The following is a 142,906-nucleotide window of genomic DNA, read 5'->3' as shown; positions in this document are numbered from 1 at the left end:
CAGAAATAGCTGAAGCGCACATCCTTCTCAAACCTGCAACAAAAATGAGCTTGCAAAATTAACATTGATGGTTACTGCTACTGCCTCGGAATGTAAAATCTTCTTGTTTCCAGTGAGTACTTGCACCGACTTACAAGAGTTAGGCTCGTACCTTGCAAACATGGCACTAACTCGGCGCAATCGCCAAAGTCTGAGCATATTGATGAGACTGTACGTGAATCCTGTTCCATATTTCCCTGTGAATACCAGAGCAAGCAACCCGAACGGCACAGTCGACGCTACGTCCAGAGTGAACCATGTGCTTGTCAAGTATCTGCCACGGTTCGGGCCACATATCTTTAGACATGAAGTATGATAGGCTGGCATCTTAACTTACAGCAGAAAGCTTGCTATCCTGATTAATTCAATTCAATGCAATGAGGTATTGAATAAATGGGTAGGTTGTGAGAAAGCGAGCAATTGATGCACAAACTTACCTTTTAGCAATTTTCCTAAAACTGTCGACCATCAAGTACGTTTCTGAGTCAAGGTAGGCAACGAAGAAGGTCAAAATGATATCAATTGCAAAGAATCCGTTCACAATCATGTCCGCGGTAAAAAGAGCTCCACGGGGATCCTCGATGAATCCGAACTCGAAAGGTGATACCCACGCCGAGTAGAACACCAGCAAAATCAACCAGTTACACCACAATCTGCACATTCGGACACTTAACCACAGTTTATTCCTCGGTGAACCCGTACAAATATCTAAACACAGATTACTTAGGTCCGCTAATCATGATTATTAGAATCTTCGATTAGATAATTAGACTTGAAAGAATGCATAAGCGTATTACCTGTATCGGTGATTGTGCGGGTGGATAACATATTTGTTGAGGACAATGTTACGGCTGCTGATGCTAGCTCTGCTGCCAAGCGCAGGCAGTATGCCACTGCTATAAGCGTGGCTTAGAATGTTGCTGCTGGTGGAGGAGTATTTCCTCTGGAGCTGCTTCTTAATCCCCATAGTCACCAGAAACTTGTTAGCCAGTTTCTCCATCTTTGCAAGCTCGCTCACCACGATCAGAGTGCGCCAACTAAAGTAATCAGATGTATTAGGTTTTTTAGACGAACAGCGTTAGCGCTGCACGGATGGCCCGGTGTTCGTGGGCACTAGCTTCCAAATGGAGGTTTGGGCGTGGGCTGAGTCTTGGACGTTGGATTCCGCAGTTTCTCTACTCTGGCATAAATCGAAGTGAGAACAAGATCCGGCTACACATATCTGCGTGTTATACATCTTGTCGGAAGTAATGGATTGAAGCTGAGAAAAAGAATCACACTTCGGAGATTACAATTTCAGTGCTTTCCAGGAGATCATCAGCGGTATGGTGAGCCAGTTGAGGATAACCCTATCTAGCTGGGAAATGATCAACAAGACCCCGCGTGACGGTCGAGCCGCCGATTCATGAAAATTACACTTGAACACACCCGAAGGTCCGAATCAATCGTTGCAATGAGTTGCTTTGAGAGATTGCCAGACACATGAGTAAGATAACGTCCACCCAGCGGTCATGTACTAATATTCACCAGCCACCGAACCGTCACTTTACAAGATTCCTGAGCCCTTAATTATGCGCTGCAAGTATGTGTCCAACACAAAAGCTCTACCGCCGGTTTCGAGGAGTAGGCTCACCACCGACTTCATATCAATCAGAGTCGCAAGCAACTCAGACTCACCACCTCATGACATGTATTACCACCTGCAATATGTCCAAACTTAGGCTCAACCAACAAGCAAGTCACAAGGGAGACAAACGAATAAGCTAGTAGGAGGCGTTCAATACGACAGTATCTTGTAGTATTGCAAGCATAGAATATAGTCTGCACATTAACCGTTGTGAAGAAGCTGCACAAACTCAACTCAACGGAAACTCAACTGAATTCAAGTGGAGGGCTTACCACTAAAGTTCCAAAGCTCCTGAAACTCCCGAACACTAACTTGACCTACCGTATAATCCAGAAGCCTGGGTTCCGACGACGTGAGTCCAGCTTAGAAAGCGGCGACAACCTCAGGTAGCAGACGCGAACTTATACTGCATTGGTGCGGCGAGAGAATTGTATTCTAAGAATCATTGGCGTCGGCATCGCGGCGCCCAATGTTGGGTTGGAGTAAACACATTGAAACCACTACACTGCCAATCGCCTGCCACCAAGGGGAGCAAGATGACATGGCCATTTTCAAGGACAAGCAAGGGATTCACAGCGATGACGACTGATGCGATGGTGAAAGTGGTGGCAGTGGAGTTCACGAGGATAAGAAATGAGACAACCCGCATCTGTTGCAGAGTGAGGAAATTAGTGATGACAATAAGTATCTTTTGTTTGAACTACGATTACTTTGACCAGATCCTGAAGATGCGGCATTTCGAGAATGAACTCAAGAGAACAGATGCTTTTCTTTCAGAATGATCGTTGACTAATTCGTGACGATGCACTCCTGGGGAGCAGATTTTTCTGAGGTTCTCAGCCGATGAACCAGTCTCAACGTCTTTTTCTCAATTAACTTTGTCTTGCTCGACACTCAGACAGCTCGTGGATTAGTGAGCAAGTGAGCAAACTAGAATATGCCTTGATGGAATGCCTGTGCCAAGTGACTTCCGAACTCTAACGGAATTAGAATATCATTCTTGGTCAGAGTGACGTAATGTGGATCTGAGACAAAAAAATTCACCCTTCTTGATCGAAACAAGCTGCTAAGCCGAGCAGTCACAATGTTGTGTAATGGTGCCGAGTGGGCAACCTAACATAATACGTATCTGAGAGAATACACGTGTGCGCTTTTATCAGAGTCTATCTGGAAAAGATCCCCAGCACGGACAGAATTTAGTCAGAAAAACCATGCGGAAGAAAGAGCACCCATCGTAACACTGCTTTGGCACGACAACACCCGATCTACCACCAGCTGAAGGTGGATTTCAATAATCAGTATTGTGAACACTCTTTTTTAGCAGAGGTAGATGTTTGGTAGGGCAGCCAAGATTCGATGAATTCCATTACCAACCGCAGCTTATTGCTTGGTCCACGTTGACTCAATTCTTTACACTGACGCAATTTTGAATCGGCAATATGAGCGTATAGCTTATTTTATAATAACCGTGCCCGTTCCCCTTCCATGGATCTCGAATCTAGTTTGAGGACTTCGAAACCTCACTTGGATTCAGATTTCAGTTTGTAGCATATCTAAGGCTGATTGAAATGCACTTAATGTAAAATTAGCGGATCTAGATGTTCTTCCCTTGCTGTACACTACTTTCTTCTGGGTGTTTCCCCATTGCCCCGTCGTAAATTGAAAGAACTATGATGGAGGTATTGGTGGACCCATTTGATCGAGTCGCGGCAACATTAGCTATCCGATAGTCTATTCCCACCTGGTGAGTCTTCCCTGCAAGGTGGGTTAACGAAACCATGGGCGAGAATCATCCCTGACCGTAAGGTTAACGACGATCAAGCATGTGAATATACGATTCTTATTTCCTAAGCATCGCCATTCTTTGTAAGCGACAGAATGGTAACATTGACGGCCAACTAACGGAAAGAATTGTAAGATGATGTAAAGTCCTCCGCTATTGCTGAAACAAAGTACAAGGGAACCTATCGATTGTGCCAAAGGTCTTGTCGGAGTTTACAAGTTCACTTAAACGATCCGTGATCGTGGCTACCATGTCACACCTCAAATTTGGACATTCAGACAGCATCCTGAATATATTCCGTTGTGTAGCTCCGTCTGGGTGAGAAAGATTCTCCCCCATTTCGAGGATCTCTCTCCACCTCGGAACTCCTCGTAAAACCTCAAGTGATCGATCTCCATAACACCCAAGAGTTCGCAATAAACTATGGTACCAAGATGATGATTGCGAAGCACATCTTTCGAATATACTGATTCGCTAAACCTTGTCCAGACATGAAGCATTGTTTAAAACCATAGCACTGCTCAGACACTCACAGGCTGTCTAAACGGTCCATGAATCAAGACAATACTTGCACCATAAAAGACAGAAATCACTATCTTTAACCCTTCAAATAGCAAGTCTCCTGCCACTACACTGTAATGACCATCGACTGTTTATGTACCTGGACTCCATCCACCAGGATGATTCAGCCAATGAAGGGGTCCCAGTCCAAGCCACTTTTGACGGGCTGTTAGTGCGATTAATGAGGAAAAGCATCTAAGCAGCAATTGGAAATCTAAATCAAAAGCTGCTCTGCGGCTCCGGCAAGTTTTCAGTGTCCACAGTAGTTCGAAGTTCTTTTTTTCTTCTCATTCCTATTTTATCATTGTGTGTGCAATGACTCGTGCATAGTGGTTCCTTCAGCGATTGTGGGCAAGGTTAGAGTACTAGTGCTGATTTCTCCTTGTGCCGATCCTCTCGATTTCTTCCCCGTTCCAGACAGCATCTCCAATGAGGCCGAGATGTGGGATGTGTTGCGAATCGTGGAGTGGGAAAGATTCATGGTTATCAAAAGTGAGGAAAATATATATATATATATATATATATATATAAAAGGAAAAGAAAACAGTACTTGGGCTTTGGCGTGGCATGAAGAACAAACTGACTGGGTACACGATCGTACTACCCGACTATATCTCTGTTTTTATATAGACAGCATTTTTTCTTCCTTCTCTTTTTCTTCTTTATTGTTTCTTTCATTATTTCTATGTTGTGCCTTGTGTGATCTTCAATAAGAGAGAAAAAGCTTGATGTCTGTAGCTGTTATGACCAATTGCAGAATGTTTACTTGCTTGTGTTTGTTGGAAAAAACCAGACCACCTGGTTTGAAGGTCCTGGATCGTAACATTCAGATTTGTTTTAGTAAATCTATATATTTTAATTTAGATGTACATGTAAATGTTAAAATTGCCACACCATTTTGCAATGTACCGATTTGAAGCAAAATATGAAATATTTTTACTCTTATTATTAATATTTAAATATTTAATTAGATGTTTTTTACTGAACTTAATAACTTCTATGAAAATAAGTGTCTTATAATTAATTTATGTGACATAAGAAAATAAAAAAGTAACAAAAAAAAATGATACAATTGAATTATTATTATTATGTATATAATAAAGAATACCTTGTAATATTGAAAAAATAAAAAAATATCTTATTTAAATGATTTAATTTAATATAATCTATAGAATAATAAATAAAATAAATAAATAAATAAAGACACAAACAATGACATTTATGTCTAATTAATAGTCTCTCAAGATACTAAAATATTATTAAAAATATACTTTCTTAACAAAAAATTATGTCTAATTTATTGCTTTGAAGTCACAACACATAAAATCAACAAGATTGCACACACAGAGAGTATGAAGCAAGATATCTCTCACTTCCAACACCCAATACTTATAGGTTGTGGTTGATCTCCTACAAGAGAACTTCTACTCTTTGACTTTTATACATATGATCCTAGGTCCTAAGATCCTTTGGCATCTTACTAACCACAAGGGTATCCTATGCCAAACACTAATTATTCTTATCTAGTCTTTGGATATTCTCTAATTCATACTTTATCCTCTTGACTTTGACTCTTAGTCCTTGACCTCGTCCTATATCTATAGGATACCTTTCCATATACCAAGAGTTAATCCTTTGACCATTAGCAACTTACCTAAAGTAATACCTTTTACTACGTAACTTATTCTATTTTTACTTACTTACTTCAACACTCCAACTTTGCTATTAGTCAAAGGATTTTCAATCCTAAATCCTTTGTGAACATGTGATGTCTATCCTTTATTAATGCTTTTGTCAACAAATCAGTAAGCATGTCTTCTATTGCACAATACTTCATATCAATTATTTCCATTTCAATCTTCTCTCATATAAAGACATATTGAATGTCAATGTGCTTGATCCTTGAATGATGCTTTCGATTCTTTGCAAAAGAAAGACATCCTTGATTGTCACACTTCATTGGAGTTGCTTCCATTTGCACTATTCTAATGTCCTCCAAAAGTTGTCTTAGCTATATTGCCTCCATTGCACCATACCTTGCTGCTATTACTGACCTTACAATTGTTGGTTGTCTTTTGCAATTCTATGAAATTGCTTCCACTCCAACAAAGAATACATATCCTATTGTTGACCTTCTATTATTTATATCTCAAGTCCAATCCGCATCACAATAATCATGCATAGTAATGTTATCACCTCCAAGATATAATTTGAAATTCAAACTACCTTTTAAGTATCTCATGATCTTTTTGATAGTTGCCCAATGGATTGATCTAGCCTTTGACATGTGTTGGCTCACAACACTCACCACATATGCAAGATTCATCCTTGTGTAAACCATTGCATACATTAGTGAGTCTATTACAGCTTTGTATGGAACACCTTGCATTTAACCTTCAACTTCAGCAAACTCTTCTTCTGTGAGCTTCATCAACTTCAAATTGGCCTCCAAAGGTGTTCTAATAGGCTTACGCTCCTCCATGTTGAATCGTTTCAACATGTCTTCAATGTACTTATTTTGGCTTATTGTAATGGTCTTCTTAGCATGATCTCTTACAAACTCCATTCTTAAACAATAGTGAAGTTCTCCCAAATCACTAATCTCATACTCTTTTTCTAATTTTACCTTCAACCAATCCATCATCTTCACAATATTGGTTGAGATGATCAAATCATCAATATAGAAGATGACAATCAATATGAACTCATTTGATTACATGACAAATAAAGAATAATCAACTTCATTCCTTACAAATCCTTTATTCACAAAGAATGTATCAATATATTGATACCATACCCTTAGAGATTGCTTGAGCCTATACAAGGATTTCTTCAACTTACAAACAAGGTCTTATTTGCCATTTTCAACAAATCCTTGAGGTTGATCCATGTACATATCTTCTTTCAACTTATAATTCAAGAAAGCTATCTTTACTTTCATTTAATGCATTTCCAAGGCTGTTGCTGCCCCAATTGCCACAATGGTTCTAATCGTTGTGAATTTAGCCATAGGAGCAAATATCTCATTTAAATTAAATCCAGTAACATGTGATTGTTGTTTGGCAACCAACCTAGTCTTGTATGTCACAACATTATTCATTGCATCTCTTTTGGATCTAAACACCTACTTACAACCAATTGAAGATTGACTTGGTAGAAGTTGAGTCAATTTTTATGTTCTATTTTCTATGAATGATTTGTACTCTTCTTCTATGGCATTCTTCTACTTCATAGCATCCATGGACTTCAATGCATAATACAAATTCAATGGATCAGCAAGGAGTGCAACATTGGCATATTTTTTACTTATTTGAGGAAAGATATGATTCTTCTACCATGTAAAAAGTTATTTTTGATCTCTTAATGTTAGGGACATAGTCCTTAGACCTTTCTAGAGACAAGTTTCTAGAACCTTCTAGAAAGAAGTCTCTAGAAACTTCCAGAAGATTCCTTGAATATTCTCTTAGAATATTCTTTAAAGATTCCTTAAAGATTCCTTGAAGATTCCCTAAAGATTCCCTTAGAAGGCTCTAGAAGATTCTTAGAATATTCTAGTAGATTCTAAGAAGTTACTTGAGAAGCTTCCTAGCTCTTGGGTAGTTGTTCGAGAAGCTTCATAGTTCTTGGGAAGCTTCTTGATGCGCTTCCTTAGAACCATAGGCCAGTAGTATATATAGAAGTCGAGGCTGAAGAGTTCTTCAATCTCGACAACACATCTCTTGAAGCTCTAGCTCAATTCTCTTGGCGTTGCTCTTGTACTCATCTGATAATCTAGTTCTTGTCATTTCTTCTTGAACTTCTTCTTTAAATTTCTTGTTTGTATTTTTGGTCCGTGACAGTTTGTCGAGACTACCTTTATCTTAATATTAGAGCTGAATCCTTCTTGTTTGAGAGCGGATTACCCCTCTTCTTGAAGGTATTCTAGCGCTTTAGGGGTTGCGGATTACCTTCCTCTAAACTGATATTTTCTCAATCACAATATCAAAGCTTAGCTCTTTGAGGCAGAGAGTGGACTACCCCTTTCTTTAGAGATACTTGAGCGTTCTAAGGGTTGCGGATTAGCCTCTCTTGGACTGATATTAATTCCTTCTTTTTGTTTAGCATAGCTAGTAAAAAAGATTGTTAACATCGATTTCAGAGCTTTGCCTTCTTGATAGAGTGCGGATTACCCCTCTTCTCGAAAGCATTGAGGCATTTTTAGAGGTTGCGGATTACCCTCCTCTAAAACTGAAATCGTTTAGTGTTTTTTTTCTTTTCTCCGAGTAGGTTTTAGTGACAGGTAGTGCTACAATTTCCTCCAAGAGACTTAGCAATTTCTTCTTCTCTCAAAATTTTAATCCATCTATTCTCTAAATATGGAAGTAGACCAGGTCATAGACAGTGCATCTCCACAAGTAGACAATAGAGTGGCAACTCTTGCAGATCTTCAAGCTCTTATGAATAGTGTACGAAAGGAGATTGCATTTCTTCGCAATCCAAGTAAAGAACCTCAAATTGATCTAGTGACCGAAGAAGCTAGACGCGAAATTCATAGCCTACAACAAGAGATTATTCGACTGAGAGAAGCAAGACATATGTCACATACGACCCCTATGGATACTTCAAGGATTAGTACGAAAGAACCAAAAGCGAGTATGCCAGATAAGTTTGACGGAACAAGAGCCAACTTCCGAGGATTTGTGCAACAAGTACGGCTTTATCTACGCCTATACCCTTCTCGTTATCCGAATGGATTTACCCAGGTTGCTTTCATAGGTACTCTTCTATCAGGAAATGCTCGCTCTTGGTTTGCTCCACTATTGGAGAAGGATTCTCCAATATTGTACGACCTAGAGGCTTTCATAGAGAGACTTACTGCTGCGTTTAGAGATAGCGATCGAGAAAGAGTGGCTGAAAGAAAGATACAAAATCTGCGACAAGGATCACGTTCTGCTGCAATCTATGCTGCAGAATTTCAACAGCTTACATGTGATCTTGATTGGAATGATAAGGCGTTCATGACACGATTTCGATATGGACTGAGAGATGATGTCAAGAACTTATTGATCACCATACCTAAGGCGGATACTTTAGAAGAACTTATATCTTAGGCAATTATTTGTGACAACCGCCTCTTTGAATTACGACAAGAAAGACGATCAGGCTGGAGAAATGATGGAGCATTTGCTACATTTTCAAAAGGTCCAGAGAATCACTCCACAGATCCTGAACCCATGCAAATTGATGCGATACGTTTCAAACCCCTCACAGCTGAGGAAAGGAAGCGACGGTTTGAACAAAACTTGTGTTTATATTGCGGAGAAGCGGGCCATAAAGCTGTAGATTGTCGGAAGAAACAGAAGCCTCAAACAACAAGACTCAGGAGTACAAGCATGCAGGAAAACAAGGACGCCCAGCCACAATAGGGACATCTCAAAATCCAAAATTAATCAAGGTCCCTTTCTCTCAGCTCAACCTTCAGATTGTTTTATGGTACCTTTACATCTGGGTATTCAAGAACTACAAGTCGATGCTTTATTAGACTCGGGTGCATCCGCTTGCTTTATAGATGAAGAGTTTGCCAAGCTTCACAATATTTCTCTTGTAAAGAAACTTAAGCCTGTCCATGTAGAAGTCATAGACGGACGACCATTGTCTTCGGGCAATGTTATCCATGAAACTAAACCATTGAAGGTACGTCTTGAAAACCATGAGAGCAATATTGTGTTTAATGTTATCAAGACCCCTTCATGTCCTATCATTTTGGAACTATCTTGGCTTGATAGATATAATCCATTGATAGATTGGAAGTTGCGGAAAGTGACATTTCCAACAAACTCCTTGAAGGTGGAATCTGCCAAGATAATGTCTAGAAATAAATCCTTGTTTATAGGTGCAAGGGCTTTCATGAAGGAAGCCAAGCAAAATACACCTCTTGTCATCTTCGCAACTCCGACTCGAGAAGATGCAACTCCGACTTTGGTTATTCCAAAGCAGTATGAAGAATTCAAAGATGTCTTTGAAAAGAAGAATGCTGATATGCTGCCAAAGCATCGACCCTATGACTGTGCCATTGAATTGCAAGAAGGAGCACAACCACCTTTTGGACCAATCTACAATTTGTCGCAGACGGAGTTGACTGAGTTGCGGAAGTACATTGACGAGAATCTAGCCAAGAACTTCATCCGTCATTCGAAGTCGCCAGCTGGGGCACCAATCTTATTTGTGAAGAAGAAGGATGGCTCACTACGGATGTGCGTGGACTATCGAGATCTCAACAAGGTGACAAAAAAGAATCGCTATCCACTGCCTTTGATCTCTGGTCTTCTAGAACAACTTGGGCGTGCAAGGATCTTTACAAAGATTGACCTAAGGGGAGCTTACAACCTTGTGCGAATTAAGGAAGGAGATGAATGGAAGACAGCTTTCCGAACAAGGTATGGCCATTTCGAATACAATGTCATGCCATTTGGTCTTACTAATGCTCCAGCGGTCTTTCAACATATGATGAATGACATCTTTCGAGAGCATCTAGACGATTTTGTTGTCATCTATCTAGATGATATTTTGATATTTTCTAAGAACGAGGAAGAACATGAGAAGCACGTTCGTCTGGTACTCAAAAAACTACGGGAGCGAGGACTCTATGCCAAATTGGAGAAGTGCTTATTTCAACAAAAACTGAGATGGAGTTTTTGGGATTCATCGCGACTACGGAAGGCTTGAAGATGGATCCAAAGAAGGTGGAAGCAATCATGTCTTAGAAAGTTCCGAAGACGGTTAGGGACGTACAATATTTTCTTGGATTTGCTAACTACTATCGGATCTTCATCAAGAATTATTCTCAAGTTGCTGCCCCCCTCACTCGATTAACGTGTAAGGACAAGCTCGAATGGAGACCTATCGCAGAAAAAGCATTTCAAGATTTGAAGATGGTATTTACTACAGCTCCAATCTTGATACATCCGGACTTTACAAAGGCCTTTTATTTGGAGACAGATGCTTCGGATTTTGCTTTAGGAGCTGTACTTTCACAGATGGGCGTAGATGAGAAGCTCCATCCAGTTGCGTTCTATTCTCAAAAATTCTCTGCTGTTGAGATCAACTATGAGATCCACGATAAAGAACTCCTTGCTATAGTAGATTCTTTCCAAGAGTGGCGCCACTTTCTCAAAGGAACTGCACATCCAGTGACCGTATATACAGATCACAAGAATTTGGAGTATTTTATGTCGGCTCGGGTTTTGAATCGGCGTCAAGCTCGGTGGAGTATGTCACTATCCAAGTTCGACTTTGTTATTACTTATCGGCCTGGGAAGCAACAAGGGTTGTCCGATGGATTATCAAGGAGATCATATCTCGTGCCAAAGGCTGGAGATGCAGCATTTGATCAACAGTGCACGACATTGTTGAAGCCAGAGAAATTTTGGCTCAACGCAGCTATTGTACCAATTGATGCTGACTTCCTCGACCAGGTACGGGCCGCAATTATTGAAGATTTTCTAGCCCTTGATATCAAGCAACATGCTAGTGATGATAAATTCAAGATGGAAGGAGATCTAGTATATTTTGAAGAGCGGTTGTATATCCCAAAAGGGCCAACACGACTCCGAGTTCTTCAATCACGTCATGACTTTCCAGCTGCGGGACATTTTGGATTCAATAAGACCTTGGAACTTATTTCTCGCGATTTCTGGTGGCCTCAAATGTGGAAGGATGTGAAAGATTTTGTTGTATCTTGTGACATTTGTTCAAGATCCAAAAACCCTCGACATCGGCCTTATGGACTTCTATAGCCATTGCCTATTCCGCGCCGACCATGGTCTTTGGTTTCCATGGACTTTATTACGGATCTACCACCATCGAATTCATTTGACAGCATTTTTGTTGTCGTAGACCGGCTTACAAAGATGGCGCATTTTGTCCCTTGTAAGAAGACATAGTCAAGCGAAGACACAGCAAGACTCTTTCTTGATAATGTGTATCGATATCATGGTCTACCAGATGATATCGTATCGGATCGAGGAACCCAGTTTGTGTCAAAGTTTTGAAAATCTCTTTTTAAAATATTGAAGGTGGATATCAAGCTTTCTTCGGCATTTCATCCTCAAACGGACGGCCAAACAGAACGGGTGAATCAAGTTTTAGAGCAATATTTACGTTGCACCATCAACTATCAACAAGATGATTGAGTCGCATATCTACCGCTAGCCGAGTTCGCATATAACAACACCCTTCATGCGTCAACTCAACAAACGCCATTCTTTTCCAATTATGGATACCATCCGAAGCTTGACTTATGGAGTTCGTCAACGATTAACAATCCGGCAGCTGAAGGATTGGTGAAGGAGCTTTCGCAGCTTCAAACTACATTGAAGCTTCAATTGCAAACTGCCCAAGAATCTTATAAGGCGTCCACAGACAAATTTCGGAATCAGGCACCTAAATTCACGATTGGAGACAAAGTTTGGCTGCTTCGACGAAATATTAAGACCAAGCGGCCATGTGACAAATTGGACTATTGGAGATTGGGACCATTTGTTATCCAAAAGCAGATCCATCCTGTAGCATATCGTCTGGAGTTACCAGCTACTATGAAGGTACATCCTGTCTTTCATGTTTCTTTGTTGGAGCCTTATCGAGAATCGTCTTTTCCTAGAAGAGTACAATGTCCACCACCTAGCATAGAAATAGAGAACCACGAAGAATACGAGGTGGAAAAGGTCCTGGATTCACGGCAAAGACGGGATAAATTAGAATACTTTGTGCATTGGAACGGTTACGATATTAATGAATGAACATGGGAGCCGACCAAAAATCTTGTGAATGCGTCGCAAAAGGTACAGGAGTTTTATCGACGATATCCTGAGAAACCCAAGCTGGTTCGACGATAGCTTCTTACTGAAGCTTGCTCATCCAGAAAACAGAAAAGAGGAGAGAGCACCACCAAAATCCATAGTTGATGTAATCATTCTCTCCAAGATAGCGTAGAACTTTGTTAGTAGCCCAAGTTTGTTCTTATTGTTTTAGCCTTTGAATATAGATAGCCAAGATACTACACTTGTCATGTCATCTCAAGCAACTAGCTCACGAAGACGACCGCGAGATGAAGAACCGCTTGCACCACGACGACGTCGAAGGATTCCGAGCAACAGATCGCTGGTGATTGTATTTGAGGTCAAGCTTGCTTACAATGGTCAACCAGAAGGAGTGTTTGCAGGACAATTTCACAATGAAGACACGGAGGTTCATGCTTGGTCAGAAGTTGAAGGCGTGGGCCACTACCGTTGGCTTCAAGGACCATTGAATCACTTACCTCGTGAACAACAATTGGAGTTCATAGCAGAGGTTATGCAACAGATCTTCATTTTCTTGCGTTGGTATTGACTGATGATAACATTGCTTCTCGAAGACCTCGAAGCTAAAGGAGGAGGTGATGTTAGGGACATAGTCCTTAGACCTTTCTAGAGACAAGTTTCTAGAACCTTCTAGAAAGAAGTCTCTAAAAACTTCCAGAAGATTTCTTGAATATTTTCTTAGAATATTCTTTAAAGATTCCCTAAAGATTCTTTGAAGATTCCCTTAGAAGGCTCTAGAAGATTCTTAGAATATTCTAGTAGATTCTAGGAAGTTACTTGAGAAGCTTCCTAGCTCTTGGGTAGTTGCTCGAGAAGCTTCATAGTTCCTTAGAACCATAGGCCAGTAGTATATATAGGAGTCGAGGCTGAAGAGTTCTTCAGTCTCGACAACACATCTCTTGAAGCTCTAGCTCAATTCTCTTGGCATTGCTCTTGTACTCATCTGATAATCTAGTTCTTGTCATTTCTTCTTGAACTTCTTGTTTAGATTTCTTGTTTGTATTTTTGGTCCGTGACACTTAAAAGATATATCCTTTTATTTGATGAATATTCACCTTCATGGACTCCAATAGCTCTTGAAATCTTCTTTTTTCTTAAAACTTGTCTCTTCATATTTAAAAGTTGGTACTCCTCATCACTATCAGCATCTTCAACATCTTGATTGTCTTCATTGCTAGTTTTAGCAATTATAGGCACCTCATGATCTACCTTCTTTGGTTCTTTAACTTGATTTGAGATTCCACCATCTTCACTATCATCATCTTCTTCTTCTTTTATTATTAGATTTAAAGATGTATCCACAAACACACCATTACTTCCACTTAGATACATCTTCAAGTGCTCAGAAATATTCTTATGCTCCAAAAATTCTACATCATGACTTTTAATGATTTTCTTGGTTTCGAAACACATGAGCATATATGCTTTGGTACCTTTATAATATCCAACAAATACACATTTTGTTTCTTTTACATCAAATTTGGCCTTTATACAATCTAATTTCTTTGTATAATCAATGCATCCAAAGATCCTTATATATGAAATTTAAGGTTTTTTTCCATTCCAAGCTTCTTGTGGAGTCATTGATGTGAGAACACTTGTTGGACATATATTCCTTATATACATTGCATTAATTATAGTTTCTACCTAATATTCATGCTTAAGATTTTGTACATGAAGCATACTCCTTGCCATCTCTACAATGTTGTGATTTGCTCTTTCAGCAACTCTATTTTGTTGTAGAGTATAAGGAGTAAAGGTTTCTCTTGCAATGCCTTGATTTATCAAAAATTCATCAAAATGCTTTCACATGTATTCACTTCCATTTTCCCTGTACAATATTTTCATCTTATACTCACATTGCTTTTCTACAAGTGCCTTGAATTCTTTAAACCTTAAAAAACTCTCATTTTTAGCTTTAATGATGTAAATCCACACCTTTCTTGAGAAATCATCAATAAATGTGAAAATGTACCTTAGTCCTCCAATTGATGGTGTCTTCATTGGTCCACAAATATCAGAATAAACCATCTCTAACAATTTGCTTGCATGTGTTGCAATTCCACTTCAAAATGAAGTCTTTTATTATTTACCTTGGATACCATCTTTACAAGCAAGTGATATAGCATTGTGGCTAAATTAACTAAGATCTAAGCTACTTACTATAGATTACAGCTCTTTCATACTTTTGGCATTCAAATGACTAAGTCATTGATGCAAAATGCCAAACTTGTCTTGATTTTGTCAAAAATCAGCATTTGGCGCCGCTTCAACTCCAATCACCTTCTTACAATTGATGAAGTAGAAGTTGCCATCTCTAAGGACTTTGGCAACATATTGTCCATTCAATGTCTTCTTAAAACACCTATCTATGTCAAATTGAACTTTACAACCATGTGATACAAGTTTATTCACCGAAAGAAGGTTCTTCTTTATTTTTGGCACATGTAAGACTTTCTTCAATCTTCAATCTTGATTTGGTCCTTCACTACAATCTCCACTATAATGGAGCCAATTCCAATGGCTTGCACCATGTATTAAAGAAAAGATCTTAATAAAGATAAAAAAATAAGTGAGACTTCTCTCAAAGAAAGATCATAAAATAGAAATAACTCAATATGTATATTAAGAAGGAAACTAGAATGGCTATTACCAAAAGACAAAAAAACTAGAAATCCTTGAAACTAGACTACAAGGAAGAAAAGAATTGACAAGAGTGAAGAGGGCTTCACTCTTGTCACTATATATACTATCTAACAAGGCGTTATGTGGCGATGTTCTATAGGACCTCCAATAAGTGTTGACTTTGTAGGATACATGTCTTGACTTATAAGGCAAGTTTTTCTACATGTAGGCCACATAGTTAGCTTGGTCTTCAAGCTAACAATATGTGTGGCACATGGCCAACTTGTTGACCACGTGTCAAAGACAAGAACTCGATGAAAAATAATTCAGACAAGTGAGCCTTCACTCAAAGAGAGGTAAATAAACAAATATATATATTGAAAGAGAAACTGAAATGGCTATTGCCAAAAGACAAGAAAACTAGAGACCCTTGAAACTAGACTAGAAGCAAGAAAGGAGTTGACAAGAGTGAAGAGAGCTTCACTCTTGCCTCTATATATACTATCTAACTAGAAGCCACGTGGCGATATTCTATAAGACCTCTAATATGTGTTGACTTTCTAGGCCACATGTCTTTGCTTGTAAGGCAAGTTTTCTATGAGTAGACTACGTAGTTAGCTTGTCCTTCAAGCTACCAACATGTGTGGCACATGGCTAACTTGTTGACCAAGTTTCTAACCTAAAAGTCAACTATGGACTCCTATAAGGTTAAAGCAACGTCCATGAAGCTTCTAGGAAGCTTTTCTAAAAGATATTATACAATTAATCTACTTTTATCTACTTTTACATACTTTTATCGACTCTTGTAGGTAATTATATGTATATCCGTGACATAACCTCCCCTTCTAGGGACGAGTTCCACGAGGAGCGGTGATTATATGTTGAGAAAGTCTAATATGTAGCAAATTGTATTTGCTACATACTTTGATCTCTGTTCTCTTCGAAGGTAGTTGATGGGTCCTCTTAGCCATCGATAGTGTCCCATTCCAGGGTGAGAAGACCACCCTGTTGTTTGATCATTATTGAGGCCTTCATAACTTCCTTCAAATAATACATTTGAAACACCATCAGCAGTCGTTCCTATCTCCAGTAATATCACCAAACATCGAGAATCTCTTCGAAGGTCGTGATACCAAACGCGTTGTATCTCACCATCTATTCGAGGAAGAACATGTCGTTCTTGAGGGTCTTCATCTCGGTTGTGTCGTCTTGAAGGTTGTAACAATCGCAATGTCTCATCCGGTAAGTCAAGAAACGAAGGTTCTTGAGTTGAATCCGCTGGTTGTTGGCTCTCCATCTAATTAGCGTCACAAATACAAAGAAGTTACAAATAAGGATAGGAAATTGAATGTTATCTTGTCTCAATCTTGTGTCTTTTATAAGAGAGATTTTCATCTTGATTTTGATGGATGTCGTTGATGAAAAACTTTGACTTTAGCTGATGCATTTGCTAGATTCTTGGATGGCTCCCATGTGTGTTCACTAATATCATATCTGCGCCAATGAACAAGATATTCCAACTTATTTCGGCGCCGCCTTGAGTCTAATATCTCTTCCACCTCAAATTCTTCATTATTATCTACTTCTATAGGAGGCGGTGGCATTTGTCTTCTTCCTTGTATATCCACTGTCTTATATGGTTCAAGAAGAGACACGTGGAATACATGATGGATCTTCATTGACTCTGGTAGATGTAACCGATATGCAACTGGGTTGATCTGTTCAGAAACAGAAAACGGGCCAAGCTTACGATAGTCCAACTTATCACAAGATCGAGTAGTCTTGATATTGCGACGAAGTAGCCATACCTTATCACCCACGTTGAGTTGTGGTTGCTCCTTACGATATAGATCTGTGTTTATCTTTTGTCGTTCTTGAGCTTCCTTCAATTGCATCTTCATTATTGCATGTAACTCTGACAACCGATTTGCCATATCTTCTGCTGCAGGATTATCAACTTTTGAAAAATCAAAAGTATCAAGTCGTGGATGATAGCCATAATTGGCAAAGAAAGGTGTTTGTTGCGTGGAAGAATGTACCGTATTATTATAAGCAAACTCTGCCAATGGCAGAAGGGTTGTCCAATCATCTTGTTGATAGTTGATAGTACACCTTAAATATTGCTCCAAGACTTGGTTTATGCGCTCTGTTTGTCCATCAGTTTGAGGATGAAAAGCCGAAGATATCTTTATGTCCACTTTTAAAATCTTGAAAATGGTCCTCCAAAATCTTGACACAAATTGAGTTCCCCTATCCGATATGATATCTTTAGGTAATCCATGATAGCGATAGATATTATCAATGAAAAGCTTAGCTGTTTCTTCACCTGTGATAGATTTTGTACATGGCACAAAATGTGCCATCTTGGTGAAACGATCTACTATCACAAATATAGAATCATAAGATCTTGAGCTTGGAAGATCTGTGATGAAATCCATAGAAACAGAAGACCATGGTTGTTCTGGTATAGGTAATGGCTGAAGAAGTCCATAAGGTCGACGACGAGGAATTTTTGATCTTGAACAAATATCACATGATTGTACAAAGTCTTTGACTGACTTCCACATTTGTGGCCACCAAAAACCTCTTGATATGAGTTCCAAAGTCTTATTATATCCAAAGTGCCCTACTGCTGGAAAGTCATGACGTGCTTGAAGAACACGTAAACGTGCTTCTCCTTCTGGAACATATAGGCGTCTTTCAAAATATAATAGATTATTCTTGAACTCGAACTTAGAAGGATCATGAGACTTGGAAGAATTATTCTCGATATCATGAACAAGAGGGTCTGAGGACATACTGGACTAGATTTGCTTGAGAAAAGTTGAATCAACAGTCAATGTAGATTTCATTGCTCGGAGATGAAATTGCTCCGGTTTCAAGAGGACCGTTCTTTGTTGCTCAAAAGCTGCATCTCCTTCTTTTGGTGCAAAATAAGAACGTCTAGATAGGGCATCGGATAAACCTTGTTGTTTTCTTGGCAGATAAGTGATAATGAACTCGAATCTTGACAAAGACATACTCCAACAAGCTTGACGACGATTCAACACGCGTGTTGACATGAAATACTCGAGGTTCTTATGATCTGTATACACAGTGACTAGACTAGAAGCGGCTTCTAGGTAATGACGCCATTCTTGAAAGGAATCCACGATCGCAAGAAGTACTTTATCGTGGATCTCATAATTGATCTCGGGTGCTGAGAATTTTCTTGAATGAAAAGCTATCGGATGAAGTTTGTCATCTGTTCCCATTTGTGATAAAACTACACCCAAGGCAAAATCTGATGCATCTGTTTCCATAAAAAATGCCTTGGAAAAGTCAACACGATATAAGACTGGTATAGAGACAAACGATGTCTTCAAGGCTTCAAATGCTGCTTCCGCTTCTTGATTCCATTGGAATTTATCTCTACTAGTCAAGCGTATAAGTGGAGCTGCAACTCGTGAGAAATCTTTGATGAAGATCCGATAGTAATTGGCAAATCCCAAGAAACATTGGACATCTCTTACTGTCCTTGAAATCTTCCAATCCATGATTGTTTGGACTTTCTTAGAATCCATCATGAGACCATCATTTGAAATGATGTATCCTAAAAAGTCAACTTGAGTAGTGTGAAATATACACTTTTCCATCTTGGCGTACAATCCTGCATCTCTAAATTTTTGTAATACTTGACGAACATGTATTTCATGTTCTTCGACGTTCTTAGAATAGATCAAGATATCGTCTAGATAGCAGACGACAAAATTGTCTAAGAATTCACGAAATACATCATTCATGAGATGTTGAAAAGCAGCTGGTGCATTCCTGAGCCCAAAGGGCATGACATTATATTCGAAATGTCCATGCCTGGTTCGAAACGTAGTCTTCCATTCATCTCCTTCTTTGATCCGTACTAGATTATATGCTCCTCTTAGATCTATTTTTGTATAGATCTTAGCTTGATTCAACTGGTCAAGGAATCCTGATATCAAAGGTAATGGATACCTGTTCTTGATTGTGATCTTGTTGAGTCCTCGATAATCAACACATATTCGTAAAGATCCATCTTTTTTCTTTACGAATAGAATTGGAGCTCCTGCTGGAGATTTTGAATGGCGTATGAAATTCTTCGCTAAATTCTCGTCAATATATGTCTTGAGTTTTGCCATCTCATCTTGCGATAAACTGTAAATTGGTCCAAATGGTGGCTGAGTTCCTTCCTTGAGGTCAATTGAACAATCATATGGGCGATGCTCAGGAAGAATATCTGCATTCTTTTTCTCAAAAACGTCTTGATACTCCTAATATTGACTTGGAATGCCACTTGAAGTCTTTACGTTTTCAGAAATAGGTGCAGTATAAATAGTAAAAGTTGATCCTTCTTTTGCTGCGTGTATAAATGCTTTTGCACCTATCAGTACGGGTTTTACTATATTAGACTTATAATTTTTTACTTGGTTGGTAGAACTATTAATAACGCTCTGGGAAAAGTCAAGTTTACGTGAATTCCAATCTATTTGAGGATTATATTTTTCTAGCTAGGATAAATCTAAAATAACTGGATTGGACGGGGATTTAATTATGTTAAAAGCTATGTAGCTATCATGAATGTCTATTGTTACTTTTATAGGATGAGTTTCATGAGTGACATCTCCAGAAGACAAGGGACGACCATCTATGACTTCAACATGTACTGGTTTAGGTTTCTGTACAAAAGGTATTTTACGACTTTTAACAAATTGTTCATCTAAAAAACATGCTGAGGCTCCCGAATCTAATAAAGCAGAGGCTTTGTAATTCTTAGGTCCTAAATATAAGTCTATTATAAAACAAGGAGAGGGTTCTGAGGAGAGGATAGGACCTTCATTAGGAATTGTACAAGGTTCCAGCTGCATGGTCCCTATTGTAGCTGGACGAATCCGTTTTCCGACATGTTGTCTTCTTTGACCGTCGTACCCCCCATTTTATAGTTGCGTCATTTCTTTGGACAATGTTGAGCAGTGTGCTTAGGTTCTCCGTAATATAAACATAATCCTTCTTGACGACGACAAATCTTTTCTTGCTCAGTTAGGGGTTTAAAACGTACCGCGTCAATTTGCATGTCTTCTACTTCCGAATGTATATTTGGCAAAGATGTTGATGTTGCCATTGAGTAATAACGTTGAGGTTCCCGTGAATGATTCTCGGATCGAAATTCCAAAAGTCGATTATCACATTTTACCGCAAAATTGATTGCTTGACTCAAAGTTTGAGGATCAGATAAGTTGAGTATCAATTTCTTTACTTTGTATTGCAATCCATAAAGAAATTGACTGATGAGTGCAACATCATCCCACTTGATATCAATTGCAAGTTGTCAAAATTGTGAAGCATACACTGTTACTAAGCGATTTCTTTGTCGCAGAATTTGGATCTTATTTGTTGCAACACGAGTTGCATCGTGTTCACCATACATAGATTGAAACTCCATCAAAAAAACTTCCAAATTATCCAATATTGGATTTCGTTGTTCAAAAAAAGATGAAAACCACGATAATGCAGAACCAGAAAGTAGAGTGCCAATAAACCTGACTTGTGATCTTGGAGTTGGATAGCTTTGCGGTTGAAGTTCAATTGCTAATTGTACTTGATTGATGAACCCTTGAAACTTTGATCTCGTACCATCAAATTTCTTGGGTAAGGCAATTCTTGGTTCTCTAGTACTTACAGGGTGTTGTACAATTGGAGAAAGAACGTGATTTGTTGCAGATGTTGAAGCAACTCCGATCATCTCTATATCCCCACTTTCTGCTATTCTTGTTCTTTCTGTGTTGGTGAATTGAGTTGATGCATCGCAAGCATTAACTCCCTCATTTGCTCTTGCATTTGTACCATTGCACTCTTCATTTCAACAAGCTCTGCCATAATGACACTAAGAAGAAAAATTTGTTTGATACTGCTCAAGACAAAAGAAAAGAAAGACTTGATAACAAAGAAGATACTAAGAACAATATCAGTTTAGAAGTGGGTAATCTGCAAACTTCTAATACGCTTATGTCTTGTCAAGAGAAAGGGGTAATCCACTCTTACTCAAAAAAAACAAAGCTCTAATATTGTAAGTGTACTCTTGTCAATCTGTCAAGGACAAGAACTCGATGAAAAATAATTCAGACAAGTGAGCCTTCACTCAAAGAGAGGTAAATAAACAAATATATATATTGAAAGAGAAACTGAAATGGCTATTGCCAAAAGACAAGAAAACTAGAGACCCTTGAAACTAGACTAGAAGCAAGAAAAGAGTTGACAAGAGTGAAGAGAGCTTCACTCTTGCCTCTATATATACTATCTAACTAGAAGCTACGTGGTGATATTCTATAAGACCTCTAATATGTGTTGACTTTCTAGGCCACATGTCTTTGCTTACAAGGCAAGTTTTCTATGAGTGGACTACATAGTTAGCTTGTCCTTCAAGCTACCAACATGTGTGGCACATGGCTAACTTGTTGACCAAGTTTCTAACCTAAAAGTCAACTATGGACTCTTATAAGGTCAAAGCAGCGTCTATAAAGCTTTTAGGAAGCTTCTCTAGAAGATATTGTATAATTAACCTACTTTTATCTACTTTTATATATTTTTATCGACTCTTGTAGGTAATTATATGTATATCCGTGACACCACGTTTTTAATCCAAAAAGTCAATTAAAAACACATATAAAGTCAAAGCAGCATCCATCAAGCTTCTAGAAAGCTTCTATAGTAAATAATATAGAATTAACTTACTTTTACCTACTTTTACTTACTTCTACTTATTTATACATGTAATTATTGGCTTACATGCATATATCTATGATATTACCCACTCTTTTAGGAACGAGTTCCACGAAGAGTGGTCATCATATATTGAGGAAATCTATGATACAGCAAATTATATTTGCCACATACTCTTATCTTTGTTCTCTTCAAAGATGATTGATAGGACCTCTCAACCATTGAAAGTGTTCCATACTAGGACGGGAAGACCACTCAATTATTTGATCTTTGTTAAGGCCTTCATAACTTCCTTCAAATAAAACATTTGAAACACCATCAGGATTTGTTCCTACCTTTAGTAAAATCACCAAACATCGGAAGTCCCTTCCAAGGTCATGATACCAAACGCATTGTATTTTGCCATCTATTTGAAGAAGAACATGTTGTTCTTGAAGATCTTCATCTCAATTGCATCGTCTTGAAGGTTGTGACAATCGTAATGTCTCATCTGATAAGTCAACAAACGAAGGCTCATGAGTCAAATCTGCTAGTTATTGGTTCTCTATCTCCTCAACATCACAACTACAAAGAAGCTACGAACAAGGATTGAAAGTAGAATATTATCTTGCCTAAATCTTGTTTCTTTTATAAGGAAGATTTTCATCTTGATTTTGATGGATGTTGTCAATGAAAAGCCTCCAACGCCTTTGCTGCATTTGTAAGATTCTTTACTGGCTCTCATGTACGTTCACTAATATCATATTCTACGCAAATGGATAAGATATGTCTTCTAGATTCTCTAATATTGGAAGGGCATTCCACTATAAGAGAAGGGATATGATTTGGTGCAGATGTTGAAGCAGATCCAATCATTTCTATATCTTCACTTCCTACCAATCTTGTTGCTCCTTATCGTGGTAAATTGAGTTGATGCATTTGCAAGCATTAACTCCTTCAATTTCTCTTACATTTATGCCATTGCACTCTTCATTTTAGCAAGTTCTGCCATGATAACACTTAGAAAAAAAAGATGTCTAATATTGCTCAAGACAAATAGAAGAGAAGACTTGAGAACAAAGAAAATACTAAGAACAATATCAATTTAGAAGAGGGTAATCCGCAACTTCTAATACGCTTATGTCTTATCAAAAAAAAAAGATAATCCACTCTTAATCAAGTTTAAACAAAGCTCTGATATTGTAAGTATACTCTTGTCAATCTGTCAAGGATAAAAACTTGATAAAGACAAATAAAAAAATGAGACTTCTCTCAAAAAAAGATGACAAAATAGAAATAACTCAAAATATATATTAAGGAAGAAATTGGAATGGCTATTGCCAAAGACAAGGAAACTAGAGACCCTTGAAACTAATCTAGAAGCAAAAAAGGAGTTGATAAGAGTGAAGAGGGCTTCACTCTTATCTCTATGTATATTATCTAACTATGGGCTATGTGGCAATGTTCTATAGGACCCACAATATGTGTTGACTTTATAGGATATATGTCTTGACTTACAAGATAAGTTTTTTCACATATGGGCCACATAGTTAGCTTGGTCTTCAAGCTAACATTATATGTAGCATATAGCCAACTTGTTGACCATATTTCTAATTCAAAAAGCCAAGATACCTATAAAATCAAAGCAGCATCTATGAAGCTTCTAGAAAGCTTCTATAATAAATATTATAGAATTAACTTATTTTTATCTACTTCTACTTATTTATACATGTAATTACTGACTTACATGCATATGTCTGTGACACCATGTCATTATCTCTCAACCATATTTTTGTTGCTAGAATTGCTTTATAAATATCAAATGAATATTTATATAGTGTTATGTTCTTAGTAGCATCCAAATCTAGACTTAGACATGGCAGCCATGAAAGCTCCTTCATTTGCCATAAAAACATAATCATTTCCACAAAAAACTATTACAAGCAATATTTACATTTTTTCTATCTCCTCTCTTCGCCTTGTAGCAATTCCTAGCAAAATGACCTGATTTTCCACAAATATAGCAATTCTTTATGTTGATTTTTGAATTATCACATTGATGTAAAAAGCTACATTTGACTTGACTTGAGAATAGAACCGAATCATCACTTTGAAGCTTCTTTTCTTTTCTCTTGATTACTTCATGTGGAAGTCTTGATGTGATATAATTCATTGTAAGTTTGTTCATGTTGATAGATCCAATGCCACAATGAGGTAGTTGTAGGACTTAGGAAGACTCATGAATAATATTAACACAATTTCTCTATCATCAATTGGTGTGTAAAAAATTGCTAGTTGGTTTGCAAGTGCTTTTATCTTATTGACATGAGCCATGAGGTCATTTCCTTCTTCTATCTTTATTGTTAAGAACTTTCTCTTTATCTATAGAATATTAGTAAGGTTTCTACTTTCATAGATATTGCAAAGAATCTTCCATGCTTCTACTGGTCCATTACAAACAATTATATATAAAAAGTTGGCATCATCAAGATTTGTTGCAATCATGCCAAAAGCCTTCTTTTCAAGTCATTTGTATTCCTTCTTCAGCTTGATATTAGCATCATCACTAAGAGGCTCTTCACTTTCATCAACAATGTTCCAAAGGTCCAATAAAGCCAATAAAAGTTCTATTCTCTTCTTTCAATGGTAGAAGTTGTTACTTCTAAACTTTTCAATCACTCTTAAATCCTCACCTTTACTTAAAGCAATGTTTAAAGAAGGGATGTATCAAAGGAAATCAAGAAAAGAAAAGATAGAACTCTAAAAACAATAAAAAAGTATTGCTACCTTAGAATCCCAGAACGTCCTTTTTGTGAGTAAACTAGTGATATAATTCTTTGATCACTCTCAACTTCACTTATAAGACTTCTCACAAGACCTCTCTTACAAGCTTTGTCACTCTTTTATCACCTCTAATGTATCATAACACTTCTTTTCTCTATAAGAAGATCTATTAAGATCTTAAGCACATAAAAGTTCAATGTTTGTATATCAATGATGTAGGTTAGGAACAAAATACACTACTAGATTTCTAAAACAACATTCTAAACTATACAACAATCTCTAAGACCATGAATGTACTTATCAAAAAGTAAGAGCATAATAACATCAACAACTAGATACAAAAGGAGATTTAGAAGATACCAAAATCTAACATCAGCAATAACCATAAGATCTACTCCTCATAAAAACAAAGACTTCAAAGAACTTCAAAATTCACAACTAAAGGTAAGTGGGCCTATAACCTATTGAAGAAATAGAATTTTGAAGTCATAACACATAGCATTAGCAAGATTGTATACAAAGAGAGTATATAGCAAGATTTCTCTCACTTCCAACAATCAATACTTACAGGTTGTTGCTGCTACCATACAAGACAACTTCCACTCTTTGACTTTTACACACATGATCCTAGGTCCTAGAATCTTTTGGCATCTAACATACCTTGAGGGTATCCTATGGTCTTTGGATCCTTTGGCATCTTACTAACCATAAGGGTATGCTATACCAAACACTAATTAGTCTTTGAATATTCCCTAATTCATACTTTATCCTCTTCACTTTGACTCTTGGTCCTTGACTTCGTCCTATATCCATAGGATGCCCTTTCTATATACCAAGAGTCTACCTTTTCACCATTAGCAACTTATCTAAGGTAATATCTTTTATTATGTAATTTATTCTACTTTTACTTATTTACTTCAGTATAATTAAGATATAACTTTCATCAACACTAATTAAGAAATTTGATATAAATCTTAAATAATATATTTAATTATATAATAAATTTTTAATTATATAATAATTTTCTAATTTTAAAAATAATTTTTTATTTTATTTTTTTTCTAAGATATAAAATTTTATTTTAAATATTTTTTAAATGTTTTCTTATTATTAAAATTTTTATAATAAATAAAGAAATTTTAAGATATTTATTTTTATAGATAATAATATTTATATCTAATTTAATTAATACATAATTAAAAAAATATAAAATGGTCTAATTCTATAATAATTTAACTTGTCACAAAGAAAAAATAATCTTAATTTTATAATAAGATAATCATACCTTATTGGTAGCATAGAATTAAAGATGGTCATAATAACAAATATTTGTGTTGATTTTTTTTTAACTTTATTTATTTATACCTTTATTATTGCATGTAGTTCTAACAAATAATTTTCCAAATCTTTTGGTAAAAAATTATTAACTTTTGAAAAGTTAAAAATATCAAATTTTAAATGATAACCATAGTTAGTATAAAAAGTAATTACGGAATAGAAAATTGTACCATTGTCATATTATAATTACTTATAATATGTAAAAATTAGTTACAACATATAATATGTTCATAAATCTTGGTGTATGTTAGAATAGTTAATAGATTAATTTAAAGAGAGTGGATTTAACAAACTTTATTTTGAATTTTATCTTTTTTAATTATAACATTTAAAAAAATTATAGGACCTAAATATTCAGTATGAAGCCTTGAGAGGAGATTAAAGCCTAAAGATAAAAATCATAACTAATAGGACGCTTATTGGGAGGGATGAAAGCAAGAGATAGGTGGATGAAGGGAAGGAATGGAGATCTTCATTCCTATTGATTGAAGGCCATACCCAATGGGCTTCAAGGAGGCTGCTCGAGGCCTTATTAGGGATTAGGGTTTTTCTTTGGAGATCATTCAAGCATTAGAGGCTAAGATCAGCAAGTTTAGGTTTTAGGATACGGATTGTGTGATTGTAAAATTCCACCCCTCAATCCAAATTACAAGATGGTTTCAATTAATAATTGCTTATAAAAGGTGGTGTAAAGTGGAAGTAACAAACAACAAGAATTAAAGAAGAATAACACAAAACAAGTTCAATTAAATAATTGTACACTACAAAACGAGTCACAATCTGTTCAGTAGATTCTCATCCAATAAAAAGTAAAAAGTAAAAAGTAAAAGTAAAAAAGTATATTTTTATAAATTTAATTTTTTTATCTTTTCAATGATGTAAAAAACATGTAAATCCGAGTTACTATAAATAAGTTATGAAGGATTGAAAATAACAAGTAACAAATAGAAAGTTAAGTGAAAAATATTTTACCTCAAGGATAACTTATTCGTAGATCAAGGGTTCGAACCTCACCAAGGCTCACATGTAGTGTATATGGGTTTTCTAAAGAGGCCTTGAGGCCTTAGTCTTATCTTCCTACCTACATCCAAGGTGCTACAACCCATATGGGACTTGTGCACCTCCCTTCTTACAAGGACTATGCTAGCTGCTGGTCCTCCTATTTTCTACTAGTAGAATTAATATTTTTGCATTTTTGACTTCACCATGGTGTTCAAAAACACCCAATTAGCCTAGAAATGTTGAGTGGCCTTCAAACCTTGTTCCATTTCTTCATAATGGCTCTCCAAGTGGTAAAACTCAATTTTACCAAGGTTTTTAAAATTATCCTAAAAATTCATAGAAAATTCTAAATAAATTCTAAATAAATTCTAAAAAATCTTATAATATTTCTATAATTCTAATATCTATTTAAAGATATAATTTCCTATATTAATAATTTTTTATAGTGATAAAAATCAATTTGAATCTTCTAAAAATTCTAAATAATTTCTAAATAATTTCTAAAAATTTCTATAATGTTTCTATAATGCTAATAGCAATTTAAGGATATAATTTCATATATTAATGATTTTTTATAGTAATAGAATCAATTTAAATCTACTATAAATTCTACTTTCTATATAAATAACTAAAAAGACATGAAGTTCTTTCTCATGCTTCTTTTAACTACTAACTAACATTTATTGTTTTTGTATAAGTAATACATATAGATATAAGATCAATTTAAATATTGATTTTAGTAACTAATCTTTACTCCTCAATAATAAGTAAAAATACTAAACCAACTAAAATAATTGCCTCCAAGACTTACTAAGACTCCATTTCTTTTCTACTAATACTATTATTCTTTCTTTAACATCTTTTAAGCACATCTTTACCTAATAATTGTAATTTTGGCACTCTACATGCATTCTTTTGTCCTAAAACAACTAATGAGTCAATCTGATGACTCTCAGATTGAGTACAAATTTTGTGTGATTTAGAGTTTTTATGAAGGAATTATTAGTGCTCAAGGTTAAGAAGTCAATTTCATACCTATTGTCACTCTTTGGATCATAACATATATTTATGGAGAACAACAAAGGATCGGCAACTAGGATTGAAGAGAGAACTTCTTTAAATATACTTTTTATATACTTTTTGATGAATTTAGAGTTCAAATGAAGTTATAAAAAATTAAAGTCAATGCATCCAAATCAAAGGTAGTAAGTAAGTGATTTTGTTCATAGTAATGGTTGGAGCCATATCTTGAGTTTTTGGACGAATTTTTGGCTCAAACTAATTGAAAAAGAAAGATTATTGTGTTAAAAAGCTATATATATAAATTTTGTGGCATTTGAGTGCTTATTTTGTGAGATATGAAGAAAATTGTACTCAAATGTATAAAAACTAAGATTTGAAGCTACTATTAGGATTTTGGTGATATCTTAAGATCCTCAACAAATTTGTAGTTGAAATTTTCTTTTTGGTAGTTTTTAGAAGTACATCAATACTTCATGTAAAATTCGAGTATATTTGGACTGTCGGATCAGGAGATATAAAGTATTGAAGTTTAGAAAAATTTCTACATAAAGGTATATAAGATTTTATAGGATTTTATCATATATTTGGATGTTGTTGGTTACTTGAGGTTTATGTATATAGTGTAATTTCTCCAAAAAAGAAAATTTTATATATAAACTTAGGGCTTTACATATTTTGAAGCTTGATTGAGCAATTAGTGGCAGCTAAGAGTTCATTGCTTTCTTGAGGCAAATTCTCTCTACCTTGACAATAAATTATTTAAAGATATTATATTGGATATGAAGACTCAATTTATATCAAGATTTTAAAGGTGGATATAAAGCTCTCTTCAATTTTTCACCTTCAATGTCATGGGTAAATAGAAGGAATGAATTAAGTTTTAGAGTATTACTTAAGATGTACCATCAACTATCATTAAGATAATTGAAAATTTTTTTTTACTATTGGTAGAGTTTATGTACAATAATTGAATATATTCTTCTATTTAATAAACATATTTTTTTTACTAATTATGATTATCATCCATAATTTTATATTACTGACTTTTTAAAAGTTGATAATTATATAGTAGAAGATTAGGCAAATAATTTGTTAAGATTACATGCAAAAATGAAGGCCCAATTAAAGGGAGCTTAAGAACAACAAAAAATTAATACACATATCTATTGCAAGAAATAATCTTAATTCAATATGGGTGATAAAGTATGGTTACTTTGTCACAATATTAATACTACTTGTCCTTTTGATAAGTTGGACTATTGTAAGCTTGGACCTTTTCTTATTAGTGAATAAGTCAATTCTATTGCTTATTGATTATATCTATCGAAGTCTATGAAGATCCATCTCATATTTCATATATCTCTTTTTGAGCCATATAACATAATGAATATTTGAAAAAGAAGACAAATGCCACCTTCTCCTATTGAAGTAGATAATAATTAAGAATTTGAGATAGAAGAAGTTTTAGATTTAAGGAGATGCCAAAATATGTTAGAATATCTTGTTTATTGGCATAGATATGATATTAGTGAATACACATGAGAGCCAGCAAAAACTCTTGCAAATGCAATAAAGAGAATTGAGGCTTTTTATCAATAACATCTATCAAAATCAAGATAAAGAATAGCAAAACTTTATTATAAAATAAACAAGATCCAAAGAAGATAGTATTATACTTTCTATCTTTTTTGTAGCTTCTATGTATTTATGATACTACAAGAGATGGAGAACCAACAACTAGTAGATTCAACTCAAGAGCTATCACTTTCTAACTTATTGAATGAGACATTTTAATTATCACAATCTTTAAGATAACATAATCGAAATGAAGATCTTTAAGAATGATATGTCCTTCTTTGAATAGATGGGAAGATACATTATCAATAATAAAGAGTATATGGAATACTATCAATAACTATCATGTGTTTGATATCATGACCTTGAAAGAAACTTCCGATATTTAGAAATTTTATTAAAAATAGAAATAACTTGTACTAGTATTTTAAATACTTTATTTGAAGGAAGTTATAAAGGCCTCAATAAAAATCAAATAATAGAGTGGCCTTTTTGTCCTATTATAGAATACTATCAATAACTAAGAGGACCTTTCAACCATCTTTAAGAAAAATAAAGATCAAAGTATGTGACAAATAAAATTTATTACATCTTAAATTTTATCAATAAATAATAATTATTTCTTGTGGAATCATCTCTAAAAGTAGAAATAATATCAAAGAAATACATATGTACTCTAATAAATACCTATATGATTAGGTAGAAATATGTAAAAGTAAATTAATTTCATAATACCTTTTAAAGAAGGTTTGTAGAAGCTTCATAGATGTTGCTTTGACTTTAAATTTATTTGTAATTGATTAGTAGGTTAGAAACTTAGTCAATAAGTTAAGCACATATTGGTAGCTTACAAAATAAGCTAATTATGTGGCATATATATAGAAAACTTGTTTAGCAACTTAAGATACGTGTCTTGTGAAGTCAACACATTTTAAAGGTCTTATAGGACATCACCACATAGTTCTTAGTTAAGAGTATTTATGGAGGCAAAAATGAAGTCTTTTTCATCCTTGTCAATGCCTTTCTAGTCCTTAGTCTTCTTTTAAGACTTTCTAGTCTTTTTATTTTTTAGCTATAACTATTCTAGTCTAATATTATATCATCTTTGAATGACTTTCTAATTTTTTTCAATGACATAAGAGTGTATTAAGAATTTCTTTCTTTAAGGTTTAAGTCCTTGATATTGATTCATAAATGTGCCAACTGATTTTTAATATTTAATGAATAATGTTTTTTTCAATTTTCTTGATAATTTTATAGCCTATTATTTATACAATATCTTGATTTACTCTAAAAATATAGAAGAGCATAAAATTCATATTTATTGTATATTACAAAAACTAAAAGATGTAGGATTATACACCAAGGTAGAAAACTGTGTATTTTATACTACTTAAGTTGACTTTTTAGGATATATCATTTCAAACAATGGTCTTAGGATGGATCCTAAGAAGGTCCAAACTGTCATAGATTGGAAGATTTCAAAAATAGTCAAAGATGTATAATATTTTTTGAAATTTTCTAATTATTATCAAATTTTCATCAAGAACTTTTCTCAAATTGTGGTCCCTCTTATACAATTGACATGGAAAGAGAAACTTGAATAGAGCAAAGAAGCTGAAGCATCTTTGAAACAAATGTATTAGACTTTGCTTTAGGTGTTGTTTTGTCACAAATGGAAGAAAATGACAAATTCTACTCAATAGCTTTTTATTTTAGGAAATTTTTAATATCAAAGATTAATAATAAGATCCATGACAAAGAGCTTCTTGCAAGTACGGATTCATTTCAAGAATGGCGTCATTATTTAAAAAAATACTTCTAGTTCAATAACCATATATATGGATCACAAGAACCTTAAGTACTTCATGTCAACATGTATTTTGAAACATTGCTAAGCCCATTGGAGCATATTTTTATGAAGATTTGATATCAAGATTACTTATCAATCCAAAAAATAATAAGGTTTGTCAATTGTATTTTTTAGACATTCTTATCTTATATCAAAAGAAAAAAAATGTAACTTTTCATCAACAAAGAATGATCTTCTTGAAGCAGAAGTATTTTCATCTTCAAGCAATAAAATCAATATTGAATATCCATTCAATTTTTGTCAAGCAAAATCAATTAAGTATGTTCTTTGATCTTCTTGTTCTTGATATCAAGAACAATTCTTTTAAGTCTTATGATACTTTCAAGTTTGAATTTGAAAATAATCTTTTTTTATTTTGAGGGACAATTATATATTCCAAAAGGCAAAGCACAATTACGTTTTCTTTAAGCTCATTATGACTTTTCAACAACAAAATATTTTAAATATAATAAGACTTTGAAACTAATCTCAAGAAATTTTTGATAGCCTCAAATGTCAAAGGCACTTAAAGACTTTGTACAATCATGTGATATTTATTAAAGATGAAAAATTCTTCATCATTGATTTTATGGACTTCTCTAATTATTGCCTATTCTAAAAAAACCATGGTCTTTTGTTTCTATGGATTTTATCACAAATCTTTTAATCTCAAGTTTGTATGATTTTATATTTGTGATAGTAGATCATTTTACTAAGATGGTACATTTTGTATCATGTACAAAATATATCACAAGTGAAAAAATAACTAAGCTTTTTTTTAAAAAACATTTATTACTATCATGGATTGTTTTAAGATATTATATCAAATAGAAGGACTCAATTTGTATCAAGATTCTAAATGTAGATATAAAGCTCTCTTTTGCTTTTCATCCTTAAGTTGATGGATACATAAAATAGGTGAATCAAGTTTTGAAATAATATTTGAAGTGTACTATCAATTATCATCAAAATGATTGCATAACTCTTTTGTCATTTGCAGAGTTTGCACATAATAATTTGGTACATTCTTCTAGTCAAAAAAATCATGTTCTTGCCAATTATGATTATTATCTATGATTTGATACTTTAAACTTTTTGAAAGTCTTGGTCATATAATAGAAGATTTGGCAAATTATTTATTAGAGCTACATGCAACAATAAAGGTACAATTAAAAGAAGCTCAAGAATAATAAAATATTAATATAAATACCTATTATAAGAAACCACCATAATTTATTATATATGAAAGATATGGCTATTTTATTGCAATATTAAGACTATTTATTCTTGTGACAATTGGGCTATCTTAGCTTTGGACCTTTTCTTATTTTTGAACAAATTAATCATATTTCTTTTCAATTATATCTATTTTAGTCTATGAAGATACATCCCATATTTCATGTATCTCTTCTTGAGCCATATAAAATAATGAATATCTCTGAAAGAAAACAAATGCCACTTCCTCCTATAAAGTGGATAATAATTACAAGTTTGATGTAGAAAAAGACTTAGATTCAAGGTAGCATCAAAATAGATTAAAATTTCTTATTCATTGGCATGGATATAATTTTAGTGAACACACATGGAAGCCAGCAAAGAATCTTACAAATGCAATAAAGAAGATTGAAGCTTTTTATCAACAATATACATGAAAAATAAGATGAAGAATAGCAAAAAATTTCTATAAAAAAATAAGATGTAAAGAAAATAGTATTCTATCTTCTATTCTTGTTTGTAACTTTTGTATATTTATGATGCTAAAGAGATGAAAAATTAACAACCAACAAATTCAATGGAAGAGTTATGACTTGCTAACTTATCAGAAGAAACATTGCGATTATCACATCCTTCAAGGTAACATATTCAAAATGAAGATCTTCAAGAACGACATGTCCTTTTTTAAATAGATGGTAAGATATAACATGTTTGGTATCACAATCTTCAAAAAAAACTTCTAATGTTTAATGATTTTATTAAAAGTATAAATAATTCTTGAGAGTTTTTTAAATGTTTTATTTGAAGAAAGTTATGAAGCCTTGAACAACAATCAAATAACAAGGTGGTCTTCTTGCTCTAGTATGTGATACTATTGTTGGCTGAGAGGACCTATCAACCATCTTCAAAGAGAATAAAGATCAAAGTATGTAGCAAATACAATTCATTGCATCTTAAATTTCTTCAATATATAATGATTTCTTATTATGGAACTTGTAGCTAAGAAGGAGGATAATGTCATGGACATACATATTTATTCTAAAAAAATTCTATATGATTAAGTAGGAATAAGTAAAAGTAGATTTATTTCATAATATTTTTTAGAGAAGCTTTTTAGAAGCTTTATAGACACTCCATTGACTTTACATTTGTTTATAATTGATTGGTAGATTAGAAACTTGCTAAACAAATTAATCAAATGTTGATAGCTTACGAAATAAGTGAACTATGTGGTGCACATATAAAAAACTTGCCTTGCAAGTTAAATCATATATCTAGTAAAGTCAACTCATATTTGAGGTCTTATAAAATATTTTTACATAACTCTTAATTAGATAGTATATATGGAGGCAAGACTGAGGCCTTCTTTATTCTTGTCAATGCCTTTTAAGTCCTTAGTCTTGTTTCAAGACTTTTCTAATCTTCTTGTCTTTAGTAATAGCCATTTTAATTTAATACAATATCATCTTTGAATGATTTTTTAGTCTTTTTGAATGATACAAGAGTATATTGACATTTTAGTTCTTTGAAGTTTATGTCCTTGATACCATGTCATTATAGGCAACTCTACCAATGGCAAAAGAATTTTCCAATCATCTTCGTGGTAATTAATGATACATCTCAAATATTACTTCAATACTTGATTTACTCATTTTTTTTTGTTTATTAATTTGGAAATGAGAAACAAAAGATAATTTTATATCTATCTTTAGTATCTTAAAAAGAATTCTCTAAAATCTACATAAAAATTAAATCTTTGTATTTAATATAATATTCTTTGATAATCTACGATAATAATAAATTTTAAAATATATATATATATATATATATATATATATATATATACTTATGAAAGTTTTTAAATATAATAAAAAATATGTTATCATAATAAAAATAATCTACTATTACAAATATAGAATCATAAGACTTTAAAATTATAAGATTTATTACAAAATCCACAAGATCAAATGATTATGGTTGTTTTGATGTAAGTAGTCGTTGAAAAAATTCATAAGATTAATAACTTGGAGTTTTTAATCTTGAATAAATATCACATGATTGCATAAAGCCTTTAATTTTTTTTCTATATTAAAACCACTGAAAATCTTTAGAAATTAATTTCTTATAACTAAAAAATTATAACAAGCTTAAATAATATATAATTGAGCTTCATCTTTTAGAACATATAAGCATTTTTTTGAACAAGAAAAAAAAATTTTGAATTCAAATTTAAAAGTGTAATAAGATTTAAAAGAATTATTCTTAATATCATCTATAAAAGAATCTAAGAACATATTTGATTGAATTTTATCAAGAAATATTAAATAAAAAATCAATGTTGATTTCATTACTCAAAGATGAAATCATTTTTGCTTAAAAGCATATTTTATTATTGAACAAAATTTATATTTTCTTTTAATGCAAGATAAGAATGTCTAAAAGATGTATCCAAAAAATCTTGTTGTATTCTTAGCCAATAAGTGATATTGAATATAAATATTTATAAGATCATACTCCAAGAGGCCTGATGATGGTTCTAAACATGTACTAATATAAAATACTTGAGATTCGTGAAATTTGTATGTACAATCACTAAATTAAAAGTGCCTATGAGATAATAGTGCCATTTATGAAAGAAATATATTATTACAAAAGCTCTTTGTTGTAGATCTTGTAATTTATTTTGATTGCTAAACAAATTCTTGAATAAAAAGTTACATAATAAAAATTATCATTTTCTCCTATTTGTAATAATATTACACCCAAAGCAAAGTCAAATGTATTTATTTCAATAAAAACATCTTTGAAGGCTCAATATAATATAAGATTGATTATACAATAAAATTTATCTTTAAAGCTTCAAATACTACTTCATCTTCTTTATTCTACTTAAATTTGTTTTTAAAAGTTAAATGTGTAAGTGGAACTGGGATTTTTTTTTAAAAAAATCATAAAAATTTAATTCTAATTGGTAAATTCAAAAGTAAGTAAATATTTTTTTAAAAAATATTATAATTTATAATATTTTGGATTTTCTAAATATTTATTATAAAGCCATTATTTTTAAGAAAATATATCCTAAAAAATCAACTTTAATTGGGTAAAATATACACCTTTCTAGTTTGGCATATAGTCTTACATCTTTAAGTTTTTGTAACATCCAATAAATATAAAGATTGTATTTTTTTGTTTTTAAATTTGATTAAAATTTTATCTAAAAAATAAATAAATAAAATTATTAAAAAAAAATTAATTCATAAATTCAAATGGCATGATATTATATTCAAAATGTCTATACTAGATTTGAAAAATAATCTACTATTTATTTCTTTTTTTAATACATACTAGATTGTATATTCTTTATTTATTTATTTTTATATATATCTTTATTTGATAAATTTTATTAAAAAGTATTAATATCAAAGACAAATAATACCACTTTTTGATGTAATCACATTAAATCCTTGATGGTAATCACATTGAATCCTTGATAATTTACACACACTTCTATTGATTTATCTTTTTACTTCATAAACATAATAGGAGCTCTTCTTCAAGTTTTTGAATGGCATATGAAGTTTTTGGCTATATTTTTATTAATATATTCCTTCAAAGCAAGCAACTCATTTTGTAATAAGTTATAGATTGGTCCAAATGATGGCTGAGCTCTTTTTTAAAGGATAATCAAGCAGTCATAAAGACAATGCTTTAAGAAAATACTTATATTTTTTTACTTAAAGACGTCTTAGTAATCTTTATATTATAGAAGAATACTATTTATAGTTATTCTATCATTAAAAATAGTTTTGGTATAAAAATAATAATAATAATCTTTCTTTTACAACATGCATAAAAATTCTTGTATCTATATAAGAAGGATTTGGTTATACTAGACGTATGATTTTCTATATAATCAATAAAAGTCTTATTTATGCTATAAATAAATAAAAACTAAAAAAAATTAATTTATCTAAAGATTATATTTTTTTCTATAATGAACCAAAAATGATTGATTTATAAAAAGACCTAATTATATTAAATATCACTAAGCTATTATAACCATTTATTGTTAAATTTTTAAGAATAGTTTCATAAATAATATTTCTAAAAGAAAAAGATGACCATCTATGATTTTCATATATAAGAACTTAATTTTATCTATTGAGTCTATATCTAAAATAAGAAGCTAGAGCTCCTAAATCTAACAAAGCAAAGACTTCATGATTATTTGATATAAACAAACATCTATTATAAAAAAAAGTGAATATTTTTGAGAGAGAATAGGACCTTTAATAAGTGTTGCATTAGATTCTAATAGCTTGATCTCTATTATAGCTAAAAAAATATATATTCTAATACATTATTTTTTTTAACAACTATATTCTTCATATGATGGTTGCGTTGCTTCTATGGATAATTTTGAGCAATGTTCTTAGATTTTTTGCAATATAAGCACAATCTTTTCTGAAAATATTGTCTTTTTTTTTTTAGTAAGAGGTTAAAAATATATTGCATCAATTTGCATATCTTCTATTTTCAAATGTAGATATTGAAAAGACATTGATATTACCATTGGATTCTAAAACACATTAAGACCTACTTATGTGGCTCTTAGATTAAAATTAAAAAATTGATTATCATACTTTACACCAAAGTCAATTACTTAACTTAATGTTTGAAGGTTAGATAAGTTTAGTATCAATATCTTTACTTTATATTATAATATATAAAAAGATTGGCTAATGAATGCAATATCATCCTACTTAATATTAGTTATAAATTATCAAAATAATAAAGCATATAATATTATTGAAGAATTGGCTTTTTACCAAATATGTATCTTATTATTTGTAATATAAATTGTATTATATTTTTATACATGGATTAAATTTTTGCTAAAAAAAACCTATAAATTATTTAATATGAGATTGTGTTGTTTTAAATAAATGAAAACCATGATAAAATTGAACTTGAAAGTTATGTTTTAATAAACTTCACTTGTGATCTTAACATTTGATAACTTTGAAGTTGAAGCTCAATGACCAATTGTACTTGATTGATGAATCTTCAAAACTTTGATCTTATACTATCAAACTTCTTAAGCAATGCAAATACAAATTGTTGCATCTTAGACTTCTACAACATGTAATCACTACTCTTTACAAAACTTGTTTTTAAAAAAAAAAAAATAATGTCATGAATATAATCAATATTAATAATTTATAGATAATAAGAGTTAGCTAGAAATAAATAAAAGTAAGTAAATGATATGATATCTTGTGGAAAAGCTTTTTAAAAGCTTTAAAAATATGGATTTGGTTTTATATATATCTATAAGTGATTGATAGGTTAAAAAATTTGTCAACAAGTTGGCCATATGTTGCGCATATAGAAAACTTGTTTTACAAATTAGACACATGTTAAAGGTCCTATAGAAGATTTCTACATAGTTCCTATTTAAGTAGTATATATATATATAGAAGAGTTATGTCTTCTACACTCTTGTCAATTCATTTTCTACTTCTAGTCTAGTTTCAAAAGTATATAGTTTTTTGGTCTTTAGTAATAGTTATTTGAGTTTTTTCTTGAATATACATAATTAAATTTCTTTTTTATCATCTCCCTTAGATATACATCTTACTTATTTATTTGTATTCTTTGTGTTCTTATTCTTGATACTATCTAATTAATCAACTTTATAAAAATATTCTACAAATCATCCAACATATGTCTAACTTTCAAGTCAAGTTTCAAATATATAAGCCACACAGCCAACTTGTACCACAAGTAGCTAACATATGCAACATGTGACCAACTTCTATAAAACATTATCAACACATACATAATATAGTTAATTTTTCAGTCAAGTTTTTAACTTATCAATTACCTACTAGTACTTATAAAATCAAATCTATGTCTATAAAGCTTCTAAGAAGCTACTCTGTAAGATATTATCAAATTTATCTACTTTTACTTATTTCTACCTAATTCCTCTTATCTTAGTAATTACTAGTATCAATACATATGTCTTTGATACATATGTATGTAGCTTAAAATTTGATTAAACAAAGGATCTTCTATTTTTATCATATAAATAATATTTATTACATCTCTATTTAGTTCTATGTTTTTGATTTTTCTTTTAATTGTAAAGGTAATTTTTTAGTTTTTATTATAAAAAAAATGATTTATTTAGTTATATATTAAAATTTTATAATAAAAAATAAATTTTATTTGTAATTTTTTATTTTGTCCGTTTGTATTTTTATTCTTTATTGTTTTAGTCATAACATTGTATTCAAAACTTTTGATTCAATAAATTATATCTTTTTTAATTTATAAGTATATAAACTACAATTTCATCTAACTCCTTGTCTCCAATATTTTTACTAATTTTTCCAAAGTATGATTTATCTACAATAGCTTCTATTTTTGACTTGAAGTAATATCATGTCTATCATAACTTATTGTGTTTTGAATTGTAACACAATTTCTTAATTCAATTTGTGGTCATATTTAGTTTTTACAAAAAAATTGATGTTAAAATATCTATTAAAATAGATATACTTAATTTATTATTATTTCTATAAATTTTACTATTTTTAAAAAAAACTTATGATGATTTTTATTTGGCAAATTATTTTAGATCCTAATGATTATATTAGTACTATGTAGACATAGTTTATCCATCAAGATAGTTTTGTAATGGCATATATGTTCTTTTGGCTAGTCCATTCTTTTATATATTTTTGACATATTTATAAATAAATATTTTGATATTTTTTTATGTATTAGATGATATTTTATCATTTCTATTCAAAGTCTTAATATTATGTTATCTACTAATTCTATTCCTATCAATTATTAGAGTATTCTTTAACCTCTTAATCTCTTAGATTACATCCTCATATACTTTTTTATATTTTTGTGGGATCTAATTCTAATTGTGTAGTCTTTGTTTCTAAATTATTTTTTTTAAATCTATATATAATTAGCAATTGATTGTAATATATCTGAATAGATTTTATTTTTTTACTAACAAGACTAACAATTTTTACATCTTATCTTCTATATGTTCGAAAACTATTTTGATAAATAAGAATAATTCCTAAATTTTATTGTTATGAAGGTCTTCACAAAGTGCATTGTTAAATTTGGCTGCAATCTAAAAAGCAACTAGCTTGAGTTCATCTATATTAAATTTTAATATGATCTAGGTCAAATATCAAAGAATTTTTAATCCAAAAGATATGTTTGAATTCCAAATTGTCTTAAATTTGAAATATGCAAATCTATTTATTATTTTATATGGAGATAATTATTTTATTTTACATACTATTTATATTAAATTGGCCTTTATATAAAAAGAGAATTTTTTTATTAATAATTTTTATGTTATAAAGCCTTTTACCTAAAAGTGTATTGATTAAATTACTAATTAAAGTGCTCTACATTCAACAAACTATAAAAAAAAGTTGAAATAGTAAAATATTTTTTTAAGAAAATTATTGCATGGACGCCTCTTTTTTATGCCATACTAGCAATATACTACTATAAGTTTTTTGACAAGTTGGACACTAATGAGACTAAAAGGTAAAAGTAATAATAATAAACAATAATAATAATCTATTACTTAAGAACATTAATAACACAAAAGTTAATCAAAGCAAACAAAACAAACAATAAAAAGAAAGTGTCCACCTAATAGAACTACTCAATAGACGTCTAATTTTATTTATTTGATTTATTTAGATTTTGAACTTTTGATGTTCATGTGTTGTGAATTATTATTCCCCATTGTTGTTGGTTTGTATCTATCTATCTCATTAATATTTAACTTGTTAAACAACTTGTAGCAATTATTTATTGTTGGTGTGGCATAGGAAGGTGTCAACTTATCAGCTCTATTTTTTTGAATAGATAGTTTTAATCATCACTATACTTGCATTTACTGTAATTTCATAAAGTTGTGCATGTACCAAAAATCTTGCCTACATGCAACCACTCACCTATTGCTTTTACTATACCTTGTTGTAGGTTTACCTTCTTTTTTTGAAAGCTCTTTACATGATTCTTGATCCTACATATTAAGGATTCATTCTTCAATACTCTAAAAATACAACCTTAGTAAGGCACAAAAATAAATAAATAAATAGAAACCTACATGTATATCTATTAAAAAGTTCCAAACCATTGCCTAAATCTATGTGCACAAGGTTACATATCTAATAACTATAAAGTATAGCTATAACCTCCTAAAATCTTAAACTACCTTGAGGCAACAAAAATTCAAATATCCAGTTGAAAGTAATCCATCATGCTTGAGTTGGATTTTTGCCACTTTTCTTTCTTGTTTCTACTCATCTCCAAACAATATCTTATACATCTTCCATCTTCTAATCCCACTCCAATGACTCTAATTCATTGATGCATAATTAACCATTGCATATATACAACTAATGCAGAAATTGATTTTTGACAATTCATCCATACCAATTCCAAGTATAATAAATTGTTTGTATTATTCAAAATTTAACATCATTTCCACTAGGCCCTGACCTATTTTTTACCACAAAATGTCAAAATTGATTGATAGTAGATTGCTCGCCAAGCAGAAATAGCCCAGCCTATAGGTCGGATATGGGAGGTGGTGGACAATGGGTTGGCTATCTTATATAAAATTATAGAATCTAGCACAATAGAATCAACTTTCAACTATCTAATTGTTTGTAAATTAAAATGATAATATATTAAATAAAATAAATTTAAAATACCTTAATCTTTTGGTATAAAAGATTTTTGATTTTATTTTCTAAAGCATTAGTTTAAAGTTTATAAAGTAATAATAATAATTCATTATATAAATCAATTACATTAAGTAGTTTTTAAATATGTATAATTTAACATAAGCAATCTTTGTATACATTTATAACAATAAATTTAGATGAAAGATTGAATAGTAGAATGGAAATTGGCAAGAAAAAAACAATGTAGTAATGACTTTTGGATAGAAGAAATTTTGTTTGTTGTAGAATAGTAATAAAATAAATTAATAGAGACAAAATAATCTTGTTTGGTAGACTATTTTAATATAGTTCTAGTTGAATGGAATAAATTTATCTACCATAAAATTAAGAGACAAAAATAATATTACATTGAATATACTTTGTTGATTAAAAATAGTGTATTGATTTGGATGAGAAGAAGAATTAGGTCTTTGGTGGATAATGGAAATAAAAATATTTAATTGTTAAGATATAGATAGTTGAAAGAATTTTCTCTAAACGAGGCATAAACAATTTGTTGCTTATAAAAGATAAATGATTGTCTTGGGTTATTAGATCATGCACTAATCTTTCTAAAACTGCATTGAAAAGTACATGAAAAGATTGCAATGGGAGTGAAAAAAAATCCTGTCCAGTTTCAGGGTTCTATAGCTTGCGATAAGAAATGAAAAAACTTTAAAATTAAATTAACAGTTCAAAATATGATTTACTGAATGGTAGAAAATTATATAATTAATTAGAATCTTAAGATGCAACTGGGTTGGGATAGACCTGGAGTAACTAAATAACTTACTACTAAATTTGCTAGGCATGAATATCAAAGTGACACACTAGACTTTCAGAAAATTGAACAGACGAGATTACGTGGAAGTGTTCTGTACAAGTGATCCATCGCATGAGAGGTTACGAACTCAATCGGAGACATATAACAAGGTTGCATCCACGTCCTAGTCCCCGCAATGACGTGGGAGAGGTGACATGCATAAATAATTTACATGGAAAAAGATTATCCAAACAAACTACTACTATTGCGGTGATACGTTGGAAAACTCGATTGCAGCACTTCGATTGATTTTGTACCATTGTACAACACAATCACAGTCAAAAATCTTGAAGTACATTGCTGCAGCTCCAGAGACTAGCTAAGGTCGTTATATTCCTCAATCAGACTAAGCTGAACATCACCTACACAGGCAAAAGACTAACCACAAATACCTGCAAAATCCAAACCGCAAATACTTTTCGGCTTCTACCTATAGTTAAACAAATGAACAGAACCCACAGACAAGCAACGTGTCTCTTGTCTTCAATACCGGACACCGTCGAAGCGTTGAAACCTAACCAATCCAACCAGGTGAAGTGAGCGATGTACAATTCGCACATGAAAACAAAACAGCCCATTATCGTGACAGGTATAATAAAGCTACGGACGACGACATTTAAACAAGTTATTAACACAAAACGCAGCGTCTAGAGACAATTACCTTGTCATCAGCGGCGATACGATCCATATGGAGGAGACACTGAACGGTCTCGTCCATGACTGCGATATGGAGAGTAGCGAGGAGACCTGCCTCTGTCTCTGTCTCTCTCTCGACCACCACCTTGATACGGCGCATACTCAGGTGAATGACGTATGTTCCTGCCATCACGACCATAACTACCACCACCTCTCCCTCCGCCACCTCCCCGACGATTGGCTTGCATAGCTGAACATTCAAAATTACAAAACAATGGCATTTATATTTCCTCAGCAGCTTCGGCACTACACGCACAAGAAACGGCCTTAAAAATAGTAAGGACTTTAGAGATAGACAAGACAGATAGTAAGGCATGGACGTCAAACTTGACTGAAAAATTGTGTACATGTGTGTGTTTAGTGATGAACAGTTACAGACTCAGTACCTCTTACACCAAGATACTCTCCAGGAGTAGGAGTGCGCGCTCGTTTGCGTTTGGCCTGCACAACCAACCGAGGTGGGATTGTTAAATCACTTAATAAAGACCTAGACATAAGCAGTTTTTTGAAAGTGGACGTCATGTAAAACTGAGGAATTAGGCGGTGAACATGGTCATTGGACAGAGTTTTAAACTCCAACAAAGACTTAGGATACCATTGCTTCAGTAGTCTATAAAATGCTACGTAACACTGCATTAGCAACCGTACTCTAGCTTAGTGGTCAATCATGGAACTTACAGCCATTTCGAAAGCACGAAGACAAAGACGATGGACAAAAAGGGGCCCGGATGCAGGTAGTCCCAAGGAGCAACAGAAAGGAACGAAAATCGTCCCTGCAAAGCTGGACTCGTGCTCATAGCTCCCACATTCAAGAGAAACCGGAGACTTAAAGGAGGCGCCGAAAAAATTTCGACATTATCTTTGGGAGAAGTAGGGAGTAGCCCGGATGGAAGGGTTCAAAAGTTCGTATAAGCCGACAATGCTGGTTGCAGGCACTCCATTGAATATGACTACTGGCTTTCGAAATCATTGCACCCTGCCAGCCGTGATGGACAAATAGTGCCCGTCTCTGGTTAAATAGCAAGGGTCGGAAACTCCATTGAATTGTTTAAGCCTATCGAGATTTGATTAGAGTCGTTCTCTTCGCCGTGTCATCTCTCCATCGGTTGAGATTAGACTAGCGATATTTGATTACTGCAGGTCGAGTTGTGCCAACCAGCTAGGCAATTACGTGTCGATCTCTAGTTCAGCTTGGACAGCAGCTGAAGAAGAGAAGGTGATACTCTAGGCACATGGCAAAATCTCCATTACTGGGTTGAGAATCTCCTGCCAAGAACCAATCGATAACACGGACCCGATTTCCAACAGTAGGTTGATTCTTGCGATCGTTACTGTCGCCGCAGAATGGACTAAGTGGGAGGGAATCTGCGGAAGTGGTGTGGAGCCTTGATTCTGGATGACCAAGAGGTCAAAATGAGCAGACCATCAGCAAAGCCTGGCTCAACAGAAACTGCACCAGTAACATTCAGGACAAGTAGTAGTGCAGGACTATTAGATATCCTGAACTCCGTTAACCTAAATTTACTCACCTTCTCCACGGTAATTATTCGTCCTTCCAGGGTGGAGCGGTTAAGATATTTTATGCACCGCTCTGCATCTTCCAAATGCTCCATTGTGACGAATCCAAATCCACGCGACTCACGGGTGCGAGGGTCAAGTACCAAACGACATTCCAAGACCTGCCCAGTGTTTCAGAATGAGTACTGCTTGGGTGTGCAATAAACTAGTTCGTATGAACTAATTTGTGAATTTCATACACAAAGCAACAACGATGCATGGAGCTTCCAGGAAGTCACCTTGCCCTCTCGAGAGAAATGCTCTTGAAGATCCTTCTCATTCACCCGTGTGGACAAACCTGTGACGTACAGGTTATTTCCTGGGTTTAAGGCATCAGGTTCACCTCTTCTGGCTCTGCAAAAATTCCGACAAGGGGTTGTGCAATCAGAAATTATGCCGCCCACCCCAGAGACGTTCCCAAACTTTGAAATGAATCAAACAGCAGCTGAAAGTTTACTGCACTAACCGACGAGGAGGTGTCCGGGACCTTGATCGATCCCGCCCATCGTTGATAGACCCAGGCTTTTCCCTGCATCCAGAAAATGATTCACATTAACATCCACGAGGACCAGATGTTGCACAATATAACTAGCAAATAAATGGCAGTTACGTTCTAGCAAAGATAAAGACGAGTAGAATGAAGAGGAAAAATTAAATGTACTTTGGTCTTGAAGACTCACCGACGAGGAGGCGTCCGGGACCTTGAACGATCCAGAGCATCGTTGGTAGGCTTGCCACTGTTAACATAAAAGAATAAGGAGAATGGAATAAGAGAAAAATGACACTATCGACAGGCTGAAGTCTCCAATAAGTTCGGAAAAAAGGAACTGTACGTAACTTAGTCAGAAGTGTTACCGTGGAGAAACTAACCGTCGGGGAGGGCTACGTGACCGTGAACGCTCCAGCAGCCTCTCTCTTGGAGAAGGCGAACTTGAGTACCTGAACCACCCACCTCAACACGTGAATACATCCCAAGACATACTCATAGTTGAAGGCGTTCTCAGTACTAAACAAACATTTCTGTCGCGATGACAACTACCCGTCGGAGAGACCAGTATCCGCAGCCTTGCAGACTTTGGAAAGTACTGACACGGACATCGATCAGTCAACAACAAACAATGCATTAAAAATGATGCTCCTGCCCAAACTCCAAACATATCAAAAATAGCATAAAATCAAATATCTCAGTAAATGAGTACAACCAATATATCTGCACCCCATTTACTCAGACTGAGAAAACATCTGAAGCCTAAGTTCACAACTGCAGGCAGCAGAAATACCTGCGTCTGTGACGAGGAGGTGGGGTGACATCTCTGTGACGTACAGGAGAGATGTCTCTGTGACGTGGAGGTGGAGTGTCGCCCTGAGGTGCCACATTAGAGGTCCAGACTCAGACTTGGAAAACATTCGTCAAAGCACATACACAGGTTCATCGTAGAACAAAAATGCAGTGGACCACAACAACATCCGAAACACCTCTTAGAAAAGCAAGAACTCCCGTGACAACACCTCAACACGAGGTTTGATTAAGCACGATTCTGAACCCAATAGAAAAATACGACCCTATAAACCAAAGCATGCCACAGACAAAACTAGTCCCAACAGCCCCCGACTCGCATTGCAAAAACACTCACGACTGAGTTTTGATTAGCACCACAAGGCAGATAAAAACATCCGCCTCCGCGCACTCAACCCAAGAAAGGGTTTTTATTTCGGTGCGCACTCACACAGCCACCTATACCGACAACTACAACAGCAAGGGATCCTCACAAACCAACAGGTACTCACCATCGCTGCCAGAGTAGGACGCCGACGCGCACTTGGAAAGGCTGAACGTCGAAGGAGAGCACAACGAATTCAAACTAGAGGAACAGGACAATGTGGAAGCTTGCAGCTGCAACGGCACAGGGCCAGCGGAGACACTATACAAAAGCCAGGACAAACCTAGCTTCTCCAGACTCTAGCGTCAAGGGAGGAGGAAGAGGTCAAGGTTTAGGGTTGTTCCCGCGGTACCCTACGTCCTCGAGTCCGCTCTCAAGCGCAGACGTCACCACGATGGCGATGGCGATGGCGAGCTATGGCCAGCTATGGCGTCACAGAAGCGGCGCAAGAGACTTTTAGGAGTCGTCGTTGATTCTTTCTTCGGCAATTTGCAGATTGAGAGCGTCGTTGCGCTTATCCTGTACATCTTCGAAATTATTTAGTAAGTTGATCAATTACTTGAACCTCGTGAATGTTTTCAATGGCCTCATGCAGGCTCTCTTCCATCGTGTTGTTTTCAAATATGCTCTAATGGCTTTGCTGCGTCAAATTCTATGTCGGGTTGATAGTGAAGCTGCCCTTGATCGGTACCCCAAATTGCCCGACGTTCCATAGGTCTGCAGAGGATGCAAATTCGCCCCATAATATGTTGCCAAGTACAGCTGCAGCTGACATTGTAAGTGCTCGAAAGTTAGCAACAGTAACTAACAGAATCGCTAGTTCTCCTTGCCTTTGTCAATTGTGGTGTCATCTTCGGGGTACCACGATGCGAAAGACTGTAAAGTCGCAACACTTTATAGCACCACATCTCTTGCGAGAAATTCAAGATGACGTGCTGTGGCTGATCAGTCTGGTTGAAGGGATATTTCTTCGAACATGTGTGTTTTTCGTTGGGAGGTTCCTATTGAACTAAAGGAAAGCAAGATACTATGTTGGCTTAACAGAAACATTGACCACAATTGCAAAAAGTACCAGGAGCGAACATAGCTTGTGTGCTCTCGGAAGCAGCTCCAATTGAACTGCATAATTCTCTATGCAATTCCCCAGTCCAAGAAAGAAGAAGAGGAAGAAGAAGAAGTAGAAGAAAAACATTTTAAAATCATGAAAAAATATTTACTAGCCCGCAGCGAAATGAGGGTGAGCTGTACAAATTAAGCTCATGGGAGCATCCTCCATGCCAATTTCCTAGCATTGGTAATCGATTTATCGCCGCGTGAGAAATAGTCTGCGCTTATCGTCCCTAGATTCTGTAGTCACACAATCTCAGACAACAACGACCTGCGTTGATTGTTTTCGATCGTTTCCCTCAGACATGCGCTGTGTGGCGGCCATTCCTGGCAGAGACAGGATTTCGGTCGAGTCAAAGCTGGAGTGGACCTAATTTTATCGCACGCAAATCGCATGAGCGCAAGCATGCGCAGAGCGTAACACAGCTGACACAGCATGATGCGCTGAAGTATGGGCACAGAAGCAGGTGAAATTTCAGCAAATGAATACATACTTATGGAACTAGAGTGAATTAATGATAATGGCTGAGTATAGAGGTTGTGTAGGAAGTGGCACGCAACCAATACTAAGATCAAGCTATAACCCTCACAAATTGCTTGTTAATTGGAATGGAAGACGCCAGTGTTGTGTGGGACGAAACGAAAAGAAGAAAAAAGGCATCTGAGTTGAGGTTTGAGTTGGTGCTTGAAATAAAAACAATTTTATATATGTATATACATATTGAAAGCTTAGAGTTCTTAATTCACAGTATTTTAACGAGATGAAACTCTCAGGTGGCTCGTCTCCGTTCTCGGGACGTCTCGTTCCTGCCAAACCGAGGCTCCCACATCATAAGATTGCAACGACAACAAGCTCGAACAAAGGCAACATGCAGTCATTGGACAATTCTAGAAAAGGAAGAAAGAAAAGCAGTTGTGTAGTTCAAGTCTAAATGGATGCGATCGACCCAGAGTAGCGACGATCATCGAGACTGAGCAGGGGTGATCTCGCTGGAGAATTTGGAGATGGGCTTGTGGGAGAACCAATGTGCCGATCACATTGGCACCCAACTCAACCATGCTGTGTGTACAGGCCCGAGTCCACTTGCTTCGAACCTGTCTCCGAACTCTGTGCGGCTGCTTCTTCAGTGGATAATTCCGATACAGGAAATGACGGAGAAAAACATTGTACAAATGCATCTGTGGATCCTGCACCACTAGCTGCGCCAATGATCGATAACCAAGGAACCAAATCACTCCTTCACTCTTGTGACTGTGCACTTCGGTGCGCGGTGCGTTGCGAGCAGGTACTTTTCCCGGGGGCTGTGGTGGACTAGCTGGCGTGGCAGGAGGCCTGTGCGTGCCACAACGAAGCCTTGTTGCCGTGGATTCTTCTCGTGGTTTTCTTTCTACATCAACCCATCCTGCTGGATACAGCGCTCTGGGGGCGGGCACGAAGCTGGCTGATCAACATTCACTAACTCCGATGGATGCTCCACAGCTTCGAAGGTCTCCAAAGGCGGCACACCGTGCACTGCAGCGGCGGAGATGGTCCGGTCCTCCTCGACCCTACAATCCTGCATAGAAATAAACCGAAGCAACAACTTACACTTGGTATTCTCGCTGCAAAAGGTGTTCCTTTCGTGCACACCTCACACGGGAAATCTCTCAAGCTGCATCTCAGACGCCCAAGTTTGATAACAACCAAATTGCGATTCCTGAACATATCCCTCGCTAAAATATAAAGATCCCTCTACTGTATGTGACTACAAAAACGCTTACGTTGAAGTTATTAGGTCTCTACCCTTCTCAGACATAGGCACCATTGCTGTTAATCCCAGACCATTCAGTGTGCAAGATTCCAGACACAGCAACTTCTCAATACAAATTTCCCAAAGCTTTCTGAAAGCTTTATCTTAGGGTAATTCGTAAGTCTACATTGTGCTTCGAGGACTCTCGAAGTACTTGTGCTTCCTTGTGAATGTCTCAAAATGCATATCCCACAGTGTTTGGTGGTTTGGTTAGTGGGTGCTGTGAGAAAGGAGGATTGAAACCATAGCTAGTATAAAAATAGCAAGTGCGGAAGACCACAGGTCTTTGAATGTTTCTAACAATTTCAAATTCCAACTGACAACGACCAAGCCAACACTTGGAAACATGCCGAACATCTGGAGCCAGAGAAAAAGCCACTGACCAAGAAATGAGCATGGCTTGAGTGATGGCTCTGCCGCCTAAACGGGAACTTTGTGAAAGCCTCCCGCATGACTCCTCAACGCAGCCCCTGCGTACCTCAGTATCAGATCCACTTAAACTATTACCTTGTCTTCGCAAACAATTTCCCACAGCCAGCAACGCTCAAAATGTCACTACCAGCCCTCGAATCCATTCTCACCCACTTCCCAACTCCTACACACTGCCAAAGCTTCCTCACAAGCTCTAAAATCGAAATGCGACCAACGCAACTTCCCTCACAACAGCCGGCAAATATATCAACACACATCACAAGAACCTAAAACCCCTCGGAGCGTCGCTCTCTGAAAAAATTCCACCTCCCTCCTTCCTTGCTGAATCCTCAAAACCGTTAACTCCACCCTTCAAACCACACAAATGCACCGTTCAACTTGTCAGCGAATGCACCCACCTCACGGCAGCTGCAGCATAAAAGAGATTCACCTCCGACTCATCTCAGGGCTCAAACGTCCTACACCACGAGCTCTTCCACCATCCAGAAGAAACACCCACCCTCGCAACAATAAAAATCCTACACAATGCACTGTTCCCAGGCTTTTATATTTTCCTCAAAGCTTCCACGATTGTACTAAGTTAGCACCTGCGATGTGACCCTACAAGCAAGCCTCGCAATCAGCAACAATCACCTCCTCGCTCTGAAAGGCCAGTATCATCCCCGTCAGCGGGAGTCACCTGCTGGCAATCTACACCCGAGCATGCGCTGCGGAAGACTTCAACGCATTGGAATCTGCAGCGTCACCACCCATTGTTTTTTTTTGTTGTGGAGTGAATCTGTGGATGGGGTGGAAAAAGTGAGAGCGGCGGTGAGAAAGCCAAAAATCAGAATGACACACACACACGTACAATCTCAAGTGCAGTAAAGAGAGCACCATGTGTGCCCAGCTTCTCCGACTCCTGCCTCGGCGTCGGCATCCCTTTCGGAGCTCAGGCATACGGTGGACTCTCTTTCTAGTTTTAATACACATAAAATTTATTTCTGCACTTGAAATTATATTTGAGAAGGTGGGTGGAGAGAAAGAAATCTTTGGGAATCCAAGTTGATTTTTTTTAGATTTTATCACATTCTATTACAAATAGACAAAAAGTGAAGGATTATTACTCCTGTTTTATGTTAGTTGCCTCTCCACTTTGATTTAAAAGACAAATGTTTTTCCTCGCTGGCTTGCAGTTTGATTTCTTTCATGAATCTTCCACATTTTAGTGTGTAGACCCTCCAAGTGTGTAGCTTTTCTGAGTTCATTTCTTTTCTTTTCTCTTTTCTACTTTTCGATGTTATTGTTCTTACTTGCCACTTGATTATAATGACTTACATACACCAAATCAATAGAAATAGTATTAGAAGGTGTTTTTATGTGTATATATATATATATATATATATATATATATATAGCTAAATAAATGAGATTCAAATTTGTATACAAGTTGAAAATGATGCATGAATTTGCAACATTCAATTGTAACGTGGTTCAAACTTTTTGAAGTTTTTGTTATTTGTTTTTAAAATTATACTTCAAACTATTCATTGTAAAAGATCTTTTGAATAATACTAATTATATTATATATTTGAATCCAATTCAGATCTAATAAGCTTTCTTCATATTTTATGAATAACACATTATTAATGTGATATACTCAAAAAATGCAAAAATACTTCTAATCACTTTAAGTAATATGTGTAACTATGATATTTTTATGCACGACTTCATTGAGAATTTGAAAATACTTGTATTTATGACAACCACTAGACCACAAAAAAAATTTAACCAAGTAAAAAAATTTATATTAAAATTAAAAACAACAGGAAAGAATTGACAAATGATGGTTAAACCTCAAATGAAATTGTTCTCTTGTATTTTTAGTTTTTTATTACATTATAATTTATCTGCATGAAGATGCCGCAATTTAAAACATATTAGAGAAAAAAATTATAATAGATAAATAAATAACATTGTGTATTAAATTATTAAAAATCCTGACAAATGTATATGTTGAAAATAAACATTAATTTAAATAATGGTTGATGTGTAAACAATAATTTGTAAGTAAATAGTCAGTTACATCTGATAGTAAAAAGAAATAAAAAAAAAAAAAAAAAAAAAAAAGAGCCCTGAAAAATTGGATTGCAACAAGAAACACCAAACATGTAGATTACAACAACAAATACTAAATAACAAAGAAAAGCAATAGCAGTAGCAACATCTAGTACTAAAGCATTCATTACCAAATAAAATTTTACTCAAATCCTGATAAATCTGATTTCTACTTTGAATAATTTATAAATATATAATTTAATTTAAAATCAATAAAATTGTATAGCCTGTAGTTCCTTGAGATTTTTTTAAAAAAAGAAAACAAAAAAATAAAATTAGGCAATTAAGTAGATTGGACTTTAATCAACTAATAGATATTAAATAATTTTTTAAAGTATGTATCAACTTATCACTACATAGGTAAAGTTTAATAAATAAAAAATAAAAAATCAATATAATATATATACATATACATATATATAAAGTGAGGCATTTAATCTTTTACATAACATCTGTGTTGAAAGTTTTTTGTAGAGTATCTACAAATTGCACCTTAAAAAAACTTAAAGCTTAGTTATGGGATTCATTAAAAAATTAAAAAATATATGTATATTTTTAATTAAAAATAAATTATTTAACAATTTTTTTTTTAAATATTAGTAAAGAATATCACACATTATTTCAAAGAAACTCTACACTATCCCAAGATGGCTAAATTGTTTTTACAAAGTCACATGGAATTTAAAGTTTTTTTTTTTTTTTTTTTTAAATCATGAATAAGAAAATTATATATATATATATATATATTTATATTTATATTTATATACACATGACTATATAAATACAAATATCTTTTTATTTTAAAATATTTATATTTATATTCATATATTTAATCTTTTGTATTTATAAATATGTTGAAATTTAAACTATTACAGGTATAAGTAAAACAATAAAATGTAAATTTTGGATTGGCCTTTATAAATTATGTTGTATTAAAATAAGAAATAATAAGAAGCAACATTATTGTTGCATTCTTTGAAGAATCTCAAATATTTAAAGAAAAAAACATTCCAAATATTAATTAGAATGAATTACAAAAAAGTTATAATATATGAGTATATACATATGTATATATACACAAATAATTATCTTTTTTATTTTTTTGTTTTTTTTTTGTTATAAAGATAATGTATAAAATTACCATGTTTATTTTTTGATGATATTTTTATATAGAACCTAAAAAAAAAATAGAAATATACTGAATATTATCATTACATGTTCACACTTATTTGCTAATTAGCATTTATTATTGTACCATAAGACGAAACCAATAAAGTATGATATATTTATACAACACAAGTTATACAATCATGATATATACCAATCCAAACAATATAGTCATATCAATTTTAATAATAACATTACAATATATACTACTGACAAATTTATTTCATGTTTTGAATAAAACCAAATTTTGTTACTTTCTTAACTAAAAACTTTTGAGTAGACCACCAAGTATTTCAAAAGATTTAAAACACATTGGTTTGATACTACATGTTATAAATTCTTAAAGTTGTTTATATTTTATGTTTATTTTTTATTTTTTTGAAAAAATAAAAATATATATTTTTTTGTTGTTATAAGATATATGAGAATAAAAATATATCTCAAATAGTTATTACTTACTACTCTAAGATATATTTTGCCCAACAACCATAGTGATTAATTTTTTCTTTCTTAGGCTAGAGTACAATTTTATTCTAATACAGATTATGACATTTACAATACTAAATATACTTCCAATTTGTTGAAATACTCAACCTACAAAAATACCATTAAACCACCACGTTTTAACATTTGAAAAAAAATAAAAAAATAAAAAATACAAAAAATAGTAAATCCACCAACTTGATGACACCTCTACTGTTTATAGAAGCATTAAGATGCCTCTTTAACATGATAAATTGTTATGATCTCAATCTTTTAACAGAACAATCTTAACTTATCATTCTCCTTCAGTCACAAACAAGTAACATAGTAGAGATACTCTCCTATATAATTAAACCCATTGTGAAGTAGAATCATCATAAATGTTTGCACACAAAAAAAAAAGTAGTGATATATAAATGCCATGATTCATATAGATGGTGCACTTTTCATATCAAAATTAGTATATACACATGTATATACTAATTAGTGGAAACCACTGTCGTTGGCCACAAAAAAAACATTGTAAATTATGTATTGTAAAGTAATCTTCTTGTTTGAAGCTTCATATAACATGAAACTCTCTGTTGCATATTGTTCCACTAAGTTCCATGCTGTCCCACTATGTTCCATGTTGTTCCACATTGTGTGCTACTCTCGGCAATCTGCAACAATAACATACAAATTTACATCTCTAAATAATCAAAAGTTGAGTTATTACTTCACTTTTGATGAAAATAAATAAATATGCAGCCAAGTAGAGATGATTTTTGTCTCCTCGAGTTTATTCCCTTGTTTCATGTAAGAGATATATTTGTATTGGAAAGTGTGCAAAGATTAATAAAATTCGACTTTGGCATGCCCCCAACATCTCAAATTACGAATACAGAGCACGGCGGAGGGTGCACCAAACCACGGCTACCAGACACTGACGATATTCGCCGGAGCCCATGCCCGTGGCTTATCCACGTTCATCCACCAAAAATCGCGGAGGCGATGGATATTTAGAATCTAGTCACGAACGCCTGGAATTCACCGCCACGGGAGGACGTGGGATCAGATCGCCTTTGGAAGCAAAAGAGAGGAACTTCTCGCACATGTGCTGGACTGCATGGAAAGGAGCCTAGTGGACATCGATGCTGGGCTCCACACATTGGTAAAACAAATCAGTGAATGGGGGAAGCCGTCTGTCGATTACTGACACGTACCGCACGAGATTCCATAAAGTAACAGATTTTCACATCTTCAGCCATCCGCGTCGTTGCATCTTCGTTCAGGGACGTGTCTAGATCCTCGGAGATTCGTAGGATGTGTGTCGTATCGTCTCTGGATCCAATCGGCGACGTGCTTCAGGAGATGATGGTGTTGGTAGACCTACAATGGGTGCTCTCTCTTCGCACCATGTGGGTTTAGTGGACCGACGATGGGTCGTGTTCTTCTTGGAGGAAGTTGGGGCTGCTGATGTTTGCGAATTGGTAGGATTCAGACACAGGATTCTGTTTTTTTTTATTTGTAAATTCTGGCTTGAACCTGGATCAGAGGCTCTGGGAAACAGCTGCGCTGCTGCGTCATTCGTGTTCCTGTGCTAGCTTAGAAAGTCGGCTTTGTTCTTTTGGAATTAGGTTGATGGGAGGGTGTTCAGTTTCCAGAATAACGCAGTTTTAAATGTGCGCTTTTGTGTGCTGGATGAAGGACTGCGTGTTTACACCGTCTGTCCTGCATGACTCAGGTATTAGTTGCGGCTGTGCCCACAGAGAGCCGTGCTCAAGTCATTTGAGATGGATACCCAAGCTCTGCTTTAGGATCTTGTTATGGTCTTGATAGCAAATGCATCGAGTAATTCCTCGCAAAGTCTGCATGAGTTCGCGTCAGGTTCTTGCTTCGCTTGGCTCGAACGGAGAATAACCGGATTGTTCAATACAACCGTGCATGGTTTGCAACAATAGAAAATTGTTAAACTCAATTTTCAGCGCGTTCTGACGTAACTTGAATTTCAGCGGTCAACCTTTGACGCTCTGTACAGCGCCGGGTTGCCATGCAGAAGTGAGGGATTAAGTGTTGAAGGTCAATGCCACGAAGTGTTGTACTATCAGAGACGTTAAGTGGTGCCTGGGTAACGCGGCACATTTGTAGGATTGGATTAATTACATCTCGATCGTTGCAATTTGGATTAGTAGCCTGGGTTGCTCTCAAGTCCAAGTTTTGGTGCAGGTTGATATTAGTTAGGAATTCGAGCTGTAGGAATTTGACTATGTTGGAGATTTAGGAACAGCAGATTAGCATCCTTAGACCGAAAGCCATAGCTAGTTCGGCTCAGCCCGGAAGCTTTGCATTCCAGAAGCAGTGCATACGTGTTGGAGTAACGATATTTGGAGGTGATTTGAGTGGGGAGTTGTGAGTTGCGGGGGGGCTCGTTTGATTGGGTAGGATGGATCGAGCGGCAGCCCAAACAATGGTGGAGAGCGTGCGTCATCCACCGGCGTTGTACTGGGGTGTGATCTCTGCTGCCGCGTTGTGCTCCGTGTGGGGCACCTTCGCATTGGCCAAGCGCAGCAAGTTTGAACGCAATCAGAGAAATGGCCGCGCCCGTGTCAATCCAAAAGTTGCATTCAAGCAACTTCGTCGGAAATATGCCACGAAGCTGCGGCTATTTCTAGGGGATCTCGTGTATCTGACCATGTTTATCATCGATCTCCTAGTGGGCGTCATTTATTGGATTATGGATTTATTCCTGGAGCACAGATCATCACAACAGCAGAGTATTGTCATCAGCAGCGTTTTGTCCCAGTCTGTTGATTACGATGATTTGAAGACGGCTTACGACGCAGAGGCATTGCATGGGAGCCAAGTTTTACAAAGACCGCCGCGTAGAGGTGAGATTAAGAGGATTAGGACGCGCTGGGTGTGGGATTGCTCCAATTCGAAGCCTATACCCCGACGGAGGTGCGAGTGCTGGGGATGGAGAGTGAAGGATTTGTTGCCGGAGGAGAAATTGGGTTCAAATACATCCAAAGACGACCAAATAATTTTGCCACAGAGCCAGTCAATTGAGTTGAGAGACGAAATCCGAAACGAACTTGAAGATAATGTTGTGGCGGTTGGCACACGCTCACAGGTGAACTCTTCTCTTGAGGAAAGGATTTGCGAATGTTTCCACCACATTATCGTTCGCCGATTCGTTGGACCATCATCAAGATTCTAGTTATTTCTAGTCGACCTTGCACAATATGGGGACTGATGGATTTTGGAGTGGTGTCAGGAAGGAGAGAACGGAGCCGTAATTCGGCCTCGGTGGTCCGAATGTCATTGCAGCCAGTGTGCCCCGCTACTGATGCCCATGCGTGTTGCATCAGACAAGTTGTATGTGATGAGCGAAGAGACTTACTCAGGAAAGCAGGGAGAGCTCTCAAGCGTAGCATGTTCGGCGTCACCGAATCCCTCGAAGTCAGCTGCCGGGTGTCCGTCCCACGATGTCACTCAAGGAAAAGGTAACGCGCTTATTCCGCAGCCCCTATCCTATCTTTTATCCCCACCAGAAACTCGTGTCCTGCGAATTGCTTTTGTTTAGCGTGCACACGTTTGAACAGCGCTTGTAAAGTCTTCATGCGAATTTCCATTAAAAGGAAGAGAATGGGAACTTGAAGTTCTTGATACTAAAGAGATTGCATGGGTGCAGAACGCACTGCGGTGATCTTTATCCACGGCATGTTCAGCTCCGCCACATTTTGGTTCGACACTGATATAGTTTCCAATTTATCACACGAAGTGAAGAATCAGCATCTCATATTAGCGCCAGACCTTCTAGGATGTGGACGAAGTCCACGTCCTGTTGACAGTCTCTACACCCTTACAGACCAAATTGAAGCCATAGAGAAATCCGTTATACAGAAATACAAGTTAGAGAGCTTCCACTTGGTGGGGCACTCCATGGGCTCGATCATTGCCCTTGCACTCGCTGCACGCTGCCCTCGGAGGGTTAGGTCAATTACCCTGATTGCGCCTGTGTATCCTCCCAGCTGTCTAAACGAGGACGGGGAAATTGCACATGTCCCATGTGATGCCTTCTTCTCCTTCCTCGATCCGCTAACAGTAAGTTTATTTCTAATGCTCCAAATCATATTTGCTGAGCTTTTCTAAGGTTAACTCAATGGCATTCTTTGCTGGGGCAATGGCATTCTTTGCTGGGGTTTTGTTTACTGGGATTTTGTTTTTATGCGCTCGTGAATTGTTGTGGCAGTTGAAAGGTATCCGTGCGCTCACTGTTTGCAAGTACTATAACATCAGCCGACTTCTAGGGCATTTATTCTACGCGAAACATACGTTCTGGGTGGATCGCTTCCACAACCTCATTGGCAAAAAGTAAGTTCAATTGCCACCCAAGCTGTGCAGCTTTACGTTTCTGGAGTGCATCCTGGTTCTAAATGTCCTAAAATTCTTCCCTTAATTGATTTTGTTAAATTTCCCTAGTAGCGCACCTTGCAAATTTAGTTCGGGGATTCTTTGAGCTTCAGTCATCAATTCTTTGAGAATATGTGTGAATTTTGAGAGGTGGACTTGGCTTGCAGGAAAGAGTATCCAAGATCATTTATCCACGATTATCTTACAAACTACCATGACGCTGCTTGGCATATCGCTCACAACTCCTTGCTGGCGGGCACACATGCTGTCATTCCAGCATTGATAAATCTCAGGGAAAGTGGGCACCAAGTTCTCGTCATTCACGGTGAGATTGACACATCGATCCAGTTCCATTTGGCAGAAGAGATGAGCCGCACTTTCTCGAACGTGAAGCTTGTGGGAGTGCCTGAGAAAGGGCATGTTGATGTGGTCTGGGGTCGGGCCAAGGAGAATTCGTCTTTGATCGAGAAGGCAATCCGTGACGGAGATGCCCAGTGGTCTAGATCGAGATAGTTCAGAGCTAGCTGGGCGCTCATGTAGCATCTACAATGAAGAGATCATTGATGAGCATTTATTGTAACGCTAGTGAATTCTTTCATCACCCCCTCGCAGAGAAACTCTGTAGGGACTCGGAGTGATTGAGTTCTAGTGCTAGGAACATCAGCACTGAAGTGCAAATGTAGTTACTCATACTGCAAGTGTAAATATTTTTATTTTAGATGAATGCAAATGCATACTATCAACACCTAGTGTCGTTCTTGAATACTCCAACCCTGTGTTTTTGATGGCGTCTGTTAGAGATCAATTTTGCTTGATATGTAGACCACTCTGTAGTCATTTTCATGGCAAGTGTAGGGCGTTTTCGTTTGTACAAAGAAATTTTCAAATGTCATGTTAACTCGTCTCTATTTCGTTACAGTGGGTTTGAGCCCCGAGAACCGACTCTAATTTTGTAATTTTGCACAGATTTTTTACTTATTGGAAATTCATACTGAACTTTGCCCAATTAGCCACGCAATGTTGTAACAAAAGTGAATTAGATACCATCAATGCTCGGACATACACGTACCTCTAAATGAAAGAACAGAACATCAAAGCAAAACCTGGAATTTCAACAGGACAGCGAGAAGATGGGACATAATGTTCTTAGGCTGATGTCAATCAACTTGCGTCCGGCTTTGACTTCGTAGACAAAGACGCCGTGAGAAGAACGGAAAGAATTGGAGTATGAATAGCGATTATGAGATTAGTGCACAGCACAAGCAACCATAGTATATTGCTCAAGAACTATGTGCTCTCAGATGGAAGTGTGCCAAAACAAGCAGGAGTTCCGCAGTAGCATGGTAACACTTTCCCAGCTACTCCGCCGCAACTGCCATAGCTGTATCTCAACTCTTCTCCATCGTGAATATCTTGCCTGGCAAATAACGCTAATCTGGGGATTACTGAACCAGATGCTCTCACTAAGCAGGGCAACAAATTGCCCCCGTCACAAGCGTGATTGATAAAACGAGCCACATTTCCTACTTTAGTAGCATCTACGTTGATCCGAACACACGCCTCTCCTGAGGGCATGTACTCTCGCACAACCAATAACGCAGAACCACATGAGGTATTTCCGGCATCATATAAGCTCTGACGCTCTCGAGATTGCACAGTTGTTAGCAGTTCACCTGTGCAAAAGAATTTCAGTAGTAAATATATAGTTCTTTTTGCATTTCTTTAATGATCCCCCTGTTAAATATATGATAACAAAATTCATTAAATTAAGAGATGATCTCATGCCCACCTGCGTATTCACAGACGAATGAGCCTTTGCTGATGTGCTGTGCAGCGTGTAAACCCCAACCCGTAAAACGTTGACGAGTGACAACGACGCGGGCAGAGAGACCTTGCTGTGTAACTCGATGGCAACAATCTGCACTGCAGATACATGCTCCTCCACACTCCAAAACAAGTGGCGGTTCTTCATTCACACCACTGTCGTCATCAGAAAGTTCGAGGGACTTCCACTCAGTCCAGAAAGTCATATTTTCTGAGGCATCATTGGCCTTCAATGAAACCTCATTAGAAAAGATGGACTTTGAGTCAATCCTATTTTTAGACGCATCTGTCCCATTGCTACGTTTGTCCACTAACTGCATCTTGGACTCGTGCGTGTATGCGTTCACTCCGTCGCTTGTGAACCCGCAGGCACACGTAGAATTCGTATCGTCAGATATGACATGTTTACCATCGCCATGATTCTGCTGTGCAAGAACGCAACGGTCAGCACACCTGTATTATCAAGAGTAATAGTTAGCATCACAACTACCTGATACAATATTCTCCACTGGTCAATCAACAGAAGTATAAATACAATTCTGCAACATAATCGAATGTGAAAAGACTGCAAAAACCCGAAATTTGCCATCTGTAGTATCCACGAATTAATTAAGATTGATCAAAAGAGGGCGTGCAGGCAAGTATAAAATAAGAAGAAATACGAGTGCTTAAACTCTAAACCCTAAATTATGACGGTATTAAAATGATTCTAGGACTATGCTCACCTGCATCCCACGGAGCTTAAAACCCCGGAGAAAGGATAAATACCCAGATCCTCCTGACACCTTCGCATTACAGAACCATGCTCTGTACACGAATCGGATTCCACACCCCAAGGGTGCGCATACCTCGATGCATTGCGGCAACAAGAGGGGGTATATTGGAACCACGGGTAGCGGAGGGAATCAAGGTCATTGCGTACCGGCACAGGCCACCGCTCCAGTCCCTGAGCTGCGTCCGCCATCCTGCGATGAGTAAGGTTCCGGACAGCAGTCGCCATGAATTGAGACACGCATGCAAGGTTCGCAAGCTCCTGCGGTCGCAACCACGCCATCACCAACTCCAAAATCTTAGTCCCTGCTTCTTTACCTAGCGATATCCCATCGCCTCCACAAATATTCCTCTTCATCTCAATACGAAACTAACAAATCCAGCTAATTTCTTCCGTGCAAACCATATGTGCGTTGCTTGCAGCCTTGCACGCAAACTCAAGCGGAATTTACATTCAGATTAACATTATCTTCGAATCGCACATCTGCAACCTCACACATTGGCAACTCATCACGACCCAACATCGTTTACAACTGACAGGGAGTTAGTTAAGAAGTCGACGATCAGAAGCCCTACGAACAGAAAAACCTACTCGATTTCCACCCCGAAAGGGTCGAAGAACATGAGCATCTCTCGAACAATGAAGAGATAGCACCAATTGATTCAACTGTTTCAACTCTGTAACTGTCACTCGGTGCAGAACTGGAATCCCTCACAACTTCCGAATTCTCCCCCAGTTCTGTTGCTCCAGATTTCAATGCTATCAGAAGCTGAATGCAGACATTTCCTATTTGAGCTCAAGCTGTACATCATCCATGATTCTCATCAAGACATCGATTGGAACAATTGCAGCAGTTGATTCTCTCTCTTCATTTGTATTGACATACAACGATTGTTCTTGATTTGGAATATCAAGCTCAAACTTCTATCAATCTGAGCATTGTAATGACCATAAATGTGCTGTAAAATAAGCATTTACAAAATAAATGTCGAAAAACCCCGAAGTTCGTTGTGTTAACTTGCCTTCCAAAACTGCCAAAAAAAACACCCCTTTCAACAAAATGACTTTCCATATCTTTTTTCTTTTTTGCATTTTCAACACTTTCAACAGTAAGATCTTGATCCTAACTTAAATTAGGGTTAGTCTACCAAATTTTAGGTGCTAAGGTCATTGCATGTAAGAGATCATAACATTCAAAGCCTAGGAAAAAGTTGTTCTTTGGTGTTGCACAAAAAGCTTAGTAAGACTTGTGCTAGGCACAATTTCTGTGATTTTTAACTTGTGATTTCTAACTTTTTGGATGAATTTGTTTTCAAAGATATCTTTAAGTTGTTTAAGTTGAGCACATGCATGTAAAATCTTAGAGCAAGGAGATGTGTATAGCACCTTCAACTGAATTGTTTTCAAGGAGTAGGTAGTTGAAAAACTAATTACAAAGAAATTGTTTCAAAAAATCATACCATTTAAAATAAAATAGAAAAACTCTACTTAAAAAATGTACAGTAAGTAGAAGCACTTTTACATGCTTTAGAAAGAGGAAAACAAAATACAAAAAAATGTTAAAAACTGAATTGGCATGGATTTTCGAAGACTATGATACTTCAAAAACTTTACTTGAGTTCATTTAATAAAATGAAGGGCAAGGATGAAGAAGTAGGCACAGGATCCCAGGTTTGACCGTTCAAGAGATTTGTGCAAGGCTTGAGACAAGGGTTCTCCAGTTCCAGAGATATTTGCATGTGCTGAAGAAGGCCATCCTTTGACAATCTCACATTACATGCAAGATTTGGTAAGGCTCACTGGTCTATTCTCCTTGATTTATTTGTGGTTCTGCTAACTCTTATCCATCCTTCGATTTACGACGCCACTTTTACAAGAGAATGTGCAGTCTAGCGGTTTGCATCTCCCTTAAGAGCAATCTCTTAAAACATAAGGTAAAGTTAGATGCAGTATAAATCACGTGTTCGCGTTTCGTGCAGAAAAAATGTGCACGATCGGATTATTGAATTGGCAAGCCAAACAATCTTGTTGATTCTAGGTCATACTCATGGAACATATATGCGAGGCCATACACTTGTTACTTAGCAGGAAATACGTGTTGTCGTGCAGTAGTCGTCTTGATCGTGTACATCCAATCTAGTCTAGCTCTTTTTCGTAGTACTTAATGTCATGCGGAAGGTTAGGTGATATTCTCAAGTTTCATTGACATTTTAATTAATTGCTGTAATGCAGTCGACTTTCGTCGTGTCCGACAGGGGTATATACTGTAAAGATGAATTTGAGCGGACTTAAGCATCCATCTCTTCTTCAAGTTCAAGTAGATCCAGTAGTTCCAGGCAATGGAGTGTCTGCGGCTGTCGTCTCCACTGGTCGAACTGCAAGTACATGTTCAGCTTGTGAGCATGACCCTGCAAACTTAAGAGAATCGGCAGGTAATGCGGTAGTCGGTTTGGGGTTTACCGGTAAGCCTCATGTGCAGAGAAGTCACCGTACTCCTTCTAAATCAAGTTGTTAAAATGATTCAAGACTAACCATGAATGAGGCTGACATTGGGGAAATGAGGTCTACGGCTGCAGGTGAGAAGACCTTGAATCCTTCGGATGGACCACTAGTAGCCTCTCGCACTGTCGCTGAGCATGAAGTCTCGAATTCTACTTTGGTCGGAAGGGCACTATCGAGTGCGGAGAATTCACAGCGTCATGAAAGCAGAGAAGCTCCAATCTCAGTAGCAGCAATTTCAGATGGTTTGGAACAACAACCTCACAAGTAATTTGACTTATATCCACAAGTCAATATGAAAGAATCATTGAAGGTGCCAATCACTACAATGCGAAAGGTTGATACTCTGGGTAAAATTGATATTCTTGACCCCGGGAATCATATGATTAGGGACTTGACTGGGGTAGAGGAGGTCCCTACTCTTCGGCACGAGAGGACGTGCTCAGAATGTGGGCAGGTGGGTGATGAATCTGGACGATCGTCATTAAACATTGGCGAAACAGAACTCATGCGGAGCTGCACTCAAATTCTGGAGATCCATTGCTTACACAATCTTAAAGCACATTAGCGCAATCCTTGTGCATTTCCCCTTTGCTGCCCAATTCCTAGATACCCGTTGGCTGCAGGTTCTACATCTTCGAGCAAGGTGTGCCGACCTCATGTGACCCAGTTCACTGTTGATATATTGAGAACTGTTCATTTAACGCTTTTATCAAGTAAGCAACAGTCGACCTCTGACGAAGTGATATCTCCACTTCGTAAGGTGGAACAAACACTTTCAATGGCGGAGAGATTTATCGACATCAAAGACAGGATGGGCAATATGCAAGCTGTAATACACCAAGTCGACGCATATTTGTTTTCTAGTCCATAGAAAGTCATAGAAGTCATTAAAAGATTTGAACTTAATCTTCAAGAATCTAGAACGAGCCCACTGCCAAAGTGTTCCTGTAAGCACAAGCCCTCTTGATAAGGTAAGTCACTTGCCAATGCTGCTTGGTGTGCCTTGTAATCCACTTGAAAATGTATATTACTCTGCTCCAATTTTATTGTTTTTTTTATTCAAGGCAGTGTCGGTTCTTCACTCATGTGTTCATCACGGATTTATGAATTGGTCAACACATGGACATATTTCAAAACATGAATCAGGAAAGGAAGCTTGCTAAAAGCTGCAAATAGATTTTGATTAACTTAAAATTGTTATAACAAATTGCAATCACATCTGAACATAAAATATGAATCATTTCAGTAATTTCTCACGTTCATGAAATACTGCAGTAGCAGGTGAATATGAACAAGTATCAAAAATAACCTTTTGAAAAAAATTCCACGAATAGTGAATTTTGCAAAATACATTTTGCTCAAAAATTAAACATTCATAGGTTGGGAATGAACTCCAAATTCAGAATTTAGGTCATGTGTTTGGAGTGAATCAGGCAATGTTGGGTTGAAAGGAAGACTAAAAATAAAAACTCGAAGCATTCACAATCAACAACGGTCTCCCAGAGTTACCATGTTTGATTCTTAGAGTAATAAAAGCTAAAGACGCTTTAAAGTTCAGTCAGTAATTAGAAATTTGCAATCCTTGACCGTGACTAGAGGCTGATATGAATAATGCTTTGGAAGAACACAAACATTCTTCTAAATAATACCCTCCAAAATACTTCTGAAAAAGAAAGTTCAAATACTGAAGGCGACTATTGAAACACAGTTTACAATCTATGAGTTAACAATTTTTGTAAAGTGATTTTCCACACGGAGAATAACACATACCTATAGTACTCTGGCTAAATCAGCAGGTGAACAATGATTCAATACCATGATTCACTATAATGGAGGAAGAGTGACATCTTCGAACAACTTCCAAAGACTGAGGATGTCCACCTCTATTTGACACGAGTCCAGCACATTAAGTTCAGTCAGACGATAATAACCTTCAGTAAGAATATAATTCTTTGATCAAATGCATTGTGGAAGAGAAGCATTCACAATGAAATTGGCATTGAGCATCCCTGATGGAAGCCAAAACAGACTGAAATGATCAGACTTGCTTTCGATTAAAATAAGCTGAAATAAGTCTTCCAACTGAAGCCCTGTTTGCAAACGATTCGACCTCTAGAATACTCATACAGAATACAGGATCAGGGCTTAGAGATGCATCAACCAATGGGGTTGCGGTTCTCGTCAATGTGGAGCATCAACAAATGCTCCCCTTCCGAACCCTTGGGTCCGTGCTCATATAGAGCTGGTAAGTAGGCTTTGTACGCAGGCACGTATCTTGAGACAAAATCAGCCACCTGAGTCACACAACGCAGAAGTACTGCATGAGATACAAATCAACAGAAAGGACATTACAAGAATCTGTGGGGAGAAAGTATCTAGGGTTGAATGCCCTGCGAGTTGCTACAGAAACGATAACATTTGATGTTGTTTAATTGTCAAATATCGACCCTTTGATTCATCTGAGCTACTCGGAATTTGGAATAGGAGCAATGAAAAAATGTCTATCAGGCTTCGTGGAATTAGTTATAAAAGAAGAGGATTTGGAGATAACCTGCTCGTCTGTCATTCCTGGCTTTCCATCCATTCTCATTGCGATCTCCGCCTGGCCAACATCCACATTTGAGTCACATCTCGAGGCCAGAGTATTAACTGCTACTTGATTGGAATTCAATATTGTACATCTGAACTCCAGCTACATTCAGTAGACTTCGCAAAGATAAGTACGACGAGACGTGTCTTTGACTTGCCCAACCCATTCACAAAAGCATCACGTAGCCAAACTGCCATACTTTAGAGTTCTTACCTGTAAACGCCAGCGGAATACCCAGGTAGGGTCATCGACTTGAATAACGATCCAAGAGTCAATATATTTGTGCCAAGCATCATAGTATGCTTCCAAATTTTTGTTGATAGGTGCAAGCTGCAAAAACACATGCAAATCAGAACACACAAATATGAGATAAATTCTACAATACCAAAAGCCTTTCAACACAGCTTTAAAAGTGTAGACGGGACGACCCACTGGCATACCTGTGGGTCAACGGAAGTAACTTCAGCTTCGTTCTGAGGTTCAAACCCCAACATCCAACCTTCAAACAGCACTACCTGTTCAGGCCATCCGCAAACTATGTAAGGAACCCCTAAGATACATAATGCATAGGTTAATGAAGCAACAAAGACACATGGAGTCTTTAATTCAGGAAGTGCAAATCTGAGAAAACTAGGCCCGAAGATTACACTAAACGATATCATGTGAAGAACTACGTGGGGTAAATGCTTGAAATCCTCAAGAGTGATATAAAATAAATCACTCACATGGAATGCTACATAGGGTCATATAAAATTTAAAAATTAACTTCATTAGGTAGACCACACCATCTGGCAGGCTGACAATAGAATTGCAAGGCATTGCTACACACGCTCCGCATAGTTCAGGAAAACTATTATTCTAGAGAGATAAGATGCAAAGAGGTTGGAGCAATCTGGACAGAAAATCACGGGCTAGTCTAAAACACAGAAGGAAAGCACTACCTTCACTGGACCCTCAATCTTTTCCCATTTTGATGGATCTGCTCGGTCGCCTGAACCCGAAAATGCAGACTGCAACAGTCGGGAAGCATTGTTAGAGTTAATTCCATCTACTTTCATAAATAACAACAATTGATTATAGAATGAGCACATCAGCATTCACAAGCTCTGACATATTAATCATTCACGCTCCAATCCTACCAAGTCTTGGGAATAGGGAACAAGAGAGTCTCCTGTACACTCAACAGTGAACAAATTGGTGTACCGTAGTTTCCTGGGAAGTTAACCAGAGGAAAACAGAGACGATCCATTACCTTGTCATATCGTGGGAGGTTGAATTCCTTACCTGCAAAACAATAGAGAAAATACTATGTGAGAATCCCCAAGTGATAAGCACTTATACGCGTATGTGAGTACGCAGAATACATGTTTTCAAATATATTAAAATCAGCCACGACGCTATATGCTAGCTCTTTTTATATCTTTTGCATGGGGGTGCACGATTTGCAGAAGCAGCCATTGGTTTCGACTCATAAGTCACCAAAACATGGCTTGCAGACGGAAGAGCAAAAGATGGGCCTCTGGATCAGGCTGGGTGGCTCCGACGCATATGCTACTAAGGGAGAGCTAGGGCTTGAACCAGGCAGGTGGAGGCGAACCACTGGTTGTGAGGCACCGCAAAGCCTCTAATGTCTCAGTTCCAAGCTTCAAATCATGACTTCCCGCATTACCCCGCAACTGGTTGCGCACGTACAACGTTTTCATTAAAAAAGAATGCATTGTGGGGACATATTCAGGTGAGAATTTAACCGAGCATCAAAGTGGAAAAATAATAAGGTAAAAAGAATAATCATACGATGTTTGCATTATGTTGCAACCAAAACCTGATAATCAGTTAAGGAAAGTTACCTCCAGAAGTCTGTTTCCGGGATTGCTCTCAGAGAGCTTTTTCTGCAACATCAACAGGATACAAAGAAAGTATCATAAACAATGTAAGTTGTGATGTGGCTGCCACTCTCTGCACGATAATGAGGTAATAACAGATCCCTTCTTTGGATTTGCTTTCGATTCATGTGAATTACTCCTCAAAGGATCCACATATTGTTCTGCTAAGCCAGGTTCAAATAAAGCAAGCAGCATCCATGGCAATAAGTGTGCAAGAGGCAACTCCAAATCATACCTGTTCAGCTGCTGTAAGGTAGAAGTCATCTATTGAAATAGAGGCAGCTCGACTGTTAGACCCACCACAATATGCAAACACCTCTCAATCATAAACCCAAATACCCCACAGTACAATCTCAGACAAACTCAAAGTCCGTACATAAACAATTCACGAATAGGAATATAAACTACCTGCCACAAGAGTTGAACAGATACTCTAGGGAATAGACAATCGTTGTTTTCCCGCAACCCTGCGGAGCACTGATGCCGATCTGTAGATAGGCCAGAGGGTACACAAGTAATCAGACATCGCTTAACTATCACATCTATCTTGTAAGTCGTGCCAAAGCCCATATCATCTTGCAATCCTTGGCTACATCCAGTTAACATAGTCATAATCATTTCAAAGATCAACTTCCCGCAATGCAGTGTTCATGTTTGAACACTATTTATCTCTAATCCAATTCAGATAACGGCAGATGTCGTACTCGAGCATACTACTTCGAATATAGAAGGACATGAGGAAATGATAATTACCACCAAAGGAGGCACTTCTTCGCCTGATTTGAACTTGTTAGTATGAATTTCCAATTCGTCTTTGCACCATAAAAACACGGGCACATAGTAATGATAGATACGAACTTTCTCTGAGTGAGAAAGATTAAATTCATCAAACCGCAGTTGGCGTGAAAGCTTGACTCCTAGCGCTAGCCACTCGTCAATCCGCTCTGCGACCTTTTCTTTGGTGAACCTTGTCTTCTCCAGTAAAGGCCCACTGCACATGAGCAAGCCAATGGAAAGAAGAGCATGAGCGAGGAATAATATGGCTCGATGCCACTAAAATCAATTGCATCTTTTCCTTCTACACAGATCATGAGAAGTTTCCTTAGTTGAAATGCCATCCACCTGGCTGGCCTAAATTGCCATTTTACAGTTCATAGGAATTCCTTTTCACTGCCATTCTGCCACATCTTGGAAGAACGTAAAGAAAAGCGGTGTAACAACTGACAACGTGATAATGCAGTAAGGTCTCTTCATCTCATCGCATTCAAAATTAAAGTATCATTTACTCTTCTAGCAAGCAAGTCAAAATCATGCATCCGAGTATTGAATTCCACACTGGTGACTGCTCCCATCTCGCATGTTTCAATTTTTAAGCAGTATTTGCGTGGTTTCAGTGCATATCCGCATACAAATTGTACTCTCTCAAATCCATTCATTCTTAAATAGGAACCCTTCCCAATAGTTTCTTAAATTCTCATGCTTGATATATTCTCTAAACACGTCACCATCTGTGCTATCCTGCTACCGTAACATGATCGGTCACTCACTGTCGCTCACAAGAGTGTCTCGTAAACTAACATCAAAATCAACTTTACAATAACAAAGAGAATTGGATTCTTTAGCTCTCCTAGTCGTGCTGACGGCATTCAATCCTCCAGGGAAATTGCAAAAACTGGACAGAAAACAAAGAACGAACTCAAAAAAAAAAAAAAAAAAAAAAAAAAAAATCGATTTAGAATAGAAATCTGAGCCTCACCTGCAAATAAATTCGAACAAATCCAGCAAAGGAAATACAGGCGGCTTGGCAGCTTCACTCTCAGCTTTCACCTTCACAACCTCCCCAGCTAATCCCACCTCCCCCATGCACATCCTCATTACATCCCTCCTGCGCTGCGGGATGACCACCATTGTCCCCGTCATGGAGCTCTCAAGCCCAACCCGCCTCCTTCCAATCGCCCCAAGAATTGGCACCTTTGAAGAGGCTAACGGTGTCGCCATGGACACCGCACTCGACCCCAGCATGACAGCGGCCTCCATTTCTCACGCACCTTCTCCAACACTCCTTCCCGGATTCACGCTACCAAATGCCGAGCTCTAATTCCACAATGCGATGCACAAACTCAGCAAACGATAACATCAAAGGGAGGATTGCCAATCTGCAGCTTCCAGGGTCCCAGAATTGCAGGAGAATTTCCGAAATCGCAAAGAATGCCAAGAGCAGGAACAATTCTAATCTAGAGCAAACATGTCCCTGGATTCGAGTCAAGCAATGTAGGCCCGGGAGCAACGACCCCGGACTCAGAAATCGACCCAAACTGGACCTCACACGAGGGCGCCCCGATCAATCCATCCGCACCAAATCCAACACCGAACCCACGTAGGCAGTCTCCCAATTCCCGAGAACGGAAACCACAAACGAGGCGAAGTGAAGAGATGGATCATCATCTTCCTCGTATGGATGGGTGGATCACTGTATGTGTGGATGAAACTACGGATGGATGAGCCAGCGTGGCGCAATCTGCTAATGGGCTTCGCGGGGAATCGAATCACGTCCATCCCCATCCAGACCACGTCCCACTCCTCGCTCCTCTTGTCTCAGATTTGGATGAATACTTTGTCATCCGCTTATATTTATGACAGCGGATGAGGGCTGCCCCTCGCAAACAACCTTGCTGCCCTATTGCCCGCTGCCCGCTGCCCGGCAACAACCAGGACCTCTTGTCCCACTGCCCACCTCTGCCCGCTGGAGATGTTGATGTGTTGCATGGTGCTGCTTTTTTAATTGGGGGATATATTGGCTCATAATGTAGAAATTCCTTTGTTTCTAGTGACTTTGGTGGGAATTCAATACACATTTCCAACAATTTTGTAAATGATTGTTTGTAATGGTTTCGATTTCAAAAAACTTACTCTGAGCAATTACTTACCATTCTTGTATTCAATGTTGATCTTTCTATGTGCAACTTTCAATGGGGTTTTTGCATTTAATAAGATTTATTTAAAAAAACTACATTGGCATGTGACATCTTTCAATAAGAAATGATTAAATGTCGAAAGGTTAGAGGTTCTTATGTTCTAAGAGAGAGAAAAAAAAAAAGAAAGAAAAAAAAAAAGGGTGAATGATGTGTATGCAAAAAGTTAAAGAGAGGTAGTCAATATATGTTGATATTGCACAAACTCTATATTAAAAAAATTATAATATATTTTTTCTTTTTTAGTATTATAATTTTTTTAGTATTACAATATTAGATTTGTCACCATTGTATAATATGAGAGAATTGTTAATGTTACATCTCCAATTAATATTGCTACACCCCATGTGAACTCCTTGTAGACAACTAGCTAATAACATGATTCATTTGTTTGCACATTTTTCTCTTTCTTTGCTTTAAGAAAGGGTGGTGGTTGAGAGGAAAACAACAAATAATTTACAAAAAAATAGGTTGCAAGCTATTTTTTTAAAAATAAAAATAAAAATATAGTACTTGTCACCAAAAATATTTAATTCAAGTTTATAATATGTTCTTTTATTATTATTATTAATCTTTAACTGCCATTAACACAAAAAAAAATTATTTATTTATTTTATTTTTGGATTAATATTAGAGTTAAATATTTGGCTGCCAAATATTTAATGTATTATTGAACTTTATTTTAGACCTTCTACTTTTTAAAGAAGATATTACTAGATGCATTTATTGATCATGTCATGGAAACGAAGATGTCGATTAAGTGATAGTTGGTATTGTACTTTGTTCAAAATATATTTGATAGCTTGTATTATATACATTATGTTGTAGTTATAAAACACATTTGATATTGAATTATCACAAATACCATTGTGAACAATGACTTACATTTATTGTAATTTTTGTTTAGATTTAATGTTCATAGAGACTAAATAATAGGTTAATAATTTTTTTCAAAAATTATTAACATATAATTAATTATCAAAATAATATTTAATTTGTTAAGTTCTAACATTTTTTTAATGCATTCATGTTTACTTTAAAAGAAATAATTATAAATCTATTCCTTATTGTATATTTAATTTGGTATTTTTACTCATATTATTCTTATTGCAAAGTTTATAAATCAAAGAAGATAAAATTAATTTTTTTCAGTTTCATTTAGAGTATAGAATACTAATTATTTACTGATACAATCAAACTCAATGTATATGTTGTGATATATAACATGTACCATATTTTTATTGATTTTCTATTTTTCTAATATAAACAGAAAAAAATAGTAAATTTATATTATTGACAATTAAATAGGCATTTGAGAAATTGAAGTCAAGTTTCTTCTAATATTTCCTTAAATTATAAAATATATTTAATTTGGTCTGATAAGCCTTATTTGCATATTTTATTTGTTGGTGAATTTTAAACTATAGACTTTAAAAACTTGTTTTATGACATGAAATCACAATCTCAATTGTTTTATTTCCCATTCTATACTGTTTTCATGTATCATTGAATAATATGAAAAAACTTCTAGCAATCTAATCATCAGAAATTATTAATTTAATTCCCACTTCAAACCAATATATCCTTTACACCAACAAACATTACTTAGGCAATGTGATTATCTAAAGCAAAAAAATACCAAAAACTTAGCAATAATCAGTTGACTACTGGTTAATATAAAAACCTACCAAAATAAGGGTTACATTACAAGTTAGTAAAAGAAAACATATTTGTATTTTTAAAAGCTTAAAAGCTTAAAAATTAACATAAAAATAGGTAATATAGAGAAAATATTGGTTGAGAGAGAAATTAACTAAAAAAGGAAATTTCAAAATTTCAAGTTACGAATATAACAATTATTTAATAAAATGATACATAGTGCTTCAACTGAAAGTAATTTGATATATATATATATATATATATATATATATAAATCTTTGTGGTTTCTATAATGATTTGTAATTGATACTTTATCCTTGTTTTTTTCTTTTTGTATCTTTGACATGTAAATGTAATTTTTGGATATATGCAATACACAATATAATTACTTAAATAACATACTCATACACCAAACATATTCAAATTCAATCAATGACCTGTAAGGTACGCACACATATTTTATTATGTGCAGTGTTATAAATGTCTATGTATAAATATTGTTTATTGTTTATTTTGATTTTTTTGAGGAATTTGTAAAAATGATTGTACAATTGTAGATCTCATCAAGATCGTCATAAAACTTTTCTGAATTTCTACTACTTTTGATGACTCATAATGTAGAAAAACAACTGTATTATTTAAATAAACATATCCATGATTCTTCAATTTAGCTAGTCTTCGTGCACTTGGTCATGATTCGACCTTTGCATTGTCTTCCAATGCCATCTGGGCATTCATTCTTCAGAAGGACACCCAGTAAATTCTCCTCAGATTAATCAACTCACAATGTGGATTGAATAAACAACCCACTAATAACGCACAACTGATGTGTCGAAAATCTTCGATGTTGCCTTAATAATACCTTTTGCTGGATGATTCACTCTGCACATATACTTAAAATATAAATATTAGCAAACCAACTTTAAATGATGGTTATGGTAGCACTATAACTCTTTTTCATATATATATATATATATATATATATATAAAACCAAAGACAATATGTTTAAACATATATATATATATATATATTTAAACATATATATATGTTATAAACCAACGACAATATTTCAGAATATATTTTTTGAAATTCACATTGCAATTTATCCAATAATTTAGGTATCTTTCACTATCAATTTCAAAAACATCTAATTACTCAATGATCATACTTGTATAAGATATTTCAATATTTATTACATGAAATTATACTTTAAAAACCCGTCAAAAGAGTTATAAATCATGCATATCATCCAAATACTTGTTAGTACAACATAAATGAGTTTATTCATATCCATAAACTAATAGTTAACACATATCGATGATAGCCACTACAATCGAAAATGAGCGCAATATTAATCCCCTAATACTCGGGACACCATCGCACTCGCTTGGCAGTTATACCTTCGGCTGCACACGCACCGTCAGTGTTTGATCACACTTGTTGGCACATTCCTGCTCCTCCAAATCCTCGCGGCAAGCACCTCGAATAAGGAAGCAGCGATGTTCGAACAAGCGTTTGAAGCTTAATGCGCAAGGAAACTAAGTTAGAAAGCCATGCTGGATGGAACTGATGGTGATGGAGAGGGCGTTGGTAAGGAGACTGAGCATGGGTTATACAACTCCAACACAAGCAAACACTCTCTCGCACATGCAGAAACTCTTGACACGATAAAAACAACAGCAGTGTAGAAAGTGAGCGAAGATAGGGCCCCAGGACAAGACGAATGGATGGGATAAGGATGAAAGTATCCAAATTCTGTTGATTATGCCTTTTTAATCATCCATTGGGTGGCGACATGGCGCTTGAAGCGGCAGAGCTTCCCGCGCCCGCCCGAGTTTCCTCTGCTTCCGTTCATTTTGAACTTGAAATTTCAAATTCTTGGTCCGAAATCGCAACTTCAGGGCTGCGATGAACGTGGTTTGAGCCAAACGGCACAGTATCCGAGCGGGGTTTCAGTGCAGTTGTCGCAAATTCGTTGACAACCGTCTTGTATGATTCGCCCTTTTTCTGAGCCTGAGTGTTGGTCCTTCGGGTGTGTCGGGATCGGGCCTTCCCGGAGTGTTGAGGGAAAGCTGGATTGGGGTTCGATATTCTGCGATTGTAGGGGTCCGGAAGTGTAGGAGCCTCATTGGTGCTCCATGTGCGAGGTATTTGTTAGGGATCATTGCTCGCGTTGTCCAGTTCGTGTTGAAGCAGGGGTAGTTGTTGGCCATGGGTCGGGAAGTCGAGATTGCGGGGCATAATCCGTCGCCCGGGGGACGAGGGAAACCCCGGCTGTTCATTAAGAAAATGGTTTTGGAGAATTTTAAGTCGTATGCTGGGAAGCAGTATATTGGGCCTTTTCATAAGGTACGAGCCGTGCTAATATCATCGTTATCTTATCGAATTGCTATGTATGTGAGAGAATTGGTGTCGTGGTGTCAGTAAGCAGCTTGACAGTCTGTTTTTGAATCTGCAGTGTTTCTCAGCTGTGGTTGGGCCAAATGGTAGCGGGAAGAGCAACGTGATTGATGCCATGCTCTTTGTTTTCGGCAAGCGAGCCAAACAGGTGCTGCTTCCTGGCGTTTGCTTGATCCGTATTTTGCTGTTGTCTGATCGTCTCATTCGAACTATACTCTACCTTCTGGTGTTTGAAAATGGTTTAATGTTAACACGCAGTGTAACTTGCACCGTTAAGAAGCCCATTCACTTGATTTTTCTGACATCCCTCATTGCGATTCAATTTTCCCATTTCAGTAGTAACTCTCTCGTCCGCCACATTTTACGAACAGATTCTGAACTCGTTAAGGCTGCTTGCTAGGTTTTGGCACGAAGCATTCGATTATTATCATTCGATTATGGAGTACTGTCATGTCGAATTTTATGAATCTCATGATACGCTGGCTGTCGTCCTTCAGATGAGGCTAAACAAGGTGTCAGAGCTCATTCACAACTCCACAAACCATCAGAATCTTGATAAGGCTTCCGTGTCAGTTCACTTTCAGGAAATTATTGATCTGGTAATAGTCACATTTCTCTTACTCAGTTTTCATGCCAAGTACAACTTTTGTGTAAGTAACAAGCTTGCATGATTGAGTTCATTTTTCTATTTTCTGATGGCTTATCCTGGCATTGGGATTGTTAAGAAGCGCCTTGTTATTTTCGCACAGGAGAATGACAATTACGAGGTCGTGCCGGACTCAGACTTTGTGCTCACAAGAGTTGCATTTCGTGATAACTCATCCAAGTACTACCTAGATAGTCGGATGAGCACGTTCACTGAAGTCACTCAGATCTTGATGGCCAAAGGAGTCGACCTTGAGCATAACCGTTTCCTTATCTTACAGGTCAGGCTTCACTTCAACTATTAAACTGCTGATGAGACTTAGAAGCTCATCAGCGCTTAATTTTATCGATGCTTCATTGCTGAATTGGGATGAACGACCTACATACTGTGGTTACGATTTGATAATAATGTTTTTGAAATTACCTTTTCGTAGAGAATATACATTATTTGTGAGTCTAGTTTAGGCGTTAATTTGAGTTTCAAGTGACTCCTGACTCCAAAGGGGAAATGCTTCTCAGCAACATTTAGCATCTGATTATATCATTTGACCCCAATGAACTAACTAACCTGTTTTTTTCCTTCGGTTAGCTAACCATACTAGAGGCATGAGATCAGTGTTTTGCCAATTTGTTTTTGTTTGCTGTTGGAACGTATTTTCTTCTAAATTTTATCGTGCAATGCAAAAGTGAGAATTGGAAGAGAAGATCAATTTATAGTATCTGTTGCTTTTTCTCTGCAGGGTGAGGTGGAACAAATCTCTTTGATGAAACCCAAGGCACAAACTCCACATGATGAAGGTTTCCTTGAGTACCTTGAGGACATCATTGGCTCCAACAAATATGTGGAGCGGATTGACGCATCTAGCAAGCAGTAAGCCAGCTTCGTGAAATGATCCTATCGCCACCTTAACCCCAGCTCTAAGTTTTTTCACAATTACTTTTCATGATAGTTTCCGTATTAGTTACATGGCCTAAATGGTGATATTAATGCTGTTGATGCGAACAAATGTGACCTTGCACGTGAATATTTCAAGGCATTTTTACTCCACGATTACTACGGCTGTCTGAAGTGGAGTTTATTGCTCTTTTTCATGGATGTGTTTGGTGTGTTCTAGGTTGGAAGAGTTAACGGAGAAAAAAGACAGCATGGTACAGCGAGTAAAAGTTGCGGAAAAAGAAAAAGGCGGTCTTGAGGTGTGCTCCATCTATTAATCGGGCTATTTTTAAGTTTTTATGGGTCGTGAGAGTGTACTTAAAGATCTACATCACAGTGGACCTGTGGAAGCATTGAGGATCGTAGTGTCTACCTACGCTCTCGGCACTGCGTTATCAACCTGTGTATATTTGGTGAAAAAATTTCCCTTCAGGGCAGGGTAATCACTTGAGCTTGTACTAATGCTGGTATGGTGATAGGGTGCCAAAAACGAAGCGGAACAGTATATGTTGAAGGAAGCAGAATTAATAAAGTGGAAGAGACATGCTGCGGGGCTCACACTTAAGGAAGCTGATGCGGAAGCTGAGGAACTGAAAAAGAAAGTAACCGAACTGGAAAATGCTCTGAAACAAGAACGGTACAGTTCTTAAATCTCATCTCCGAAGTCGCGGATATTTTATTTTATTTTATTTGTTTATTTTTTTGTCTATCTCACCTACATGGTGACTCATTCAAGCGAACAGCCTTGTAATATTGATTGCCTTTGGAGCTGTGTATTTTAATCCATCCTTCGTAGCTGCAGTTGCTTAGGCAAAAAGTCATTGCAGCATTTGTTTACAGTCAGGGAAGTTGAAGAAATAATCGAAAAGTTATCGAAATAAGTAGAATGTCTTGTCTTGCCTTGATGCCGATGTGAAGTTATTGTCTAATGCCATAGAGGAGTAGATAGTAGCCCACTTTGTAATTCTGGAATGAAAAACTTAAGTTAGTGAGTGTATTTAAGACGCTTTTCTGTTGCACTCGATGTATGCGCCTTCTTAAAGCGTGGGATTTCTTGCTTCGATTATCATTTTTTTTGTTTATCCAAACGTAGCCAGGTCTAAATAAAGAGGATATACAACAGATGTTAATTTGTAGCCTAATTCTGATTCGCGCGATCGTTATCAACTTTTGAGCAGTGAAACATATGCTTCGCATTCCGCTGAGATTAAGGAGTTGGAGATGAAGTTAAAGAAACAGACGAAACATCATGAGGTTCGCAGACCATGTTTTCAAATAACTCTAGTCCAATTAATATGAATTTGCAGATTCTGAGTATTTTTACCATTTCAATGAGATAATATGGCTGATCTGACTGTTGTTTTGTGCTGAACTGTAGGGAATTGAGGGAGATCTGAAAAGCTGTTCGGATCAATTTAAAAGCTTTGAGCGTCAAGATCTCAAGTACCAAGAGGATCTCAAGCACGTCAAACAGAAGCTAAAGAAGTTGGAAGACAAAATTGTCAAGGTGATTCCTGAAATACGTTCTGGTGTTTCGTTTGAGTAACATCGACTTCTTTGTGGAGATCCTTTGACTTTGACCAGTAGTTTTGAGGATGATTTGTAATGTCTATTTTAAGTTCATGTTTTAGAATGTCATATGTTTCTCAATTCTGTGAAAACACTTTTATTATTCTGTGAGTTGGGTTGTTTTTTTATGGCCTTAACTTTGGTGTGTTTCTCATTATTGCACTCAGGGTCTTGAGTGCTTTCAATGATGCAATTTCTTGGGAGATATTTGTAGGATAAGATTATTCAAAAACAAACAAATCTCTCTTGTGCATCAGGATACTGCTAAGATTGAAGAAGTAGAGAAGGAGACTGCAGAGTCTACTGTGCTGATTCCCAAGATGGAGGCTGAAGTTGCCCGACTCACTGAACAGCTTGGAGAGGAAGAGAAAACTCTTGAAGCATTGCAGGAAGGTTGCAAAGGTATGCGTTAGAACTTAGCTTACTCATATCCTGTATAACACGCTTTAATACAACATCATGAAACTTTTAATGTCTGATTCATATCCAGAGACCTATTTCTGCATGGCACTGCATATCATAGTTTTCGGGCATAAAATTTCTGAAAAGATATTCGGTACATTTGGCATAGGTGAGATAGAAATGTATCATAAGCTACTCAACACTGCTCGGCTGGAGCTTGAACCTTGGGAGAAGCACATTATTGAATGCGAAAGCAAGATTGGTGTCACCAGCGCGGCTAGCAAACTCCTAAAAGACAAAGTGAGTATATTCAAGTCAAAAGTTCTTCTAAACTGGCAAATTTATTCGAGCATAGCGGATAGGTGTGAATAGTCTTCGATTGAGTATGTCGCTACTCGAAGACTGCTCCGTTTTGTCACGTCTTGATTTTCCGGAATGATATGTCTGGTAATATATCCAACGGAATAAACCACACTATCTTGAGCACTTTGTGATTTTGAATCATGTGCATTATTTTTCAGCACGAGGCAGGGAGGAAAGCATATGACGCCGCTGTGGAAAAAATTCAAGAAACTAAACTTGAAATCAACAAGAAAGAGGATGATCTAGTTCGTCTTATGACCGAGCTTGCCCGCTTTCAAACAAGCTTAAACACCGCCAAAGAGGAAGAACAGGTGATAATTCAAGAGTTAAAGAAATTGTCATTATTATGTTCCTTTGTTCTGTCAGAATGTCTAGCCTCTCAGTATCGTATTTGGAAATCATGCTACTTGTTTCGCCATGTTGGGTTCACAATCCACAGTTTGCGATTGAAAGTTCATGAAAGGTAGTTTACCCGAGTCGTTGTGATCTGACAGGTAGCCAGCAAGGCTGAGGAGTCGTTACAAGCACAGGAGCAAGCACTCCAACAGAAAGTGGGGGAGATGCGTGCAGTAGTAGACACAGAAAAGAACCAGGGTTCAGTTGTGAAGGCCATTCTTCAAGCCAGAGAGTCAGGTCAAATACAAGGAATACACGGTCGACTTGGAGATTTAGGCGCAATCGACGGTAAGTAACATAACCTCTTGTTTGTAAATTTGATTCTTGTAAACCACATCAGTAGTGCTTTAATATGCTTAACATGTGTGCAGCAAAGTATGACGTCGCAATTTCCACCGCTTGTGGAGGATTGGATTTTATAGTCGTTGAGACTACGAACTCGGCTCAAGCTTGTGTGGAGCTGTTGAGAACCAAGCAGCTGGGTGTTGCCACCTTTCTCATTCTTGTGAGCTGGATACGAATTTAAACCTTATGCTTTTACTGGTTTCAGTTGTATTGATTTTATATGCACTAATGGATAAGGAAGTAACAACTTTCAGTTACACATTTCCTGATTATAAGTCTTAGATGGTGCAATAGAAGAAATCTCATTTTAGTATGGTGTGCTTGTATATTTTGGATCACGTGCTCATTCTTGGATTCGGAAGCCTTGTACCAACCCATAGTTGTATGACTACAGGACAAACAAAGTGGTCTCATTCAAAGGATGAATCAAGAAGTTGTTACTCCAGAGAATGTTCCTCGCTTGTTTGATTTGGTCACTGTCCGAGATGAACGCCTGCGTCTTGCCTTCTACTCGCAGCTTGGCAATACTGTGGTCGCCAAAAATCTCGATCAGGTTTGTTCTATAATATTGAAACAGCGGTAATGGCACACATTTGGTCTGCATTCGGGATCCCTAAAAAGGGATTTGATATGTACTCTGCTCGGCTTTATGTAATTATATGTTACTGTTTTTTACTCTATTATCAGGTATGCATGTAAGACGAGAGTGACCTCCCTATACCTGTTCGTGCGAAAAAGTACACACTCTGGGGGTTTCTAACGTTTATGTTGTTAAAATTAGGCTACAAGAATAGCTTATGGCCCAGCTGTCGAATTTCGAAGAGTGGTTTCTCTCGATGGAGCAGTTTTCGAAAAATCTGGAACAATGAGTGGAGGTGGTGGCAAGCCCAGGGGCGGTCGGATGGGAACTGCTATAAAGGATTCTACTGTGTCTCGTGAAAGTATGGCAAGTGCCGAGAAAGATCTTGAGGATGTAAGGGCAGAGCTATCGGCTACCCGCCAACGAGTTTCTGAGGCTGCACAACAACATCAGTCAGCTCTGAAGTCTGTGTCTCAGCTCGAATTGGATATTGCTAAGATCAAAATGGAGGTAAGCATGCTCATTAATATCATGCATAGTTCGGTTTACGTGCATCTGAGATGCATTTTTCTCTTTCTGAAAGTAGGATATGATGTAGTTTGCCTCTTTAATAACCTATTTGAATTTATACGCTGAGAATGACGTCTGTACTTGAGCAGCTGGAAGCCCTGAAAGGTCAACAGAGTGATATAAGCAAGCAACTCGAGGCTTTGAAGACTGATGCAGTGCCTAACAAGGAAGAGCTCGACGAGATCCAGACCCTTGATGAGGAGGTAGCTCAAGGAGAATCACTTCTTGCTGACCTGAATAAGAAGTCGAGTAAACTAAGAGCCAAGGTACAATTCTATTTAGCGCTTTTGGTTATCCTCTAGAGGTTGCCAAACTATGTGAATATCACTGAAAGCGTGAAAACCATCCTATATTGCAGTAACATTAGAGGGTTGTACGTGTGTTGAATTTTCCGCAGTCTCAAGACCTACAAAACAAAATGGAAAATGCTGGAGGAGATGAGTTGAAGCAAAAGAAAGCATTGGTCGGAAAACTTCAGACGGTACTGCAATTTATGCCACCTTCTCGTATTTTTCTCTTCTTACTCTGTTTTTTTTTTTTCATGTACTGAAGCCATTGTTTACCTTGTAGATTTGGAACTTTCTTTTATATCATTATCTTTTCTTTCCTTCGAATTTTGAACCGTATTTGTTGTTGTGTTGGTATGACAATCGTACATGGAGGTCTAGTTTTTGGATGATGAACTTGTATGATATGAAGATCGCATGGATTGTCGAAGAGGCCTTGTATCTGACATGATTGATCATGTGGTTCAGGATATCAACAAAACAAGTACTGAAATCAACAAGAGGCAGGTCCTAATATCGACTAGTAGTAAAACCATTGAGAAGCTCAGAAAATCAATCGAAGATAGCATCAAGGACAAAGAAAAGTTTATCCAAGATAAGGAGGCTATACAAGGCGAATTCAAGAACGTTGAAGCTAAGGCTTTTGTGATTCAAGAGAAGTTTACCCAACTGCAAGAGGTGTGTGTGGGATTTAGGGCTGTGCTTTTTGTGCTTTCTGCCACCAGCTTATGCGCCGGTGCATCTCTTCCCCTTGCGAACTCTTTACATCGTAAAAGTTCCCAGTTGGCATGCGAATCTGGTAAAGAGTATGAAAGCATCGTTTTCTTGGAAGATATTTCGCATGGATCATTTCCAGCCTAAGTCCAAGAAGTGTTTTCTGTCATGAATCTGAAGCAACTAAATAGGTGCATATTTTTCCAGGCTCTTTCCAAAGACACCGTGGAACTAGAAGTGATTAAGAAGAAGTATATGGAGCGCCAAAAGGTCATCAATGAATTGCGGGCAGTGGAGGTATGCAAGCTACATTTTGATATTTTAGCCCAGATTCGGAACACCATCGACGTTATACATTATATTGAATCTCAGAGTTTGATGGTTAGTCGCCTTGTCAGAAATTTCTTCATGTATCATTGTCTTATTGAAGCCTTGCATTTGGTTTTCTGAGTACAGTTAGATGCTGAGTTCAAGCTCAAGGACATCAAAGAAACAGCTCGATTGTGGGAAGGAAAGGCTGAGGCTCTCAAAAGGGAATACAAGGAGTTAAGCAAAAAGTTGCAGGATCAAATTGAACAGTCAGTTCCAATCCTTCCCTGTGCTTGCTTCATCTTCTAACCTTTTGTAAAATCCAATATGATGTAGAAACCGGACCCTGGTGAAATGGGGAGGTTTCAATAGCTTTGTATAAATGGGCGGTGCATTAATTAAGCTGATCACCATGCTTTGCCGTTTTATTTTATCCTTTTCACGCTCACTTGGGATGGAACAAGACAATGCCATAGGATTAAACCGATTTATCGATAACCGTAACCCTTGACGTTGGAGTGAAATGCTGATGCATTTGTTTACAATGCAGAGTACAAAAAGAAGGCATTGACCTGGCGCTTTTAGAAGTGTCTATCAAAGAGCCTTCTTCAGAGATCAGCCTAGCACGTGCTAAGGAAAGCGTCAAAGTACTTGAAGGAGAAATCAAGAACATGCAGCCAAGTTTGGATTCGATTGCAGAGTAAGTCCTCTCTAAGATATGGCGTGTCCCCCGTACGCGGACACAGCACTAGACACATTGTCTGGCTATCATATCAGAATCTCAGACTTCATTTAGAATTGTTGTAAGAGTGGTAGTTAATGACAGTTGCGTCGTTTATAATGACTCTAGGTACCGTCGAAAGGCCGCCATGTATGATGAAAGAATACGTGAGCTCAACCAGGTTTCCGAAGCTGCAGCTGAGATAAAAAAGAGTCACGACGACTTACGAAAGAGAAGGTTCGTCTTCAGTAAATGAGTCCTACTCACAATAGTCTTTGCTTCTTCTGTTCACTGAGTCGCTTTCGTTAGCTATACTAGACAATTTCAATCTCTATGCGTAATGGAGCAAACACAATTGATCTAATCACATTTAAATCTTTTAACTGAATTTCGCTTGAGACTTTCAATTGAAGGAAGCCTGTCCAGGTTAGCACCCCAAGACTGTTAGATCTAAAGAGCTTGATATTTCTTGTGTTGACCTACAACAGGTTAGACGAATTCATGGGAGGTTTCAATTCCATCTCGATGAAACTGAAGGAGATGTATCAGGTTCGTTTTATTTACAATCGAAGCAGTCTCACCATTATCATGTTAGTCGTAAATGTTTTAGTCGTGCATCTAACTATATTTAATTTATCTTGTACTTCAAGTTTTAAGTTCGCCACTCGTTGGAACTAATAGAAATCACGTTGGTGGTTAGAACTCGTTTCTTATAGCTAATCATGTATCCTTCTGTTTCTCTGAAGCTGCAGACATTCTGATTAGATCCAGTCTTTTCAAAGGTAAACTAACATAGACGTTCCTATGTTTTCATGATGTTTAATTGACGGAATTTGGTCATTTGAATTGCTCAGATGATAACTCTAGGAGGTGACGCAGAGCTTGAGCTCGTGGACTCCTTAGATCCATTTGCAGAGGGTGTTGTGTTCACTGTCAGGCCGCCGAAGAAAAGCTGGAAAGCCATAGCCAATTTGTCCGGAGGCGAAAAGGTTCAATTAGTTTCGATCATTTATGATTGTCTAAGACTTGTCCAATTATTCTCAGCAAATATGTGATGAGAACTATGGACTTATGTTGAATTGAGGGCATGATCATTTGCGAGCATGTAGGTACCCGCAAATTTGTGAATCCTTCAATCTCTGATACTCAATTATGTGAGTCTCTGCCTAGCATTGACGTGTCTGACGGTGAATGTTTTGGATGATACAGACCTTAAGCTCGTTAGCCCTTGTGTTCGCCCTTCATCATTACAAGCCAACTCCTCTTTATGTTATGGATGAGATCGACGCAGCTCTGGGTACGTTCACTTAACATGCTTTGAGTTTTCCCAACCATGTTTTTCCCCCTTCGAGACTATTGAATCTAATGCGTTTGTATTTTTAGGTCACTTTTATATGTCGATGCCAGAGAAGAAAGATTCAGTGACTTTGTTAAAAAATTGAGTTGATTTAAAATGCATTGATATTTCACTAAATACTCGGAGTTGGTTACTGCTTGCAGATTTCAAAAATGTGTCAATCGTAGGACATTATATTAAGGAGCGAACGAAAGATGCCCAATTTGTTATAATCAGGTTAGCTCTTCATGTCACCATAATTTTACTCTCTCTATCTGAATAATGGAGGAATTGAATAGAGTAGCATACAAAGCTTCTACGTAGGCAATTCAGACATTAATTATGTAAGTTAAATTACTCATGTTTCTGAAGTCTACATCAATTCACATCACTGGAAAAGTTCTGGCCTGGAATATCTAGAGTGGCAATATTATCAGTTTCCCAGAGTGGTTACTCTTGACTACGTTATCATGGGCGCTACCATACATGGAGACTACTCCCCGCTCCTGCCCTGTGTATCCGGACTTGGAGCTGCTTTTTTGTGATGCACTTTTGCACGGTCTATTGTAGAAAAATCTGGTAATAGTTCTAATCGATCAGTCACTGGGGATTGATTTTCAGCTTGCGAAACAACATGTTCGAGCTAGCGGATTACCTGATAGGTATCTACAAGACTGACAACTGCACTAAGAGCATTACGATCAACCCTCACAGTTTCTTGGTCCCAGTGACCTCTGGTAAGTCCGACACTTTGTTGGTTCCAACACATACGCTTCCATGTCTTTCTGAATCTTTACAGCGGTCCATATCACGTTATGTTATGTCTTTATGCTGCGATACTTCCGACTTGGGCTTCAATCATTATAGCTTATAGGATTGTTCAACAAGAGTCACTGTTGACCATAGCATACTGGACTGAACAACTTCGTACTTTGATAACTTGTTAAGTATATTCTGAGCTCATGCGTCGCTGTTTATCCGTCTCAAACTTCCAGGAAGTAAAATCATGTGTTGATTTTTGTCTCATGCTTACCCACCAGTGTGTCCACGTCATTACAAGTCCACACACATCCCTTATGTACTTACCTTGACGCTGCTGTTCTTGCTCAGATGAAAAACGAGAGACCCAATCACCCGAAAATTCAGCTGGAGAAGTAATGAGCCCCTGCTAGACCTTCCCCAATCATAGCGGGAAAACGTGTACGTTAGCGCATGTTTGTCCTTCTGACTAGGATCGTGTGTCACACCTTCGATTGCAAGGTTGGTCTTTGTATGGAGTTAAGAGTTAAAATAGTTAAGACCAACCTAGCTATGAGTGGTTGGAGTGAAATAGTTCAGCGTTGCGCTAGGGAATACTAATGTTTAGGATCTCCGTCTATGTCTTGTAGACATTCTAAATGTAATTTAGCAGTATATTGGAATGACAGCATCCTCTGGACATGAGAAAGTACTAATGTTTTCTAAACACTAGATGTAAATGGGAATATGTTCTTGTCTTAAGCAACCTAGTTCATTGATATGATGTGTGTATATTTGAGCGTAATGTAATTGAAGAATGATAGTTTTAGAGTAATGGACTTTGGTATTATCGATGTGAAAATATAATCAAGTTGTAAATATTTTATTTTTAGGAAATGAAGTATTTTCATTTCTAACGATTTGAAAGGATTAATATTGACTATGATTGTAGACATCCGGTTATATTCTTACGATGGTACATAATATTTGTATAGGATAGATAGTTTTTGTTTTGACTATGATGAAACATATATTTGAGGGTCATAAGTTAAAGAAAACATTCATGAAGCAGAATTTTGTTCTTACAGGTGCTAATGGGCACTTAAAAGGTTTTTGAGTAAGTGAGTTACATATAACTTTTCACTGGCAGTTGCTTCGAAAGCAAGTGAAAATGGAAGTGTAGATAATGTATGCAAATGGCCGTTTTTGATGCTGATAGCGTGTTTTAGAAAGACAGTTTAGATTCAAAGTAGAGGTAGGAATGGATGCCATCGAACGAGAATATTGTTTTGGTAGTTTGTATCCGTTGAAGTTTATTCAAGAGGGGATGAGTGTGTAACGGAGTACACATGATTCGAGCGTTTACTCATGTTTCTACCAGATTTTGGTAGTGTACATGGGATATAACTGGAAGTATAATTACCTCCTCTTCGGGTTGTTGGCCCAAGCAGTAATCGTGTGCAATGTACAACTAATTTAGAGACTTCGGCACTCCACGACGTTGGCGTATTCCTGTAGATGCCTCTTCTTCCTGAATCTCAGACTGGTAGTCAAGAATCTCTGATGCGTTTGATGAGGTGTTTGCCACAGGCTCAAAATTTGATGGCGGCTGCTTTCCAGCCTTGGCTTTCACATTAGCTCTCAGTTGCTGTCTTTTCTCCGCCATCTGTGCCCGGGTGATAAAAAGGATAGTCTCTACGAACATCCCGGCGATAAGACCAAATACCCCTCCCACTGCATGCTGCACAAATTCATCCAATGTTTAGATAGCCGTACCGATATCTTAGGAAAAAACTATTTCGGGATCCATGAGAGAAACAAGCGGATGAACTGCGAGAATTGGTAAGGATCAGAAACCCACCATTGGTGGTGATTCCGGAAACTGTGACCGAACAATTGCGTATCCAAACATGTAGCCTGTGAACATGATGAACAACACGTGTATCCCTGGAAAAATGAAATTAAGCAGTAAATTTCAAAGGAAAGACTCAACGTGCTTGGGGCATCCCGCACTTACATACAACACGTAGCAGCATGAGAATGACAGTAGGTGTGGAGATAATGTAAATTAAAATGGAAGACAGCGAGATGCAATTACCAAATCCAAGAGAATTTTTGTACGAGGAAAAGTACTCTCGATCATCATCGGCACTCTTAGTTACATCCTTCACAAGTTCTTTATAAGCATTTTTATCAGCGAGGTCTTGAAGCTTGGCAAGGCGATCTACCAGCTCCTTCGACTGCACACAGAATCAATAGGATTAGTCACAGGAACCAAAAGAGAAAATCCAATTACCAGTACTTGCATTTCGACATGAAAGACACAGATGATGACATGTACATTGGAAAAAGGACATGTAAAGAGCGACTAAGATACTCTTTAAATTGTCACTTTCTGCCATGAACCTGAGATGATTGCAGAGAGATGCCAGCAAGGATGAACCTTGTGTGAAACATGACAAACCAAAAGCGACACATCGATACATGACACTTACAGACATCAGGGACCGTCAGTTCATCGTTGTGTGTTGATTTCTCAACATGTGATGTCTCACATCAGCATTGCAGAACTTATCTTCATCATCGGAACCCTGATTCTACCCATTCCTTAACAGAACGGACTCGAATCGAGAGAATTTGCAACACAGCTTACGACAGTAGGAATTTCCAGTATGGATACCTTCTCTCGTGGCTTTGGACTCTCGAGCACAAATGAGCTGCCTGCAAGCACTTGGTGAAAGGGAACGCCGTATCCGGGAGTAAGTTGAGCCCATGTATCCCGGATAATTGGATATGGCACACTAGGGGCGTCCAAGTAAAGCAGAGCTGCATCTCGCAGATCTACTGATATCTTCTCGGAAGATGCAGCGTTGGAAAGCAGGGACTTGATATTGGGGCACGAGTGCAGCACAAGTCCAGTTGCTGTGCTGTAACCAAACAAACACGTTACGCGTACATAAAGTTGAACTTCATTCGCTGGAGAACTGAATAAACAAAGGACTGTGACTCACCCACAACAATCAAAAATCTACAGAACCAAACCACTCCAAATACGATGATTTCTAACCGACCTTCCGCTTTCCAAAGCAAAAAGTCGAGAATTTCCTTCAAAGCCCATCAGATTTGAATGTGTAGTTTTATCAACACTTGCAATAAATTACATCAGCATTGCAGAATTTTCCATCGTCCTCGGGCTATCTACTGCCTCAAAACCACTGGAACTGCTCTACCGAATCCATGAAATGAATGGTATATCGACGCTAAAAGGGAGCGAGCCCTACAGCAGGGGTAACCTCATCACACAAAAAAAGTTTTAACTTGGGCAATCTCATTAGAGTAAGTAAACAGATCAACAAACAGAGCCAAGGATCGGAGAATGGACCCCATTTTCAGTCACAACCCCGCCAACGACCTACATACAGATGAGCACGATCACATAGGTGATGAGTCCGGCTCGGCTCCAAGCTTAGTAACTGCTGGAACTACGACTCCGGCTTGGGCAGCTCGAGGACTTAAGAAAGAATAATTTAGGGTTAGGGTTTCGGCAGTTGGAAAAAGAGATCGTGAACTGCAAGCCAAGGGACTGAGCGGCAAACTGGGATTCTTCGCTTCTCATGCAAATCTACGAAAACCAAGTCCCAAAAGCACTGCTTCGCAAGAGCCTACAGCTTTCGAACCCCAGTACCTCGAACCCTAAAAAGAGGACTTTTGGGTCAAGACACCGTTCTTTTCTCACTTTTTCCCACTTACTACAGGAATATTTATATGGACCCAGGTCTTTCTTAGTCTATTTTAATTGAAGCATTTCTTTTTGGGTTAACAATGTCAGAGTAGGAGTTTGAACAAGGTCTCGTTTACAGAGTGGCTTGAATTGAGTCGACGTGAGATTTGAGCAGCTGTAATTGCTGAAGGTGACGAAAACTGTCTCCCTCAGTTTCGATTTAAAAAGAGCTCAAAATGAAAGGTCAATTTTACTTATGAATGTATTGTTATTAAATTTAAATGGGTTTTATGGGTAATAAAGATCCGAAGTAAGAGTGAATAAATCAATTGATACATTGTATGATATTGTATGAAAAAGTAATATGTTACGTACATTTGTCACACTGATTTTAAGAAATATGTAATGTGTGTGTGAGTTGAATTGACAAATTCATCATTATTCAATTTGCATTCACATGGTATACAACATGGTAGGTTGTAATTAATAAGGTTGGTTATTTGGAATTCATGTATTGTAAAATTTTAGAAGCATTTTTTTCATTTAAAAATATATAATTATAATGAAAAACATACACAGTGAAATAATGACATGCCTCAACTATATAAAATGCAGTATTGGAGTTAGAATATATTAGGAAATAGTATGGGTGGTTTATCAACATAAATTCTCCAAAATTGAATTGATTAAATTCCAAATTAAACCGTTATTTATGTCATGAAAACATTCATTATATTGTTTACACTCATGCTGGCAGTTTAACATCATGCTCTGAAAGGATGTTTCCATTTGAAGGTGTGTGTCAATTGGCACACAATTTTTGTAATTTTGAATCTTATATTTTATTTTCAACACTAAGCCAAATAACTTATTCAGTAAGTAATGTTTGAAAATAGAATGTTGATACTAATTACTTCACAATGTACAGCAAAAATTATCAAAAAATTTCAACTCAAAATCTAAAAAACTTAGTAAGTGATCCACAAATAAGAGTTTCCGAACATACAACAAAAAGCTGTTCTAATATTGAACTTTTTTGTATTTATCAACATTGCAGCATTTTCTTAAGTATGATATATAAGTTTTTTGTGCAAAATCTAAATGCACTAAAAAGAAAGGTGTGTAAATTACATAATTATTAAATTCCAATACATTTTTCAATCATGATGAACCCTACCAAGTCCTGTATGATATATCACTCCATGTTTCAATAAATCACCATGAGTGACAGAATAACATAATATCATATTGTCTTGAATGTTTGCAATAATAATAATAATAATAATAAACTGAACATTTATATATATATATATATATAGATAAACATTTATGTAATTTAAAACTAGCCGGGAAAAGACTATGATTTAATCACTTTAAATCATTACCAATATACATATGTTCACACTTTATTTTATTTTTTTATTTTTGAAGTAATAGAGAATTAACAATGAAATAACAAAGTATAATTTTTGTATAAAAAATAAAAAATAAAAAATGCACCAGAATAAAAATAAATCAATTTTCTTTCAAAGAATGGTTGCACAGAATTTAGCTTTTACTTTAAATTTTAAAATTTTAAAATATAAAATTAATAGTGAAAATACACAAAGAATTGGTCTTATTGATAGAATCCAATTGAAATGTAAAGTTTTGTCTTACTAAATGTAAATATTTTTGGTGATCATCAATAACTACATGACATTAATATTAAAATATAGTTGCTACAAACTATCTGACATCAATTTAGAATCAATGTAGATTTTTGGTGCACAAAAAATAATATTTTCACATCTTTCTTTGAGCATATTTAGTATTAAACATATTGTCAACTACATCACTATCATCAAATTTCATGATAAAGATCCATATTTCATTCAAACCAAATATTTATTTACAAACATGTTATTTACTTATTTACAAATGTAGTAATTATAATCTTGTTGATGTTAGATATTATTTTGAGTATTATAGAGTTAGTATTAGGATGTCAACTGTAATACAAATTATTCATCTTTAAATAACAAATCAAATCAAGGATATGAATTCATACAAACTCGTGAAAAAAAGAAAAAAGAAAAAAAAAGGTTATTTATATAAAATTAAGAAGTATATTCTAAAAAGTATGTAAGAACTTAAGTGGTTATTACTAAGTAAAAGAAACCAAAGAATCTAATGAAACTACAATAAAGAATTGAATTGTAAATAAATATACAACAATGATAAAACTAAATATGAACTTGAAATTATCCTTGTATATTCTAATTAATGAGAAGGTCATAAGTAGGCATATCTAATATAGGACATTATCTTATTTTTCCTATATAAGGTAAATTAAAAAAATATATTAAAAATGTTATGAAGGATATTATTAGAAATAATGGAATTTAAGCATAATAAGTCAAAATAGAGAAAAGTAAAGTTTTTTCTTCTCCTAGTAAAGATGTGCAATTGCTTTCTAAAAAACAATTAATATATGACAAATAGGACAACGTCCTACATTAGAAGGTCTTGGTCATGAGGAATTGTTCATGGACAAGTATCAAAGTTTTGAAGCCCATCTATATTAATCTTGGAGGTCTAAAAACAGCTTACAAATTTAATATTATAGCAATTTGGCAAGTGCAAAATCTAAGTACATTTTATCAAAATCTAAGTAGCTTCTATCATGGTTTTTTATTTTTTATAAATTTTCATAAATACCATTTAATTAATCTATCTATATTTACCTCTATTTATTTGTAATTGTTTTAACCTACTTATGTTTATTTAGATAGAACAAATGCATATGATTAATTAATTAAAATTGGTAAATTTAGTCTATGAAACCTGAGTTTTAAATTAGTATTTAGATTTCTATTATCTATCTTAGTCCAATTATAGTTTAAATGTAGTTATATAGATAATTGCTTTATGTATTTTGTTTTATACAAAATTAGTAAAGAATTACCATCTAATTTAAATTGGAATTACTAAAGCATTGTTTTTGTACTGATTGTTCTAAGAGAAATTACTTATAAGTTATACTTTCTTCTTCTTTGAATACAAATGTATATATTAGAACTTTAAATCAAACAATAGTGCTCAAGAAGAACAAACAAGAAATCAGTACATATCTACAAGGTTTTACGTACCTATTTAACAATTTTTTTTGTTTACGACTATATTTTATACAAAAATTTGTATTATAATTTGAATTTAAAAAATATAATATATATACATTAAAAAGACATATTAAATGAAATTTAACTCTGATTGCCTGTTGTTTACTTGCTAATTGAAAAGCTATTTCTATTTTACAAAAAATTATTTTTTAATAAAAATTCCGCATTTTAAAATATTCTAAAAACAGTATCAATGAATATTGTGTTATTTACACTCTCAAGGCATGAGAAGTTATTTTATTGATGATAAAACAATATTACCATCTACTCAAAAATGCCTCAGGAGAGACTATACCTGTTATCCTATTTATTCAAGTATTATGTGTTTAGTTTTAGTTAACTCATGTATAAATATATATATAAAATTCATTGCATTTCAATGAAAATTTTGGATTTTTTAGAATTAATATTTTAATTTGTCCATGGTTAAACAAACTTTTGACACCTAACCTAAAAAACACAATTCAAAATTAATCAGGGATTTGCTACATCAAATCCTCTCTATAGTCAGCCTACATGAATCAACCCAAAAGCACCATCAGTGACTTAACTACTTAAGAATTCTAACGCCCAATCACCCACAAATATGGATGAAACAAATTCATTTCAACGAATTAGCAGTAAAGCCACCCATGACCTGTTGAAGACTGGTCGAGCACGTGGGTAGAGAACCGGAAGCGGTTGTAACCACCGGGTTGTACAGATCCCGTCCTCAACCCTTACATCGAAAGGACTGGGACCACCGGGTCTTATGCATCCGGGCCTCATCCTAGAAACGGAAGGCGCTCGACATTGCTGCGGGAGCAGGAACTATTCTCCACCTTTCCTTTCGTCTGTCAATTGGAAATGGGCACGATTGTTGTTTTGTTTTTGTTTTTTCCAGCTGGTTCGCAATCGCAGTGCAGCGATCTCGCCTACAGCCGTTTAAGCGGTTGGCATGCGGCGTGGAGCGAGGGAGGCATCTTACTTGTAGTGGCCTTTCTGGAACGTTTTCGCGAGTCAAGGTGAGTTTGAACAGTGTTAGTCGTTGCTGGCAGTTGGAATTCCGGGGATGATTCAGCTATTTGCTAGAATTCGTAAATTTTTGGGAGCATGTGGCTGGAGTTTTGTACTGAGAACGACGGCAATGAAGATTAGTTTTGAGATAGGGGTGAAGTTATTAAGGTTCGGGTTTATGCCCTTATGACACTTGTGCTCTGAACTGGCGGACGAAATTTTTAGCTGCGTGGAGTGGATTGGTCTCGGTGTGCAGAATATTTGGATTGCTTAGTTAATTTGAAGATTGGCGCATGGTTTAGACGTGGATGTAATCCAATCGTGGTTTTAGAGTATTGTGTTACTTGTTTGGGCTTGGACTGTAACTCAGAGAATATGTCTATGTGATCAATTGATAGTTGTCCAAGGATAGAAATGGATAGGAGGCATTCGCTGTGTGATTCCCTTCAGTTTGGATAGGTCTAATTCTGTTATTGTTGTGTGTGTGTGTGTACAGTAGATGTATGAGATAGCGAGAACGCTGCAGATTCAGTTTTCAGTTATTAGATTTGGACTTAAACATATGAATCTGAAGCCTCTGTTCTGAAACCTAGTTCTGCTTACGTGCAATGGCTAACATACCAGTGGTCTGGTTACATGTTTCAGTCTGTTTGCATTTTGAGCTGTTTCCGAATCGTCTCAAGCTTTCTACTCTCTGCAGCATTAGAGAACCGAATTCGAGATCTTTGCATGTAAGCCAAAGTACAGACGTCCGCTCCTAATTTCTCTGGACATGGGTCAGGTGCATTATGTTAATGAATCTCATGGGATTGTAAATCGTACAAACATTCCCATGAATATTCTTAATTTTTTGCAACAGTAATCCATTGCTTTGGAACCACTAGTTAGTAAACCTTCATCGCTTCATAGGGTTTAGGTTTAGGGTCATGACCAGGTCTATGGTCCTCATCTTCAAATGATGCCTCGTCATGATCTTGATTTTGGTGAGGATATATAAAGTGAAGAAGTACGCCAAATATGTTGGTTCGATCTTTACACGATTGAGTTGGAAATGACCGTCAATGTGCATACTCATGGTGGCGTGAGTATGATAGTGCATGGATTTCTGGTTTTCACTTTTATGCTCTTTGAAGTGATTTTCATATCGCTGTTTGTTGCTGATTGAAATTCATTGCTCACAAGATATATGCTTATTTACGAACATCTTTGATATCTTTGAACAGAGCGGAGTTTGAGGTTGGAGAATTCTTTCCTGAATAATGGCGGGGTTGATAAAAGCATCCAGCATGATACAACCGGCATATTTGTCGCCGCACAGGAAGCGAAGAGAATCTTTCGCACTATTTCTCTGTAAAACTTGCACTTTAAAATGTGAAGTAGCCAGCCTAGGTTTGAATAGCATGGATAGGAATCGAAAAGGGAAATCATTAAGAATTTTACATAGTTGCTCAATTTTTACGACTCAGCTACGTCCGATGCCATTTGCAAGGGTAGAAGACTCGTCTATATCTTTGAATGTAGTAAGTACAGTTTCTCAGCTATCATCGAACTTAGAAGCGGTGCCTGCAGAATCTCTGGGTATATCAGCAGAGTCAACGGAGTCGACAGTTCCTCTTATAACGCACCCCTTACTGAATTTTCTGCTCGAGGCTTATTCGATCTCTCAGTCTCAAACCTTGCTGGCCGCAGTCATCCTAGCGGCCATCGTTGCTGTTGCGACTATCATAGTAAGATCTGACAATGAGAGTCACCTAGAACGTCTGGAGGATTCTTTGGTCATTGTGTCACACCCTTCTCAATTCCATCGTTGTGTGTCAATGCGTTGCCCTTCGATGTCATCACTTCGTTCCGCAAAGATTCTAGTACCTAAAAGAACATACATGAAGTATCAGAGGGTGTGCTTGCATGCGCCCGATGGGGGAGTAGTGGCAATTGATTGGCCGGTGGAGCTCGATTTCGATACATACGAGGACAACTTTGCCAATATTCTGCTGCTCGTTCCCGGTTAGTGACATGTAGCTTCAATTTTCTTTGAGCTCTCTTATTTCCCTTCTGTTTTTTATATCGAAATTTATAATTCTTCATTTTTTTAAAAAGAAAATTTCAATAAGAATGAGTGAAAAATCTGCAGTAAGGTAGCAGTATATGTCATGTTTTAAAATGTACTGTAATAATTGTTACACTGTATTTTTGTATGACGTTCATCTTTGTTAGCTATTGGCGTTTTGTATTGAGAAATGTCATAGTTTATCTGTGATCACTTATTGTCTGGAAGTTGTGCAGGAACGACGGAGGGAAGTGAAGATGAGGGAGTAAAGCAGTTTGTCAATGATGCCATGCACTATGGCTACTTTCCTGTGGTATTAAACCCACGAGGCTGTGCCAACTCTCCAGTGACGACTCCCAGGCACATTCTTTAACGCCTGTTCTCAGTTTTTATCTTTTGCCCTTGTTTTTCCTCTGTTTCCTTAGCACTAGGTTAATATGCCTTAAGCATTGCTTGCATTGTAATGGATTTGCGACAGACATTCATACCGCTCTCAAAGAGCAAGGCATGCCAAGTGTTAGACCTCTAATTCTCATTCTTTGCTGAAGGGAAAAATTTGACTGTTGGGTGGTTGGACTAGGGTGTTTTCAGGGGCAGACAGTGATGATGTTCGCTTGGTTGTTGAGCACATCGTTCGCCAGCGACCGGGGTCAACACTAATGGGTGTTGGCTGGGGCTGGGGTGCCAACATGTTGACTAAGTATCTGGGTGAAGAAGCAGGGTCCACTCCTTTAATGGCTGCTGTAGCCCTTTCCAATCCCTTCGATTTGCATCAGTCATCCATGCATTTAAGAATGACAAATAATGGACAATTCGATCGCATTATGGCTAAAGGCCTTGTGAGCATTCTTGAAGCGAATAAGGTACGAGTAGTTGGTTTTGACCTCTTACAGCTATGTATGTAGCAATTTAGAAGTTCACTGCTTGATACTCTGGGCTTTTTTGTGCGTAGGTGCTTTTTGTGGGACACAAGAAAGGTTTCGATTTGAGTACAGCTTTGGCGTCTACTTCAGTTCGCGAGTTCGATGCAACCATCTCAAGAGTGACTTACGGTTTTGATACTCTTGAAGAATTTTATTCTGCCGCTAGTTCTGCAAGATATGTCAACTCAGTGCAAGTCCCGCTTTTGTGTGTTCAGGCAAACACATAAACTTGTCTGCATCTATTGTGTCGGCACGTAAATTAGTTGGTCTGGCAAGGCTACTTTCATTTATGATGTAATCGTACCAGTAGAAAGTGAACCTCAAAATGTTCACATGGAGTATGAGTACTAATACGCTGGGGAGTAAGTACTTAGCCGTAATGATGAGGCCACTTTTGAACAGTTTCGCATGTATAGTGTTATATTGATTCATGATGATTATCAAGGTCATGCATACAAGTATCCAGACATATCATTGCTTAGCTTTGCACAGCTTTCCTAAGTTCTTGCCGATCGCAATAGTGCGCATGCACTTCGCGTATAGCTTGCAATTAAGACTAAGTCGACGTTACCCTATTACAATGTAGTTTGCTGCTTGTGAATATATTTTGGTTTGTTACTTTTATTTGCTGATACTTTGAGCTTACGAACCTTTTTGGGTTCCACTTCAAGGTTAATGTGGTTCTGAAGAGGTCTTACTTTGTTAATGTGTCTTACTTTGAGCAGGGAGAGGACTTTGCAATTCCAGCGACTTCCGTTCCTTACAGCATCCTTGAAGCAAATCCATTTACTACTGCCCTTGTGGCACAGATTCCCGCGAGTAACTCAACTTCTGCTAAGAGGGTTGTCAGAGAGCCCGGCAGTGCATCAGGACATGAATGGAGTCACACCGTTGCCTTTGAGGTGAGTTGGATTGATTATACATACCCACTCGGATTGGTTTCATTTATGACATACCCACACATCAGTAAGAAAAAAGAACTTTATATATATATATATATATATATATATGCGTGCTCTCCAATGCACACAGTTTCGGAAATGGAAAAATTAGGTAACATCTGATGGATCTGTTGACTGGAACCAGTTGAGCTATTATTGTCGTATGTCAAATTTTGTCAATCCCATCTTTACTTAGAAGTGATTTGGTTTGAACCGCAGTGGCTAGCAGCAGTGGAAGTCGCGTTGCTGAAGGGGCAGCATCCACTTCTTAATTTAGTTAATCCTTATGATCCAGAAAGTAATACAAATGCAAGAGAGCAGCCGCCTGTGCTGAATAACGTGCCAATTCAAGTCAAAGACATACTTCCAAGTCTCGAAAACTCTAAGGTGGATAATTCCGTTGAAGGTGAGGTTTCGGTTACTTAAATTTGCTGTTTAATTGCTGAAATGCGTCATTCAAGTATGTAAGAGAAATATGTATAATGATAACAGGTAAGTAAATCCTTCGATTACAATTTCCATAGCGCAGCTGGTTCTAAACGTGCGCATATCTCATTTTGGTCGCTGTTTTCGAGAATCTTCATCAGAACCTGGTAAAGTTGCACTGTTTAACAACGGCACTCAAAACCTGGACACGGTAGTTGGGTTCTGTGATGGTGGAATCTTTGCCTATCACACTCATTTTTGAGTGATTATTTGTTGTTTCTGCAGCTTTGAAAGGTGACGACACATCTATGGATGAAAAGGATGATACTTTCATGCAAGAAGAGAGGGATTTGTTGGCTACGAAAGCTGAGGAAGCTGAAGGAAATGAAATGATAGAAGGAACGGATGGTTCTAAAACTTCGGAGAAACGTGATCTGAGGGCAGAGAGCTCCTCCTCTGAAACAGAGCGCAACTCTTTAGAAACGAATGGTACCCTGCAAGACCCAGATAATAATTCTTCAGAGCTCCAAGAGAACCCTCCAGAAGAAGACGTGGTTGAAGAAGTGGCTGAAGAAGTCCCTGATGTCATTCAAATGAAAGCAGCAGCTGAGAGTGTTATGAATGTGTTGGATATCACGATGCCTGGCACTCTATCAGATGAACAAAAAGCTCAGGTCGGAAATTCTTGAACTCAGATCCCTCATCATACAATGACAACCATAAGCCTTAAAAGTAGAATAAACAGTGTGTCGGTGCATGCTAATACAAATCTCGGATATACCCGTTTCAGGTCTTGAAAGCTGTAGGAGAAGGAGAGAGCATTCTGACAGCATTGCAGGAGGCCGTTCCCGAGGAAGTGCGAGGAAGTATGGCTGCGGCAGTATCAGGGGCCGTGCAAGCAAGAGGAATTAGTTTCAATTTGGTTGGATTTGGCAAGAAAATACCTCCTCCAACTCTTCCTACTGGATTAATTGACAGTATCAAGGGAAAGTTATCTTCGGTTTCTGGTGGGAAGGAAGAATCTGTCACCAATCCTCCACATTTGTCTGGTGACAGTTTGACCTCTGGGGGTCTTGAGAATATTCAAAGTGCACCTCCTGCATCACGTGAAAATGAAGATGGCGTAACCCCATCAAATCCAGTGGCAAATCCTAGTGAAGTGCAGAAAGCTGATAAGCAAGGTGAGTATGAGATAGCATGTCCTTTGGTAATTGTATATTGCATTTTCTATATTTACTTGCCTAGAACTCTGTGACTTTTGTGTGCATGCTGTCCTGTTGAAAGGTTGAATGGCTTAGGTCACATAGGAATCACAACGCTTCGTGTTATGAAACAAGGATTTGTTTTTTAGCAGTATCAAAAATCCTATCCACCTAGTTATCTAAATATGCGTGTTTGCGGTGGACAAGAATCTTATTCTCAGTATACATGTGCTATGATTGAGGGAAGAGATTTAATACATGAGAATGGGAATATAGATGTAGGTAGTGAACATGTTAAGCAAGAGGACAAGAATCAGTCCGGTGGTCCAAACGATTCTGGAGAGAATTCAGCCAAGGATACACCGAAGGATACACCGAAGGATGCACCGAAGGACACGCTGAAAGATCCAGCAAAGGATGCATCAAAGGATGCGCCGCAGGATTCAAAAGAGCCTAACTCGGAAGAACTCAAAGACAACACGGAAAGCAAGCCATTTGAAGGGAAGCGCGAATCTACTGGTGATAAACCAGAAGAAATCGAACAAACCGGAGACAGAAACCAGGATGTAGCGGAAGACGCTCCAGTTGGGGAGGCCGCTCGGAAAGAAGATAAGAAGGCAGAAGATACAGCACCTACTACTGGCAGCATGAATGCAAAAGAAGAGAAAAAACCTGTGGAGGAAACTACTCCTGAGTCTCCGGCTGCTGCCACCCCAACTCCACCTGCTCCAACCTCTGAGAATAGCGCTCCGCCTCCTCCTCCTGCTCCTACTTCTGAAACTAGCGCCCCATCTGTGCCCCCTATTTCTCCCTTGGACATGCGATTAGCATTTCAAGCCCTTACAGGATTTGATGATTCAACACAAATGGCCGTGACTAATGTTTTCGGTGTCGTCGAGAGCATGCTGGAGAAACTGGATCAGGAGCAGAAAGAAGCTGCAGAGGATGATGCAGCCAATATAAAGGAAGGTTCCGATGACCAAGACAGTAGCAAAGAATATGTTAAAGAGGAAGGGAGTAGTAAGATTAGTAACAACAATGAGAGAAGCAAGGAAGACGACAGTAAGGAAAACGGTGACGCAGGGAATGGGAAAGGTGAAGTCGACAGTAAGGAAAACTGTGGTACAGGGAATGGGAAGGAAGAAGTCGACAGCAAGGTCGCGGGTAGTTCACCTCTTTCTAAGCATATTGAGAAAGATGGAGCAACGAAGGCAGCAGCAGCAGCAGCTGCAGACAAAGACTCTAAGAAGATTATTTATGGCGGAGAAAATGGTTGCAACACTCGCCGAACTGATGAGATCATAGAGAAAGGAACTGCTGCAGACGTAGGTGTCAAGAATCAAGGGGAGGTCAATGAAGTAAGGGAGACCACAAACGTACCTGAGAAATCCAATCAAGTGATGGACATCAAGGAGAGCGCAATGAAACTGCTTTCTACCAAATTGCTGAATGGAGATTCCGTTCAAAAGCCACAGTCTAAAGTTTTGCTGATCCAAAAAGAAGGGAATTTCACTACTGTAGAGCGTCCGTTGAATGGTCGAACTCTTGAATCATCAACTGATGACTCACTCCCAAGTGTGAATGGTGTAGCCTCCAAACCCAAAGGCTTTTCCGTAGGACAGGAAGCTTTTGAAACTCAACAAAGAAAGTTGATGCAAGTAGAAGATTCTACTAAGCCAGTTATTAGTGGCATGACCATAGAGCAGTTGTCACAGGAAATCGACCAGGAAATCGGTAATGAAGACAACAGTTCTGGAGAAGATACAGTGCACGATGACGGGACCATCGAGGCAGAGGTGACGGGAATCAATGAAATGAAGGCTTCAAACCCAATTGAAGATATGTTGAAGGATGCTCTAAAGTTGGAATTACTGAGAAGGTTGGGAGTTGCAGGAATGGAATCTCTGGGAATCGATTTAGAGCAAGAGGTTGGCAAGGTAGCTAATTCAGTAGCTGTTGCAGTTCAAAGGTGGAAAAAGGGATCCAGTGCTGGTGGGTTAGATGCTGGAAAATCAGGAATTTTATCATCTGATACGGTAATTAGTGCTCTTGGCACCGTCATGGGAGGCACCCGCATTTTGGGCGGATTGGTTCCTATTGGAGTGCTAACGGGTGTTATTTTGGCTTCCCTAGGTGCAGTGTATTTAATCGTCACTGATAAGGACCAGGATAAAGAAGAGGATAATAAGAAAGTTGGTGGTGAAGGAGAAGAAGAAATAGCCAAAGAACCCGAAGAAGACCCATGTGCTAGTGATGCTGAATCTAACAACTCTTCATGGCATAAAGTAAAAGAATCTGCTGTGGATGTTCCAGTTCTAAGTATAAACCGCCGCAGTGAAAGCCCGATAAGTGGATTTTCTGAGTTGGAAGATCCTGAAGTGGAGGCAGCGGAAGCTGTAGATGGTGGTACATCCGATGAGGATGATCAATCTTCGGAATTGGAAGAATCATGTGATGTTGAGGAAGATAAAGCAGAAGGCAATAAGCGAAGCAAAGTTATGAATATGATGGCTGCAGCTGTCACCGGTGGCGCCACACTTGCCGGAATGAATATGTCGAACAAGGATGATCCAGGAGTGCAAAAAGATGGTCAACCCATTGAGGGTGTTAATAAGGATATGGAAAAGGAGCGTGTTAGAGCAGGTATCATTTCCAGCATCCATCCTTTGGCTGAGAAGGCATTATCAGTAGCAGCGCCAGTGGTTCCTCACAAGGAGGATGGGGAGATAGATCATGAGAGGTACGTGAGTAAAAATTGGGATTTACATTTATTCTATTGAACAAACTGGTAACTAGTTAGTGTGTATGCCATACATAGGAACACTTTTATATGGCGCCTACACAAGATTTTCCCCCAGGATGAAGATGGACTTATTTTAGTACCTTGAAACCTGTGGAAAATAATTTTCATGCAGGTTGGTGGCAATGTTAGCAGAACTTGGGCAGAGGGGTGGCTTCCTTCGACTTATTGGTAAAGTAGCGCTTCTATGGGGTGGTCTGCGGGGTGCTATGAGCCTTACTGATCGTCTTCTAGTCTTTTTACAAGTGAATCAACGTCCACTACATCTGAGGTGCTCCTAATCCTTTGCTCTACTCATTGCAAGACTTGCCTTCACTAGAAACAACAATTTGTCTTTACGCACAGAATGAGAGAAGCTAAGTTTGCGATATATTCAAGGAGCCAAGTTTTGTCAATTTTTATTTCTTGAATTGGTGTTGACGAGTTGCTTCTTGTGTCCCTTGTATAACAGGCTTGTTGGATTTGCTGCAATGGTTGTATTGTTGTGGTCTCCTGTATTGATACCCGTCTTGCCCTCATTGTTGCAACAATGGGCTACCAAAGCACCAGGCGGGGTCGCCGATGCTGCATCTGTGGTTGGTTTGTATGGGGCTATTCTCATTCTCGTTACAATCTGGGGGAAGCGAGTTCGTGGCTACAATAAGCCTCTTCTACGTTATGGTCTTCGTTTCTGGTCTAAGCGAAAGGTACATTCTTCAAGTTGCTTTTAAGATGTCATAATAGCGCTTGCACAACACTTTATTCTGTTATACCCAACTAACAGTTTGTTTATCCGCTGTCTAGGCTAAAGATTTAGGCTTGGGCTTAGCCTTGGGTGGTGGATTGGTCACATTCTTGTACAGCTCAAATTTCATCTTGGGCTACGTACAATTCAATTGGAATGTGCTGTTTGCTACAAATCCCAAACTTCCTGGTAAAAGTTACTGTAAACCTTCTTGTTCTGGCTACTACCCTCAATTTGTCTCAAGTAAGAATTTTTTGCTTCTGTTTGTATCCTGAAAAAGTATCTGGGGCCTTTGTGACAAGTAGGTACTGCAGGAGTCGCATTGTTTACATTCATCAAAATTAGTAAGCTTTTGGGACAAGCAGTCGGAGTTGGACTGGCGGTGGCGCTTGTAGAGGAAGTTCTTTTCAGAGCGTGGTTGCAAGAAGAGATTGCGGTTGATTTGGGGTTTCACAAAGCTGTGTTTTTATCCGCTGTTGCATTTGCACTAGTGCACTGGTGGGTGAAATTTTCATGCATTGGAAAATTTTCGTTTCTTATCATTATTTCTCTCTCTCACACACACATCATATATATATATATATTCGCTAATTACAAAATCGGTTTTGAACATGTTAGAGATACTGAGATGATTTTACATGTTGGCTGTGCAGGTCACCGCCGGCAATGCCAGGCCTTTGGTTTCTATCGGTGGCCTTAGCAGGTGCACGGGCGAAGATGAACCGCAACTTGGCATTTCCTATAGGACTCCACGCGGGCCTTGTATCAATCAACTATGTGTTAACTGTTGGAGGGATAGTGCAATATATGCACAATGCGCCCACCTGGTTCACAGGTGCACATGTTAGAAACCCGTTAGCTGGGGCCCTTGGCACAGCCATCATGGCCATGCTGGCGGTGATCATGTACCCACGCACTACTACTCATCCATTTATGCCCTCCCAGGAAGCTGAGCCCGCGGTGTAGTTCTTGTAACAATAGAGAAAGAGTTCTTACTAAAAAAATGTTCATATGATTTGTTCACCTCAGCTTCTTTGGTTTGGGAAGGATTTAAATGTAGCTTCTTGTTTTCGTCTAGTGAGTACAGTGTGTGTGTGCGAATGCCAGGCTTTGTTCATCGTTAACATTCATTAGTGAAGTTGCAACTGATGTTCTGCCAATCGAAGTGCTCAGAAATTTGTTATTGATCAGGTTAAAACTGCTCAACTTTCAGGGTAATATTTGTTCTACATTAAAAACAATAGCCTTGTGTTTGTTGTGGCAGACCAGTTGTATTTTCTTGAGTACTAATCAATTTGTCTTTATACTTATGACAGAAGGTGAGAGGTGATAACTTTTAAATTCTTTGATTGGTAGAAATTCAAAAATTAAGTTAGTTTTATATTTAGGAAACTTAGCCCAAAAGTTATAAAAGAAAAAGAAAATCAATATAATTTTTTCTTATGTGACATGAATAGTCTGTTTCCTGAAATTTGTTGATCTAATTCAAGAGCTGGTTTTTACTAAAATTTAAAAAGTTGTGTAAGAAATTGCTTAAGATAACTATTAAAAGGATACAAACTCAAATTTTAATTGTTATTTGAAGTAATTTCTTACTCAATTGGAATTCGAATTTTCATCTTTTTAATGGTTGATTTTTTAGTGGTTAATTTTTATTTATTGTTATAATTATTATTTTTGCCATAATTGTTAGAATCCAGATACGAACTAATATACTAATACTTATAATAATAAATATTTTTGGTTCATCTTATGGCATCTTTTTCTTCTATAAAGTGTCCAAATGCCAAGTACTTCAAAAGACAGTTTCTTTATTTTTATTTTTATTTTTAATACTAGCAGAAGTAATTTGTAAGACTTTTGTACCATGTTTTTTTAAAGTAGGCTTCTGAGCATAAAGGCCCCTTTAGTGCATACAACTAATTTTTCTAAAAATATAATTTGTTTGTTAGTAAGATTGAATATAAAATTTAATTTGTTTGTTAGTAAGATTGAATATAAAATTTAATTTGTTTGTTAGTGAGATTGAACTACTCAATTGATATAAAAATTTTCTTACACATTTATAAAAAGCACACTAAACAACTAACAAATTTTCACATATAAGTATATTGCAACAATCACAAAATCATCAAATTTATAAACTTCTTTTTATTTCATAAAATCCAAACTATAGAATACATCTCTCACTTTGAAAAGCTCTCAAAACCTCATTATACCTTCAAATCACATGAAATCAACTTTCAAAAATCTTGTCACAAGTTTTCTTCCAAATCCCATTTTTCAATTGAGCTAAAAACTCTAGAGTCATTGTAGGTATATGGTTTTGTTCCTTAAGATCTAATTTTGACCTTGATTCATAATTGGTCCTCTTCAGATATCAATTCTTAGTAATTTAAGGTAATTTTTTTAAAAGCCATTTTAAACTTCTTTCTAAAGATGCCTATATTAATTACATATCTTATTTATTTTAATTTGGCTCATTTATGTTCCTATAAAGTAAATATAAGTTTCTTCTATAAGAAGGTAATATTAGCTCTTATTAATTTTACTACCTCTTTGTCTATTATCTATATTTTTAAGATAATTTGTTATTTATTTATTTATTTTTTAATTTAAGCTCTTCTATAATAAAAAAATTCCCTCTCTGCTTTCTCCTAATGGCTGTATTACTATACAACATTGGAGTAGGTTCAAGTTGTTGCTCGAGCTCTCCTTCTCCATCTTATATATTTAATCAATTTTTGTCCTCTACGATCATCAGCACTTCATCTTCTTCTTGATGTCATTGTTTTCTTTTCTCTTATGACAAATTCTTCACCTCACCGTTCTGCCACAACTTCTATGATTGCCAAAATTATTTTATATATATATATATATATATATTATGTATCCCACCCAAAAATAAAGGAATTATATGCCAAGCTTTACAAATAAATTCTTATCTATTTGAAGCCTAGCAAATCAAAACAATATTTTTATCTTCTATCTTTGCTAATTTTTTCAAGTTTGTTCTTTTGGATATATTTTTGCTAGATAATAGATAGGAAAAGTGAGAATCTTATTAATCCATTCATGTGTGCCACTAATTAGATGACAAGACATTTGGCTACCTTATAAGAATCATAATTACTTATATTGTTTATTTATGCTTGGTCATTTTTTTTTTTTTTTTTATTTTGAAATTTAGAATATTAAACAAAAATCATATTATATCAATATCCATAGAGACCATTGCAATGCTTTGCATAGATTGGATGTATGATAAGAAAGATTGTGTATTATTTGTAATGCTTTATATAGATTGGTAGTAGCTTGATTTGTGATATGAGTGGATATTCTTTCTTATAAATCGGCAAGTTGTTGATGAACTACACAATCATGTGATAGATTGTATCAAAAACTAGTATTATTCTACTAAGGCTATAATGGTAAGATTATCCTTTATTCAAGCTTGCCAAATAAAAAATGTATATAATAATTGATCAAAAAAAGGACTAATTGGTTCTAAAGTAATGAGCCATGTAACCACCACAATCTTGATAGTTGCTAAAATCAGCAATAAATGAGCCTCTTCAGAAAACTTGTGTGAAGTTTTGAAGAATCAAAAGTTGGTCTTGACATACCAAATAATATATCAAAGTCGTACTTGTCAAGGGCATACTTCTTTGAATGATCAATTTATTATTTATTCTTGAGATGAAAATTTGTTTGAGCTTGTGATGATGGATGAATATTCAATAGAGAGTATACTATAGTACTTATGCTTTGCAAATATATGATTGCTTGGATAGTGAAAGTAAATCTGTTTGCTTTGGTATTTCTTTTCCTTAATCCTCAACTTGACAAAAACATTGGAAATTTTAAGATGCCATGGTCAAAAAAATAGATTCTCAAGAAATCAAAAATAAAATAAAATAAAATAAAATAAAATTCAGTAGTATTAAATACTTAGATTTATCTTGTCCATACTTGTTTTAAGTCGATTGTTTATTATCTAGAAAAAGAGGCAAGGTGGAGGTTGAATTCTACCTCAATGTTTTAAGTCTATTTCATTGTTGGCATGCAAGAGTCTACCTTCATTACAAGAACAACTTGGATAGATTTCCAACAACCTATGGGATTAAGGCAAAGTCTTCTAGGTTTAATCTCAAGAGCCAATGTTTTTTCCAAAGTTACAAATCTATTTTGCTAACTTCTCTTACCAACATTTTTCTATTAACCCGAGGTTGTTTACCTTGGAGATTTAATGTGATTATAAGTACAATTGAGTATAATAAAAAATTATACTTTTTGATTTTCAAGGGCCATTGAGAGTACACCTAACACTACAAGATTTAGACAACTTGGACATGCTTTATAATTTGAATAAGAAGATCTTTTAAGTTATTCTATATAATTTATAAAATTTGTGATTTTATTATTGATGGCGATGATTTATATCTACTAATCATGACTTTATAAACATTAGTTGCTTCATCTAGTCAATTAAGTTCTTTTAGGATTAATTTTCTAGTAATAAAAGCATGTACTTGCTTTAAGCATATTTAGAAGATTTCCATTTTATGAAACTTGAAATGATTCTTGACAAAATTCTTAAAAAATATACAAAGAGTATGTAATATTTTGTTATAAAAAATTATCTTTAACTTCTAGGAAAATTTTGAGACTAGTTTATGGAAATCTTTGCAATAATATATTTTCCTTCAATAAAAAAAAATGAAAAAAAACTTACTTAAAATATACTTAATATTGATAGAGTAATTTCTATGCATGGGTTCATACCTTATTTAATTTTTAAGTTGCCTTCATTTGAAAGCAAGAGATATATTTCTTGATTTTGGTATTGTCTATGTTCTTTTACACAATACTCTATATGGCTGGTGATAACCAATTGGAACAATGTGCTATACCATGGGACAAAGATAAAGAGTGTGTTGCAAGAACCATACTTAATAGGAATTTTTTGAACATGAATCATATTTCAAAATGACCAATCAACTTATTATGGGTATTATTTTGAGTAGTAGTAATGGATTAATAAAAGCCATTTGTTATGATGCAATCAAAAACCATTATGAAACATCTATTATCAAGTCCAATCAAACAAGATATACTATGAAGTATTACAATAATACTTGCAAATAGAAACTACATGCATCACCATTTCAATTGATAAATACAAGCAAATTTGTCATTTGGATATTTATCTTTGAATATACATATATTGGTGTTGAAGACTTGATCAACCAACATGCTATTGCTAATTGAGTAGCAAGCAACATAATGAATAAGTTGAACAGTATACTATGATATAGAATTGTAGATATCTAAAAAGATATTCAATGTGATAAAGGCACTACAATATTTTACCTGATGGCATGGCGTAGAAGAAAAAGAAACTATTTTTGTACTAATTAGATATCTATAATTATCTATAATTTTATTTATTTATTTATTTTATTCAATTAAATAATCAAAAATATTTTAAGATTCTAATGTAAAATTCTATTAAATATTTTATAGATTTTATATTAAAGAAGGTAGGAAGAAGGAATAAGAGTAAGTTTCAAAAAGAAGCTATCTTATCATGATTAATTTGGCAAAAAATAATGATAATTGAATAGAAAGGAAAAAAAATCTGTTACTTCTACAAATTGTTCTTTTTTTATGCATTGAATATTAGAAATAACTTTATATTGATTTTAAAAAATATTCTTAAACAAAGCATATAAAGATTTAGATAATATTATTAATATATATATTAGGTACAAATTTGGGATGTCTAGAGCCTTTCAAAGAATTCAATTAGTAACAAGGAATTTTGCTTCTAAATTATTCTTTAGATTCAATTATTTTTGTAAAATTTAAATTCTTTTTTATGAATTTTATTTATAAATTATATAAATTTAATATAATGTCTTTATTATTAAAGATGTGGTTGAAAAGACTCACACATCATAAAAATAATGTAAAAGAATTTAGTAGAATATAAAAAATTAATGTGGAAAGATAATCATGACAAGATAGATAAATAATTTGATAATAATGGTACTTTAATTTGAGGTTGGAATAAATTATAAATGGTTAAAAGCATGTTGAGTTAGAGAATAAAAACAAAAATTTATGAAAAGTCTAGAATTCTTTCAAATTGCATAATTGTACATGAAGATATAGAAAATTTAATATCATGTCATTTTACATGGTTATCTTAGTATAAAGTTTTAATTCACTTTCTTGTTTTTTTGTATAGTCTTATGCATAGAATGTAATAACATAAGATATATTTTAACTTCCAATAATATTAATCTAAAATATTATATATACTTCATTATACATACATACACACACACACACACACACACACATATAGATATATATATATATATATATATATATATATATATATAAAACTGCTAAAACATATTTGAAAGAGTTTCAAACAATGATTTATACATAATGTATTGTTAAGATTTGTTCAATGCTGAAAAACATAATAACATACAATATTTGAAATTTGCACTTCTACATATAAATAATTTGCTAGAGAATAAAGAAAGATGTCAAAATATTATTGTAGAGCTATTCTTATTGTTATTAAGTAATTGTACATATTCTACTACCTATTGTCTAATTAGTGGATTTAAAAAAATTATTTACAAGCTATGTCAATGTGCTCAACAAAGAAGACTTGAATATGAGAAGAAATACTATCACTTGCACAGTCAATTGTGAGGTTTAAAAAAAATTGTGTAAACATTTTGTAAGAAAAAAAAGAGGTTAAATGTGAGCCAAGATACTCCTGATACTTATAAGAGTGCTGCAATGAGGTGGCAACAGAGAGACAAGGAGAACCACCTTCTTCATCCTAAAGTTCACATTGTATAGAGGTACCATGTAGAGTGAGGAAAATTAGAACCCAAAGATGAATCCCAAATGCTTCTAAAAAGAATTTGGCAATCCATCTTCCTTAAGGTCTAAAATTGTAGTTTAAATTAAATTTAAAAATATCAAAATTCACCTACAAAGTGACTAATTTCACTAGGAGATGACTTCTAAATATTGGCAACAAAAGATTGTGCCACAATGTAGAGTTTTGACGTGGCATAGAACCACGATGTAATTGGATTTTAGATTGGATTCCAAATTAGTTCTGTTTTGTTTTAGAACAATGTAAGAATTTGGTGGTGCAATTATAGAATTATTTTAAGATTGTTTTTAAAACAAGTAATGTTATTTTATTGGATTTTTTTAGAAGTAAAAAAGATCTCAAAGTGAAGAAATATTATTTATGACATCAGAGCTTATAAAATTGGAATTGAGAGTGAAGACTTGAAGGAAAATTTTGACAAGAAATTTTGGCTAAGACAAGAAGAATTATTCAAGATGGTGAAAAAAACTATAAGACCAAATTTCTAATGATTAAAAAAAAAAAAAAAAAAAAAAAAACCTTGAGACCAATGTACAAAAGATGCAAGTGAGTTAAGAGATGAAACCAAAAAGAAGATTGGTGAAAAAAACCCCTTGCTTAAAGAAGAGCCTTCTCTTACTCTAGAAATAGATAATAAAGAGGAGGCCTAAAAAGAGTAAGAAGAATACGTAGAGAATTTATAAGAACCTCTAGATTCTCAAAATGAAAAAAAAAAAAAAAAGTAAAAGAGAGAGTAGAAATCCAAAGTCTCAAAAGAAAACTACTTCTAAAACTTCTAGGCACTCAATATAAGGATCAAGAGTGGAAAAAAAAATATTGTGTCTTTTGATTAAGTTGAAAAATTATAAAGAAGCTTATGGAAGAAAAAGAAAAAGAAAGTTTGAGAAGAAGTTGGAAGTGAACTAACTTCTAATAGACTCTTTGATGAAGGAGAATGTAAAGAAAGAAGCTTTTATTTAAAGGCCAAAAGAACAAATCAAACTCTCATAGAGCCAAAATATAATGACTTAAGAAGTGGAGGGACATAGAGCATAAAAAACCACAAGGAAGTTGAGCATTGGTATTTGGCCGATGACATTGAAAGTGATATGAATAAAGAGAAAAAAATTCACTCCTCAAGTAAATTAGAAAATTCCAAAATCAACTTGCTTATAATCAATTGGATTATTTATTTATTTATTTATTTATTTTTTTCTTATAATGGATTGAGTGTAGCAACAAGAATAAGGTATTAGAAGAAAGAAATAATTTCAACCAACATCAATGATGCGTTTGCTTTGGCTTCTCAATTAGAGTTGAAAGAATAAGGATTTGGCTATAGTGAGTAAAGCACTATAACTAAAACTTGGAAATCAAAAAATAATTTCCAAGGAGGAGCTAAGCCCTTCCATAGCAATAAATAGCTCTCATTTCCAAAAAGAAGGTTTAAAGAAAGTAATCCTCAATCTTCTAAGCCCAAGACTAAAAAAAGTCAAGGAAATAATACTAAAAAAGTAAAGACAAGTTCACCTAATGAGACTTATTTTAAGTATCAATAAAAGAAATACTATGCTAATGATTGCAAGAATGAAGAAGCATCTAAAAAATTAATTAAAAACTTTAATACTTCTTTGTTAGTTAAGACTCATGAAGTAAAGCAACTTCAAGTCATGAGTCTTAGTAAGAGAAGTTTGGTAAGAAAAGAGGGTTTTGAAGGAAAACTTGCTTTAATAAGCTTTTATAAGATATCCATCTATTTAAGTCTTAAGATTGAAAGTATCGAAGTTTCCATATTGATTGACATAAAGACAACCAACTCATTTATGAGCCCAACTTCTACTAAGAAGTTAAAATTGATTCAATAACAAATCAAGGACATGAAGGTATCTTTTATCCAAGGTAGAGAGATAACCAACTTGGTTATAAAAGATTTAAAGTTTAAATGTGGAAATATAAGGTTTCAAGAAGATTTCACATTGTGTAACCTTAATGGAGTAGATGTAGTCATAGGGAATACTATTTTGAATTTCTATCAAATAGAAGTCTGATAGAAGCTCAAAGTAAGAGTAGTTATGGTTGAAAAGAATCGAAAAGTAGTAGACTTATTATTCACAAATCTTCTTATCTTATATCAATCTAGGATCTCTATAGTTTTTCAAAGTGAGTTAGAAGGAAAACAATTTTTCTTATACTTGAAAAGTAGTGACTTTGACTTTGAATGTAAAAATAATTTCTCTTATAATAAAAGACAGTTGTTGAAGACAACTCTACACTTTGAAAAACTTCTCAAAAATCTTATGATGGAATTTAGACATGTATTAATAAATAAAATTCTAAAAAAGTTGTTACCTAATAGATTAGTGGATCATAAGTTAGAATTAGTTCTAGGTATACAACCACCAAGTAAAGCACCTTATAGATTAAACCAAGTAGAATTAAGTGAATTCAAAAAGCAACTTAGTGATTTGCTTAAAAAAATGTATATTAGGCAAAAAAATCTCCATTTAGTGCTCCAGTCTTTTTTGTGAGCAAAAAGGATGGCAAAATGAGGATGTGAATTGACTATTGGCTCTTAAATAGGATCACCATAAAAAAAAAACTACCCACTTTCTAGAATTGATGACTTATTGGATAGATTGAGTATTAGTAAGTGTTTTAGTAAGATTGATCTTAAGAATAATTTCTGTCATATAAGGATTTTCTAAGAAGCCATAAAAAAGATTACTTGTAGAACCATGTATGGTTCCTATGAATTTGTAGTTATGCCTTTTGAATTGTGAAATGCTTCTGCTACCTTCATTACATTAATGAATTCTATCTTTCGTAAAAAAAAGTGATGAATTTATAGTAGTTTATATTGATGACATTTTGATCTTTTCCAAGAATGAAGAAGAATACAAGCTACATTTGAAAGTAGTCTTGAACAAACTAAGGGACAACCAACTCTATGCCAATATGGAAAAAATTGTTTTCTTCTTGGAAGAGTTGATATTCTTAAGACATATTAACAATGGAGATGGACTAATGCTAGATCCAAAGAAGATAGAAGCAATAAAAAACTACAAGATACCAAAAACTTAAAAAGGAGTGGAGTCTTTTTTGGAACTAGCAAATTATTATAGGAAGTTTATAAAAAACTTTTCAAAGATTACTAGCTCTTTCACAAGTTTCTTGAAGAAGGATAATAAAACCTTGAAGTAGGTTTTGGAATGTGAAAAATCCTTTTTAGAGATAAAAGATGCTTTAGTATCTTGCTCTATCTCAATTTTAATATAGAATTTGAAGTCCATATATATGCAAGTGACTTTGAAATTGAAGGAGTCCAATACAAGAAGGAAGACCTATGGCTTTTGAAAGTAAGAGGTTGAGTAGAAGCCAATTGAGATGGCCAATATGTGAAAAGAAATTGTTTGCAATAGTATATTGCTTGAGAGCTTGGAGACACTACTAAAGAAGTAAGAAAACCGAAATATATATTGATAACATTTTCTTAAGTACTTTACTTCAAAAGCCCAAGCATCTTCCAAAGAATTGTAGTGTGAGAAAACCGAAATATATATTGATAACATTTTCTTAAGTACTTTACTTCAAAAGCCCAAGCATCTTCCAAAGAATTGAAGTAGTGTGATATGATAGGAGGTGACCTCCAAGTGTTAGCAACAAAAGGCAATGTTGCAATGCATCCCAACATAGAGTTGCAACACAGCATAGAGCTACAATGCAGTTGGATTCCAAATTAATTCTATTTTATTTCTAAACAAAATGAGAACTTGGTGGTGCAATTTTGGGATTGTTTTTTAAGTCAAGTAATGTTGTTTTATTGGGTGTTTCCATTCACACCTAATATAATTAGAAATCACATCATGAACTACCAAATCGCCTACAAGAATGTTGCCAAGAACGGTTTTCAACCAGATACGTCATTGATTGCATGTCACGGAATACAAGTAGTAAAACTTGCGTTTGAATGTTTTGATGATCTAGTAACTGCTTCCTCGCACCACCTAGGCGATGGACAAATAGATCAAAGCGGCAACTTTGTCAAGAGGTGACACACCTGACAACCTCCGACAACTGGGCACAAAAAGATCATGTGCTGTACCCTTCAGACTCATTAATTGGAGTTCTGTTTACAATTCCAATGCGAAGCTTCTGAAAGAGCGGTGTTAGGACGTGGTGCTTTACACACGATGACCTGGCAAGTCTGAAAGTGACAGTGTTCCTGAATGCTCTTGCCTGCTGTGCTCGCTTGAAAGGAAGGGCTGTGAAGTGCCCGAAAATAAACAGAAATATTACATGTAATAACTTAAAGTGGTCCTTTTGCGCGTTCCACCCTCTCCATATTGCTCGTTCCATTGCTGAAGCTCCATCATGCTCCCAGCATCTGAAGCTACACTAGACCTTACCTGCAAAGACAGAAGATACAGACCAATAATGAAATCAAATATGCCCAACCTGGAAAATACTGTAGATTGCACAAAAGCAACTAGGACATAGATTACGCAGATTGCAGTGAAAGTCCATACTGATGTAGTCATACATGTTAGCATTCAATTCCAAAGATCACACATACCTTCTCCATAGCCTGACGCATGTCAGCCATGGTCAAGGGACGAATGTAAGGAGTGACTCCAGCTTCAACTTGAGGAGGATCAACGCCTGTTGCCTTGGCTCTCTCTTTATCCTGGTCACAATTCATAGGAAAACGTCAGAATGAAAAGCCATACATAAAAGACTCCCAAATATAAAACAAAATACCAGGACTCTGTATCACGTTGTAAAGCACTGGCCATTTGCACAAACAAATTGAGAACAACGCCTTGCCATCACCTCTAAATTGATTGTGGCACTGAAGAACTCACCTTCTTTTCTTGATCTAGTAATTCCCGTATCCTCCTGTATGCAGCAGTTGTACATAAACTCTGTACCAAAAATAAATTAGTTATTAGCACATCAACCCCTACGGAATAGTCTGCACAGACCATTATTCCTCGGCTCTCAAAATAGAAATCCTACGGCTTACATGAGCTTAGGGATTTCATCAACCTACTAATTATCTCCTGTGGAAGCATGTAAATGTCCTGCGAATGATTGGATTACACCAATGATAGGAAAAGCACTTGACTGATACGTCTGTATTCTGTTGAGATTGAAGAAAATACCTTCAAGTCACTGCCTGAGTATCCGTCAGTAGCAGCAGCCAACTCCTCTACACAGAAATCTGGTGCCAAATCTTCCTCTGCCAAGATAACCTTCATAATTTTGGCGCGTTGATCTGCATCTGGCAAATCTATCATTAACCTGCAAATGAAACAAAATTCAGATTCATCTAAGAGAAAAAAATCAAATACCATGTCTTCAAATGCAAGAGATACCAGTATAAAACGGGTACAACACAAATCATAAAACTCATTAAGTGATTCAGAAATAGCATTGTTTGTCCTCATGCACAAAAATCAGTGATATGCTACGTGGTCTACACCAAAGTTTTTTAGTAAAAATTGACACGTTAAGATGGCTAAAGTACGTGTCGGCACAGCGAACATTCCATATGTCAGAAGTGTAAATTATTAGAAATGAAGTGCGTGAGCATGATAATGTTAACACATGAAAAGAGGTTAAAGCCCAGCCTATTTAACAGAATATATGGTTTGATCAAGGCCACTTAACCATCAGCTTAAAACCAACAGCAACAGACAAGATAGTGACAAACTACATTGCGTCTCTCTCCAGCAGTACGAAGAAAAGCCTCTTGTGAAGATCACTTTCATATCATTTCCTCGTATCTCAATGAATAGTTACCGAGCAAATACCTGCGAGGAAACCTCCGGATAACAGCTTCATCAAGGTCAAATGGTCGATTGGTCGCTGCTAAAACGAGCACGCGCTCCCTTTCTCTGGTACGCAAACCATCCCAGCTAGCCATAAACTCGTTCTTCAACTTACGCATAGCCGAGTGTTCAGTATCTTTCCCACGCCGCCCAAGCATACTGTCCACCTACCCACATTAAGATGTTGAAATTAGCCGTCTTAAAAGCACATTGATTTTATACTACATTCACATATATGAAATAGTAACATAAATTAACCGGATAATTACAACTCATTAGATGGCTCCATCAGAACGACGATTACTCCAGCAACTTGGGACTTGGTTAGGAAGGCCAATGAAATTCAAATACACGGCAAACTCATATGATTCATAAATGCATACGAATTCCACGACTTCTACACAGCCATACCTCATCAATAAAAATTACACTAGGTGAAATCTTGCTAGCCAATGTAAAAACTGCTTTCACATACTTCTCAGCTTCTCCGAACCACTGCACGTAGAAATAGTTTTATCAGCAACATGCAGGAAGGTAAATCATAAAATTCTGTGGACGCAGGTAGAGACCACAAATGGGTTAAGAATCACAATCCATGCAAAGACTGATACTATGATACATGTGGAGCAACTGAAAATGTCTACATATATTATAATTTCATGAGTTGAACATTGACTACTCTTCAACATCGTAGCAACTTTCGAAAAAACCAAAAAGCACCTTGGAAGCAATGGTAGACATGGAAATGTTTATGAAGTTAGCCCCTGCTTCAGTTGCAACAGCCTTAGCTAACATAGTCTTCCCTGTACCTGGTGGTCCAAATAGCAAAAGGCCTCTGCATGGCTGCACAAACAGAGAAGAGATGTGCATTCAAAATAATAATAATATTAATACGCATCATAATCGTCAAAATAAATAAACGAATAAAAATCATCCAATAGCCTTCAACCAAGGTTCCACTATGTAAAAATTGACCAAAAAAGAATGGAGATGACCATGGTGGTGAAAGTAATCGATATTGTTCAGACATAGTTCTGAAAATTTAGCATTCAGGCTCAGAAGTAGTGTTATGCTCGTATCTGACGGAATTATTGTGCTTAAACAGCAGAATCTTACCTTCGTCAACTGGCCTTTGACAAAAAGCTCCGGGCGCTGCAACGGAAGCATTACCAACTCACGCAAGGTTTCTTTCACATTGTCCAGGGCACCAATATGATCGAATGTTACTCCAAGCTCATCAGGAGGGATGACTTCCGGCAAGAGCATCTTCTCAAACTCATTGTCAGTGACAACATCCTGATCCACATCCCAACGTCAATCCTACTTCTCTATACCTCAGGCGCAAAATGGTTGACCATATGATATCTCTCATCAGTATAAAGCAAGAGACACAACTTCAGATTGGAGAAAACAAAACCAGACACAGATACTACTACAGATTATTCAGTAAAGGAAAGGCCGAGCGGACTAAGCAGCAAACAATAAGCATTTTAAATTACACAGGTACTAAGAAGCTCACCATAACCTACAACACAGAAATATTAAAACTAACACATTTAAAGTGACATACCTTTAGACTCTTCTTCCGAGCAGGACTCCGCTGCACGGACTGCAGTTCTGTTAAGCTGTGCTGCAAACTGCAATAGAAAACAAAACTGAGAAATGCGATCCATCGCACAGATCGTACACAAACAAAACCACATGAAGAATATATCGAGAACAGATAAAAACCGTTAATAACTTGAAAAAATTCAATTTGCAACTCCTTCGTCACGTGGATCCTATTCCTCTTCTCTAAAAACAGAATCCGTTACTAAGCGAATGATGATAATAGCAGATATCCATAAAACCAGTCATAGCATATGAATCAGAAAAACACACCTTTGTGCATCAATGACAAGTTTATTATTACGAGAAACAAGCCCAGACTGCTTCTGTAAGTGGTGACTAATACCCCACCCCACAACCTTCTCCAACACTGCGGCCCCTCAGAAAAATAGCAACGAGTAAATACACTTGCAGAATTTTATTCAAGCTGCCAAAATTTCAAAACGAAATAAGGAGAATTGAAAGAACGAACCATGCAAACATAAATAAAAGCAATATTAGATTACCAAAAATTACAGTAAATTAAAATAAACCAAGGTCAGCAGGTAAAGGAATTAGCTAACATACTTTCTTTAGTGAGAATGTGAGTTCGAATATCAATGCTTTCAAGATCATCACATTCTACGTTTGAAGCTCCCATAACCTGCTCCAAAATTATGAACACCAATGCTTTAGCTTAAATGTCGTCAAATTCGATCTAAGCATAAAAGAAACATAAGACTTTAAAGTACCAGCACTACACTCAGTACACTCCAGCGTCAGTGCAGGCAACTGAAAAGACAACTAACACTTCTATGCCTTCAAACATGGATTGAACGCCAGGTTAATACGTGTTAAAACGAGGCTAATAAGGAAATGCATAATAATGTTTTTACTGCAGGTCGGCCAGAACTAACTGCAGGAACCAGCAGCAATTGCAGACTGCTTCAACGACTCTGACACTGAACTATATTAAAAGATCAGTTGAACTGATAGACCACCAAACCAGTAAGTCATGAATTGTGCTCAGACCATGCGAAGTTGCTGTCTGTTCGCTTCTGCTTTCAACTTCTCCGTATCAAGTTCTAACTGCCTATTCCAATCCGTCAATAAAGCTTCCTCCTGCACATGACACGACAAGAAGCTTAGAAATGATGTACACTAGGTGAAAAACATAAAAAGTCCCAACAACCCTGGAGGTGAAAACAGCTTAATAGCCGCACCAAAACAGCTCCAAAGTCATCAGGTGTTGTTCATCCAGTTTTGTTATGAACAAAAACCGCACAAAGCTAGAAAAAACTCAACGTCTTAAATTGAGTCACTTTTACAATCACTTGAACCGTAATATATCTGCACCGATCAAGGGCACTACATTGACCTATACTATTTCATCGTTACCTTCACGAACTGAAAATTCTATTGAATAGTTTGGGGAGATATAATATCCCTGATCACTATAGACAACAATTGTAATCGTAGCAACATGCTTAAACAAAAGGAAAATGATTCAACCTCCGGTAATTCATGACCAACTTAACATCCAAAACAGGTCAGAGTTGTCAATACTGACCTTGAATAATCATAATAACCCTGTTCTCTAACTCTCTCATTTATTTTCTAGAGTGAAAGTATGTGAAACATATAGTCAGAGGAGGTTCAGAGCTCTTTATTCTTACTTGAGGTTGCTGCAGATGAATCTTAGTGGGAAAAAGCTTTACAAGCAGTTTTGAAGCCTTTGAACCGTCACCTTTATGGTCCTCCATGCGGGAAGCCAAATGATCCTGCTATGAAGAGTAGAGATTGGTTAATAAAGAGCGTCTGGTGGAATACTGACATATCCAAAAACATAACTGCCAATAGCTTTTGATAAAAGAAAGCCAACATCATCGTCATTGATAGAGTTCTAAAATAAACAAAACTTACCAAAAAGGAGAGATCCAAAAGGGCAGTCACATTATTCCCAACTTTTGTGAAAGTTGAAGAACTCGCACTACCCTGCAGAACCTCGATGTCAGCTCACATATTACCATCAAAACCGTATTCAAAATGAAAAGGGAAAATCAAACAAAAAACAAAACTTTTGGACACACACCGAGAGAGAATGAGAGCAGGATGTGTGAGTACACTTGTAGATTACAATACAATCATTCAGAGAAAATTATCAAACTTAATAACCTCCATTAAATTACAATGATAACTATATCAAATATGTGAAGGAAGTCAATTTTGCGCACCTTCTCCTTTTGTTGATCACTTGTATGTGACCCAATGACCACCAACCGTAAATCTTTTAAAGTTTCAAGTTTAATATATCGCTCAAAGTTTCCCATAATAGACTTCTCAACATTTCGTATAAATAGGATCAGCGGTTCCTTCTGAGATTCTGTCTTCAGAACCTGTATCAATTTCAAGGTCATCACAATCCTCCCCTCCAAAGTGACGAATTTGCAAGAGGATGTACATTAATGTGCGCTGATAATCTACTTCTGAAATAGAGACGTGGTAAAAATTTGACGAAGGATGCAATACATTAATCTTTCCTTTCTCAAAAGCACTTACATCAAAAAGAGACTCCAATATTAACTTGTCAACATCTTCTCCAGGAGGCTCCAACCTAAGCTCCGACACTGCACGAGAGATGCGTTGCCAGCTGTCAAGCAGTCACCACTGAAATCTCTGAGAACAGCATTAAAATGCTGCCTCCTACACTCAAGCTCCTCACCTTAGCACGAATCACCACAAATTAGGTCGGTGAAACTTCCAAGATTTACTCAAACCCTTCAGGCTTCGCTACAATTTGCAAAAGCAGTAGCATTTTAAATTACATGTACAACCCCTCCATCCTAAATAAAATAACACATAATCTGCTGAACACATAAAACATAAATATGAATCAAATCGTACATACCATTGCAAAAATATCCATGGCCATCTTCACATAGATCAACCAAATTATTGCCACCGTACACAGCCTTGTCAAACCGTACCCCAACTTTGTTGGGATTGTCTTCCAGCACCAAGAGAACCCGACCTTTCAATCCAATTGAAGGTCCCCTACTGCAAGAACAAACAAGTATCACTGTACGCACATTTTCCACATAAGAGATAATTATTGCTCATTTTAACATAAAATTTGCTCAGCATCACACCACACAAGTTTCTTTATAATCATGAACAAAGCATGGGTCTTACCCAGACGTGGGAGTATGGCTAATCAGAGCAAGACCTCCAGACAAACCTGAACTCGAAGCTCCAATATACTTCACTCGATCACCTGCGTATAGGCCAAAACTTGTCAAAATTGCGATTTCATAAAATACGGTCGATTTCATGAGACAGAAGATGATGTAAAATAGTACCATTTGTGAAATATGATCACTGTCTTGGAAATTCATAAATTAAATGCATTCGCATAGTAGGAATCAAAGTTAACGTAAGAATAAAACAGAAAACAACTTTCGAAACGCACACACCCAAAAAAGTAAATAAATAAAACAGAACAAAAAAAAAACGAAAAAGCAAAAAAGCAAAAAAATAAAAATAAAAAAGAAAGAAAGAAAGAAAGAAAGAAAGAAGAAGTAGAGAACCGATAACGAAGATAAGACGAAAAGAGAAGCATTTTTTACAATAGAAACATAACACAGTTGAATACCAAAAAAGTCTATACTTCCAACGAACCGACTAACTGGCTAAACCAATCCCCTGACCGCATACAAATCTTCGGCAACTTAATGTGGTCAGCAAAGTAAAATTAATAATATTCACTAATATAGCTACCAACTAGTCAACCCTCCAAAATGGTATTCAATATCACTTGCCTCACTTTGTGAACTTACCCTTCTTAAGCGACCGACGAGACTCAACAGAGGTAGCCGAAGCGGCAGCAGCGGCTGCTACAGCATTCGCTAGAGTCTTTGCATCCACGTTAGGGTCTCCCTTAGTTTTCGTACGTAACTGGACCAATGGTCCTAAACCACTACCCTCAGATCCAGTAGACGGTGTTGCCCTCACGATTTCGGAAGAGGTTTCTGATGACCTTGCATCATATATTGCGGGTCGAGTATGCGCACTAGTCTGCGCACAACATAAAACAGAAAGTTCACATTAGGCACTTATAGCTCGTATTCAGACACTTGATTACCCTTAGAAAAAAAACATACTCTATCTGCAATGATCCAGGAGGGCGAAGTAATTCATTTTGCTTCTATATTAGAACGACAAGATACCCTGAGGCTCAAAAATAATTGCACACTCAAGTAACCGTAGCTAAATCTCTGGAACCAGTAGCTAAATCTCTGGAACTAAGTGCTTGCAAATATATGCTTTGATAAGCATTGATGATAAAAAACTAAATTAAATTAAATTAAATTAAATGTACAAAGTCTTTTCATGTCCTTGAGGGGCATATAAAAAACTGAATTTTCACGATATCAAAGTTGCCAGTAACATGTACAAATTAATCCATTCATAAAACTCTAGACTGACATACAGTTCTTATTTCAGAAGTAACAGACGGATTAAAGACTCTAAAATACTCAAGGATTACATACCGCATCTTTAGCATCGCCATTTACACCGTCCAATACTTGTATTGTAGGGGCATCCGTAGAATGCTGATTTGCAGCTGTGGAAGCGTCGGTTACCCACTCCACAACAGAAGAGACTGCTTCACTTGCCTTCAATCATCAAAATCTGTGTTAATCTGAAGTCCCAACGCTGAAAAAACACTGGTTGCATTCTCATAGCCTCAAATATTATGTTTATTTAGAGCAAAACACCCATTGAGTACTGAGTGTCGACCAACAACTCTAATGTTTTCTCCAGAGAATCAATGAAAGTAAAAACTTCATGACTTTTACTGATCCCTCGATTCCATACACCAAGAGTTCAATTGACGCTGTACATAGCAAGATTGTGTAAAAATTTCTATAGATCAGGCTAATTTATTCTCAGAGGATATTTAGAAAACAAGTCTACAAAAACAATACACGCCCAAACCCCTCTACTCTTCTAATAGTGTTCCCCTCTGCTATGATTTTCTTGGAGTCAGATGGACAGTGTGGAGAGTTTGTAATGGTGTGCTTACACAGGGAACAGAGGGAGAAGAGTGCACCTCCAAGAAAATCCGTGTGCTGTCAAATACAAGAAGATTGACTTGCAAATGCTGTGCTAAACCCTTTATCAACGTCTCCTGGTAAATCTCAGAACCTGCAATTGTGACAAATTCGAATGAAACATTTTTTTTTTTTTGTCATTCAATTAAATTAAAACTCACTGTTGATAAGTTTCATTCAGAACAAACACGGATTTATTAGACGGCCGGATCATAGATATGACTACTTCAACCCCTAGTAAGTCTCCTGTTGATCTTATTATTATGAATGCAGATCAAAATTCTTCATCAACGCAAACGACTACAAAGTTTTCCCATGTGCTATTGTATTGAAGTTATAATTGGTTTGAAGCTTTATGACAATTAAAAAATCGCACATCAATAAAAAAAAATTAAAAAATCTTACCGAGAGGACCACTTAACAAGATGCGTGGGCTCACACTCCCCAATTCATTTAGGTGTTTACAGAATTCCGGCCTCTTTAGAAAGACATACATGGAATCCAGTAATGCAGCTTTTGTGCTCTCACTGCATCCATCCAGCAAGTTGAGTTATTCAGTATCGTTGGATACTGAAAGTTCAAGAGAAGTCAAGCTTCTTCAACTAACCAGTGCAAGCCACTGGCACAAACTAATACTACATAGTCCAACAGCCAAAGATCTCAAGACCTGAACAGATCGCTAAGTTTCTGTGGGGAATAGACAACCCTTACAAAAAGAAAAAGGAAAGACTACTCACTTTAGAAAATACGGAAAGTTGTCAAGGGAAACATCGATGTCCTTCCATTCCAATAAGCAGTGTCGTACAGCATTCCTGTAAGCCTGTTCATCCTTTGGTTTACTGGACGACCTCTTCGATTTATCAGATTTGTATCGATAACGATGCTCCCGTGACTCCTTCTTCCTCTTGGACTTTAAAGCGGTAAAGGCAGCACCGAATGCATATGGAAATGCACTGGCTGTAACTGCTGCCGCTGTTCCAGCTGCGACACCAGCAGATATGGCCAGTGCCACCCACAAGGCACGGTCGTAAATATTACTCCCCTCCATGCTTCAGTCCTGCAAACACTAAACACTGATTTAATCAAGTATAGCTACCATTCGTGACCAATGAGAGCAGAGTACAAGATAAGTGCATTGGATGTTGCCAAAAAGTGATCCCAATAAGACGTAAAAATGAAGATGGAAAAGGTGGGGTACAGTCATCTTAATACACAGACTGAGAAGTAACAAAAGGCTTGAAAATTACAACTTTCAAAGTTGACATGTATGATTACGAATGTCATGAGTTGCATACAATCTTGTCAAATAGCACGAAACTCCTCAAGAAAAGAAACAAGATTTTTGACACCTAAAAGAAACGAGAATCGATCCATTGGATAAACAAAACGGTGCTCCAACAGAGAGAACAGGAAATTTCATTCCACTGAACAACTGCCCAAATGGAAACAGGTCTTACTGAAATAAAAAGCAAGTATACAGATCATCGAAACTCACGGTGCAAGGTGCCTTTATCAATTAATGAAGTTGAAAGCCATCAGTGGAGCAACTAAACGTGGATAAATACAACCGTCCGAAGGCTTATCTTAACATATCACAAAAATTAGAAAATATGTCCGGCAATCCGGCGGAAGAAGCAAGCAGGAAAACTAGCATCCCCCTAAATTTTGTGAAGTTTAGACAGATAGATTTGAAAAACTAACCGCGCCGCTAAAGGGTAAAAGATAAAATAGAAAGATAATGGTCACAATTCGCTGTAAGGAAACAAGACAAAGACGTGGATAATTTGTAACTGAAACTGCCTTCACACCTCACATGTCACACTCAATTCCAACAGAAAGATCTCAACGATAGGTCCACACTCAGGCAATACAAGCTTCTGAATAGATCGTTAAGTTGTAATTAGAGCCAAACCTACCAACTTCTAAGAATAGGCAGCCGATTCATGATCCTACTTCATTCTGTGCACAACTCTGTCTTCAAATCAGAAAAGAATAACAAATATTCAAATTCCGCAAGGTCCACACAGAACAGACGACCAGCTAATTTAGTAAGGACATTGCACCGAGTAACAATTTCCAGCACCACCACTAAAATCTATAAACTTTCAGAAGTCATTCAACGGTCACAGAAAGAATTATAAAAGTTATACGGTCCTCGCAATAGCTACTACCTTATCCTTCAACAAATTAAATGAAGTGACAAAGAATGAATTTCATAGAAAGATCATTAAGCCGGTATTTTCCTCACACGCCCAGTCTCAAATGACTAGCAAACAACAGTACCGTTAACGCATTAGACAGCACAAATACAGAGGATTCCTGAATAAACAAAATTGATCACTACAACAGCCTCCAGTAGACTCACTAAGAATCATATGCAGCAAACTGTTCCATAAACTTTCACTTTAAAACTTATTTTCAGAGAGAAGATCAATCACTACACTCTAGTGTAGTACTCACCCACGTTACAAACGCATAAACTCGTGATAGAAACCCTAGACCTTCAATTGTGCCGAGAAACCGATTCTCGACTATATTCTTCCACTCTCGAATCTTATCTCCTTTCTCTCTCGCTCAAGATTTCTTGGCTATGCCTTCGGGCACGTAACTAATTGAGAATTCTGAACAGACAACATCATGAAATCATTGCAGCACGTTTCCACCATATAGGGAAGGGTTTTCAGCTATCACTGCAATCCCAGATACTACAACTACATTGTTGGCTGAAAAAGGATTTGTTCCTATTGAGAAGAATTGCAAGAATGCCATCAGAGCATAAGAATGAAGGAGATAGAGACTAGGAAGGGTGATGGATTCAGATGGAGAAATAAGAGATGAGGAACAGCTTTACACTCAGGTCTCAGTCTCTCAGGTCTCTACGATTCTTAAGTTGGCATGCTCTCCGGCCCCCTCGTTCTTGGCGTCATTCGTCACTCTCACGTGCCCCATACCCCTCAGACTATTGCACAGTGGAAGTTTTCTATTACTACACGGTGACAATACCATTCCCAGTTTATATACAAACAACAACACCACCACAGCTCAAATTCATAACACTGACCTATAAATCGATGCAAATATCACGACATCATCCAAAGCCCTCCAGAGAAAAGAGGTAGATCAATGGAGGAAGCAGCGACGTAGCAACAGGGAGCCTTCCCAAGACACCACAATGATGTCCACTGAACCAATCCACTGCTCCAAAGTGCGACCGTAACAAAACCCTAACACTAACAAAACACCACCACTTAATGCTCCACGTTAAGACAAGCCCGAAGCCCAATCACCTACCCTACCATTTTAATTTTGACTATCACTGCACCAAACCGCCGGTACAATACTCTAACGTCCCTACCGAGCTACCAAATTCCCAGACCAACGACCGCTACGAGCAAAAAAATCTACAACACAAGGTTTTCCAACCACCGCCAAACAAAAAAAATTTAAAAAATAAAATAAAATGCCAGCCAGCCAGCCTCAATTGTGTTAAAACACCTAATTCACCTCGCTTCATGAACAGAATCGCGCCGACAGAGCAAGTCCTCTACCGCGCTACATACGCGATGATTCGCCCATTCACTCCCCCCGTTCCGGCTTCACTACAGCCAAATCAGTGCTTCCGTAGTGCATCAGCGGTCCGCGAGTGTTGCAGGACACATTCAAAGCAGCATCCACAAGGGCAGCAACTCTTCCCCCTCCCCCTCCTGAGGCTTCGGAGTGAGGCAGGCACAGCACAGCACTGTCCAAGACGACGAATATGGTGGTGTGGACCTGTGAGGCTGTCTGTCTGTCTTTCTGTGTGTGCGACTGACTGCATCGCATCACACTGATGTTGTATGATCGATGCTGCTGCTGCTGCTGCTGCAGGTGCCGGTAAGACCCCCCCCCCCTCACGACGGTGACGGCTACGGCAATTAACATGGCCACGAGACGGCGACGGCGACGGTGGGTGTGAGCGGGGATGGGGCACCTTCCGCCATCCAAATCCTTGTCACCACAGGGAACCTATATCCGCTCCAGTGGATCGGTCATCGTGTGACACGTGTAGAAAATGTTGTCCTAGTCCAGCTCGATAGTTGACGTCACCCCTGCTGAGGTAAGGTTCGACTCTTTTTCCTGCCTAACAAGTCATTTTCTTGAACATACTAATTTGTCTATTTTTTCTTTCTTCGCAAAGTAAGAAATTGTCTGAATATCTATCTTCACGTGTTTTTCATATTTTTTAATTTTTTTTATTAATTTTTTATATTTGTAAAAATCTTAGATGGGGAAGAGGATAAAAGAAACAAACAGTACTATTAGGGGAATGTTAAATAGACCATGGTTTTTACTAAATTGACATACCCATGATGAAGAATGAGGAAAATGGTTGGTTTTCATTGTTTTTGGATCTAATAGTGGAAAAATGAAGCTAGTGGTTATTTTGTTATATATATATATATATATATATATTTATATATTTATAAATCTTTTTCATGATAAGTAAGCCAATTTAATAAAAGCTTGGATCTATTTGACATTCCCCTAATATTATGGACTTCAATTATGGGTGCAATTGTAATTCAAGGGAATAAACACAAAAAAACCTTTAAGATATGAAATTATGCAAGGGTTGAAAAAGCACATTACATATCATCAAAACAACGTAGTTGATTAATATAACACAAGATGGATATAAACTTCTAATGTTTTATATACACCGACATTATGAGGGAGGATTGATGTTTTGCGAAATATCAAAGAAGCTACGTAAGCCAAAATAGACGAATAAATTTCATCCAATCCACCTAACATTCATCCAACATGGGCACGGGGATGCACTTGGGGCTGGGCCTCCTCGTCGAGCGTGGGCGAGGATGTGCAAACGGTGGTGCAGAATCCGATTTAGGGCTTCGCGAGAGAGAGAGAGAGAGAGAGAGAGAGAGATTCATTCACTTCGTGGTGTGTGTGGGGTCTGATTGCATTGCAGTGTCGTGTTTGTGATGGAATCTCGCACAGCAAATTTGGTGCTCCGCCTTTTGCAGCGCCATCTCCCCGTCCCTTGGCCTGCCGTCAAGCAAAGCCAGCTTCCTGGTCTGCTCCCTCGCGTCCCTCTCTCTTTTGATGCGCCTCGGAAGGGTATGGTAGCGGCGGGGAAGAGGTTCTTGGATTCTTCTCCGGCATCGCAGTGGGAGTCCGGGGTGTCTTTTCCGAACTTGGTGAGAAACAGCTACGGGATATTTTTCAAACAACCCGATTCGCCGTTTCTGTCGTTCGATCGGGCGAGTGATGCTGCCAGGGTTCGGGCACAGGATGCGACAAAGCTCTCTATAGATCGAGGTTCGGATGCTGAGCCTTCGAAACCTTCGTGGGATTTTGAATTAGGGCTACGGTTGAAATCAGGTATGTACATGCCCACGCAGCACGAGGAGGGAGAGGGCTGGGAAGCTAGTAGTGTGAAGCGCAAGAGGAAGAAGAAGATGAATAAACACAAGCAGAGGAAGTTGAGAAGGAGGGACCGGCATCGTAATTAGGTTGGCGCGTTGATCATGAGCTTGCGACATGTGATTGCAGGTTCAAAGTTGCTTCCTGGTAATGTGTAATTTGAATTAGACCGGAGAAGCAGTCATCGAGTGCCTCGTTTTGAAGCAGTCAGCATGTGGAGACAGGGTGCTACAGAATCTAGAATCTCTCCTCTACACGTTGTTTCCTATGCTACTCTCGATCATTTTAGGTGTAAGTTTGTGTAGCTTCAGCAGATGCTTAATTCTGTACATGGCACAGCTCTTAGTGGGTTGAGATTTTACTGGGTCATCATCACGGCTTAACAAATCAAACCTTGTCTTCAGCTGGGACTCCCAGCAGTTTTGTTCAAGACGTTGTGGATTAAATCAATGCCATGCCTTTCAGATTTGGACGAGTGATCACTGGACAGAAATTGCTGAACCAGCTTCGAAGCGTGCTCGTGGTACCCCTTCAATTCTTGAAGTAGGCTGCCACCACTTTTGCATAGTGGTTGAGCCAAAGTAGAGACCTCTTTCTTGTGTTTTTCTCTTCATGATCATGAGCTGATCTGTTCACCTAATCTATGGAAGAGGCTGTAAGGTCGAATTCTATTATCTCTCTTCTGATGCCCTACATCTTGATGCTTTTTGTATGTAAATTGTACAACACCTTGTTGCCCTTGTAGAGTGTACAAATTCAGATACTAGACCATGTAGAACTTTTGCTGTGCTACATCATTGTTGATGGCATTAAGGTGAGTGCCATTTAACCAGGTTCCAGTTTTGTTGTGGTGATATACCCAATCTTCAAACTTTCCACAGATTTTAAGATACATTCTAAGGGCAAGTTTAGTCTTTATCTTTGTGGACGATGGAATAAGTAAAGTAGCAATAAGTTTTGTGAGAGGTGAAAGAAGATTTGAAGTCTGACGTTGCCAAGACTTTGTAATTTAAGCTGTGACAATTTTAATTTTGATGTGAGGTTCACTTGCACTAGCAATTGAGCACACAACATTCTTAATGTAATTTTTTTGTTTTCAAAGGTCTTCCAATTGTCTCCATGTTAACTTCTAGGGTAAATTTTTATTGGTAAGGACACTAACAATGCAAATAAAATATACAGATTGAAGTAAGAATTATTTTGCAAATCGAATTTGGAAGATTTTTAAAATTTTTCATATAAGTTAGTTTTGAGAAAGTATATTTTAATGTAAAAATTAATTATAAATAGAAAACATATGATATAATCTAAAAATTGAATAGAAAGCATAGTGTTGAAATAGCATATTTTTAATATGAAAATTTATAATATAATTTAATCTAAAAATTATTACATAACCTAATTAATATTTTATAAATTATACTTGTAATATATGATTTTAATAGGATTTTAGGATATACATTGTAGTAAAAGTTATGTATTCATTTCCACTACCTTTTGGATGAATGATTTTAATACACCTTGTATACTTTTAACATGTATTGCATTGTTAATATCTCTTGATTGATTCTTTATGTAAAAAAAAATTTGCTCTCTAAATATGCACAAATTTCTTCATGTATATACAATCTATGTTGAGTGCATCCATGCTTGTAATACTTTATTTGCCTAGACCACCTCTACTTGTTCTTTATTCATCTAGTAATGGTTGAAAATTGCAATAGAAATAGAATAATTAAATATTCATAAAAAAGTCTCAAATTTAAATATAATAATATTTTAAATATATATTATTGATGTCTAATTTAATTACGAAACCATAATTATATTATAAAGATTATTTATAAAAAAAAAATTATAAAAATGTAGGTATAAATATTTTAATTCAATTTTAATTCAACATATAATATGTTAAAGTATTTAAAATATTAAGAATTTTAATAATATATTTTTTAACAATTAATAACTAATTTTTATCTTATAGACTTACTTAAGTGCCTCTTTCACATATTACTTTTAAAATTAAAAATATTATTGTTGTCTTATTTTGCATGAAGTAAATGCTATTATTTCTTTAATTAAAGAATTATTTTAGAAATATCTTTATTACTAATTACAAAAAAAAAAAAAAAAAAATCCAACTACTTTTAAACAAAATTACAAAGATTTCTATTTAGGTCTAAGAATTTAAAAAATACAAGAGAATATAAAAATCTCAAAAAATTCCAAATGATTTTATGAATATAATAAAACCACATAATAACATTTTTTTTTTAAAATTTTTTATGTTAATTCTAATTGTTAAAAAAATTATACTCAATGAGGTTTTAATAAAAATATCACATTTCTTGTATTAATTATATGAAGGATCTTCATTCTTAAACATTAAACAAAATCCTTTACTTTACTGAAAAGATTCTCGCTATTTCTTGAGAAAAAAAAAAAAAAAAATTGAAATGTTTTTGTTCCTTGTATTTATTAGGTTTACAGTTGATGGTGGTGGCATTGGGTATAGGCTATGTGAACTTCTTTTCTTTTGTTGTGAGGTCGTTGGAAGATTTGTATTAATCTTTGGTGAGAGGTAGAGTTTTGAGAGAGACTCCCTTTGAATTGATATAATGTTGATTAACTTCTAATATAAATGGAGGTGTTTTTACTAGTGTAGGATTTTAAATTTTTTATGTTGTATAATTAGGGATTTATGAATCATGAAGTGAGTGCAAAGCACAAGTAAATGGATTCAAAGGAGCTTAATTAAATAGTTTATGAGTTTTAGATTTTGCAAAAAAATATTTAAAAGAATGCATAAAAATTAGAATTTATGTAGAGTTGAATATAAAAAATATGCCTATTGCTTCATGCATATAATAATATGCAAAGGTTTCTAATGGTTTGATTAAAATGTTGTCTCATTGCTTTGACATAGGCACATAGTCAACTACTATGTCTCTTCTTAGACTTTTCTTTCTAATAAAATAAAAAAATCTTCATATATATTTATTTTTAGAATATAATATTAGATTATCTATTAATTTGATATAATATTGATTATTGCTAAAGATGACAGATGGATTAGAATTACAAATTTTTAATTCTTGTAATACTTTTTTGTAAGTATATTACATCTTTTACAGCTTCTGAAAGCACCTAGTATTTGACTTTAGTAGTGCTTAATGCAACCATTATTTGTCTCTTGTTTAATCATTCAATTGAAGCCTCTTCTATCCTATGCATAAGACCAAAGATTGATCATATAGTATTTAGATCTCTTTTGTAATTCGCATTTACATAGCTTATGAAAGTAAGATTGTTTTCTTGTAAGAAAAATATGCCAATATTGGTAATACCTTTGATATAACACAATACTTATTTTATGATAGTCATATGCTATTTCTATGGATTTTGTATGTATTTGCTTAAGATATTAATTACAAAAGTAATATTGGGTCATGAGATCATAGAAGCATACAGAAATCTACTTATTAGTGATTCATAATATAGGGCTTAAATCAACCTACATACTTTCTCTTAGTACGTTGTGGTTTGGAAACTAAATAGTATGTGAAACGGAATTGGACTATTTCAAAAATTTAAGATCCTTCTAATTGATAGCAACATAAATTCCATGACAATGTAAAACTAAATAGGAAGATGCAAAACCAAACTTTATTAAAAAAAAAAAAAAAGGTCCAAAGCCATACATGACCATATATCCAAATAGCCATGGCTGGTCCTATTTATATATTTTTTTTTCTTGGAACTTTTTAGAATGTTCTATGGTAGGACCTACTTAAATAATCATCCTAAATTCTTTTTAGAATGTTCTATGATGGATCCTACATAATCCACTAAGTTAACTCCAATTCTAGAAACTTCTATAAACTTCTCAAACATGGCTCCAACTATCTATACCCCATTAACAATACAAATATCTTATCTATATCCCATTATAATTAATCCTCCTATACTAAGGCAAAATATCTTCTTTTTGTTCTCAATGATATTTCTAAATTCTTTCTTAAGAATGGATGAAGTTTTGTGCACGTTCCCACGTTGTATTCTAGATGGGATAACCTTTCTAGAGGACTTTATACTGAAGTTGTGAATGTCCACTGCCATAGCAAAATTAACAATACTCAAAAATACTATCTACTTTATACTCTTGTTGGTCATCAATTACAATTAGTGGTAGTGGTGGTTGATGTTGATCTAAAAGTGCCTTGACTTAGTATGAAATTTCTTAAATTCTAAAATATGAAAGACCAAATGGATCCAAATATGTGGCAAAAGCTCGAGGCAGTATGCAACATCAAAAATCACTATAGAAATATGGAAAGATCTAAGCCACTAAAGTATCAGTTTACAAATTAGAATTGATATAGCAAGTGGAAAATTGGCATTAAAGAGTACTACTTGATCACCCTCTCAGAAGGTCTTGTATTGCCAATGGTTATCTATATATTGCTTCTCTTGATTTTGTGCAATAAAGAGGCAATGCCATGCTTTTTATAAGGCCATTATAAGCTGTTGTATAAATTTTTCTATAATCGATTTGTTCGTGTTAATGAAAAGATAGAAAATTATTGATATAATTCGATGCTAACTAGTATTAAAGAATAATAGTGAATGACCAATACTTACTTAAATACTATCATTATAAGCAAATTCCAAAGGCATCAAATATGCATCCCAGTCATTATAATAAATTGTCACAAATGCTCATAGCATATCTTCTAAGGTCCAATTTGCACGCTTTGTTTATCCATTTGTTTGGAGATGGAAGGTCGTGGATATAGCAAGTCATGTACCTATTAGTTTAAACAAAGCTTGGCAAAAACTTCTTGTGAAGTAAGGATCTTGATCTAAAATAATGATACAAGGTAATCTATGGTGACGAAAGATAATATCAAAGAAGATCCTTGCAAGTTTCAGGGCATCAATATCTAAGCATATTGCCTCCAAGTAAAGTTGCTTTGAGAATCGATCTACAAAGACAACAACCATAGTGTGATTTTGAGGCAACTGCAATAGACACATAATGAGATTTATAGTTACCTATTCTTATCATATCATATGTAGTAGAATTGGCTGCAATAATCTAGAAGATACTATATTGCATACTTTGTTACATTAGCATGATCTACAAGAGTACACAAAAATTCAAACATCACAATCTAAACTTATCTAAAATCATATTCTTAAGATTTATTCTAGAATCTTTTCATGCCCTAGATATCCAAATATTGGGATGTCATGTCCTTCTTTAAGTATGTACATCAAGAATATAACATTATTAAGTACATAAATTTGCTTCTTAAAATAGAATAAGCCATCATCAAGATTGTAATCTTGATACTATACATTGTCCATCTTTAGCTGATTGCTAATTATCTTGAAATAAACATCTTGATGTGTAGCTTCTTTCTATTTTGCTTCTTTCGTTAGATTTGAAATGATACTACTAATGGTAGCAATTTCTGCCTTATTTTCTGATTTGGCCTTGAAATTTGGTCTCTGTAATAAGTTGTCTAGCACAGTATGTTGTTGCCCTTGCTTATATTCAAGCTAAATATCAAAGAACTGCAACTATTCTTTTCAATAATAATGTCATGATTTTATATTTTTTAGATGCACATTGTATGCAAGGAATCGATGGTCAATTCAAACAATCACTAGCTTTCCCAACAAATAGTGTTGCTATATTTTTGTGGCATGTATAATTACTAACTGTTTTTAATCACATACAAAGTAATTATGCTTTGCCCTTCTGAATTTGTGTGATTCATATGTCAGGGATTGAAGGCTCCTACCTAAGTCTTATTGAAGAACTACTCTAATAGCAAAATTAGAAGCATCAATGTTAAGTGTACATAAAAGATTGGAATCATATGGTTGTAATATTTGAGTAGTAATGAGTGCCTCGTTCAATCTATAAAAGGTGCTATATTGTCCTATTTTTCATTCAAATAGAATATTCTTCTTTAATAGACTTGTGAATGATGTAATAATGTATGCAAATTGCAAAACAAAATGGGGATAATATCTAGCAAGGTCTAAAAAAGAGTGGACTTCAGAAGCATCCTTAGAGGTTGGTCAATCTTCCATTGCTTTCACCTTATCATGTTCCATGTACTTATTGGAGTTTTAATAGTTATTGCAAAGCCAAAGTCTACTATCTTTCTTAAGTGCAAAAAATAAAGGTGCTTCTCATGGTGATGTGCTTTCTTGAATGAGGCCCTTCTCCAAGAATTTATCCAATGACTTCTACAACTCTTCAAGTTTATTCGGTATTAGGTGATAAATTAAACTTATCAATTTGGCCCTAAAGGATAGTTCTATTTGAAATTAGGCACCTTAAGTAGGAGCCACAGGGTAGGTTGGTTGAAAAGACATTGTGATATTTCTATATGTATTGCTCTGTCTATTCTATTCTTTTGGCTGTCTTTTCTACCACTAACAAAAGATTTGGAACTACCATATATACCGGTTGCTTATGCTATATTTGCTTCTTCATAAATGTCATCTCCACGAATATATTTTAGCTACAAATTATTATTTTTTCCTCACTCAATGTGGAGATATAAAGAGTCAACTTGCGTCTACCATCTTTGAAGGAGATTGTCCTTATTAGCTCATTAACTTGCTTATTTTCGACCTTTAGCCATAGCATACTAAGGATAACATCATATCTTAGCTTTGTTACCTTGAAATTTTCTCTTAAGGCATAAGTATCACTCAACATCAAGGTTTCTTCTTCATACGTCTTATTTAATATATTTTTTCAATCATTTATAAGATATATACTTCTTTCTTTGATTTTTTTAATTTTAATTTCATATTAGTTGACAATTTCAATCAAGATGTAATTTTTTTTGGAGCTACAATCCACAAGTACTTGACATGGCTGTCTTCTTACTTGTCCCATTACATATACTAGTCGACTTTTTTTATAGTTGTCTAAAGCCATGTCATTTATTTCTAAGAAATAGTATCTATCTCTAATACTGATCTTTGGTTCCTTTATTAGGGAGCATTATTTTCTTGCTTTATCTTACTATCAGCTTGATGAGTCTTGAGATTGTGAATCTTCCTTGATTTGTTGGTGCTTGAATTTTGATGTTTTGGACAACCTTCGATTTGATGGCCCAGATCTCAATAATAAAAATATAATTCTTTGTGCGCCAATTTTTGTCATCTTTGTAGTATCAATGATTCTTGTAGGGCATCAATCTCTATTAACATTGGTTGTTGTGTTATAGTATTAGATAGTAGCATAGGACTTTGTACTATAGGTCGTGCTCGATAATTTTTAAAATTTATAGCATTGATTTTCTCTTCAATTCTAATTGCATCTTCAAATGTTTGTGGATCTTTTAGTTCCACTTCCTGTTGGATCCTAGGTTTCAATCCTCATAGAAATTGATCCATCATCTTTACTTCTGAAACATTGTCAATTTAAAGGCATAGGAACATAAATCAAAAGATATAATCTTACAACGACTTAGATTATATAAGATTTGCAAACTGATTTCATACTATCTTTTTTACATTGATAGGTCGGAATTGATTCCTAAACTTGGTCTCAAACTCCTTCCAATTACAAAATCTACTTTAAGCTCTATAGCTTTGAATTTGATGTCACTACCAAATAGCTATTGCATCTCTCAAATAGCTAGCTACATATATAATTTCTTTAATGGTATTCACACCAAGTGGTTGAAAGTATTGTTGCATGTTGAAGAACATTAACATACATCTTCTTGCCTTAAAGTTTTAGAGTATGTACTAGGCTTATTCAATTTCAGCCCAACAGGTCTTGACTTCCTTGTCCTAGATGCTTCCATTTTCTTTTGTAGAATAGCTATCTGGCCTAGAAGATATTGTATGTGAGCTTCCATGCAAGATTGCTCTGCTATATCTCCCATATTACAATTTCCTCAGTAGAGTCCACTATTATAATGGCTTCTGTCTTTCTAGCTGACTTCTTAAGAGTAGCTTGTAGTAGCATCAATATAGTACTAATGTGATGACAACAACTCACCTACAATTAGACATTGGCTATTGACATACTATCAAAGAACAGTCTAATACTTGCTTTGATATCAATGAAATGGGATCAGACTATCTTGAAAATCTAAGATCCTTTTAATCCACAACAACATAAATTCCATCACAAAGTAGAATGTAGCAAATTACAACAAAAAAAATAGACAAAACTAAATATGAAGATGCAAAATCAAACTTTATTAAGAGAAAGGATTCAAAGCCATACTTGATTGGATGCCCAAATGGCCATGATCAGTCCTATTTATACTTTGTTCGACCATCCTAAAACTTTCTAAAATATTTCTAATGATGAATCTTACCTATATAATCATCCTAAAATTTTCTAAAATATTTCTAATGGTGGATTCTACCTAGATAACCATCCTAAATCCTTTCCAAAATATTTTATGGTAGATCCCATCTAGATGATTGTCTTAAGCTCTTTTTAGAATGTTCCATAGTAAATCCTACATAACCAACTAATCTAACCTCAATTCTAAAAACTTCTAAAAACTTTTCAAACATGGCTCCAACTATCTATCCCTATCCATCAACAATACAAATATCTTATCTATACCATGTTACATTGTATGCATATATACATGTTCATGTAATGTGCCATTTAAAAAAATGGTCTTTAAATCTAATTGTTATAGGCTCAAATTCTTTTGTGGTGCAAGAACTAAAATCCATATGATAATGTTACATTTGACCATTAGAACATATGTATTAAAATAAGCTACACCTTAAGTTTGTTTAAATTATTTTGTAACTATTCTTACCTTCAATTTATTAGATTTGATATATATATATATATATATATATATATATATTTTTTACTTTGAATATCTATTTTGAAGTTATAGCTTGCTTTCTTTTTGATGAATTTATAATCCTTCAGGTTCCATTCTTTATATTTGAATCTACTTTATTTTATATAGTTTTTTTTTTTTAATCTTTGTATTGAATGGCATGTTTATAATATTAAGGTTCAATATATTCTATTGAATATATTAGATGATCCTTGAGCCTAATGCTTGGTCTTCTATCTCTAATGGGATATCAACAATGTGCAAATCTATCAACAAGTTCTATATAATGATACATTTTGGTGTCTATGTCAGAAGAAAATTCAATTAATTATTATACATCTTTAAATATTAGTATATTATGGTAAATAGATTTATGATGGTTTGAATTATTTATTTTATTTTTAGTAATTTTTATACTAAAAAGAATTATATTATCTAGTTCTATATTGGTTTATAAAATATTGAAATCTAATTTTGATTTTGTTGCATTTCATATCCTTGGATATAATAATCTTGTAAATTAAAGGATCAAATATTATGTATGTTTTTTTTGTTTATTGAAATCCATAAATATTTACTTCTTTGTTTGACTTTCTAGCTTACCTTTCTTTGTCTTTGATACATAATTGAATGCAAGGCAGTCAAGGATTTTTAAAAAACTCATGTTAAGTTTGATTTTATAATATCTTTTATAAAAAGTAACTTTTTAATTTATAATAGTGGAGCTTATATCTATTAGAATTTTTTTTGTGTTAATCATCTTATACCACAAATAACCTACAAAATTACAACCAATAAGTATATATTGTACTATTTCAAAAAATATTTTATTATAGTACTCTATAATGCCATTTTACTCTTAAGCATAAGATTGTATTAATTACTGCTTGATGCCATGCACATTATTTTAATATTTTAATATTATTTTAAAAATCATGGAACATAAACTTTCTTCTGTGGTTTGTATATAAATCTTCAACTTTTTATACTATTTCCATTTGTGAAAGCTACTTTAAGATTTTGAATTTTTATAATATTTTTGATTTTGCACATATAAAAGACATTAATAACTTCCTTAAGAAATTGTCAATAAATATTGTACAATATTAAGAGTCTTTGAGCAAAGAAGATCTTATGGAATCAATTAAATTAATATGCAATAACTACAATACTTTTACAACTCTTTTGGTTGATATTTTGAAAAAAATGCTTATTAATATTATTTTTTGGCTAAATAAAATTCACATATTTCTTTCATGGATTTTAATTATAGCATACCTTCAACTGAATTACATTATGATAGATAGTTGAGGCTATTGTAGTTTAAGTGTCCAAATCTCTAGTGCCATAGTTTGATCTATTTTGAATTGCTAGTTGATATATTGGAACTTGCATTGATTGATATAGTATTATTTGTAATGTCAACTTATATTAAGAAATTATTGTTTATTTTTTGTAGACTATTCCTTCAATTATAATGTCTTATTTTGATTATTATTTTTTTTTAATTCATGATTCAACATTGATGGTTAAAAAATGTAATTATTTTTTAAATTTTTGCTAAGTATCCTATTAAAATTAGATTTTTCATAAGACTAGACATGAAGACAACCTTTTAAAGCTTTATTTCTCTATTAATGGTACAAAATATGGCATTTCTAATTTCTTCTATGAAATATTTTTTTCCTCTTATCATTGTTACAATACCTTAATTTTTTGATACATATGATTCTAAAAACTTCTTGTTTTGTATTATATATCTTTTTACTCCAAAATCAAGATACCATAGTTGGTTCTTCTCAAGTCTATGTATAATTTTGTAAATGTGGTATAAATATCCTTAGCTATATTTGATATATAATGATCTTCATTTATTATTAAGTTGACGTTGTTATCTTTCTTTTGCATCACATATTTTTTGCAATAGAAACAAGTAGGGTAATTTGATAAGCTACACACAAAACATCAAAATCCCATGTATTGATCATTGTATGATGATTCTTGTTGAAATTATCAATCTCCGACTTGAAATTATATTCTTGTCAGATAATTGCCACAATCATATGAGTTGTAAACTCTATGCCATATTGAGATCAATCATATGTATGATTTTATTGATTATTAAATAACTTAAATATATATAATAATTATGAGTCATTCTTATGGTTGTTATTACAAGACTTAAAGAATCAAAATAATACTATTAATTATCTTCAAAAGATTGATTTACTTATCTACAAATTGTAGAGATGAACTAGAACTATTCACCAAGTGCCGTTACACATGTAATTTGTAAGTAGTTAGTTATAGTGTATTTAATTTAACATATAAAGTATTATTATAAGGCATGATTTTCTACCTAAAAATACATAAGATATCTACTTGTAGAGAATTTAGCTTACACTTATTGGATAAGTTCCAATATGTGATGTTTTTTTATTATAAAGGCTAAAAAAATATAATAATATCTAAAGATATTCTATAAATAAAACTTTTTATATTTAAGAAGCTTTATATATAAGGCTTTTTAAAACATCTAGAAATATCCTAACATCCTTTGTTATATCAAATCATAACTAATTTTTTGCTAATAAGTTTGATTTCCAATAAGCTCAAGAAAAATCCATAATCTTCTAATAAATATCCATCTTTATATCATAATTTTTCCATAGCTTCATATCTCCATCTTTAAAATATATATAAAGTCTTAGCTTCCAAAAATCCTTTTATTTTGCATAAAATACCCAAATTATAAAAAAAATCCCTTCAAAATTTTTTTTTCCCACCAAGGATTTTTTTTCTTAAAACTTTAAAATTCATATCTCTTAATCCAATTATTCAGTTTTTTTAAAATTTCTAAATAATTTAGAATTTATCCTTAAGCTTTAATATAGAAAAAATAAACTATATATCTACTACAGATCATTTGGCATCTTAGAAATCCTAACAAGTGCTTTAAATCCTAAATTACAAGCACTTGAATACTATTTTCTCTATATCTCAAAAATCCAAACTCTAAATGCTACAAAAATTTTATATAAAATTTATTAATATAATAATTTATATTTTAAGAAATTTTTAGCCAAAATCTTAGTAAATTACTTAAGATATAGCTCAAAACACAACCACTAGTAAATTGAGTCACTTACTACCTTTAGATTACAAGTGTTGGCTTTAACTTTCTATAATTCTTTTATCCTAGTTTAGAATTCATTAAGCAGTATAAAAAAAATATAGCCAAAAAAGTAATCTCTTCAACTTCAATTGCAGATCCTTCATTTCTTTGTGTACACATGCATTATGTCCAAAAGAATGATTGTAGGTACAAAACCAAGACCTTAACTTTGAGCGCCTATTTCTCTTTCATAAAAACTCCAAATCACACAAAATTTGTACCAAAACCATTGCCAAAAATCTAAAATCTTTAATCTTAGCCTTTTAAATTCAAATTGCTTTGAAATAGTGACCCTAATTCCTAATAAGGCCTCGGGCAGCCTCCTTGAAGTCTATTGGGCATGCCTTTTGGCCAATAGCAATGGAAATTTTTATCGTCCATCTCTATTCATCCATATAGATGCTCCAACTACTCTTTTTGATATTGAAATTCTTTTTTAATCCTTTTTTTGTAATATTTTTATACTATATGCTTTAAATATCAAATAAAAGAAATAAAATAAGATTTTAAGAATCACCAATATCTAATAAAGATGGCTTTAATTATATAAACTATTATCAATATAAAATCTAATTTAATAATAGCCCTTTTAAACTAACTACTTCAAAGTAGTAATTTGATCATATTTTGTGACTAATTTAAATCTAATAATGTGGCTCTTATTACATTGTATCATAAATTATATATTAAATATATATATTCAATATTTTTACATAGTAGGCAAACTACAACACGACAAAGTATATTTGGAAATTCAAGTTTTTTTTACTCTTGCTCATAAGTACGCATCAAGGTGACTTTGGTGAGATTAATTGAGATAGGAACATATGGCTTCTTAAAAAATAAAATCCAACTTTATAATAAAACCACATGTTCTTGATAAAAACAATTTCAAAAATTAAGTTTGGAATTTGCAACTAGCTTTTTCTAGCTATAATACTTAATTTTCATTAGAAGTCTTGAATGATTTAGAAGAAGTTGTACTTTAAGAATAATTCATCTAATAATTCATAAAATTGTACTAAGTTTAAATCTGATTGTTTATATAGTTGCAATTGGACTTTTTTTAATAAAAATATTTGAATAACTTAGATGGATCTGCTTTGATTAAATATATTCATCTCTTATATCTATAAATAACAAAGTATTTAAAAATCACCATCTGTGAGCTTTCAATTATACTCTAAAATTTAAATTTTTGTTATTTTCATATTTTATGATAATTGAATATGTTAGATTAGGATTTATGTAAGTAAAATTTAGTTTTATAGAATTTTTAGGATTAAAACCCTTGATGGTATAAATTATAGCCTAATTCCTTGAATTAAATTAATTAGAACTAAAGTGGTAAGAATTAAAAAATAAGAATTGTAACTTAGTTAATTTAGTAATTTAGAGGTTGTTAGTCATTACTATGAAGGTTGACTAAAAGCCTATGAGTGCATCTATAATCATTTACATGATTTTGGAATTGTAATTATAATTCTCTAAAAGATTTTGTGTAGTCAGTAATAATAATTTTGAGCTTTCGTCCAAATTCGACAAATTCAAGCGACATGGTAGTTCTTATAATTAATGGGAGTCTTTTTAATGCAATATTGGCACTGGTGTCGTATTGTAACACAACCATATGGTGAAAGATAATAATATGGATCTTAATATAAAAGAGCCAAGTTAAAAAAAAAAGTAGAAAAATATGGATAGAAGATTGGAAGGTAGTAAAACTTTTAGTAGTAATGCTGCCTTTTTAAAAAAAAATAGTTTCTTATTACTTTGTAGGGCCAAAAATAAGACAAAATAAGATAGATTGGAAAAATAAATGATATAGACATCTTGAAGAGGAAGTTAAGAATAAATTCTAGTAAAAATTACCTAGAAAAACTAGATATTGATACTAGAGGAGGGCCGGTTATCAACCTCAATCGAAATCAGACCCTGAGGCACAAAACTCAGTACCTACAGCAACTCAGGAGTTCTTTTGCAAATCAAAGAGTGGAATTTGATAGCAGATTGGATAAGATTTTTATGAGTGTTGGTTTTGGATAATTTGGAGTTTTTATGAATTTGTACGAGCTTTACAAAGTTAAGATTGTTTTCAGATGACTTGAGTTTTGTGATATAAAATAGGATTGATGTTTCTAGTGATTTCAAGAATTTTATAATAGATCTATAAGTCAAATTTTTTGGATTAATAGTCATAGTTGTGCTTAATATATGTTGTGAATCTTATCTCGACCTAATAGTTGAATTGAGGATTATTGAGGTTTAAGTGAGTCAAGGTCTCAGAAAGTAGAATTTTAGGTCTAGTGAGGATTTTTAAGATTTCTTGCAGATTACTAGTTGGATTGAAGTGAAATTTATATGAAAAGATATTAGACTTATTTTTCCATATGTATGAGAATTTTAAAATCAATCGAACACTGAAAAGGAGAGATATTGGCTCAGGGAGATTGGCATCAAGGTTGGAGAAGGAGGCTATCCTATACCCGAGCACGTTTTTGAGGTTATCATCTATTTGGTAATTTTGATCATTTTCAAAATTTTTGTGCTTGTTTTCAATTTAGTTTTTAAGAAGTGTGCAAAATTTGAGTTAAGATTGATGATTTATTCATTATTTATTGAGATTTAATTCTATTATAGAAATTACTAGGGTTTGGCTAAGATTTGATTTAGGGTCAGGATTTGGTTTGGATTTGATTTAGGGTTTAGGATTAGAATTAGGATTTGATTTAGGATTAGGATTTGGTTAGAATTTGATTAGGATTTAATTTAGAAATAGGATTTTGTTTAGGATTTAAGATTTGGTTTAGGCGTGGTTAGGATTTGATTTAGGGTTAAAATTTGATTAGGATTTGATTTAGGATTAAGATTTGGTTACGGTTTGATTAGATTTTGATTTAGGATTTAGGATTTGGTTAGGATTTGGTTTAGGATTAGGATTTGGTTTAGGATTTAGAGTTTGGTTAGGATTTAGTTAATATTTTGGTTATGATTTGATTTAAGTTTTAGGATTTAGTTAGGTTTGATTTAGGATTTAGGATTTGGTTTAGGATTTAGGGTTTGATTTAGGGTTTAAGATTTAGTTAGGATTTGATCAATATTTGATTTAGGATTTAGGATTTTATTTGAGTTTGTTTAGGATTTAAGATTTAGTTAGTTTTTGGCCTAAAGTTTGAATGAAGTCAGATTTCAACTAGGATTAAATTAAGATTGAATTCACATGTATTTGAGATATATTTGTAATCATTCTAATATTTCTTTAAGATTTCTTATTGTTTCTTTAGAATTCCTTTGAGGTTTCTCTGAATTTGATTAAATCTTGTTTAACATTGTTAGTGTTCTATTAGAATTAAGATTTTGTTGTTGCAATTTCCATTCTACCTTCCATAGCTAGGTTCCCAGAGCATTTTCAAGCGAGACTTCACGTATTATGACACCAGATTTATCATGTGGAGTAAAGAAAACAAGTTTAACACCCTCTCCTTCAAAATGCAAGTAAAGTAATCAAATTCTAATTTTGAAGAATTTTACAAAAAATTACCAAGTTCCTTGTAAGTAAAAACTTCTATGAAAATTATAATTGAGCATGGATTAAGGCATGTAAGTAGTCGATCTTATCTTAAAAAGGTATTTTGAATATAATGGTGAAGTTAGATTTACCAAAAAATACTTTCTTGACTATTTACAAGAGCCATCAACCTTGGTGACGAGATTGATTCTTGAATGAATGAAGGTCATAGATCTAGATTAGGAATCTTAAAAATCAAGGGTAGAGATGTAGCCACCCTTCTATGAGCCTCTACTCAATTGTATAAAAGAGGCTTGGTTTTCCAAGCCCTCTCTCTCTTCTCTTTTGGATGAAGGACAAAGCCATGTCAAAATTTGGTTAAAATCCTAATCTTAATTTTATTTAGATTTTAAATCTCATTTTCAATCTTGTGATTGTACATGTATGGATTATGAATGATGGTCATTAATTTTTAAAATATGCTTCATTGAGGTAGATAGCTCCCTCGGCCTCTCAAATATCCCAAGGATTTCAAGGGCCTCGGATTTTCCTTAATCAATTACTTAGTTACCTTTTTTTTAATATAAAATTCTAAATTATTGTAGCTTTTGTTTTTAACTTTCTGACAAGATAAGACTTGCTGGATTTGGAGTAAGAAGGAATTTTTGGTGAATTTTTGAATGTAAGGGAGTCGAATACCTTTGCAGTTTGGATCAATCAAGTTTGGAAAGACATTTCTCGGTGCATAATAATTGGCTTCATTTGAAATTTTGGGAGCATCAAGCTTTATAAGTTAGACTTTTAAAGGCATAAGTTTTGTTGGATTTTAAGACAATCTGAATTTTTAGTGAATTTCTAAGTGAAAAGGATTAGTCGCCATGGTAGTTTGGATCACTCAACTTCAAAGGAGCAATTCTCATGAATAAATCATTAGATTGCAATGAAATTTGTTGCATTAGGAGTTCCTTTAAGTTAGCCTTGTAATAAGCTAAAAATCATTCGAATCAAAGCTAATTAAAAATTTTGACGAATTTTGGAGTAGAAGGGAATCGCTGCCTTGAATCCTTGCATGTTGTCAAG

The 142,906-nt window shown here is 35.5% G+C and overlaps 11 protein-coding genes and 2 long non-coding RNA genes across 33 annotated transcripts in view; 6 read left to right on the top strand and 7 right to left on the bottom strand.

Moving 5' to 3' along the window:
* Positions 1-2,417, bottom strand: part of LOC112295292 (potassium channel AKT1) — a 6,233-nt gene extending 3,816 nt beyond the window's left edge. The window contains exons 1-5 of the mRNA XM_024546645.3: positions 1,939-2,417; positions 837-1,739; positions 477-692; positions 152-313; positions 1-33 (exon numbers count right to left, since the gene is read on the bottom strand). The exon at positions 1-33 is cut by the window's left edge and continues 25 nt beyond it. Of these exons, the coding sequence (XP_024402413.1) occupies positions 1-33; positions 152-313; positions 477-692; positions 837-1,039 (614 nt within the window). The 5' untranslated portion in view covers positions 1,040-1,739; positions 1,939-2,417. The remainder of the gene's footprint in view (positions 34-151; positions 314-476; positions 693-836; positions 1,740-1,938) is intronic.
* Positions 2,418-42,678: 40,261 nt separating this feature from the next.
* Positions 42,679-46,757, bottom strand: LOC112295322 (uncharacterized). 4 transcript variants are annotated; one of them, XM_024546730.3, is made up of 10 exons: positions 46,623-46,757; positions 46,115-46,197; positions 45,690-45,773; positions 45,515-45,571; positions 45,301-45,363; positions 45,074-45,188; positions 44,807-44,956; positions 43,664-43,718; positions 43,243-43,467; positions 42,679-43,095 (listed from the first exon to the last, which is right to left on the bottom strand). In XM_024546730.3, the coding sequence occupies exons 1-9, from the start codon at positions 46,623-46,625 to the stop codon at positions 43,250-43,252; spliced, it is 828 nt and encodes a 275-aa protein (XP_024402498.1). In that variant the 5' UTR covers positions 46,626-46,757; the 3' UTR covers positions 42,679-43,095; positions 43,243-43,249. The 4 variants fall into 4 exon arrangements, with proteins under 4 accessions (XP_024402498.1, XP_024402499.1, XP_073396754.1 ...); XM_024546731.3 differs by having other exon boundaries at positions 45,705-45,773; XM_073540653.2 differs by lacking the exons at positions 42,679-43,095; positions 43,243-43,467; positions 43,664-43,718 and adding an exon at positions 43,956-44,669.
* A 146-nt stretch (positions 46,758-46,903) lies between these two features.
* On the top strand, positions 46,904-49,159 carry LOC149987476 (uncharacterized). The gene is made up of 3 exons (XR_016498216.1): positions 46,904-47,037; positions 47,906-48,069; positions 48,377-49,159. It is a non-coding gene; the product is annotated as an uncharacterized LOC149987476 (long non-coding RNA).
* On the bottom strand, positions 48,281-50,609 carry LOC149987475 (uncharacterized). Its single transcript, XR_016498215.1, has 4 exons — positions 50,458-50,609; positions 50,091-50,173; positions 49,776-49,862; positions 48,281-49,158 (listed from the first exon to the last, which is right to left on the bottom strand). It is a non-coding gene; the product is annotated as an uncharacterized LOC149987475 (long non-coding RNA).
* Positions 50,610-54,893: 4,284 nt separating this feature from the next.
* Positions 54,894-58,709, top strand: LOC112295394 (putative lysophospholipase BODYGUARD 1). The gene is made up of 5 exons (XM_024546916.3): positions 54,894-56,683; positions 56,828-57,056; positions 57,245-57,657; positions 57,806-57,927; positions 58,134-58,709. The coding sequence occupies exons 1-5, from the start codon at positions 55,997-55,999 to the stop codon at positions 58,477-58,479; spliced, it is 1,797 nt and encodes a 598-aa protein (XP_024402684.1). The 5' UTR covers positions 54,894-55,996; the 3' UTR covers positions 58,480-58,709.
* Positions 58,710-59,186: 477 nt separating this feature from the next.
* Positions 59,187-61,319, bottom strand: LOC112295395 (histone-lysine N-methyltransferase SUVR3). Of its 5 annotated transcripts, none has more exons than XM_073540655.2 (4): positions 61,154-61,319; positions 60,713-60,823; positions 59,756-60,243; positions 59,187-59,639 (listed from the first exon to the last, which is right to left on the bottom strand). In XM_073540655.2, the coding sequence occupies exons 1-4, from the start codon at positions 61,189-61,191 to the stop codon at positions 59,254-59,256; spliced, it is 1,023 nt and encodes a 340-aa protein (XP_073396756.1). In that variant the 5' UTR covers positions 61,192-61,319; the 3' UTR covers positions 59,187-59,253. The 5 variants fall into 5 exon arrangements, with proteins under 5 accessions (XP_073396756.1, XP_024402687.1, XP_024402686.1 ...); XM_024546919.3 differs by having other exon boundaries at positions 60,516-60,823; positions 61,154-61,294; XM_024546918.3 differs by lacking the exon at positions 61,154-61,319 and having other exon boundaries at positions 60,516-61,056.
* Positions 61,320-62,224: 905 nt separating this feature from the next.
* LOC149987474 (uncharacterized) lies at positions 62,225-63,756 on the top strand. The gene is made up of 4 exons (XM_090244257.1): positions 62,225-62,351; positions 62,795-62,994; positions 63,139-63,328; positions 63,452-63,756. Exons 2-4 carry the CDS (start codon positions 62,835-62,837, stop codon positions 63,627-63,629), a joined length of 528 nt encoding a protein of 175 aa, XP_090100383.1. The 5' UTR covers positions 62,225-62,351; positions 62,795-62,834; the 3' UTR covers positions 63,630-63,756.
* Positions 63,757-64,996: 1,240 nt separating this feature from the next.
* Positions 64,997-69,981, bottom strand: LOC112295507 (D-glycerate 3-kinase, chloroplastic). 3 transcript variants are annotated; one of them, XM_024547213.2, is made up of 13 exons: positions 69,864-69,981; positions 69,294-69,631; positions 68,291-68,528; positions 67,946-68,025; positions 67,773-67,824; positions 67,502-67,543; positions 67,252-67,330; positions 66,907-66,938; positions 66,596-66,664; positions 66,095-66,169; positions 65,868-65,984; positions 65,616-65,666; positions 64,997-65,358 (listed from the first exon to the last, which is right to left on the bottom strand). In XM_024547213.2, the coding sequence occupies exons 2-13, from the start codon at positions 69,572-69,574 to the stop codon at positions 65,221-65,223; spliced, it is 1,254 nt and encodes a 417-aa protein (XP_024402981.1). In that variant the 5' UTR covers positions 69,575-69,631; positions 69,864-69,981; the 3' UTR covers positions 64,997-65,220. The 3 variants fall into 3 exon arrangements, with proteins under 3 accessions (XP_024402981.1, XP_024402980.1, XP_090100382.1); XM_024547212.3 differs by having other exon boundaries at positions 69,859-69,964; XM_090244256.1 differs by lacking the exon at positions 69,864-69,981 and having other exon boundaries at positions 69,294-69,840.
* A 4,046-nt stretch (positions 69,982-74,027) lies between these two features.
* LOC112295325 (structural maintenance of chromosomes protein 4) lies at positions 74,028-85,240 on the top strand. The gene is made up of 29 exons (XM_024546735.3): positions 74,028-74,518; positions 74,628-74,717; positions 75,067-75,168; positions 75,319-75,495; positions 75,955-76,085; positions 76,330-76,408; positions 76,628-76,785; positions 77,327-77,402; positions 77,527-77,655; positions 77,975-78,119; positions 78,289-78,419; positions 78,641-78,793; positions 78,977-79,166; positions 79,250-79,383; positions 79,618-79,776; positions 80,005-80,313; positions 80,463-80,639; positions 80,771-80,854; positions 81,129-81,338; positions 81,582-81,671; positions 81,831-81,952; positions 82,234-82,383; positions 82,534-82,641; positions 82,893-82,953; positions 83,259-83,393; positions 83,614-83,701; positions 83,905-83,977; positions 84,362-84,477; positions 84,851-85,240. The coding sequence occupies exons 1-29, from the start codon at positions 74,381-74,383 to the stop codon at positions 84,910-84,912; spliced, it is 3,777 nt and encodes a 1,258-aa protein (XP_024402503.1). The 5' UTR covers positions 74,028-74,380; the 3' UTR covers positions 84,913-85,240.
* Positions 85,241-85,762: 522 nt separating this feature from the next.
* LOC112295326 (uncharacterized) lies at positions 85,763-87,952 on the bottom strand. Of its 2 annotated transcripts, none has more exons than XM_024546736.3 (5): positions 87,550-87,952; positions 87,159-87,405; positions 86,577-86,718; positions 86,340-86,425; positions 85,763-86,219 (listed from the first exon to the last, which is right to left on the bottom strand). In XM_024546736.3, exons 1-5 carry the CDS (start codon positions 87,594-87,596, stop codon positions 85,950-85,952), a joined length of 792 nt encoding a protein of 263 aa, XP_024402504.1. In that variant the 5' UTR covers positions 87,597-87,952; the 3' UTR covers positions 85,763-85,949. The 2 variants fall into 2 exon arrangements, with proteins under 2 accessions (XP_024402504.1, XP_024402505.1); XM_024546737.3 differs by having other exon boundaries at positions 87,861-87,952.
* A 4,242-nt stretch (positions 87,953-92,194) lies between these two features.
* On the top strand, positions 92,195-102,637 carry LOC112295296 (uncharacterized). Of its 5 annotated transcripts, none has more exons than XR_002973615.3 (16): positions 92,195-92,364; positions 93,002-93,087; positions 93,580-94,360; positions 94,640-94,763; positions 94,984-95,266; positions 95,356-95,541; positions 96,052-96,228; positions 96,487-96,673; positions 96,979-97,367; positions 97,484-97,874; positions 98,172-100,635; positions 100,831-100,966; positions 101,147-101,381; positions 101,479-101,608; positions 101,725-101,917; positions 102,073-102,637. XR_002973615.3 is itself a non-coding variant. In XM_024546659.3 (16 exons), the coding sequence occupies exons 3-16, from the start codon at positions 93,616-93,618 to the stop codon at positions 102,383-102,385; spliced, it is 5,973 nt and encodes a 1,990-aa protein (XP_024402427.1). In that variant the 5' UTR covers positions 92,195-92,364; positions 93,002-93,087; positions 93,580-93,615; the 3' UTR covers positions 102,386-102,637. The 5 variants fall into 5 exon arrangements, 4 of the variants coding, with proteins under 4 accessions (XP_024402427.1, XP_024402428.1, XP_090100381.1 ...); XM_024546659.3 differs by having other exon boundaries at positions 100,811-100,966; XM_090244255.1 differs by having other exon boundaries at positions 92,224-92,364; positions 93,002-93,097; positions 100,811-100,966.
* A 9,583-nt stretch (positions 102,638-112,220) lies between these two features.
* LOC112295200 (uncharacterized) lies at positions 112,221-124,689 on the bottom strand. Of its 7 annotated transcripts, none has more exons than XM_090244252.1 (25): positions 124,366-124,637; positions 123,322-123,482; positions 121,599-121,918; positions 121,267-121,388; positions 120,834-120,955; positions 120,298-120,423; positions 119,584-119,821; positions 118,940-119,021; positions 118,656-118,804; positions 118,307-118,374; positions 117,982-118,143; positions 117,671-117,742; positions 117,424-117,528; positions 116,780-116,869; positions 116,336-116,411; positions 116,042-116,138; positions 115,731-115,797; positions 115,277-115,456; positions 114,881-115,003; positions 114,572-114,655; positions 114,143-114,327; positions 113,492-113,630; positions 113,192-113,251; positions 112,903-113,013; positions 112,221-112,735 (listed from the first exon to the last, which is right to left on the bottom strand). In XM_090244252.1, exons 3-25 carry the CDS (start codon positions 121,907-121,909, stop codon positions 112,622-112,624), a joined length of 2,883 nt encoding a protein of 960 aa, XP_090100378.1. In that variant the 5' UTR covers positions 121,910-121,918; positions 123,322-123,482; positions 124,366-124,637; the 3' UTR covers positions 112,221-112,621. The 7 variants fall into 7 exon arrangements, with proteins under 7 accessions (XP_090100378.1, XP_090100379.1, XP_024402249.1 ...); XM_090244253.1 differs by lacking the exon at positions 124,366-124,637 and adding an exon at positions 123,923-124,085 and having other exon boundaries at positions 120,861-120,955; XM_024546481.3 differs by lacking the exon at positions 123,322-123,482 and having other exon boundaries at positions 124,366-124,689.
* A 1,017-nt stretch (positions 124,690-125,706) lies between these two features.
* Positions 125,707-126,959, top strand: LOC112295201 (uncharacterized). The gene is made up of 2 exons (XM_024546486.3): positions 125,707-126,414; positions 126,751-126,959. Exon 1 carries the CDS (start codon positions 125,844-125,846, stop codon positions 126,372-126,374), a length of 531 nt encoding a protein of 176 aa, XP_024402254.1. The 5' UTR covers positions 125,707-125,843; the 3' UTR covers positions 126,375-126,414; positions 126,751-126,959.
* Positions 126,960-142,906: the final 15,947 nt, after the last annotated feature.

This window comes from Physcomitrium patens, chromosome 18 (genome assembly GCF_059467195.1).
Source record: "Physcomitrium patens ecotype Gransden chromosome 18, ASM5946719v1, whole genome shotgun sequence".
NCBI classification, from domain to species: Eukaryota; Viridiplantae; Streptophyta; class Bryopsida; order Funariales; family Funariaceae; genus Physcomitrium; species Physcomitrium patens.
Note: the sequence above shows the minus strand (reverse complement) of the source record. Positions and strands in the feature narration are given on the sequence as shown.

Coding starts and splice junctions, on each gene's coding strand:
- LOC112295326 (XM_024546736.3), bottom strand. CDS start 87,596: ATGGGCTTTGAAGGAAATTCTCGACTTTTTGCTTTGGAAAGCGGAAG. Junction 87,406..87,549: donor TTTGCTTTGGAAAGCGGAAG/GTCGGTTAGAAA, acceptor GTTTGGTTACAG/CACAGCAACTGGACTTGTGC. Junction 86,426..86,576: donor CAAAAATTCTCTTGGATTTG/GTAATTGCATCT, acceptor TCATTTTTCCAG/GGATACACGTGTTGTTCATC.
- LOC149987474 (XM_090244257.1), top strand. CDS start 62,835: ATGAATTTGAGCGGACTTAAGCATCCATCTCTTCTTCAAGTTCAAGTA. Junction 62,995..63,138: donor AAACTTAAGAGAATCGGCAG/GTAATGCGGTAG, acceptor CTACGGCTGCAG/GTGAGAAGACCTTGAATCCT. Junction 63,329..63,451: donor TTGGAACAACAACCTCACAA/GTAATTTGACTT, acceptor TCATATGATTAG/GGACTTGACTGGGGTAGAGG.
- LOC112295200 (XM_024546481.3), bottom strand. CDS start 121,909: ATGGAGGGGAGTAATATTTACGACCGTGCCTTGTGGGTGGCACTGGCC. Junction 114,328..114,571: donor GTGTAATTTTTATTGATGAG/GTATGGCTGTGT, acceptor TAATGTGGGTAG/GTGGACAGTATGCTTGGGCG. Junction 113,252..113,491: donor ACTCAGGCAGTGACTTGAAG/GTATTTTCTTCA, acceptor TTTTTGGTACAG/AGTTTATGTACAACTGCTGC.
- LOC112295201 (XM_024546486.3), top strand. CDS start 125,844: ATGGAATCTCGCACAGCAAATTTGGTGCTCCGCCTTTTGCAGCGCCAT.
- LOC112295322 (XM_024546730.3), bottom strand. Junction 45,572..45,689: donor CGACGGTTAGTTTCTCCACG/GTAACACTTCTG, acceptor TTATGTTAACAG/TGGCAAGCCTACCAACGATG. Junction 43,719..44,806: donor GAATAATTACCGTGGAGAAG/GTGAGTAAATTT, acceptor TTGGTTGTGCAG/GCCAAACGCAAACGAGCGCG.
- LOC112295507 (XM_024547213.2), bottom strand. CDS start 69,574: ATGGAGGCCGCTGTCATGCTGGGGTCGAGTGCGGTGTCCATGGCGACA. Junction 66,939..67,251: donor GCGGTGCCTCACAACCAGTG/GTTCGCCTCCAC, acceptor ATTGTTTTGCAG/GTAAGGAATTCAACCTCCCA. Junction 66,170..66,595: donor AGATTGAGGGTCCAGTGAAG/GTAGTGCTTTCC, acceptor TGGCCTGAACAG/GTAGTGCTGTTTGAAGGTTG.
- LOC112295325 (XM_024546735.3), top strand. CDS start 74,381: ATGGGTCGGGAAGTCGAGATTGCGGGGCATAATCCGTCGCCCGGGGGA. Junction 80,855..81,128: donor TGGTCGGAAAACTTCAGACG/GTACTGCAATTT, acceptor CATGTGGTTCAG/GATATCAACAAAACAAGTAC. Junction 81,953..82,233: donor TTGCAGGATCAAATTGAACA/GTCAGTTCCAAT, acceptor TTTACAATGCAG/AGTACAAAAAGAAGGCATTG.
- LOC112295395 (XM_024546918.3), bottom strand. CDS start 60,919: ATGAAGAGGAATATTTGTGGAGGCGATGGGATATCGCTAGGTAAAGAA. Junction 60,244..60,515: donor TTAAGCTCCGTGGGATGCAG/GTGAGCATAGTC, acceptor TTGATAATACAG/GTGTGCTGACCGTTGCGTTC. Junction 59,640..59,755: donor ATTCGTCTGTGAATACGCAG/GTGGGCATGAGA, acceptor TCTTTTGCACAG/GTGAACTGCTAACAACTGTG.
- LOC112295296 (XM_024546659.3), top strand. CDS start 93,616: ATGGCGGGGTTGATAAAAGCATCCAGCATGATACAACCGGCATATTTG. Junction 97,368..97,483: donor CAGATGAACAAAAAGCTCAG/GTCGGAAATTCT, acceptor TACCCGTTTCAG/GTCTTGAAAGCTGTAGGAGA. Junction 97,875..98,171: donor GCAGAAAGCTGATAAGCAAG/GTGAGTATGAGA, acceptor ATGGGAATATAG/ATGTAGGTAGTGAACATGTT.
- LOC112295394 (XM_024546916.3), top strand. CDS start 55,997: ATGGATCGAGCGGCAGCCCAAACAATGGTGGAGAGCGTGCGTCATCCA. Junction 56,684..56,827: donor CGGTTGGCACACGCTCACAG/GTGAACTCTTCT, acceptor GAGTGGTGTCAG/GAAGGAGAGAACGGAGCCGT. Junction 57,658..57,805: donor CCTTCCTCGATCCGCTAACA/GTAAGTTTATTT, acceptor TTGTTGTGGCAG/TTGAAAGGTATCCGTGCGCT.